We start from the raw sequence: 144179 nt of genomic DNA, 5'->3' as shown, positions 1-144179 counted from the left end.
CAATTATTAAACTGATTTAGTGGAAATGAGGTGGGCTTGCCTATTCATTCTCACTCTGCTTGATCAGTCTAATTTGTTTGAAATTTTAAGTATTACTAATTTTTTAAAAGGTCTTTGAAAACTACAGCTGTACATTTTTGCTTGCTGATATCATCAGGAAAGAAAAATCTGTGGAAATTCAGGTCCTATCCCTGCCTCTAAGGAACTAATTCCCAAATGAGAATGAGTTTCTCATTTTTAGGCTTCAGCAAGAATGAGAGAAAGAGTAGCTTAATGTGTATAAAGCCACCATTGAAGTTAGGAAGATCTGGGTACCTGTCTTCCCTCTGATTCATATTAGTTGTCTGGTCTTAGATAAGATATCTACTATCCCAGGAACCTTTTTTTGGTGAAAATTATAGAGGAGTTGCCTGTCTTCTTTGGAGAAAGTAATTTTCAGCCTGATTGTTTCATACACTGATGAAATTACTGTTCTGGCCTGCAAACCAAAACAATAAGCAAACTTGGAAATAAAATTTCTTGGTGTTCCTCAGTATAAGCATCCTTGAAACATCAAGAAGATTTGGGAAGTTCTTTGTTCAGTCTAATCAAAGTCCATCTTGTAATCTAAGATGATGTTCTCCTTTTCTGTGTTGTGTGGAGGGAGAGAGAAGCTGAACTTCATGCCCTAATATAATAAAACTTTATTTACCTGAAGTATCTTGTTAATCATCCCCTTTGCTCCAGGTTAAAAGATTCCAGTTCTTTCAACCTTTCCTCATAGGTCCTCATTTCCAACTTTTAACCATTTTCATTTTTCTCTACTGGACCCATTCCAAATTCTCCATACTTCTCTCAAGTTGTAGAGTCACAAACACTAGCAGCAATTTTCTTATGAACAAAGCTGAATGGAATCTCACTTTCCCCCTCCCTTTGCTGCATCAGTTCTGTGTTACTGTCAAGGAGAAAATAAATATTTGTTACTTTGGATAATGAAAAAAAGATGTGACTCAGCGACACATGGGGAGCAGATGTGTTGAGTAAGAGCCTACTCCTGTGCATCAGACCTATCAGACCTATCAACACTATAAATAGATGAAAGTTTCACAGAGAAGAATAGGGACACAATTCCTGAATTCTGCTCTAGCACATTCAGGGTGTAAATACTACATTTTGGTCTTTGGAAACTGGAGTGTCAATGCTCCATGGACACATGCTAAGTGAGCTATGCTGCTAAACTCCTCTCCTGGAGGCAGTGAAACTCGGAACTGTAGGGATCATGTAGATCTGAGCCAACATACATGTGAATATCTTTTCCAGAAAAAATAATCTTATTGAACAGTCATTTCTGACCCATTTTCCTGATATGATCAGAGAGAGAGAGAGAGAGAGAGAGAGAGAGAGAGAGAGAGAGAGAGAGAGAGAGAGAGAGAGAGAGAGAGAGAGAGAGAGAGAGTGCCTAATTGTATACCTCATTTGGTAGAACTGGAATTAACTCTCGTCATAGAAGGATGGTGAATTCCTTGTTGACAATTGCCACCTGATATAATAGCTCTTACAATCTAGAAAATAAATATATTTCCTCTTGAAAAATGATTATTTGTTTGTGAAATTTGTAATTGCTAAGTATCTTAAGAAGTTCTAGAGAGTTTGGATACAGAGCTTTAGAATAAGAAGGGTAGATAATTTTTGTTCAGAATTGCTTCATCTATCTAGATAATCCCTATTTGTAGTTCTTCAGAACTCAAGTAGTGAATGAACTGATAAATGGACTCCAACAATGCATTTTGGATTCAATTTTTGATCATAATAGTGTCTTGAGGCAAATTATATAATGCCAGTTTGTAAATTTCAGTGGAAAAAAATCTTCCTGACAATGCAAAAGAAGATAGAGGAAATTCATTTTAAGCTGCTTATAGGGAGACCATGAAAATTTCATTAAATTCTCTAATGAACTTTAAGTTTCTTGAGGGCTAGGATATATATATATATATATGTATATATAAAATCTGTTTCCTTTATAGTATCTTACACATCACTTCACACATAGTGGGCACTCAAGAAATATTTTCTGGATTGTTTGATTGAATGATCCAGAAGATTATATTTTTTAAAAAATTTTTTAGGTTTTTTTTTGCAAGGCAAATGGGGTTAAGTGGCTTGCCCAAGGCCACACAGCTAGGTAATTATTGTTTGAGATTGGATTTGAACTCAGGTACTCCTGACTCCAGGGCCAGTGCTTTATCCACTGTACCACCACCTAGCTGCCCCTAATGATCCAGAAGATTATAGATAGATCTAAATGGGGCCTTAAATGTCATCTAACCCAGTCCTCCCATCTTGGGAAAGGAAAAATATTTCATTAGGTATAAGGAAACTGAGACTTAGAGAGACATATTCAAGGTCATGCAAGTAGTTTTTTATAGAGATAGAATTTGAACCTTGTCTTTTGACTTCAAAGCCAATGATCTCAATACTTTATCACAGTGTCTCTAGATCAGAGGTTCTTAAACATTTTATATGTATTAAGGACCACTTTAGTAGTCTGGTAAAACCTATGGATTCCTTCTCAGAAGAGTAATGTTCACTGTATAAAATAAGATAAAATATTTTGCTTTACAAAGGAAATACATTCATTATATTTAATGCAGATAGTTAATATATGTATGAATATTATGTTCATATTTGTATATATTTTGTGTATATATATCTGAATATATATGTATATGAATAACTTTTTAAAGTATATAACAGGATAAGAACCCCTCAATGAATAAGTACTAAAACTAGAATTATAAACTAAGCCTCTCTCATATGGTCTAAAAGGAATTTATCTTCTTTTTTCTAAGTCATGTTTAGTTCTTATGATAAATATTAAAATAAATTTATATTAGTCTATCAGGAAAAAAATTAATGTAAGAGGTCCAGATGATCTTAATACTACTTAGTGAAACACAAATTTAAGGAGCTGATGCTTATAGTTCATCTTCAAAAACTACTTTCCAGTCTTACTCCTTGATATCAACAAGCATATCAGTGATATCCTTTAAGAGACAATTGATCATTTCAGAATCAGAAAGTACAGGTCGCTAGTTAATGCAGTGAAAAAAGCCCCAGACCTCAAGTAGAGTATACTGAGTTCAAATATAACCTCATTTATGAACTGTGTGATCCTGGGAAAGTCAAATAGTCCCTATTTATCTCAATTTTATCTTAAGTTAAATGGGAATAATAGAATCTACTTTGCAGGAATACCAATGAGATAATGTTTATAAAGTGTTTTGCAAACCTTAAAGTGCTATATAAAGGCTAACTATTATTATATTTTATTATTATTATTATTATTATTGCTTTCTCCATGAGGCAGCTATGGAGAAAATAGTATGAGAAGAGTTCTTCATTGCAGTAACTATTTTTGAACTCAAAATATCTTTGGCTCTTGAACTAGAAAGGAGGAACTAAGAACTTCTGTAGTTTGGAATCTTTACTTTGATTCTAATAATGTAGGGGGTCGGTCATTTATTTTCAGGAAAAAATGGTTATCTTTTTCATTATTTTCATATTTTTATCTAATACTTGATTACCTGAAGAGAAGTAGCAATTTGCTCTCTTTGAGGGAAAAATATTATCAATAGACAAACACTAGTCCCAGGGAATCATCTTTGACTCTACTCCTCAGCATTGCTATCAATGATTTAGATGAAGGTTTAAATGATACACTTAGATGTTCTGATGGCACAAAGTTGAGAATACTAATTAGACAATACTTAGAGCATTGGTCTTCACAGGTTAGTATCTGTGATTGAATCTAATAAGATAAATTTTACTAGGAACAGGTATGATTATCTACATTTGTGCAAAAACACACACAGTTTATTAGTACAAGATCAGGGAAGTACACACTGATTCCCGTGAAAAAGAACTTGGGGCTTTCTGAAAACACAATATGAGTTACCAGTCTGATGAGGAATCCAAAAGAATTGATGTGATCTCAGGTTGCATTAAGAGATACAGGGACTGGAACAAATAAAGTTATCTTTTTGATATTATCTTCCTAAGTCAATTTTTGTGTTGCTTTTGACAGTTCTGGGTATTGCATTTCAGGAAAGACACTGAGAATTTGGGAACATTCAAAGGAAAATGGGGTGAACATTTAAATGAAAAATGACCATGATGGTGAAAAGTTCAAGATCACGATATAAACTAGTCCTGATTAGAAAAAATCTAGATATTTATGTCAGAAAAGATATGGGTGGGGAACTATAGATGCCTTCAGGTATTTGAAGGGCTGTCATATACAAGAGTCATTAGATGTGTTTTACCTGTTCTTAGAAAATCAAATAAGGAATAATAGAAATTGTAGAAATATGTGGGGAATAGAAATGGTTAATATTATTAGTAGGTCATCCTTACAGGATATCATTAAGCAAATGCTGAATAATCATTCGAGAGGGAAATCTTTTAGCAACCATTTTTAAACAATAATGGTGGTGCAGAGAGTAGAATGATGGGCCTGGAGTCAGGAGGACTCATCTTCCTGACTGCAAATCAGTACTTAGACACTACCTAGCTGTATGACCTTGGGGAAGTCACTTGCCTCAGTTTGCCTCAGGGTTTTACCTGTAAAATGATCTAGAGAAGGAAATAGTAAACCACTACAGCATCTTTGCTAAAAAAATCTCAAATGGTGTCAGAAAGAGTCAGACACAATTGAAAAACGATTGAACTGTGAACAGCAAAAAAAATTTTAGGCTCTGTGTAGACCATACATCCTCTGAGGCTCATTCTAATTCTTAGGTTTTGTGATTTATGAGAAAAAAATGAAAAAAATTACCCAGTGGATTTGACTTCAAGAATACTTTTATATGTCATCTGGCAGTCAGTGTTATACTTATGAATTAAATGAATACTTATGAAAAGTACATTGTTTTCTTATGATGTAAATCAACAATTTCATATCAAAATGCTGTGATAATGTTAAAATTAGCAGATTCTCAGAAATCAAACTAAACTATATTTATATATAAAGATAGGGACTCATTTCTCTCTTTTTACTTCAGGGACAGCATAAATACTAACTTTTTATATTGCCAGCATCCTTAATACATTAGCCAAGAACAGACTGTTACTTCACTAAATTTTATCAACAGATCCTTCTAAACCACTTATCTCGTACACTCTTCTTTCCATCAATTCTATCATCCCCCCTTTCCCTCTGTTTATTTCACATCATTTTGGTTTCACATATTCTACTCTCCTTGACTCAGTTATTCCATTACTTGTCCTCTCTATAATTTCTTAACTCTTTCTTTTGACATAAAACATATGCATATTAAATAGACATGAATATTATGCATGAACATATATGCATGGGTTAAGATGCATCTAATAGAAGTACTATTCATATAAGTTTCTTATTATTTATATACATATTTACATATTCATGTTTGTAGAAATATGTAGTATTAATGCATGCTATATATACATTATATAATATATACACTCATGTTATTATGTTATTTCTTGTGTCAAGAGTAACAACTAAAAGATCTTGGACAGGAGAAGGAATGGTAATAGTAAATGAAGGAAATTGGATTACAGAGAGATAAAATTGATAGTAATGACAGTAGAAAAATGAAAAGCTCATGTACAACTATAGTGCTAAAGTGGAGTAGCAGATGTCCATAGAATCAAGAAGACCTAGTTTCAAGACCTCCTTCCTTCCCAGAATGGTCATTTTACAAAACAATGAAACTAAAGGTCCTTAAAATATTGATACTTAAGAAAGATTGTTTTAATACTTTTTTTCTACATCTCATCCTATTTGTCTCAAGAGCTTATGGTTCACTAAAACTCTCGGGAATTTGTTTTCATATGAATTATAAAACTGTAAAATTTCACTATATATTTAGCAATTAATTAAAGATCATGAAAAATAATTGAACCAAAATCATCATCATCATCATTTTATTATTATTATTAGTAGTAGTAGTATTGCTATTTTAAAAGGTTAGGGACTAGCTCAAAGTCTTTCCATGTCCATTTCGTTTGTGTCCCCATCTTGTCTCATCCTTCCCACCAAGAAAATGCTATAATTACTGCCAGACCATTCCCAGGTTGATTTTGCTTCAAGAGATTTGGGCTGAGCTTGTTCATTGTGTGTGTGTGTGTGTGTGTGTGTGTGTGTGTGTGTGTGTGTGTGTGTGTGTGCCTTTGTGTGTGTGTGTGTGTGCCTTTGTGTGTAAGTGCGCTTGCGTGCTTTTGTCTCTTTGCTGTGGTTCTCTCTGCTGCAGAAATTTGTAAGAACAAGTTCCCATCTGTCATCTTGCTTGTCCCAACCCTGGCCCCAGTCATGCTAAAAATTCTGTAGCAGCCATCATCTTCTAAATGTCATGACATTCACGGATCGATAAAATCCCTTCCTCAGAAGAGCTCAGGAAATATCTGAACTCAGCTTCTAAAATTTAGAAGTGTGTTTTTTTTTAAAGTCTGGAAAATGGCTGAAGCATGGGTGGGGAGCAGGTTGTGTGAAGCACAACTGGGGAGGGGGGTGTGGAAGGGAGTGAGATATTAACCCATGGATAAACCAGTTCAGGTTGCCTGGATGCTCCCTTGAGCAATTGACTAAGTTTATAGATCATTTCCTTTACAGGGGTGCAAATGAAAGGGATGAAGCATTCTAGGGTCCGGAACACATATGTTTGACAGTTATCACCCAGAGCACATTCCAGCAGACCACCCCAAGTTCTAATGAGGCACTATGTATGCACTGTGTGATAGAGGGAATCAGACCACCAGCCTGATTCAGGAGTAGTTCTATATAACTTATAAGGATATGAGGGAGTAAGGAAATAGCCTTGTGTGTCCAAGGAAGAGAAGGAATATACATTTTGATGTCCATACTCTCAATGTCACCCTGGAGCAAAAAAGGTTTGAGAAATGAAGGAGCAAAGCTGTGACATCAGAAGGATGAGCAAAGTAATTTGAGAGTTACAGGAGGAAAATCATTAAAGCCTGCCATTTAAGAGGCTGCTGAAATGAAGAAGGTAAGCAGAATGTCAAGGTCCTTTATGGAGCTGGAAGATTAAAATACAAATCAAAGGACTTGCCAGCTCCTTTAACACATACAGGGTAGAGATCATACTGAGTCAACAGGCTAGGTTATTTTCTCCCCCTTCCTTAAATACAAACCAAAACCTAAACAAAAATAATTGAATTAAATTAAATTTAAAAGTCTCCATTAATAGCATTTGCTTTTTTAAAAAAAGGGGTGTTGTGAGAGACTATCAATATTTGCAATGTTCAAATCAAGCAGATATGTGTCCATGAAGACACTTGTGGTACCTTTATTAGCAGTTTATGTTATTATGGGGGCCCCAAATGGGGGAAATATATCAAAGCAAGTCCGTATGTATACTTGTTTTTTCAATGTTTTGTGATTCATGATCCCCACCCCCCAATGGCAAAATTTTCTACAAAAGAGAAATGCTTGAAGACAGTTCTATAAATGGTAAAAAGTTGGGTGGGGGGAGAACAGAAAATCACAATATATTACAAGTACATAGCACTTTATGGCTGCAATTTACCTACATTATCTGCTTCATTTTCAAAACAACCTTGGGAGGTAGGTAGTAAAAGGATTGCTATTCCCATTTTGCAGATGAGAGAAGTTCAGAAAAATTAATTACTTTGCTTTGGCTCACACTCTGAGAAAACAGTAGATGTGGAATTTGATCAAAGGGATTTTAACTCCCAAGTTTAGTGCTCTTTCTACAAGAATATGATGCTTCTTTCAAATTTTATATATATGGTTATTTTTACATGTGCGATTAGATAAAGAAGTCTACAATAAAGAAAATTAGAAAATTAATGGGTTTTTGTTCTATGTATGACATAGATTCAAATTCAACACTAGGCATTTGATAGCTATGAGACCATGGGAAAGTCATTGAACTTTTCTGACCTCTAAAAATTTAAGTTATACATGAATTGTGATTTATACTTTTGGATAGAATTTCCCCATTATGAGTTCCCATGGTAATATTTAATTTGCAGGCCCTTGATGTATTGATATTTCTATTTACCTTCCATTTTCTAGGGTAGTTTAAAATATGCACACACAAAATACAAAAAATTGTATTGCAATTTTTATCAATAATCAACAAGCATTTTTTAAATACTTATTTTTAAATCAGTTATCAGATTAAGCACTGAGAATAGAAGAAAGGGTTTCTTTTCTAAGAGTTCACATTTGAATTCAAAAGACATAAAAGCAACTATGATCATATGAGATAAATACAGTAGGGAAGATAACGCAAAAGGAAGAACTAGGTGGAGAGCGGGAGTAGAGATAACTGGGAAAGGTCTAACTCAAATGGTGACTTTGAACAATTTTGAAGGAAGCCAGCGAAGCTTAGAGGCAGACTTGAAGATGAAGATTTCTCTAGACATGGGAATCTCTACTGTGAACACTAGCAATTTGATCACAGTCCAGGGACAAGTGTAAGAATACTGGAGGGATCAAGTTGTATAAAACTTTAAATTCGCAAAATAGGATTTTTATATTTTGTCCTTGAAATAATAGGGAGTCAATGAAGATTATTTAGTAGGCAAGATGACATGGTGAGATCTGCTCATTAGGAGAATCACTTTTGCAGTCAAGTAAAAATATTTGAGACAAGATCATTAACCAGTATTGCAACAAAGAATATTGCAAGAGTATTATAATAAAGACATTCCAAGAGGTGATGAGAACCTATCCTGGGGTGGTGATTAGAGAGAAGAGGACATATTTAAGAGATAATTTGAAGTTTAAAATGGTCAATATTTGATGAGAAAATATCTAGAGTGAGCCTGAGTAAAGACTAGAGGATGATTCCAAGGTTGCAAATGTGACTGGGAGGATGATGGTACTCTTGACAATCATAGAATAGTTGGAAAAGGAAGATAGGATTTTGAGGAAAGAGAATAAGTTCTGTTTTGTACATGTTGACTGGGACACAAAAGTGCTGCATGAGTTTAGATGTCAGAGTCAGTGTTTCCTATTAGGAGTCTTGGTCAAGTTATTGTAGTCCTGTTTGCCACTTCATCCAAGTAGGGAGATGCTGCCAAAGCTCAGTGTAGTAGAATCAGCTATATTTAGTTACTGTCCTGTCTTTATTTACTTTTACTTTGTAAACTATTCATTTCCTCATTTATTATGATATTCCATCTTGATACTAGCTATGTGTATCTGAGCAAATCACTCAATCCAGTTTACCTCAGTTTTCTAATTTGTAAATTAGTTGGCGAAGGAGATGGGAAATCAATGTAGTATCTCTACCAAAAGAACTCCAGATTGAATCATAAAGAGTCAGATAGGACTGAAATGACTAAACAAATTAACATATGTATATCATAATTTATTTAGCCATTTCTCACTAGTGAACATCCTTTTAATTTTTAATATTTCAGTACTTCAAAAAGAATTAATAGAAATATTTTATATTATGTATACATGTACATTTCCTTTATTCTCTACATCCCAGTTCACAGCCAATTTTTTTTTGCTTCCTATTTTTGTATGGTTTGTAAGATATTTTATACTAAAATAAAGTTTTATTATCATTAAAATTGAAAAAATTCTTAGCTAAGGATATTCAGAATTTTTGTCCTGATTTAGTCCCTAGGCTCTAATTCAATGACCCCTATTTTTGGGGTATAGGTCTATTGGTGGAACTAATGGAAGGGAAGGTAGGCATGTTTAGTGAATTTTGGGAGAGTTCTTAATTGCTTTTTAAAATGGCTGAACCAATTTGCAATTCCATCAATAGCATATGCTTGTTTCCCCATAGCTTTTCTAGCATTTATTATTTTTCTGTCCTTCCTAGCTAATGAGTGAGTGTGAGGTCAAAACAGATTTGCATTTCTCAGATTATTAATAATTAAGAAGACTTTCACATGTTTTATTGTCAGTTTGTTTTTCTTTTTTTGAAAACTGCCAGTTTATAACTTTTGGCCTTATATCTATTGGGTAATAACTCCTACTTTTTAAAATTTAATTCTGTTTCTTATATATCATGAAAATGAGACACTTGTTAGAAAAATTTTTATCTTAACACTTGTTTCCCTAAAAGAAATTTCTTACACAATTATGCTCACCTATAATTTCTAGTTTCTGCAGTTTCTATGCTTTCAAGACCTTTGATTGGTATAGCAGTTACCTTCTAGGAGGTATACATACATATATATATATATATATATATATATATATATATATATACTAACTGATTAAGCAACCACTGAATATCATTATTCCAATAAAAGTCTTCACTAAGATTTCGGAGCCTAAAGCAATGTCTACATTCATTCCAGTTATTTCCCCTCAAGCCTTTCCTGAAGAAATTATGAAATGCTCTGGGTTTGTAAGAAAAATTAAAGAGGGGAAATATTTAAAAATCATTTGGGGCTTATCCTGTTGATGGAAGGGTAGAAAACCTATGGGGGAGGAACTAGAGCACTGGTACATTATTTATATAAAGCTGGGGCCCCTAGACCTTAAAGATATGTCCTGGTGGGTGGCATATTGACTTAGAAAACTAGATGTAGGGGCAGCTAGGTGGTGCAGTGGATGAAGAACCGGCTCTTGAGTCAGGAGTACCTGGGTTCAAATTCGGTCTCAATCACTTGATAATTACCTAGCTGTGTGGCCTTGGGCAAGTCACTTAACCCCATCTGCCTTGCAAAAAACCTAAAAAAAAACAAAACTAGATGTTAATATTACCAATGTTCTTTTGTATTTTTTTGACAACTACTTTCCATTATATCTCAATCTAATTCCTACTTTACTCAGGAGTGTTGGGGGCCTCCATCTGTTTACCATTTCTTATCTAGAGAACTATGTCATGAATGGTATGAGAGAGAATGGGATCAGTCTCACTTATCCTCTGCTTAGAAAAGTTGTGACTTAGCATTGGAGACCATAACTTATTACCTATACAATCTGAGGCAAGTCATTTAACTTTACTGAGACCATTTCTTTACCTGTAAAAGAAAAGACTTGAACTAATTGGCATTTAAGATTCCTTCCAAAACTAAGTCTACGAAACTATGTTCTTTTATTCAATGATTTTGCTTTGCCAAATCAATATGGATGATAATCATTTTCAAAACATTCAATTAGAGATCTAAGTGTCTATTTTCTATGACATAGGTTCTTCTCTACAGGATTGAGAATGAAAATGTGATGAACCAAAATGCCACATTAATGTAATAAGGTGAAAATTTGCTGGTCTTGGAATTGGAGGACCTAGTATTAAATCCTGTCTCTGACTATTATTCCCTCTGTGACTTTGGTTATGTAATCCTTCTACTTTGAGCCTCAGTTTCCTGATCTATAAAATCAAGGTGTCTGCTCCAAAATACTTACAGCTCTGATTTTGTAAATACTATCCTTTAAAGATGAGGGCAATCAGGAATGATTGAATGGCTTGAGAAAGTATGCCTATTCTATAAAGATCCAAATATTAACATATCTTTTAGCTCCTTATAGTAGTTTGACTTTGTTTCACTTGAACAGGTTACATAGAATTTGTTCTATTCTGGAGAATTTATAGATCTGGTATCAAAACTATTTTCAATAGTGTTTTAAAAACAAGGATGAAGGAACAAAAACACATTCAATGTCTTATATTTTTACTATTTTTTTATAGAAAGTGACAATTAGGTGACTCCGTGTACAATATTCTAGTCTTAAACTCAGGAAGACCTGAGTTCAAAGCTAATCTCAGTCACTAATTAGCTGTATGACCCTGGGTAAGTCACTTAAACCTGTTTGTTGCAGTTTTCCTATCTGTAAAATGAATTGGAGAAGGAAATGGCAAATTACTCCAGAGTCTTTTCTGTGAAAAACCCAACTGGGGTCATACAGTGTTGAACATGATTAAAATGAACACAACAAAAATCTTCTCAAACCTAAAATGTGCCTTTCATGAATGAACATAATGATTTGGAGCTACCATCATTAGAAGTAGTCATTTAAGTCCTGTAGCTCTCAGAGTATCAATGAGCTCATAAACCTAACTGAAGAACAGCAAGACCAAAATAGTACAGGCATATTGAGACTGTCTAGAAAGTATTTTATTGACTTTTTCCCCCCTCAGGCCTGAACCAGTGTTTTAAAAATGCAAGATTGCAAGTTTTATATGACTGCAATATGCTGACATGAATGAAGATATGCTTTGGGTAGATAATAACTATAAAAACTGCAAAATTATGGTTCTGGTGTGAGCTAAAATAACAAACCACAAAATATAGGGATTTCTCTGCAATACCTACCTTTGCCACTCAGGGGTTGTTGTTGCTCAGTCATTTTTAGTGTCCCTCTTTTGGGAATTTCTTTTCAAAGACACTGGAGTGGTTTGACATTTCTTTCTCCAACTTTTTTTACAGATGAGGAACTGAGGCAAATAGGATCAACCCAGTTAATAAGTGTCTGAAGCCAGATTTGATATCTGGAAGATGAGCCTTCCTGATTCCAAGCCCAGTGCGCTATTCTTTTTACCATTTAGCTACCCTTTTCTTCCAAGGAGAGAAGAGATAAAAGGGGAAGAATGCAAAAATGGCAAACTTTTAGAGAACATTTTATCCTTATGCTTGGTAATGATCAATAAAACAATCAGTAGAATAATTTTTGGATATGGGATTATGGCATGTGAGTTCAAGATGATGCTATGATTTACTTACTGGCTTATACAAATCTCTTTCTGTATTTTAGTTTCCACATCAATGAAATGATTTGGATAGAGCTGATATTTATAATTTGAGATCTATAAACTTGTTTTTGTAAATATTTGGAAAACTATTTGAAAAAATTAGTTTTCTTTATAATGCTATGAAGTTTTTTCATGAATTTAAAAGACATTTTCCTGAGAAGGCATTCTTAGGGTTCACCATATTGCCAAAGGACTTTATCACACACACACACACACACACACACACACACACACACACACAAACACAGGGAAACAAACACACAAAACACCACATCATAGTTTGAAGGCTCTTAGTTAAATGATCTTGAAGGCCTCTTCAAGTTGTAAATTCTAGTATTTTATTTTTGATCATATATTTTGGATTTATCACCCTATTCTGATGATTGTCAGATATACTTAATCTAACCCAATGTCTCTCCCAGACCTCCAGCCTACTGCTTCCAACTGCCCTTGAGAGATCTAAGAATGTATTGGATATCCTGTATAGAATTTTCTGTATCCCTTCCCCTTCTCTTTCCAAAAGTCAATGAAAGAAAGAAAATAACAAAACCTCTCCTTTTTGAAGAAAGATTTTATTTATTTTGACTTTAACATTTTTTTTTCCTATAATCTTGCTTCTCTCCCCCCATTGCCCACAGAAGGCAGTCTTTACATTGTTTCCATGGTATACATTGATCTAAGTTGAATGTGATGAGAAAGAAATCGTATCATTAAAGAAGAAAAATAAAGCATAAGAGATAGCAAAATTACATAATAAGATAATGTGTTTTTTTTCTCTAAATTATAGGTAATAGTCTTTGGCCTTTGTTCAAATTCCACAAATTTTGTGTGGATACAGATGGTATTCTCCTTCGCAGATAGCCCAAAATTGTCCCTGATTTTTGCACTGATGGAATGAGCAATTCCATCAGTGTTGATCATCACCCCCATGTTGCTGTTAGGGTGTACAGTGTTTTTTCTGGTTTTGCTCATCTTGCCCAGCGTCAGTTCATGAAAATCCTTCCATACTTCCCTGAATTCCCATCCTTCCTAGTTTCTAATAGAACAGTATTGTTTTATAATATACATATACCACAGTTTGTTAAGCCATTCTCCAATTGAAGGACATTCACTTAATTTCCTATTTTTTGCCACCACAAACAGGGCTGCTATGAATATTTTTGTACAAGTGATTTTTTTACCTTTTTGATAATCTCTTCAGGGTATGGACTCAGTAGTAGTATTGCTAGATCAAAGGGTATGCACGTTTTTGTTGCCTTTTGTGCTTAATTCCAAATTTCTCTCCAGAACGGTTGGATGAGTTCACAGCTCCACCAACACATTAGTGTCCAAGATTGCCCAAATCCCTTCCCACATTGATCATTGCTCTTTTTGGTCATATAGGCTAATCTGAGAGGTGTGAAGTGGTACCTCAGAGATGCTTTAATTTGCATTTCTCTAATAAGTAGCGATTTAGAGCAATTTTTCATGACTATGGATAGCTTTCATTTTGTCATCTGTAAATTGCCTTTGCATATCCTTTGACCATTTGTCAATTGGGGAATGCCTTGTATCTTTTTTGAAATTTTGACTCAGTTCTTTGTATATTTTAGAAATGAATCCTTTGTCAGCTATATTACTTGTAAAAATTATTTCCCAATTTACTACATTTATTTTCATCTTGGTTACAGTGGTTTTATCTGTGTGAAAGCTTTTAAATTTAATGTAATCAAAATATATAGTTTATTTTTAATGATATTCTCCATCTCTTCCTTGGTCATAAATTGCTTCCCTTTCCATAGATCTGACAGGTAAACTACTCCTTGATCTTCTAGTGTGCTTATAATATTGTTTTTTATGTCTGAATTCTGTATCCATTTGGATATTATCTGTGTATAGGGTGTGAGGTGTTCGTTTAATCCAAGTTTTTCCCATACTAACTTCCAATTTTCCCAATAGTTTTTATCAAAGAGAGAGTGTTTTTATCCCAATAGCTGTATTCTTTGGTTTTATCAAACAGCAGATTATGATAATCCTTTCCTGCTATTGCACCTAGTCCATTCCACTGATCCATCATTCTATTTCTTAGCCAATACTAGACAGTTTTGATGAATGAAGTTTTATAATAAAATTTCAGATCTGGTAGGGCTAAGCAACCTTCTTTTGCACTTTTTTTCCCATCAAATCCCTGGAAATTTTTGACTTTTTATTTCTCCATATGAATTTACTTAAATTTTTTTCTTATTCATTAAAGTAATTTTTGGAATTTTGTTTAGTAGGGCATTAAACAAGTAGTTTAGTTTTGATATTATTGTCATTTTTATAATATTAGCTCAACCTATCCATGTGCAGTTGGTGTTTGCTTAGTTATTTAAATCTGATTTTATTTGTGTGAGAAGTGTTTTGTAATTGTTTTCAAAAAGTTTTGAGTCTGCCCTGGCAGGGACACTGCCAGGTATTTTATATTGTCTGAGGTTACTTTGAATGGGATTTCATTTTCTAGCTCTTTCTGCTGTATCTTGCTAGTCATATTTAGAAATGTGGAAGATTTATGAGGGTTTATTTTCTATCCTGTGACTTTGCTAAATTTGCTAATTATTTCTAGTAGTTTTTTAGATGATTGTTTGGGATTTTTTAGGTGTATGCCATCATGTCATCTGCAAAGAGTGAGAATTTTGTTTCCCCCTTCCCTATTCTAATTACTTCAATTTCTTGTTCTTTTATTGCTGAAGCTACCATTTCTAACACAATATTGAATAGTAGTGGTGATAATGGGTATCCTTGTTTCACCCCTGATCTTATTCGAAATGCCTTTAGCCTTTCCCTGTTGCATATAATGCTTGTTGATGGTTTCAGATAGATACTATTTATTATTCTAAGGAACAATCCATTTATTTCTAAGTTCTCTATGGTTTTTAGCAGGAATGAGCATTGCATTTTCTCAAAAGTTTTTGCAGCATCTATTAATATAATTATATGATTTCTGATAGGTTTGTTATTGATATAATTAATTATACTGACAGTTTTCCTAATATTCAACCAACCCTGCATTCCTAAGATAAATCCTACTTGGTCATAATATATTATCCTAATGATAACTTGTTGTAATAATTTTGCTAAGATTTAAGATTTTTGCATCTGTATTCATCAGGAAGATAGATCTATAATTTCCTTTCTCTGTTTTAACTCTTCCTGGTTTAGTTATCAACACCATATTGGTGTCATAGAGTTTAGGCAGAGTTCCATCTTCACCTATTTTTCCAAAGAGTTAATATACAATTGGAACCAATTGTTCCTTAAATGTTTGATACAATTCACTGGTGAATCCATCTGGTCCTGGATATTTTTTTCTCAGGGAATTCAATAATGGCTTGTTGAATTTCTTTTTCTGAGATAGGATTATTTGGTATTTAATTTCCTCCTTATTTAACCTGGGCAACTTATATTTTTGTAAATATTCATCCATTTCACTTAGATTGTCAAATTTAATGGCATAGATTTGGACCAAATAATTTCGAATTATTAGTTTCATTTCCTTCTCATTGGTGGTGAATTCACCTTTTTCATTTATGATACTAGCAATTTGGTTTTCATCTTTCCTTTTTTTAAAATTAAATTGACCAGAGTTTTATCAATTTTATTGTTTTTTTCATAAAACCAACTCTTGGCTTTATTTATTTGTTTAATAGTTTTCTTGCTTTTCATTTTATTAATTTCTCCTTTAATTTTGATAATTTCTAATTTGGTATTTAAATGGGAGTGTTTCATTTGTTCTTTGCCTAATTTTTAGTTGCATATTTAATTCATTGATTTCCTCTTTCTCTAATTTTTTCATGTAATCATTTAAAGATATAATATATCCCCTGATAACTGCCTTGAGTGAATTCCATAGGTTTTGGTAAGTTGTTTCCTTATTGTCATTTTCTAGGATGAAATAATTAATTCCTTCTAGAATTTGTTGTTTGATCTACTCATTCTTTAAAATGACATTATTTAGTTTACAGTTAGCTTTAGGTCTGTATCTCCCTGGCCCAATATTACATATGATTTTTATTGCATTATGATCTGAGAAAGATATATCAACCATTTCTGCCTTTCTGTAATTGATCATTAGATTTTTTTGCCCTAGTACATGATCAATTTATATCTAAGTCCCTTGTAGTGCTTGGCAAAAACTATATTACTTTCTATCTCCATTCATTTTCCTCCATAAGTCTATCATATCTAGGTTTTCTATCAATCTATTTACCTCCTTATCTTCCTTCTTTAATTTTTAATTTGATTTATCTAAATCTGAGAGCAGAAGCTTTAAGTCTCCCACTAGTAGAGTTTTGCTGTCTATATCTTGCTGTAGCTCTTTCAACTTCTCCTTTAAGAATTTGGATGCTATATCAATGGGTTTATACATATTTAGTACTGAAATTACTTTATTGACTATGGTACCTTTTAAGAGGATATAGTTTCTTTCCTTAACTCTTTAATGCTATCTATTTTTGCAGCTGCTTTGTCTGAGATAAGGATTGCTACCCCTGCTTTTTTCACATCAGCTGAAGCAAAATATATTTTGCTCCAACCTTTTACCTTTACTCTATATGCATCTCTATGCTTCAAATGAGTTTCTTGTAAGCAGCATATTGTAGGATTTTGGTTTTTAATCCACTCTGCTATTCATTTACATTTTAAGGGAAGAGATAATCACATTCATAATCAAAGTTCTAATTAGTAACTCTTTATTGCCCTCCATGCTATCTTTCCTTTGTTTGTATTTTTCACACTTTATCCATATTCCCCAGTATTTTGTTTCTGAATATGACCACCTTCAGGGTGTTTGCCCTCCTATATCAACCCTACTTCTGTTTCTTTCCCCTTTTCCTTTTCACCTTCTGTCTTCCCTTCCATCTGTTAGTTCCCCTTTCCCCTCCTCCCCTTTGCCTCTCCCCTTTTAATACTTGAAAGGTAAGATAAGTTTCTTGACTTTACTGAGTGTGTGTAACTTAACTTTAAGCCAAATCTAATGAGAGGAATATTCAGCTGGTTTTCACTTCTTCCTATCTTCCAGTCTCTTACAATAGGCTTTTTGTACCTCCTAATGTAATGAGATTTACTCCACTCAATCTCCTCCATCCTCCAGTCTCTTTACTGTCTCCCTTTTAAGGAGACATTTTTTAAATCATTATATCTGAATGACAGAAAAGTCATGAGTGTCCATCTCTTTTGGTGAAGTATATTCACTCTAGTAGAATAACAATTCTCACGAGTTTTGAGAATCTTTCTACCAGGTGGGGATACAGCCAGTTTCATCTTTTTGGATTGCATTTGTTTTTACCTTTTATTTAAACCTTTTCATGTATCTCTTGAGCCTCCTGTTTGATGTCCAAATTTTCTATTTAGCTCTGGCATTTTCATCAGGAAATGTTGGAAGTCTCCCATTTCATTAAATGTCCATCTTTACCCCTGGAAGAGAAGGCTCAGCTTTTCTGGATAGTGGATTCCTGGCTGTATTCCAAGCTCCCTTGCTCTTTGGAATATCTCATTCCAGGCCCTTTGATCCCTTAATGTTGATGCAGCCAGGTCCTGTGTAATCCTTACTGTGGTTCCTTGGTATCTAAATTGTTTCTTTCTAGCTACTTGTAGGATTTTCACTTTTATCTGATAGTTCTGGAATTTGGCCAAACATTCCTTGCTGTTTTCATTTTAGGATCTCTTTCCAGAGGGGATTGATGTGTTCTTTCAATAACTAAATTGCCCTCTAGTTCCATGGTATCAGGGCAGTTTACTACCACTAAATCCTATAATATTAAGTCCAGGAATTTTTCCTCTTCAATGTTTTCAGGAAGGCCTATAATTCTCAGGTTGTTCCTTCTTGATCTATTCTCAAGTTCAGTGCTTTTGATGCTGAGGTATTTTACATTTTCTTCTAATTTTTTCAATTGTTTTTGGTTTTGTTTAACAGATTTTTGATGTCTTATGAAGTCATTTTTTTCCCACAGACTCCATTCTTATTTTTAGAGAAGAATTTTCTTCATTTACCTTTTTTAACTCCTTTTCCATTTGGTCAATTCTTTTCTGAAAGAGTTTTCCATTTGACCAATTGAGGTTTTGAGAGAATTATTTTCTTTTTGCATTTGACCAATTATATTTTCCAATCATTCGTTTTCTTGTTGTAAAGTGTTAATTGTCTCTCCAAAATCTTTCAATGATTTTTTTTTGCTTTTTGTTTTGCTTTGTTTTTTAGGTTTTTGCAAGGCAGTGGGGTTAAGTGGCTTACCTAAGGCCACACAGTGTACTCCTGACTCCAGGGCTGGTGCTCTATCCACTGTGCCACCCAGTCTCCCCTCCAATTGATCTTAAAACTCTTTCCTGATTTCTTCAAGGAAATTTTTCTGTGCTGGAGACCAAATCATATCCTCTTCAGAGGTTCTAGGTCTCTCTCAGTTAAGATCCTCTTCTTCTAGGAATTTTCAATGGACCCTCTTTTATGTTGGCCTTTCTTCATGTTCCTAAGACCTTGTGTTGGGGTGGAGGGGCTTGTTCACAGAGAGATCCTGATAGGCTTTCCTCACTGGGTTCAGTACTCCAAGTGGGCAGGCCAGCAGGCTCTATTGGATGCTTTTTCTGGAATGTCTGTGTCCTTGATTTGTGGCCCTCTCCCTTGGCCTGGAGGGGTGTGGTTGAAGCTGCTAAATACTTTTATCTTTGAACAATGATGGGCTTTGCCCTAGGGCAAGATAATTACTCTTCCTATTAACAGCTAAGGGAGCTCTGGGGCTCATTCCTGAGTCTGGAGTGGAGGTGGGTTGTGATTGTGTTTGTTCTGGGAAAAGGCTTCAGCTGAAATAAAGGAATGGACTCTGAGTTCTTCCACACCACAGGAGGCCAAGGAGCTATGTCTGCAATTCTCCCACACTGGAACTCACTCCCCAGCCCTGCTGGTAAGCTCTAGACTGTCAATGCCACAGCCAATACCTCTGCTCCCCAGTTGGCTCATGCCTCTGCTACTGATCAGGCTTGTCCTGCTCTCAGGCTTTCACCCCCTTAATGTGCTCCCAGGAGATTCTGCTTTCTGCCCCAGATCACCCACAATCCTGGAAGACAAACCTTGAGGTAGATGTTCTTCTCCTTGGATACTCTTTCTGGGTTTTATTGATCAGATTTCTATTAAGAGGTTTGTTTGATATTATATATGAGGGAAGATCAGGAGACTATCAAAGTTCCTGTCTTCTCTCTGCAATCTTGCCTGGAAAAAACCTCCTTTTTGACACTATTTTGTTACTAATGAAGGTATCACTATCCTCCTGGTTACTCAGGTACTCAACCAAAGTTTCCATCTTTATCTCTCTCTCTCTCTCTCACTCTCTCTCACTCTCTCTCGCTCCCATAGCCCACAACCAATCTATTGCCAAGTTCTGTTGATTTCTATCTTTATAACATCTTTCCTACAATACTATAATTAGCCTAATTAAAAAAATAGAAACAAGAAAACAAGCACTTATACAGTGCCTACTGTATTCTAGACACATTGTAAATAGTATCTCATTTGATGCTCCCAATACCCCTTGGAAGTAGGTATTTTCATCCCCATTTTACAATTGAGAAAACTATGAACACAAAAGTTGATTGACTTCTGGTCAACCAAGAAGTTTACATAGCTGAAGCTAATTTGAACTTCTCAATAGTGTGGGCAGCTAGCTAGTGGATAGAGTACCAAGCTTGGAATCATGAATTCAAATCTGGCCTCAGGCATATACTACCTGTGTGATCCTGGGTAAGCCACTTAAACCTGTTAACCTCAGTTTCTCCATCTATAAAAATGAACTGGAGAAGGAAATAGCAAACCACCCTAGCATCTTTTCCAAGAAAATCCCAAATGGGATCATGAAGAGTCAGACATGAATAAAAAAAAAACTGAACAACAATGGTAACTTAAGACTCGATCTTCACTCCACCATGCTTGCAATCATCATATACCTATACTACTGCACTAGACTTTTGGTTAATCTCCTCTTAAGTTTTTATTCAGTCATCTATCAATTAATCTTCCTCAAACATAGATATGACTATGTTACTCCTCTTGTTAATAATGTTTAATGACTCTACCACCTCTATGATGAAATAGAAAATATGGCATTCAAAGTCCTTCAAACTTGACTCTGTCCTATCTTTTGTTTTAGGGTTTTGCAATGCAAATGGGTTTAAGTAGCTTGCCCTAGGCCACACAGCTAGGTAATTATTAAGTGTCTGAGGTCAGATTTGAACTCAGGTACTCCTGACTCCAGGGCCAGTGCTCTATCCACTGTGCCACCTCCCCCCTCCCCCACACTCTGTCCTATCTTTATGAATCTTACTCCTTTCCACACATTCTGTGATAGAATGAAAATAGCCTTCATATTTTTCCTTGCAGAAGATACTCCATCACCAGAAGACACTCCATCTACTTTTTAATTTATTTTTCCAACTACATGCAAAGATAGTTTTCAACATTCACTTTTTGTAAGGTTTTGAGTCATACATATTTCTCTCTCACTACTTTCCCTGCTCCCTCCTAATAAGAAACATTCTAACATAGGCAATACATGTATAACTATGATAAACATATATTCATGTTAATCATGTGTGAAAGATGAATCAAATTAAAGAGGAGAAAAACCCATACTACAAAAATAACATTTTTAAAAATTGAAAATAGTAAGCTTTGGTCTGCATTCAGTTTCCATAGTTCCTTCTCTTGATACAGGTGATTTTTTCCATCACATATCCCTGGTTATTGAGTTGCTGAGAAAAGCTAAGTCCATAATAACTGATCATCACATAATGCTGCTGCTAGTGTGTACAATGTTCTTCTGGTTTTCCTCACTTCATTCAACATCAACATTCAACATCAGTTCATGCAAATCTTTCTAGGCTTTTCTGAAGTCCTGTCTCTAATTATTTTAAATTTAATTTTTCTAATTACATGCTAAGATTATTTTCAACATTCATCCATTTGCAAATTTACAAGTTCCACAGTTTTCTACCACCCTCCCTTCGCTACGCCCCCATGGCAGCATACAATCTGATAAACGTTTTACTATACTCTTAACATATTTCTGTATTAGTTATGATGTGAAAGAAGAATTAGAACCAAGGCGGGGGATAATGTAAAAGTAATTTAAAATAAAGTCCCTTTGCCTTTTACAGTTGTGATCACCATGCATTTCACTGCTATGCTAACTTCCCTTGTTTAAACCTTTCTCTTTCTTTTCCCTTTATCCCTCCTTGTTATTGCTTCTGATTTCTGCCTCTTCTTTCTTTTTTAAAAATTTATTTAAGGTCACAAAGCTGGCCAAGTATTTTAGATAAGATTTGAAGTCAGGTCTTCCTGACTTCAGGGCCAGTTCTCTATCCACTGCTCCACCTAGTTGCCCCTCTGCCTCTTCTTTCTATCATACCTTTCCTCTTTTACTCTTCTACTTTTTCTGTAACTTTATCTTTATTTTTGCTTTCATCCTCTTTTATCAGTTTTTTCTTCCCTTTCTTTCCCTTATCCCCCCCCCATTTCCCTGCAGAATAGGATACATTTTTATTTTTTTTATATTTTATTTAAGTCAATGGGATTAAGTAACTTGATAATCTCCTTTTTATTAAGGCATTCCCCAGGTGATGGACATTCACTTGATTTCTAATTCTTTGGCACCACAAACAGGGCTGCTATGAATATTTTTGTACAAGTGATATTTTTACCCTTTTTCATAACCTCTTCAGGGTATAGACCCAGGAATGGTATTGCTGGATCAAAGGTTATGCACATTTTTGTTGCCTTTTGGTTCCAAATTGCTCTCCAGAAAGGTCAGATGAGTTTACAGTTCCATCAGCAATGTATTAGTGTCCCAGGGGAGGGAAGCAAAATTAGGGGAAAAATTGTGAAATTTAAAATAAGTATTTAAAAAAAATAAGCTCCTTTTATTTGGTCTAATAGAATCACAGATCTCAAGGGTTAATTGGTTGTTTTATAAGCAACATTACCTCATAGTCACTTCATATCCACAACCTCTGTTCGAGTTTACTTCCAGAAATATAATTCTCAAGAACAACAAACATAATCAAATTATAATTAATTTGTACTGTACCCTCTTTCTAAATAGCCTCTATAGAAATATAATTCTCATAATCTAACATAAAATCAGAGCTAAAAGTTTGATCACAGTCAATTTATACCTTACCCTTTGTCTAAATGAGTTCCTCTTAATTGTCCTAAGAGGAAAAACAATTTTCTAGAATTAATTAATATTTTCCTACCCTATCTTCCATTACCTTGTATGCTAGCCATTTAAAGATCAAATTTTCTATCAGTTCTGGTCTTTTTATCAGATAAACTTATTTTGTTGAAATATCATCTTTTTCCTGAAAGAATATTTTGTATAGTTTATTCTTGGTTACAATCCAAGATCCTTTCCTCTCTAGAATGTCATATTCCAAGACTTCAATTTAATACTGAACCTGATAAGTCCTGTATAATTCTACTTGTGGTTCTCTGGTTTTTAAATTGCTTCTGTTCTGGCTGCTGATGGTATTTTCTTCTTTAAGCTGAGAATTCTGAAAGAATTACAATATACCTTGGAGATTTTATGTAGGAATCTGTTTCCAAAGTGGTATACAATGGATTCTTCAATAACTATTTTTATTTTCATGTTATAGGTTATTAGTTTTTTTATAGATAGGCAGTTTTCCATGATAATTTCCTGAAAGAAGTTGTTCAATTTCTTTATCTGATTGTGACATTTAGGCAGACCAATAATTCATAAATTATCTCTTCTGGATCTATTTTCAAGAGTGTTCATTTTTCTTAAGAGATATTTTACATTTTTTCTTCTACTTTTTCTAGCCTTTTGGTTTTGTTCGATGGAATCTTCATGTTTCATAGAGTTTTTCATTTCCATTCATCCAATTCTAGTTTTTAAGGTTTTATTTTCTTCAGTCAGTGCTTTTGTTTCCTATTCTAATTGACTAATTCTGACCCTGCATGTTAAGTGATCTTTCTATTCCTGGAATTCTCTCCCTCCTCATCTCTGCCTCCTACAGCATCTAGCTTTCTTATCTTTCTTCACGTTTTAGCTAAAATTCTACTTACTAAGCCAAATATTTCCAGATCTGTCTTAATGTTAGTCTCTTTCATCTGTGGATTCTCATTCTTCTCTCTCTCTCTGTGTAGATAGATAGATATACACATATATGTATATAAATGTGTTTTATATATATTCACACATATATGTATACACATGCACATGCTTACATATGGTCTTTTCTGAGGAAATTTTCAAACAAGACAGTGACTTGCAACATTTAAACATTTTCTGAGTATTTGTATCATTCTTCTGAAACATATGTTTCACTTGGAGAAAATTTTGTGTTTTCTGACCTTAACTATCTTATGTAAGAATTACTAACAACTTCCTAGTTTCTGACATCTCTCACATAAAATAAATTGGACAAATAGAATCTTTTTATTGGGGGGGGATGAATTTGTACCTCTAATGATGAGGTTTTGAATCAACTCAAGTCTGCCAGTTTGTAAGTCAGCCTTTATACTTTCTGAGTATATCTTACTTTCTGAGTCTCTTTACAAAAATGGACCATACTGAGAGTATTTTTTGATGGTCACTATTCTATTACACTATTGTTAGTTTTCTTAGCTATATTTAGCAATATTGTAGTTAATTAGCTAGTTGAACTAGAAGGGCATAATATTCTACGTCTCTCCTAATTCATTTTTAATACAATGATAGTTCTTGGAAAATGGGTCACTGAAAAATTATGTGATGAGGAAAAATTTTTCTTTTGTTAAGAAGATTATACCTATTTGATTTAAAATCAGTTTATCTATGTAAAAGGGTGGCAAAGAATTTAGAAATGCAGAAAGCATGATTTTGCCTCTAAAACTAAGTGATACTGGGGATCATTACCCTCCTTCCCTCTCATGTCATGTATTCATTTCCATATACCTTCTATATACTTATAAAATGAATGTTTTCCTTGTTAGAATGTAGACTCTGTGAGGGCAGAAATAGTTTAATTTTTATCTTTAAATCTCCAATACTTCACATGGTGCCAGCATATACTAGTCATCAAATAAATGCTTCTTTGGTGTCTCTAACTAGAAGATAGGTAATTATCATTTAAATATAGCAGAAATAGAAAGGTTTTATAGACACTCAAGTGTCTTGAGTTCTTGAGTGAATCTCTTCCTGGTGATAATGGTAGTAAGTTGTATTCCTGTACATTCTAGTAATGAGAAGAGCAGTTGGACATAGTACTCCTATAGTCCATACACAGGTAAATCCTCATTAATTATCTCTATCCCTCTTGGCAAGTGACAGAAGGAATCCTTTTATTCATTGTAGTTCAACTTGTCTGTCTTGCTATTGGTTATTACTTAAGATGCAGAGTTACTTGTATAGAGTGAGATGTCAGTTGGACCTCCCAAATATTGTCCCGGGGTTGTGATGTAAACATTGCCATAATCAATCATTCCCCTCAGTTGTGATCATATTTACCTGTTGCTTTAGTCTCAGGCTCAGGCTCTTAAATCTGCCCTTGCTGATAAATTAGATTCAGATCCTGTCTCTAAGCACATGATTCACCCTTAAGCTTGAATGTGTTCAACTTTCTACCCTTTTCCCTATGGAAAAGGAGCTGAATTCAAATCCAACCTCAGTGACAGGAAACCTTAGGTAAAATGCATGTAATGTCAACAGGACTCTTGTATTTTCATTATCTGGTAGGTAAAGATAAATTCTACTATGTGGATGGAAAATATGTTTCTATGAGAACATTCCTTCTCTATACAAAGTATAGAGAAAACATACAAAGTATGTTTTTACATTTTATTTCTCATATTCAATTCTATTTCTGAGGAGCAGACTCTGCAAGATGAGATTCAGCATTCACTTGCTCAGAAATGGGTTTCTACCTCATTTATCAGTAATTTCTTCATGATGTCATGGTATAATGCTTTCCAGTTTTCTAGTATCTCTCCAATAGAATATAAGCTCCCTGAGGGCAAGAACTGTCTAATTTGTTTGCATTTGTATCTCTAGCACTTATTAGAGTGCTTGATGTATAATATGCATTTAATAAATGTTCTTTGTTACGGCAGCCAGGTGGTGTAGTGGATAGAGTACTAGTCCTGGAGTCAGGAGGGAACTGAGTTAAAATCTGACCTCAGACACTTAATAATTGCCTAGCTGTGTGACCTTGGGCAAATTACTTAACCCCATTACTTTACTAAAAACAAACAATAAAAGATGTTCTTCACTCTATCTCTATCTGACTCTGTCTCTGTGCCTCTCTTTCTAATGACATGTGATGTGGCCAGATTTGATCTTTTGAAAGACTACTTTAAAAGGAAGGAAGAGAAGGGGAGGAATTTGATTTCCCAAGGTCACATAGCTAGTGAATATCAAGTGTTTGAGACCAGATTTGACCTCAGATTCTCCTGACTCTGAGCCAGTGTTGTATCCATTGTGCTGCCTAGCTGCCCCAAGAATATATTTTTAAAGTGCTTATATTGTCAAGCATCATACTGAAATTTTTTCCAGATATTTTCTAGTTTGGTAGCAATGTTGAGGATTAATCATGGAGGAAAACATTCTAGAAGGGAGATTCTGTATCAATTGAGAGAACTCCCAAATTGCTAAGAACATAGAAATATTTGTATATGAAGTGATTCTTGGCAATATCAAGTGACTTTTCTATGGTAACAGCTAGCAATTATAGGTATCTCCAACTACCTGGTCTGACACTAAGCTGTCTAAACTTCTGTAGATTCAGCTCTTACTTTATTTTTCAGAATTAGAATATTTACCCTTTGACACACCTATCTAATATACTCCATGTTCTTTCAAAAAAATCTTCATGAGTGACTCAGAAAACATACCTTCAAGCTTTCTAATATTCTGGAGCATAGTTCATCTCGGTATGGTGACAGTGACCTGAAAACATGGAAGAAAGCTAAGTGCTCTTGTGCAGTGTTTTTAATTATCTTGGTTTTAAATTTAACTATTAGCCATTTTTATTCCGTCACTTCTGGTCTTTAATAGAGAAAGAAGAAGCAAAATCATTGAAGCACCTTCTAATTTGAGTGAAATTTTCATACTTTGTTGATCACCCTTTTGCCCAACATAGTTAAATAAACTCTTTCTTATCTTTAGTATTCTTCATGTACCTGAGCTTATTATGAGCTTAAGCAATCTGTAAACGGTGCTAATAAGACTCTGCCATACTTTGGTATTCATAAACTATGACCTATCCATATTTCTATCCTCTACTGTATCTAGGTATCAAATAACGAAAATTAGTCAGATATTTCCTTTGGAATCCTTATCTCTTTAAAAATTGTATTTTCAGAATGAGAGAGAGAGAGAGAGAGAGAGAGAGAGAGAGAGAGAGAGACAGACAGACAGACAGACAGACAGACAGAGAGAGAGAGACAGAGAGACACAGACACAGACAGACCAAAAAAAAAAATAGAGACAGAGACCAATAAGGAAAAAAAAGACAGGGACGGCTAGGTGGCGTAGTGGATAAAGCACCGGCCTTGGAGTCAGGAGTACCTGGGTTCAAATCTAGTCTCAGACACTTAATAATTACCTAGCTGTGTGGCCTTGGGCAAGCCACTTAACCCCATTTGCCTTGCAAAAACCTAAAAAAAGAAGAAGAAGGAAAAAAAACAGAGACAGAGATACAAAGCAGAGTCAGGCACAGATAGAAAACAGAAACACTGAAAGGAGACAAGAAAAGGGAGAGAGAAGAAACCATAGAGGAACTTAGAGTCAACTAATTTAAATCCCTCCTCATTAGTGCCTGGGTTCTATATTGTTTGACAATATCTCTTCTATGTTCAGAGTGTCTTTAGGATTTGGTTCATCATATTCTATATTCCTGGATAGAATGGAAGACATTTAGGTAGAACAGTGGATAGAGTGCCAGGCTTTGAGTCAGGAAGATTTTAATTACTAGACATTTACTAGCTGTGTCACTCTTGATAAGTTACTTAAACCTGTTTAGCTCAGTGTCCTCATTTGTAAAATGAGCTAGAAAAGAAAATGACAACCACTCTAGTATCTTTTCCAAGAAATCCCTAACAGGGTCATAAAGAGTCAGATACACACACACACACACACACACACACACACACACACACACACACACACAAAAACCACCAACAAGAAAGGGTAACTAGTTCACTCCATTGATTAATAACGTTTCAATGAACCAATAATCAATCACCAAGCACTTATTAATTTTTTTCTATGTGCCTGGCTAACATAATAGCAGTAAAAAAAGAAGAGAGATACTTCTTGTCCTAAAAGAACTTAGTAGTAAATCATGTTCACAAGAATAGTATATCATGTTCATAGATCAATACATTCTGAAATATAGAAAGTATGATTTGGGGGAGGAGGTATTATTAACAATTGAAAGATCGGGAAAAAACTCTTGGAGATGTTACAAGTTGAACCTTAAGCAGATCAAAGATAAAAAATTATCCCTTTCGTTCCCATCTATTCTAAAGATGTACTTTGGATCTTTAAATCGCAAAAGACCTTAGATGTTACCAAGTTCAAGCCTCTAATTTAATAGTGGATAAAAGTGAAGTCAGAGAATTTAAATGATTTTCTCAAGGTCACAGAAGCAATGAATAGAAGAACCAAGACTGGAACCCAGGTCTCCTGACTTTTAATGCTCTTGTTACAGACACAGATCCACATTTTATTCCAAAGACAGGCATAGAGAAGTGAAATGATTGTACTATATTATGTTGCATTATGTTGATTACTTCTAATTTTATCCTTATCTCTTATATGGTATAGTGTCTGGTATTGTTTAATAAATTCTTTTACCAATTGATTAATTATATTCTATGAAGTATAGTAGAATTAAGACTTGGTCATATAAACATGTACCTGGAAAATTTATTGATAAGGGAAGAAGTTAAGATCAAAGAAGATACAGAGAGAATCACAAAATGGAAAATGGTTTATTTTGAGTGTATAAAATTTAAAAGTTTTTGCACAAAGCCAACAAACATAGCTAAAATTAGAAGAAAAACATAAAACTAAGAAAAAAATTAACAGCTAGTATCTGATAAAGCTATCATTTTTTCAAACATGTAGAGAAGTGAGTCAAATTTATAAGAATATGTCATCCTTCAATTGATAAATGGACAAAGGATATAAATATACTTTTCAGAAAAATTAAAATTATTGATATTCATATGAAAGATGGTCTAAAGTTCTATTAATTAGAGAAATATAAATTAAAACAAGCCTGAGTTGCTACTTCACACCTATCAAATTGGCAAATATTACCAAAAAAGGAACATGATAAATATTAGGGGGAGGATGTGGGAAAAATGGGACTAATTCACTGTTGGTGGACCTATGAACCGATACAAATATTCTGGGGGAGCCATTTGGAACTATCCTCAAATTATTAGTCTGTGTTTTAAAGAGATTTTAAAAAAGGAGAAAATATCTAACTGTATAAAATATTTATAGCAGTTCTTTTTATGATGGCAAAGAATTGAAAATTGAAGCAATCAGAAAAACCTGGAAAGACTTATGTGAACTGATGTACAGTGAAGTGAGCAGAACAGGAGAAAATTGTACACAGTGACAGCAATATTATGCCATGAAGAATTGTGAATGACAATTATTCTTATTAATACAATGATCCAAGACAATCCCAAAGGATTTATGATGAAAATTCTCTCTGCCACCAGAGAAAGAACTGATATTGTCTGAATAAGAGTGAAGTATAGTATTTCTCTACTTTTCTTCCTTCCTCCCTCCCCTTCCTCCCCATGTCCTCCTCCTTTCCTCCCCCTTGCTACTGCCCCCTCCCCTACCTCCTCCCCTCCCTGCTTTCTCTCTCTCTCTCTCTCTCTCTCTCTCTCTCTCTCTCTCTCTCTCTCTCTCTCTCTCTCTCTCCTCTTCTCTTCTCTCTCCCTCCTCTTTTGTCTCTCTCTGTCTCTGTCTCTGTCTTTTACTTTTCAAGTCTTCTTGTACAAAATGACTAATATGGAAATGTTTTATATATTTTATATAACTGCTCCTGTATAACCTCTATCTCATTTCTTACTTTCTCAGAAAGGGGAGGAGGAGGAGGCCAGGCAGTCAGGCAGGAGGGATAGAATTTGGTATTCAAAAACTTAAAAAAAATGTTGAAAATGTTTTAATGTCAGTGGGGGAGAAAATAAAATATTATTTTAAAATACTTGGTTGCCTATACATGTTTTGAAATAATTTTTTTAGAGATGTGGAACTCTGGCTTAGTTGATTCTCTCTTCGTGGGCAAATCTCTCTCCTTTTTTTCTGGAAGAGTGACAGTCATAGTCTCTTTTCCTTTCAGATCTCTTGCAATCTGAATGCTTTGCATTTCCCTCTTGGCTGAAAGGATCAAATGTAAAGCTGTTTGCAGGCTCTTGCAATGTGAGTTGCCTCCAGGATATATTCAGCCTTGCCATGGAGAAGAGACCTATCAAGCATGTGGCAGAAAACCTTAAGGGGGTTGGTTGTTGGATGGGCTTTCCCAGAGCAATGAGCAACTTGCCTCATCCCTTGTTGTAAGCATGTTAATTCAGGCTTATCTCGTCTAAAACCTCAGACCTGGGCAAATCTCTCTCTCAGCCCTCCTCCCTCTTAAAAAAATTCTATTTTCACACATTCATTGGCAGGATTTAAATGATACAGGGGTCCTTGCTCAATCTTTGCCACAGCTGTGAGAACAGTTAAGCATACATCAACTAACTCAGACTGAAAACCTGCCTGTGGCATAAACACAGTAGGACTCAGTTCACATGTGTTTTGCTTTGCAATATGTCAAGTTATCATCAGGACACAATATAACATTTAAGATGCTGGTCTTTTTAGAGTTGTAGGCCTGTGCTTTGTGTTACCTGGAAACTGGCTTCTCGGATGCAGCCTTAGAAGCTGATTATACCCTATCTGGAGATCCAGATCCCATTTTCTAGTGGTTCAGTATACTATGGATGCTCATGTATTACCTAACATACAGGGAGGATGCAGCTTGTCCTCTGGAGCATTTAAGTTAGGGCAGGAGTTGTCTATGTCACTTATTTTGGTTTTTAAATTCCTTTATTGAGTTGCTTTTATCCCTTCTATGCATTAAATTCACTCTGTTTCTCAATAGGATGCCAAATACTGAAGATGGGAGTCTCACACAGGGCAGGAAACTGTATTGGTCAGGGGGTCAGTCATTCAGCCAGCAAGCAATTATTAATCACTTATGTTTCACATATTGTACCAACCTCCAGGGATACAAAGAAAGGCAATAGATATATATATGTATATATTTGCAATTATATTTATATAATTATATATAGTTATCTCTATATATACATATATGTAGCTATAGTTAGAATTATATGTACATATATATTTTTAGTTTCTGCCTTCAAGTAGTTCTCATTTTAATATGAGAGACAACATGCAAATAACTAGGAGCAAGATATAAACAGTATAAATGGAAGATAATCCCAGATCATCAGCAGTGGGGGAAGTGGAAAAGGGGAAGAGCTGAATCTTGAAGAAAGTCAGAGAAGCCAGGAGGCAGAGAGGTAAGGAAAGACTACATTCTAAAGGGGGAGAGAAGTCAGTGTAAAGGAAGCTCAGGGAAATCACCATTTGCTAGCTTTACCTTCTGCTGCCCATGAAGACTCAAGATACCATAGGAACTCTTCTAAAATGGAAATTTGTACCTTTTCCTTATCCCTAGGAAACTAGTGTCATGAACTTCTATTTTGTGTAACATATCTAAACTTTATTACTTTGCCAAGAATATGTACTCTGCATATTCATTCTTTTCCATAATTTGACATGGTTCCTTTCACCATATGAATTGGCTTATCTTAACTGAGACAGTTGAGCATTGAGCAAATGGAATATTGAATTTGATGCTCCCTAAATCCTTTTTTTTAAAAAAAATTTCAATTTTGTTTTTGTTATCATCAGAATTTCCCTAAATATCCCCACAGATATATCACATTTAATTTATAGTTATAAAGGAAAATTAATTAAAAACCAGCAAAACCAATCAATGCATTAAGAAGTCTGAAAAGATATGTGATGTGCTACACTCTTGGAGTCTACAACTTTACAAAACAGTGGGATATGGTTGTCTTTTTGTACTTTTTTCTTTGAGATCATACTTGTTCTTTAGAATTTTGCCACATTAGCTTAAATTAGTTTATAATTGTTCTAGCAATCAAAAATATTTTAGTCACTATGTTTATTGTTTTCATGTAAATCTTTTTATACTTCAATCTATTCATTGTGTTCATCATTTCTTACAGGATAACATTATTCCATTACATTCATGTACCACAATTTGTTAATCTATTCCTCAATCAATGAACATTCAAGTCATTTTCAGTTTCTTGCAGATAAAAAGGTGTTGGCATAAATGTTTTGACATATATTCTTCTATTTTCTTACCAATAGCATCCTGGGAGTATAAAGTTCGTAGTGAACTCTCTTGTTTAAGGAATAGTTAAGAACACTTTTTAGTGACTCTATTTGCAAAATTTCAAATTGCTTCCAAAAACGGTTGTATTGGTTACAAAAATAAACTACCAACATTGACTCTTCCTATCTTTTGTTATCCTTACCAATTTGCAAGTAGTGTTATGGAAACCCTGAGTTTTTTTTAAATTTGCATTTCTCTTATTATTAATAATTTGAAGCATCCTTTTGTAAGGTTGGTAATAGTGAACAATTCTTCAATCAACTAATTGTTCATATTTTGAAGACCTAACTTTGAATTATACTTATGAAACTTACTAGTCATGGAACCTTACATAGGTCACTTATAGACCCTGAACCATCATTTCCTCACCTGTAAAATTCAGAGAATAAATAGTATCTATCTAGCAGAGTGGTTATGAGAATATAATTTATATCAAATTCTTTTCAGACCTTAAGATACTTTATGTGTAAACATTTATATTTATTATTATGAACAGCTTGATTTAATAGAATATTTTAGTGTCAAAAGCATCAAAGTATTAGATTACGTTATATACACATACTAAATTTAAATTTCTTTGTGTCTTAATTTTCTCACCTGTAAAAAGAAAATTATTCTTGTGAAGAGTTATTGTGAAGATCAAATTAAATCAAAAGGTTCTTTGGGTTGCTATCAGTACTGTGAGAATGATTTCTTGGAACCTATGTAGTATTAAATTGATCTCCTCATGATGAAGAATTATTCCTCAATACATAAGTTTAAAGGTTAAAAGATGAGAAAGAAATGCAAATTATCCACAACTACATAAAAATGATTTTTGTCTTGTCATTTTATTTTGATGTTTCTGGAGGAGAGGGTGAGGCTGACAACTTTGGCCAGATCTACTTCACTTAAATCCAATTTATATGCCAGTCAAGACATCACCCTATTTTTTTTTTGCCATAAGTCTTCTTGGATAATGAAGGAACAACAACTACAATAACACTAATGCTTTAGATCATGTATAATAAGAAAATGCAAGTCAGTCAAGTTCTGAAGGTTTACCTCATTTTCATTAAGGTGGTAAACTTAATATGGCATAGATGGAAATAGCTGGTGTTGGAAAAGTCAAAAGAAGAAAGACATATAAATACTGTATTCATGAAACTATGAAATTGTCTAATTTTTCTGGAAAACAATTTGGAATAATGTTAGAAAAGTCCTTAAAACATTCATAACCTTTGACCTAGCAATCTCACTGGTTTTAGACCAAAAACATAAAGCAAGCACCCTTAATATACTTTAGGAAGTAGAGTTAGTCAAAATTTAGCAACTTATTAAATAAAGAAAATAGCAAAGAAATGATTCTTAGTAGATATAGTGACTGTGCCCTTGAAGGAAAGGAGGAAAAAATTAGCTGTTGCAGTGACAGAGCTAGAGAAGTCAGAAAGAGTAATAAATTTTGAGCAAATGAATTCAGTTTTGGGCATATTGAGCTTGATATGCTTTAAATACATACATATATATATATACATGTATATATATATATATACATATATATATATATCTACACACATACACACATAATTAAAGATAGCCATCACACAGTTGGAAGTATCAAGTATCAGCCTAGGGCTTAGAAGAGAAATTGAGTCTATAGATATTGTTTTGATATTCATTTTCAAAGACTTAATAACCTAAGCCAAGAAAGTGAGATCATAAAGGAGAGAGATAAGAGGAAAGAAGGGAGGGATGACTACTGAGAGTTCATGCCAGAGGAATGTCTACATTTAGGTGCTTTGAGGAAGGCAGCAAAAGACATAGAAGGTATGGGAGACAACCAGAAGACTATGATGCCAATGGAAGCTAAAGAAGGGGAAAAAATGACAATTCGAAGTTAACAATAGTAACAAATGCATCAAAGATGTCAAAGATGATAGGACTTAGGGAATGTCATGAGAATTACTAATTAGGAGGTTACTGATAACCTTAGAAAATGTACTTCCAGTAGAATAGTGCATGCAAAAGTCAATTTTTTTTTAAAAATTTTACCTCTGAAGTACTCATCAGAAGATAAAGCAGAAAATTCATTATCAGATGTCAATGGCAGGAGACACTCCTAATGCCTTGGCTGCTGTTAAATCATGCAGGGAAGAGTTGTTTTTCCATTTTTGTTCAAAGGTGATTCCACTTCAGTTATTGTGTATTATGCATTCTTCCTAACATAGGTTCTAGATATTTAAACAAGAACTTTGAAGGTCAAAGTGAAGGAGGGTACCATGTGAACAGGAGTTGAATATGGGTCAGTTGGTCCTGAGAGACAGGAAAATGCCATGCTCTCAGTTAATCAAAAGGGAGTTAGTTTGAGATTCCTGAATTGGGGAGTGGTGGAGATGGGTACCATGAGATGTCCAATACAGTCACTCGATTGACCTTGGAGAAGCCGGTGCAAACCCTGAGAGTTATTCTTCCTTTGTGAAAGACAGGGACACCCTGGAATCGATTTGTCCAGAGAAAGAGGCACACACTGTTTGGTGAGATCAAATTCTAGGCAGCATACTAGGGAACATTCTGCCCTAGGGAGAAATATAGAGAAGTGTAGCCCTATGAATGGCAAACTGGCATTGTCTTAGTCTTGATTTATTATCAACTATATAATACTGTATATTATGAGCAGTTCAATTCAAAAAGGGAGGGTATGAGAGGAAAAATCATGCCCATCTAGAGTAGTATATCCCTGATTGTCTAGTATATACCTGATTGTCACATTTTATCATTATATACTAGTATTTGCCTGGCATTGATGATGTGTTGCAGTGCTGTCATGCTTCACTGATAGAGGAGGAATTAAAACCATTTAAGACCAAAAGATTCCCACAGAAACTAGACCATCTGCAATAATGCTTACAAATTAGTCCTAGGATGCAACAATTCTGGGAAAGGCAAATGAAAAGGATTCCTTGCATAGCATATTCCTCACTATAATAAATATAATTGTGCAACTCATCTCCAATTGTGGTCCTCTTCTATACTGAAGGACTACTACTACTACTACTACTACTACTACTACTAGTAGTAGTAAGGTCCTGGGAAGACATTTATAGATCACTATAAAATAGTAGTAGTAAGGTCCTAGGGAGACATTTATAGGAGGACCACTATAAACTATTCAAAAATTTACCTTTTTTAGAAAAAATTACTTAGAGAAGTATCCAGATTGTCCCTATAGTACCATAAAACTATATTTGAACTAGGAAAGGATCCTAAGGATCATCTAGTTCAATAGCCTCCTTATATAGATGAGTAAACTGAAGACTAGGGAGTTTAAGCAATTTGCATTATTTCATAAAATTTAGTAATTTGCAAAAATCACTTTTCATGCCCAGGTCCTTCTGGCTCTAAATCTATCACTCTTCCATTTTACTATAAATCTCCATGGAGATAATTAGGTTAAACCTTAAAAAAATCACTTCAGTAATAATTAAATGGGTTGACACTTGTTTAAAATTCTCTTGAACAATTTGATTCAGAGCATCTTTAGTGGTTTTGCATCATCTGTATTAGCTTGACCATTTTCTTGAGGATGATTAGGCATTATGATGATATAAAGATGTTTCCTTTCTAAAATTTTCTTATTTTCAACAGAGGAAAAAGTATATTATTTGTCATAAATCAAAGTATCTGGCAATGTCTCAGGAAAATAATTGGTACATGGTTGTCTTTCAGTTAAGAATTGAGAAAGAAATATTTTTGTGATTTAAAAACATATTTCAGGGGTGGCTAGGTGGCGCAGTAGATAGAGCACCAGCCATGGAGTCAGGAGTACCTGAGTTCAAATCCAAGCTCAGACACTTAATAATTACCTAGCTGTGTGGCCTTAGGCAAGCCACTTAACCCCATTGCCTTACAAAAAAAAAAATCAGGAAAACATATTTTAAGGCTTCAAATGGGTCTCCCTTCAACAAGTTAAATTTCAACACACACACACACACACACACACACACACACACACACACACACACATTTATCTGCCAGTAGTTATCCCTTTTTCTTGCCACATTGCTTTCTTGGTAATATGTCTTCCTAATCACATTGTTTATACTGCTCTATTCTTTTTCTTAAAAGCTAAAGCAGTTTGCAGAAGGTGCATTTGTCTTACCACTGGGAATTGTGACTTCTCAACTATTCTTACCCTTTCCCTTAAATGAACTATACTTCTTGGTTGGTAATGTTACAAAATATTCATATACCCATATACCTCTCCATTGCCCTTTGAGGCAGGCAGTGTACTACCTTCTTTTTAATAAGATGAACCTTTACTTTTTAGCCCAGAGGAAAACATGGGGTCATAGAAATATTTCATGAATACAAATAAGAGTCAATATGCTATAGTGAGCAAAGGTAGACTCAGAGTCAGAATGACCTGAGTTTGATTCCTTCATCTGACATATATTAACTGTGTTACCTTGGGAAAGTCACAGCCTTTCAGTTCTCTAGGTACTTCTCTAAGTTGCAGATACGTTCCTAATCTATATTGCTAAAGAAGTTTCTCTACCTAGGAGCTCCTTATACTAGTGAAATCACAAGTCCAATCCCCATCTCTTTCATTTACACTATTTATTGGGCTTTCACATAGCTTTGTAGCATTTTCTAGATTATACTGAATAGCCCATAATCAGTGATCAGGATGGTACTGATTATCTGAATTTCTTTTATTATTTTAGATTTCCTTCATATTCTTAATGAACCTTTTCAGTTTTAAAATACTATCAACACAAATGCTATACCCACTATCAGCTGACTGGAAGCAAATTTTCTTTTCTTGTGTTTCTTGCTTGCTCAAGGGACTGATGAAAATATCTGAGAAGTTTTGATTTCTAATATCCAAATCTAAATTCCTTCTTTGGAATCTTGTTGTTTCAATCCTTGAGAAGAAATTTAAAAAAGCAGTTTTCCATTCCAGTATTCATGATACCCATGTTATAACTGCCTCAGGTAGTCTCTGAACTCATTTTAATTTCTGTTCTTGGTGTCACTATGACACAGAATTGAAGGACTGTGAGTTCCTTCAGAGGTAGATGAATTTCTTTTGAAATTTATAAGGTGAGAGTCTCACTTCGATTGTGAAACCTAATGTTTTCTTCACAGAATCACATTGCAGTGATTATTATTGGTTTTATCACCTCTTAGGTTATTGAAACTGGAACTGAGATTTTGTTCAAGACATTTGGAAAACACAACATATCAAAAAAATACTTGGATATATATAATTATCCATATAAAATGTCCTATGACTGAATTGAGTATATGGAAGTACACTTAATAATATTTAGTAAAGGTTTGGATGTGAGAGGGCTATTTAGTGCTTTCTTCCATATCTTAGGTCAAGATATATTGAATTAGAGCACAATTCTTGTTAAAAGGCCCAGAAGTTTAGCACTTGAAGAGTCAATAGTATCATTGACAAATGCCCAAAATATCTATCCCTGTTCCCCTGGAAACAAATGTGATCTTAGAATGAATAAATGGAAGTATAATATTAAGACTAAAGAAATGAACTTTTTTCTTATCAAAACATATCTGGTTCGTTGAGTTATGTTGAAGTGCCATCTTTTATGAAAGACATTGAAAAAATGAAGTACATCCAGAGAAAGAGAAAGTTTTAAAGGAGACTTGAGAACATGCCATACACAGATTGCTTTTTTTTTTTTTTTTTTTTTTTTTTTTGGTTTTTGCAAGGCAATGGCTTTAAGTGAATTGCCCAGAGTCACACAGCTAGGTAATCACTAAGTGTCTAAAGCTGGATTTGACTAAACCTATATGATAAAAAAATTGATTAGTTTTGATATCCTTGCCTCCTTTTTAGAATAGCAAAATTTCACTAAATTATTTCTAGTAGCACTTGAAGACAAAGAATTGTACATAGAGTATATGGCTACCAAAAGGAAAGGACTAAATAAACTATGATAAGTAATGGCTTATTACTCTGCTGTAAGGAATTATGAATGAAAAATTCAGGGAAACAAAGGAAGATATATAGGAATTGCTGTTGAGTAAGGTAAATAGAACTAGGAAAGCAATATATACAGTGACTAAAACTATACAAATGGGGAAAAATAGCTCTTTTCCTTCCTTGCAGATGTGGTTGACTATGGATATAAAGTATACACCTGGTAGCTACATTGGTTGATTTTATCAAATTGAAATCTCTTCCCAGTCTTCCCTTATGTATTTTTATTAAAAGACATGACTTGTTGGGTAAGAGGACGGTAGGAAGAGTATATCAATAAAGGTCAAGTAAAAATAAAAGAAAATACCACTAAACATTTAAAAATGAAATGAATATAATAGGGAAAAGGGAATAAAGTCAATCAGAAATCTTAAAATAATTATTTTTGGTGAATATTTTGTAAGATCTAGGAATCAAAGTAATTACTAGTTGATATTCTAGCTGATTTCCTAATCTGCAAACCATTCTGCATGCAGGGGTATTTTAGCCATAGACTAAACCACTAAGCTGTTTTCTCAACATCTGTATTAAGGTGAAAAGAGAGATGAACCTCCACTGGTCACCAATCTGTACTCCAGCGTAAATCTCCCAAATAGTCTGTTATTATTATTATTCTAAATCTAATAGGGGGAAACAGTAAAGAAACTAAATGGCAGTAAAAGTAGAGACCATACAATTTAGGGACCTGATGTAATAGAATGACTTTACAAATCCCAGTGAAGTGACAATAATTTCATCATGTAGCATTAGAATAACAAAAATAAAACAGTGTGAGACATATCTAAAGGATTACATACAAAGACTGTATTTGATGACCCTTCCTTTAATCTCAGCTTAAATTAGAACTTTATTGAAGTCATTAATGTATCCAATTCTAAGTTTTCTAGATTTAAAGTTTCCCATTCCACTGACTATTGGATATCCTAAGAAAAATATTCTGTGAGCATTTTGAACTCAACCTGCCCCAAAACAGAACTAATCATTGTTTTCTCCCAAACACCACCCTTTTATTAATATCCTAATTTCTGTTAAAAGCATCACTACCCTTAAGTCACCAAGGTTATTTAAAAGTCATCTTCAAGTTTTCATTCTTCCCTATGTTATCAATTGACATGTCTTGTTGATTCTTCCTCCACAAAAATCTCCTTTTTGATTCCTCAGTAGTCACAGTGATACTAACTTAGTGATCACTTAGACTATTAGAATAATTTTAGTTCTATTTTCCTCCAAGGTTATTTCATACTTTTTAAAGTAATAAGTTTGATTTCTTATTTCCACATACTTTATCCATCCATATTCCTACAATTTCTTCTAATCTTTTCCTCATGAGAAGTCTGTGTAAGATTTCATTATTAATTATAATTGCCACGTTCAACAGTTTAGCTATATGATCTGCTTGCTGTTCCCTATGTATAATATCCTGTCTCCTGCTTCTTTCCATACCTTTGAAAATGACTGAAATATGCACTCCTTCTTTACCTCCACTTACTGGAATTTCAGGATTTCTTCAGTACTCAGATCAATTATTCTTTCAATAGGAAGCTTTTTTTTTTGATCCCTGATTTTGAATGTTCTCAACAAAATATTGTACTTCTATTGTGTTTACTGTTTTATGTGAGAATGGCGGGGAGAAAACAAAGGTAAATAGTGGGTGAGAACAATTTGTTTCAGCAGTCATGAAGCAGCTAAAGCAGAAACTGTGAAGTACTTACAATTTGGCCAGACATTCAATACACCAAGTCATTCACTGCATCCCAGGCCATTGCCAGTCATCTTGATTCCTATCTTGCCACTGACTTCATTGAGTCTGGAAGTGAGAGTGAAGCTGGCTACTTGGTACAACTCTACTTCACTTAAATCCAATTCATATGCAAGTCAAGACATTAGCTCATGATGTCTAGGATCCTTTTAAAAATGAAGAATGAGCAACACCTTTCTTTTGTGTGTACACATTTTTCCACTTCTTTTTTCTAATTTGTGATTTTTTATATATAAATATTTTATTTGTTTTCCAATTATATACAGTAGTAGTTTTTATCAACCATTTTTTGCAAGGTTTTGGATTTTGAAATTTTTTCCCTTCTCCCTTCCCTCCCTGCAACAGAAGGCAGTCTGATAGTCTTTACAATTGTTTATCAAAATTGAATGTGTTGAGAGAAAAAACATGTCCTTAAGGAAGAAAGAAAATATTAGAGATAGCAAAAATATGTCATACATAAAATAACTACTTTTAAATATTGAAGATAAAAATCTTTAGTCTTCATTTAAACCCCACAGTTACTTCTCTGGAAACAGATGGTATTCTCCAACACAGATCCCCTAAAATTGTCCCTGATTGTTGCACTGATGGAATGAGCAAGTCCATCAAGTTTGATCATCACCCCCATGTTGCTGTTAGGGTGTACAATTTTCTTCTTGTTCTGCTCATTTTGCTCAGCATCGATTCATGCAAGTCTTTTCAGGCTTCTCTGAAATCCCATCCCTCCTTATTTCTAATAAAACAACAATGTTCCATCACATACATATACCACAATTTGTTCAGCTGTTCTCCAATTGCTGGACATTCCTTCAATTTCCAATTCATTGCCACTACAAACAGAGCTCCTAAGAATCTTTTTATATGTGCAGAATTTGTACCCTTTCTCATGATCCCATCAGGGTATATAGACCCAGTAGTGATATTTCTGAATCAAAGACAATTGTACAATTTTTTTGCACTTTGGGTATAAATCCAAATTGCTCTCCAGAAAGGTTGGATCAGTTCACAACTCCATCAACAATATCTTAGTGTCCCAGATTTCCCAAATCCCCTCCAACATTGATCATTATACTTTCTGGTCATATTGGTCAATTTGAAAGTTCCAACCACTTCTTGAAGACAATGATAGTGATATTTTGTCTTTGAATGCTCAGAAACTAACAAATCTTTGGTTCATAATGACTGTTTAATAATTCAGTGAATCAATTAATAAATGAAGACTTGAAAGCAACATGGGAGAATCCTGGGGTCATTAGATTTGGTCGAATAAAGTTCCACGGACATTATCTACTCAAATTTCTTTTGATTGATGAAGAATATATGATTCAGAGAGGTCACAAACCTGTGGTAACCACAGTTTTGATCCCAAAACCAATGTTCTGCTATGGCAACAGAATTAAAGATTTTGAAAAAAAAAACTGTTGAAAAAGCTAATGGAAATGAAATCATCCAGTCCTGATTTTCTACCATATAGGATTGACCAAAAGGGAAAATAAAGCCTCACCCTATAACATGAAAGACTGAGATGAACTAGAACGAGGGGAAATATCTTGAAACACTTAAACCTTGAAGTGGTTTTCTGGGACTGAAGGTAGACAATCTACTTGAGTTTGTTATATTCTCAACTCTATGAGATAATCCAAGTGTAATTCTCCTTAAAGGCAGAAAAATTACTTGATTCTATGAAAATACTCTTTTCATTTCCTTCATTTCCACATTTTATTATGTTTCAGGCCTTTTTTTTTTGTCATCCATGACCTTTTGAGTGGTTTGCTATTTTCTTTTTAAGCTTATTTTTACAGATGGAGAAATGTCACTATCATAGTTCAACACAGTCAGCACTTAATAAATAGACTTGACTAGAGTTACACAACTAGTGTATGAAGAAAGATGAGTCTTCCTCACTCCAGGACTGGTACTTCATCCATTATTTCATTTAGCTGACCACTACATTATAATATATATATATATATATATATATATATATATATGATTATTAGGGAAGGTTTGAGATGATGAAACTATAAAATGATGAAACTGGCAAAAATTTGGTCAGACATTACTGCAAGTAATATATTAATATCAATCTGTAAAGCAGAACACTTGTGGGATCATGTACATTTTCATCTATTCATTGTAACAGGATCATAAGATGGTTTCCCCTTCTTTCCACCATGTAAGTTAGTTGGTCTCTTTATCTCCTTTTCTCTCAAAAAAAGAATTCAAAATTCTGTTTCCTGACTTGATTATCCCAGGAATCTAATTTAGCTTTCTGGTCTCTAAGTTTTGACTATATTAACATGATTTTATAATTGCCAAAGGAAAAAAGAGGCTCGCTCATTTGAAGCTGGAGCCCTTCACACTTGGAGGATGTCTGAAGGCCTCTTTAGTCACCATACTTTGCCTCACTGACCAAATGCATTTACAAATGAAGCCAAATGGAGACCTTTTCACCAAAAGTTAAGTGTTACATTATCCTTGTTGAGCATTCTTCCTATACTATTGCTAAATAAACCTCCTTTAGTTAATGTATGATACACAGGTATCTCACTGGTTCACATTGTGAACCTAAATAACTAAATAAATCATAACCACTCTAACTGCCTCAGTGTAAAACATTTTAAGAATTCCTTTTGGGACTGACTTCACAGTCAATTAACAAGCTGTAGAAGAAAGAAAGTTAATTTGTATCACCCTCCCCTCCCCTCAAATCCCCTCTATCCCCCCCCCCACATACACACAAACAACACACTTCCACTCATATTTTGCTTTTTACCCTGCATATTATTATCCAATTTGATTCCCCATCTTATTCGCCAGACTTGCCTTTGTACCAAATAATGGATGCTTAGGTCAAATAATTAGGATTTGCTACTATTAGAGAATGGAAGTTCTGATAACATTTCCAAAAGGAAATTCCCAAAATGTTTTGAACAACATTAGGAAATGACATTGGAATAAGTGCCTAGCCTCCAAAAGTGAAGACAATAGTATTTGGAATATATCAATTCTTGTGTGTTTATTTTTTTTTTTAAATCAGATTACTCATTCCTAATGGTGCGTACATTTTAGGATATATGTCTTCACTTTTTTTTCTTTTATCATGTTTGTCTTTGTTCCCAAGAGACTGAGATAAATTCCTTAATGGAAAAAGGAGTGGTGCAGTGTGGCCTTTAATAAATATCACAAACTAATGATGTTAACTATGAAGATGAAGAAAATAATGCAAAAGAATTACATTCTCTCCACCTACATGGTCACTATCATAGTTCAACACAGCACTTAATAAATTCTTGTTGAATTCACTTGCTCTTTTAGGAAAAACACTTTCTAAAATATGCTTGTTGATTTAAAAGATTAGAAATGACCTTTATTTTTTTCCTTTAAAAGGCATTGATACATTTCATAAAAAAATGCAACAGATACTTTCCAACAAATAACCAAATGATATTCTCCCTATCCTGTGCAAAATACATTATTTACAAACATTAGTGATTATTTATAGAAGGAAGGGATGCATAGTCTAACCTTGATAATTGACAAGAAATTTTTTGCCTTTCTAGATTGTTTTCAATTGATGTACTTATCAAAATATTATTCCTTTTTCTTTACTTTCTTGACTGAATCATTTTATAGCAGTTATTCTATGTTATGATTTTTTCATTATACCATTTGCAAAAATAATTCTGTTCTATAATGAAATTAGTGAAAAGAAATTTTTTCTTCTGATACAAATTGCTTACTGTAATTTATATCCTTTGATAATTGTCTGAAGAATTGAGTAGTCAAGTCAGTTTTCTACAATCATGCAACACTTAGTATGTGTAAGAAGCTAAGCTTCAGTCTAAGCTTTTTCTAACTCTGCTATCCATTAAATCATATAACTTGATTTTGTATTTCTTTACAGTGTAAAATATCATATTGCATTTACACACAAAAGTTAATTTTAAAAAAGTTTCATTAGTAATAATCTTTAACCACTGTCAATTATTAAATGTTCTATTTATTTATTTATTTATTTATTTATTAAGTGTTTTCATACCAATGACAATTTATTAGATGGTACTATATAAAGAATGTTAAACAATCAAGCTTTCTGACTTCTAAGAAATTTCAATATAAAAACAACTTTAAAAAATTAATAGTTCTTATACCAACTATGTTGTAACTTCTCAGTAGAGCTAAAGTATTCCCAATTCTAGTTATCTGAAAGCTCAAATATTATTCTTTATGTTTTAATTTTTATATTCCATTGTAAACAGTCAGGTTAAGTATTTTCCACCTGAAAATGGAAAAACAATTTGTCTAGACTTCTCTCTCTCTCTTTTTTTTTTTTTTGGATTTGCAAGGCAAATGGGGTTAAGTGGCTTGCCCAAGGCCACACAGCTAGGTAATTATTATTAAGTGTCTGAGGCCGGATTTGAACCCAGGTACTTCTGACTCCAGGGCCAGTGCCCTATTCACTGCTCCACCTAGCTGCCCCTCCACTGTGTCACCTATTCGCCCCTAGATTTCTCTTAAGGAAAAATTAATATGTTCAGAATTGCAAAAGTGGAATAGTGGTTGGAGTACTGGACTTTGTGTTAGGAAGTCCTGAATTATAATCTTGCTCAGATAATAACTGTGTTACCCTGGAAATTGTATTTACTTCTTTCAACCTTATTTTCTTCATCTGTAGATTATATTTGTGTGTGAAGTATTTTTTTTTAGGTTTTTTCAAGGCAAATGGGGTTAAGTGGCTTGCCCAAGGCCACTTAGGTAATTATTAAGTGTCTGAGGTTGGATTTGAACCCAGGTACTCCTGATTCCAGGGCTGGTGCTTTATCCCCTGCGCCACCTAGCTGCCCTAGTGTGAAGTATTTTTACAAACTTTGAAAGGACTATTTAAATGATAAATGATAAATGAGGGTGATAATATCTGTAAATTCCTTCTGTATACCACAGATTATTTTGAATACATGATCTCTTCCTTCATCATTGTTATTATTGTTATTACCCTCATTAGTCCACATCACTATTATTTTGATTACTTACATTTAATGAGAACTTACTTTTAATGAGAATTAGTTATGCGAGAAACATTCGACATGGCCAGTAAACAAGATTCATGTAGCCTCAAATGAGAGAAAAGGAGAGGAAACTAATGAAACAGATGACTGGATGGTTGTCAGGTCAGGAATAATGCATAGAACTTGAACATGGTATTAACTAGATTCTGAAGAAATAACTCTAGAGAGAAGACATATCAGAAAAGAAAAGGGATGTATGTGTTTATATATATATATATATACATATATATATATATATATATATGATCATTCCACCTGATCAATCATATTGTCAAAATTTCTCAATCACTAGAATTTTATATTGTATAAATTCACTAGAATTTTATAATGTATACATTTCAAACTAAACATACTTATTTTTTTTTTAAGAACACTCCTTTTGTCCAAGTGACAGTTTATATATCTTTCTCCTTGGGGAGATCGGGTGGGGGAACAACTCTGTCAAGTAAATACTTTTTGTAAGCAATTATTATGTTACTTCTTGTATTTTCTGTGGAGTTAGTCATGCAAAAGTAGGTGTCATGGTATTTTTCAAAAGTTCCTGTGCTGTGCCTTCCTCTAAAGTGTCATGCCAATGCCTCATCTTGGCATTGAGGTGACCCTGAGTTCTGGAAGTGTATGCCAACAGAGTCCTACCAAGACTCTAGCAAGTCTTACCAAGCTGGATATGCTTCAGGTATGGACCCTGGCAGACCCTGTGTCTGTCATCCAAGGACTTCAGCCTAGTTAAATAGGGAGGATCATTACCAGTACACTGAACACCAAGTGATTTTTTTTTGCAGTCATATCACACTATCTACTAAGAACTATAAGGGAAATTATATATTTCAGTAGAGAGATTAACCACAGATGAAATCATGAATCCTTTTAGTACTGAAGCATGTAATAACACTCTTTAAGTGACAACTTTTAAGAATCTTCTGCCATGTGATTTTGTAGGAAAGGTTGGGTGGTTTTATTTGGTCTTAAATTCAGAAACTTTCTTTTGGATGAAATGAATAGTAAGATATAAAAAGAAAACTGTTCTTGGCCTGCACAATTGCCAACTTGTACAAATAATTCTATTTTTTTATTCATATAGCAAAATTCAAAGTAGGCTTTTTTTCTTTCATAAGACTAAGAAAGGCAAAGGCTGTGAACAATTAGAATGGAAAGTATTGTATGAGTGTCCATTAAATTTCATCTTAAAAAGTTAACAAAGAAATGGTTAAACAAGGTATGTTTTTACTACATTCTGAAGTTTCCTTTTAAATTTTATGAAAATCTATAAAAAAAGAGAGTGGCAAAAATGTTGACATGTAAACTTTGTCCCTAGACATTGCGTTGGATTATTATGTAAAGTCAAATTAATTAATTATTAGTCAATGGATCAAATTCTATAGTTCTTTACAAAATTTATTTTTATCATCATCATTATTATTATTTCTGTTTTTATTATTAATACCTATGTGCTAGGATAAAATTCCAAGAGATTATTTGTCTGTTACTTTTTTCCTTCAGTCTATTGTACTTCTTGTGGATACTAACTAATGTGAGGGATTGGGCCTAGCAATAACAGATGTTTTTGCACTTCTGGCAGGAAAGAGTTTAACTCAAAGGCTGGAATGATTTGAGGCTTGCTTAGAGCTGATTTGGCACCTGGTAGATAGTTCTTCAGGAAAGGGAATGCTCAGCTTAAAGAACAAGTTGGTTGTTCTGCATTGGCTATAATTCAAATTGATTGAAGAAGGCAGAAAAACCCCTTTGCCTTGAAGTTGTTTTGTAATAGAAACCAGGATTTGGCTTCCAAATAGTCACACAGTTGGTACCTTTTGGAGAATTCTTTCTTTGTATTTTTTAGAAGCCTTTCCCAAAACTGTGTTCTCCAGGTATTTGATTTTTGACTACTAAGAGTTAAAAACAAAATTTCCTGAGTTATAAATGTCCAAACTTATTTTTGGTCCATGGAAAATGACATGTCACCCACTTTGCCCTTTCCAGCACCCATCCACCCAACATTAGGCTGACTCAGTAGGTGGAGCAGGTATCAAAAATTCCATTGAGCTCATAATATGTTTTATATTATTCCCATTGCAAGTCACTCAGCATGCCCTCATTTGTCAAATCCTATGAGAAAGTCACTATTCATTAGCAGGAAAAAGAAAAAAATGATAATGGTTAGAGGAATTATAAATGAATTCCAATTTTCTTCAGTTTTTATCATATCTATTTTTGCTTTCAGTCTTCTAAGGTAACAGAGTCCAGTAGTTCACTAGCTTAGAGATAACTTTACATACATTTGAATTTTCTTAAAGTCAAAGTAAGTTGGGTCTTCTGTCAGGTTAGTTATGGGCCTGAGATTAATAGTACCATGAGGTTAAGTATCACTCAATATAATTGAATTAAGTAAATGTTAATTTAGTGCATACTATGAAACAGACACTATACTAGTCACTTATCATAAGTTAACAATTTTCATCAATCTAGGTATTCCCTTTAAAGATATAGATTGCCACCCATATAGACCTTCCCATCCTGTGAAATTCTTGTCAGTGTGCTCTAATTAATTCACAATCTTTTGCTTTCACTATGCAACCAGACTGTGAATGTATGTATGTATGTATGTATGTATGTATGTATGTATGTATGTAATTTTCTTCTTTATATTATTTTTCCAAAGCAGTTTCTGGTGTGACATAAATTCCAGTCTGCTCATATCCACTATACATCTCTAATGGCAGTTAGGTGGTCAACATCTTTGGTGACAGTGATAGCCATGAAATTACTCTGTCCTATGATTTGGGGTGAAGCTTGGCAGCCTTAAAAATTCTGTATAACTTTCTAAGAATAATCCATTCCTCTTGTTGCTATATATTAATTTCAATTGCATTCTCTTCATGATCTGACTTGGGGTTTTCTTGGCAGAAATACCGGAGAGGCTTGTGATTTACTTCAGCAGTTAATTTTATGTGTGTACATATATACAAATATATGTTATATATGGATACATACAGATAAAACATATATATGAGTCTTTCTGTGTATATGTGTATTGAATGGCAGAGTTAAGTGACTTGCCTGGGCTCACATAGCTTGTTCAGATCTGGTCCAATTTGTTGGAGAGCAATTAGGTATCAAAGTGGATAGGGTACTGGTACATGAGACAGAAAGACCTGAATTCATATCTGGCCTTACTCATATGCTAGTTATATGATGCAGGCATCATTTAACCTCTTTGTGTCTCAAGTTTCATCAACTGCAAAATGCGGATAATAGTAACACCTACTTTGCAAAATGATTGTGAGGATTAACTGAGATATTTGTAAAGTCCTTAGCAAAGTGTCATTAATAAGTAGCCGGTATTATAGAAATGCTTATTCTCTACATTTTTCATTATTATTATTTTGCTATGTCCATTCAATACACACATACACACAATACACACACAGAACGATTCACACAAATGTATCCATTTATAACATATATATGTGTTATGTATATACATAAATGGCAAAACTCAATGAATTGTCCATCTAACTTAGCATGGTCTTCTGAATAATAGGAATTCTTCATACATTTAGATGTTCTTAGATGCATAGTAACATAGTAAATTCTATTGAGTGATTATGATCTCATTGAGTGGGTCCTACAGTATTCCAGAGATTGTTGCAATCAGCACAGTTTGCTATAATTTAAGTAACTTACCAATTCCATTGAAACTCTATGCTGGAAATCTTCTATGACAGTGATAAACAATTTTCATGAGCATGCATCTCACTATTTTATGCTTTGTTTGCGATTTATTAACAACCTGAGCACTGTTAGAAAAAAAAAGTTATTTCTGTTGTTACATCTTTCAAGGAATTTTATAAGATTTTGACATATACATGGGAGATGTATTGTTGGAAGAGCTCATGTATGTAATATTATAGATGACAGAGAGCACTTTAAATTTTGCCAAGCCCTTTCCTTATGTTATCTGATTTTGTCATTCAGTCATTTCTGACTCTTTCTGTCCCCATTTGGGGTTTTCTTGGAAAAAAGATACTGGAGTAATCAGCGTTTTCCTTTTCCAGCTCATTTTATAGTTGAAGAAACTGAGTCAAAAAGGGTTAAATGACTTGCCTAGGTAAGGTCACATAACTAAGAAGTCTGAGGCATATTTAAGCTTAGGCAGATAAGTCCTCTTGTTCTGAGTCTGTTTCTCTATTCACTATGTCACCTAGCTGCCATTTTATAATCTGATTTAAGCCTCTTAAAAACTTTGTGGGATTGGTTCTGCAATTATTTTCATCCCTTTTACAGATTAAGAGGATAAATGACTTGCATGTGGTCATGTGATCTATATGTGTCAGAGATAGTATTCCAGAACCCTATTTATTATGGTACACTATTTCAGTATATAAAATAACATTCATTTTAGAACTGTTGAACAAGTGATTAACTTAGTACTTAGAGATAAATTCATACTAAGGAATTGAATAAAATAAATAATTATATATATACATATATATGTGTATATATATATATATGTGTATATATATACACACACACACATACATATATATATATATATATATATATATATATATATATAATTAGTTCAGGGTAAAAAGAATGAGATTGATGGATGTTGTTACTTTTTATTTTAGGTTTTATTTTGCAAGGCAATGGGATTAAATGGCTTACCCAAGGCCACACATTTAGGTAATTATTAAGTGTCTGAGGTCAGATTTGAACTCAGGTACTCCTGCTTTTGGACTATAAATTAGGTTAAGTCTGTCTTATCTTAAAATATAAGATTCTTGACACTGGTTTTAGCATCACATTAGCTGTATAGAACCCTTCCCATAATTAAAATAACATCTTAAGAATTGACAAATTCTTACTTTTAAAAGTATTTTATATCTGGAATAACCCATTCCATGTCAAGCTGAGGTGGGGAAAAGAAAATAAAAAGCAGTTTTTAGCAGTGGACAATAGCATCATCTCTAATTTATAATAATAAAGACCCATGCTAAAATCAGAGCCTGAAAGTTGTTGAAACATATCCCATGAGTGAATCTTTTGGGAGATGCTGGCTTTATACTGAGGAGTCTTATTGTGTCTAATAAATAGATTTCTGGGGCTGGTCACTTTAAACTGTCAAATATGAAATGAATGAATTATTTCAAATAATATACTTAACTCAAATAACTGTTGTCATAGAAATAGCAAGAGCAGAGAAATTAAAATTCATGAATTATCCACAAATCTTAGTTTAGTCAAGTTTTTCCCAGTCTCTTTTCTTTCCAAATTTAGTCTTGTCAGATACGTAAATGAGCTATGCCTTTATTCAGTACTACCAACATTATTTCTACTAGGTTCTACTACTAACTTGCTATAATTTCCATATTGCTTAAAGTTTTGCAATGTACTTTGCAAATATCTTTTTTTTATATTCATAGCAATGCCAGGAGGTAGATACTGCTTTGATCCACTTTTGACAGAGAAAGAAACTGAGGCAGACAGAATTTAAATGCTTTATCCAGGATCATACAATAAGCAAATGTTTTCTCCTGCTGCTACTACCACTGTTGTAAAGTTATTTCAGTTATGTCCAACTCTCCCTGATCCCCTAAGGGACTTTCTTGGCAGAGATACTGAAGTGATTTGCTATTTCCTTCTCCAGCTCATTTCACAGATTAGCAGCCAAGGCAAATAAGTTTAAGTGACTTGTCCAGGGCCACACAGCTAGTAAGTCTGAGGTCAGATTTGAACAACCATGGGGAAAGGTGAAGCAGGTACTTTCAAGATGGGGAAAAGATGAACAATTTGGAAAATCAGATTTGGGAGAGGAATGAAGGAGTAATTGATCACTTCCTCAAAAAAAAGCTAGCATCTATTCCTCAAAATATATTGAGAAGAATCAAAATAATAATAATAATAATAATAATAAAAATAATAATGATGATGATGATGATAATGATTGATACTGGTATAGTGTATTAAAATTTATAAAATATTTTATATAAATAATCCCATTTAGCCCTCAAGAATTCAATGATGATAGAATCATAGATTTAGCACTTGAGGGGATATTAGATGTCAAAAGTACTATTCACTTACATTACAGTTAAGAAAGTAATGTTTTTGTCCTTCATTTTTGATGAAAAGAAATGACATGCCAAGCACATGAATTGGATTTGGGGAGGGGGATGCTGTGCTAGGTCACCAACCTCACTTTTTTCCTCCTTAGGTATCTGGGTCCAGTGGCCAGATATGAATGAGGTCAACTGAAGATGGCCCTGAATGAGAGGTAATCAGGGTTAAGTGACTTGTCCAAGGTCACACAACTAAATGGCAAGTATCTGCATTAAGATTCAACCTCCTGTCCTCCTGAATCTGAGGGCAGTACTCTATCCTCTGCACCACCAAGCTTCACCAATTAAAGAAATGAAGGCAAAGAAAAATTGAGTAATTTGCCCAGGTCATCTCCTATCAAGCATCTGAGGCAAGATTCAAACTTTGGTCCTGATCCTAAAACCAGTGTCCTATCCCTTATACAAAAATGCCTGTCCCCTTTAAGTTGGTAGTTATTATCAATGATATTTTCCAAATTGAGCAACTGAAGAGAGATTCAGTGACTTTGAGAGTTACACCTCTAATAAAGTATTTAATACAGAATTCATACCCAGGTTTTCTAGATTATAAAACTGACACTCTGGTTTCTTGTTTATGATCTAGAAATACCATGTCAGAATTTAATTTTTATTAATATCCTTATTGTGTTTGAATTATGGCAATGAAGGAAGAATAGTGAAGTAGAAGTCAATAGAAAAGACTAAGGAGCAAAATTGTATACAACTAACTGTTTATGACATCAAGTAAGTTATTTACATTTTCGAAGTCTTGCTTTTCTCATCTGATAAATGAGGCTGCTGATATATATTATTTCTAAATTTCCTTTCTGCTCAAATATTCTTTCGTCTTCAAGTAGTTCAAATGGTGTTTTTCTTTTCATCAAAACAAATAAAAAAACTATTCATAAAATTCTCCTGAAATTCTCTATTAAATTGTTATCGAAATGGATCCATCTCTAAAAATAACATCAGGTAACCCAAATCCATTCAATGTACATTTAATAAGTTAATTTCTCAATCTTACATAACCCTTTCTTCCTCTTCTTAATCTTACCTAACCATTGATTTTATTGCTTCCTCAATTTTCTTATATATTAATTAAATTCCATCCAATAAACTTATTTAATACTGTCTTTAGAATGTGTAAGGCAAAGAAAATCAGGCCAAAAATGAAAGAGTTTCTCCTGTCAAAGCATTTATATTATACTCAATTCTGGATTTTGAAGTGTCTCTCATCAACTTAGCATCCAATCCAAGAAGGCATGTGAGAATGGGTATGAAGACTACTCTCTATGTTCATATAACAAAGAACTGATGTTACTCTGTAGAAACTACTTTTATCTTAAAGGATTTTAGATGAAGAAGCTATTCAAGGCTTAGAGGTTAGTGCTCATGGGATTAATGGATCCTATGCAGGTGAGCAAGGACACTTCTTTTAAGTTTGGAAAGAATACCTTGGAATGTCTGAGTGTTTTGTCAGACTTGTGAGGTGAGAGCAGGTGGGCAGAGGAAACACATGGGTAATATCAGCAGTCATTTCATGTTGTTTGGTGCCTAGCCTACTATTTTGGGGCCCCCTCATTGGATAGAAGCAGTGGGGTGATTGTTGTGCCATGTACTTTCGAGGACTGATCACTAGGCCCACACTCTGCCAACCACTGCTGAATAACCAGCACCAGATGGTACCTTGACAGTATCTGAGGTGATGCTGTGTGACAGTACCCATTGTGATGATCAGAATTTATGCCTCAACGTGTTTGTGACTTGCATGGGGTGCCAACTTGTTATATAACCCTAAAAAGTATATTTCATCTAAATGTAATTTTAAAAACAATTACTATTTTATGAATGGTACATATGTTTCTGCTTCTGCCTAGAAACACAATTTGTACTTGGAAATTTGTCCCAAAGAGACATTTGTCTTTTCCCTTGAAAAAATAATGCAGTTTGCAAGTTTGTTTTGTAATATTCCATGAGAAGGAAGGCAAGGAAGTTAACACATTTTAATACTTTGTTTTCCAAGCTGTTTTGTTCCTTCATTCATTTCTAGAGATGATAGCATCTTTCCTGTACATAGTACTTATGAAAACAACAATGAGCTAGAGACTTGCCTGAGAGTCCAGTTTCCTGAGCACTGGAAACTGCACTCTCTCTGAGAAGGGTTCTGGGAGGTTATTTATACTGCAGGCAACCAGATGGCTTTGAACTTTTGGAGAAACTCTGGGAGAAGGTTGTTTGGAATCAAGGGCAGATTCAAAACCATATGTGGCTCTGTTTTATTCCAGAAAAAGTTCAAATTTATAAAGATGAAAGACTAAATAATGAACCCTCTGTTGATCATTGAAGAGGAAAGGTAAGCATTCAAGTCTGAGGACTTGGTTCCCTTAAAAACAAACAGACAAGCAAACAAAAACTGTCAGTCCATCTACATGTGAAATCTCCCTCTACTTCAGTCCACTCTTCCTCCTTCCATATTTGCACAAAAAGAGGAGTATATAATTTTGATATTTACTCTCCATGTTTTAATGCTCTTTTACTGTCAAGTTTCTTGAAAGCAGCCATAGCGAGGGTAAGCCCAGTCATTTGTTTTTATAGAACCTCCTGTTCTATTCGAACAAAGCTCTAAATCATACTCTTGTTTTATTAGACAAAGTAACAGACAAAATGGGTATTTAAAAGCAGGGGAAATAAAACATGGCTTGAAAATCCCTAACAGATTTGTTTATTTCACTCTCACCTTTAATCACAAACGGAATTATTCTTTATTCACAAATACAGTGAATCTAAGCTTTTAGCTGAGCGTTTAGTGGAACAGCTACCCAGTAAGCTTTGCTTATGTTGCAGACAGCTACCCTGAGGAGTGATTTGAATTTAAATGTGATTCCCTTATTAGTTTCTGCTAACTGCAAATATCCCAGGCACTTAATTAAGTGGCTGAGTAATGTATGAATGCTCACTTCTGCTTGTCATGCAGAACAAAGTGATGTATTTATATTCCATGCACAATATGAAATGTAATGACACGGGCAGCAGTAATTTAGAAAAAAACCTTTGTATTTTTTTTTTTGATTGTCCCTGCATTGGCTTAAGAAATATCATTCCATTGTCAGAGTTTGGCCAGGGCAGTATTTGGAGACATGACATGGGAGTGGGGAGCAGGTAAGATTTCCCTAACCCTACTAGTTTCCTCTGTGCCCAAGGAATGACTCATCAAATTGACAGGTTTTCATTTAAAAAAGCAACATTTTGAATTTCACTACTTACTCTCCATTTTAACTTGATAGCAGTCATTGGTGACTTCCTAAAATTGTATTTCACACTTGAAATAAATGAGAGTAGTAGATTCAGATGGGATTTGAATGAATTTAGTATGTGGAATTGCAAATTAATGAGTAAATAAATTAAAAAGAGTAAGAGGAGCAAAGCTATCCAGCCCATCACATTTCTTTCCTTGAGTTGAAGCCTCCCTGAAAGGGATTTTTCAAGTTCCTTTGATCTCTTTGTAGATTGTTTCATTTATATTCCCTCATCAGTTTTTAGTATCTATACAGGTGTTTTCTACCTTGCATCTAAGGTTTTTCCCCTAGACTGAACAACAGTTTTCTTTTATGATTTTTCCCCGTTCTTTTCTCCCTAATGTTCCCACAATCCCCTAAAGACTTTGTTTAAATGTTTGTGGTTTTTTTGTTTTGTCATTTGAAAGCAGAGGAGCTCATATGTCTGGCCATTTGGACAGATGTTTGACTTGTCAGATGCCTGCAATTGTCATGTAGAACAGAAGAAATTCATGTCCTGGTGATTTCCCCTCCTTTGGGCTCTAGCTCTAGTCCTTTCATTCAAGTCACAGATTTCCTCTCAGGGCTGGAAACACTCATCTCAATTAGTTGCCTTCTTCGGTTAAGAAACTTTCACTTTTTAGCTAATTGGTGAGAGGTGGATTAAATCAGAGTCGCCACTCATTACTCTCCCAGTCTTCCTTACCAGAGTGTCTTACACACAGTAGGCAGTTAATGAATCTTTCTTGGACTGACTCAAACTTAACATTTTGTTGTTGTTTTTTGTTGTTGTACTAAAAATGCTTGCATTGTTTGTCAGAATAAGGCTAGAAAAAAATGAATATAACCTGCAACTATAGAAAGCAAAATGCATAAATGTGACAGCTCTCCTTGGCTGGTTTATTTGCTAAGACACATCCCTGCTTTTGCATACCTGCATTAATTTCCTTCCTGAGTGTTTTCAGCCTTCCTAGACTTCGGTGTACCATAACCAATCCAGAATGACGTCAGGCTGCTTGAAGAATATTGCTGAAAATTCCTATCAGTGCGGCCATGCTGCACAGTGAAATCTTTCATGTCTCATTCACCATAGACTGCTCCTCTATTTGTATACATCCCATTTTCCTTTGTAGAACTATGCCTGGGTTGTGTTGAAGACACAGTTCCACTTGGAGGTAATTCAACTACCTTTTTTTCCTGTTCATAGTTATCTCGATGGTGGGCTTCAGTGTATACTGCCAGGCAAAGAGGAAATGCTGCACAGCTCAGTGTATGTGTCTCTATGTGGGGAGGGGGGACTTCCATTATCATTGTTCCTATAGACACAGATTTGATGGACTTGTTTACCCTGTCTCTAGAATCAGTATTCTTTTTCTACTTCTTTTAACCCTCTAGATTTTTAAAAAAAACACTTCTGCAGACTTCCCATATGTTCATATCTGGAAAGAAGCCCAGGTGGACTACATACGTTCATAGAGAATGCATATTTTAAAGGGAGGCACATCAAAAGGTGACTTCTTCCAGAAATCCTACAGGGGAAAAAAACGGTCTCTCTCTTCTGCCAGCCTATATGTTACGGACAAGTAGATTTAATCATTGGTTAACTATGAGCACTAGCCATTATATTAATTTACCTAGAGATAGGATTATTTTAGAAGAAAAATTGCTAGTTCTGGGGACAGGAACACTGATTTCAAATCCTTATTTTCTCCTGGATAGTAGTCAGCTGTGTGGGTATGGGTTACTTCATCTCTATGAGCTTCTATTTGTCTCTTCTATGAATTGGGGATACTAGCTGAAACTACTGATCTCAAAGACCTGTGCTATATACATGAAAAGAAGCATTGCTTATCCCCCAACAAACAGGAGATAGAATACAGATGGCTTTATCTTTTCTGTTTAGACAGGAGACATGAGGGAAGTTTCTTGTTTGTCTTCATTGTATTAAAGAGTCACATCTCTCAGACTTAGGCTGATCATCAATGACAAGTTCTTTTGACTGCCCACTTCTTAGGGAAGGCTTCCAGCCTCTATGCATCAAAATTAGTCAGGTTTACTCCTGGATGGTTCAGTTTGTCTCTTAGTGACATGAGATCATTGCCCAGGGTATGTGTTGGATGAGATGTGTCAGTTGATGTATTCCTTTGCCATTTCAAAGGATTTTCTAAATACTACTAGCTGGAGGAGTCAGAAATTTCCATGAACTTTCTTGACATTCATCATTTTTTTCCCCTTCCTGGGTCTGTGCCACTCTACTCCCTCAGTCTTCTAACCTGCTTTTCAGTGTAACACTAGTTCTTTCCTTATTTATGTTTGTGAAAACTTTACAGAAGTCATATCTGTTGTTTCATATCATGACCAATTTAATGAGAGATGGAATACTATCCATATACTCTATTTACCTGTCTATATGCACTCTCTTTTGTATTTTTTTTAAAATATGGTGTATCTTAACTAATCCTTCCTAGTATCATAAAATTACTTATTTAGGGATGAGGGGAATTACTATGGAAGAGCAATAATTGTTTGGTCTTTTTTTACAGAACTATGGCAAGTTTGAAGCTCACTATTCTGATTGGCTAGCTCTTGAAACCTCTATTCTAAGGAAAATACCCATACAAGTCATATTTCTTCCTCCATTTATTCCCCTCTGAACACTGATCCCAAGTCTATAGATTTCTTTCTCCCAATGAAGAGGAGCCTCGTCACTATGGAAAATCATTCTATCTCTGCAGGTTCTTTTTATGATTGATCAGTTCCTTCCAGTTCCTTCATTTTAAGAACAGTGTCCAGGTCATCCAAATACTCTTCTCTATCTTTGTCTCTGCCAATTTGCCTCTGTCTGTCTCTCTTTGTCTCCTCTTTCTGTCTCTGTATTTCTCTGTCTCTACTTTTGTCTTTGACTCCTTGTTTCTGTTTCTACTTGTTTCTATCACTTTCTGTCTAATTTTTTGTCTCTATCTCTTTGGCTCAGTTCTTTTTGTCATTCTATCTCTGTCTCTCTGTCTCTGGTTATGTCTGACTCTTTTCTCTGTCTCTTTCTGTCTGTCTCTGTCTTTCTGTCTCTGGTTCTGTCTTTGACTCTGTCTCTCTGTCTCTATCTCCTTTTGTCTTTTTGTCTTTCTGTCTGTCTGTCTTTCTGCCCCTGTCTCTCTGTCTTTGGTTCTGTCTTGTCTCCTTGTCTCTCCGACTCTGTCTCACTCTGCTCTTTCCCCACTCCTCATTAGAATGTAAACTCCTTGATGGTACAGTCTATCTTTTTCTTATTTAAAATCGATATTCTCAGTACTTAGCACAGGGTGTGACACAGAGTAAGTGTGGAATAAATATTTGTTGATTGATTATTTCAGAAAATTTTGTAGCCAGGCTATATTATTGAAAGTGGAATATGTGTAGAACCAGTAGAATAAAGTCAATAAAATAAGGTTAAAACAAATAAAAACTTTCCTATTTCTGTTTGGTTCTTCTAAACTTTAAGCTTTAAAATTGACATTGTTTATGATATACTTTGGTGTTCTGTAAATAGCAATATTCAATGAAGAGTTTTTTTATTAAATTTTCAGCGATAAAACATATAGGAAATTTCAGAATATTATAGCTAAGCTTTTTTTCCCCCATAGAGTAATCTTCTTTACTTAGTGATCACTAAGTATCAACACAAAACACATATGGAAGAAATGTTTAATAATGTGGATATAATTTTAAGTATATATATATATATATATATATATTATTCCATTAAATATTTCTGATTACATATAAAAATTTTAACTTTTTATTTTTTTTAAATTTTGAGTTCCAAATTCTCTACCTTCCTTGTAACCTCCCACTCCTTGAAAAGACAGACAATATAATAAAAATTATGTATATGATTATACAAAACATGTTTTACTTCTTTCTTTTGTTTTTTGTTTTCTTCAGTCTTTTTAGTTAAATATGATTTTGTGACCTTATTTGAAGTATTCTTGGAAAAAATACTAGAGCGATTTGCCATTTCCTTCTTCATTCTTCAGCTCATTTTATAGATGAGGAATGGAGGTAATGAGTTAAGTGACTTGACTAAGATCACATACCTATTCTATTCCACTAACTGCTGTATTCTGTAGTCAATGCCAGATGGTTTTTATGATTCCCATTTTGTAATATAGTTTGAGATATGATACAGCATATTCTTCTTTCTTCACTTTTTCCCCATTGATTCCCTTGATATTCTTGATCTTTTGTTTTCCAGATAATATGTAATTGTTTTTATACTTCTATGAAATAGTTCTTTAGTGATTTTGTATGGCACTAAATAAGTAAATTAGATTAGGTAAAATCGTCATTTTTATTTTATTGGTTTGGCTTATTCTTGAACAATTAATATATCTTCAGGTATTAAGACCTATATATATATATATGTGAAGTTCTTTATAATTGTGTGCCTACAGTCCCCTCAGTTTATCTTGGCAGGCAGTTGCCCAAATATTTTGTATTTTTTTGCAGTTATTTTAAATGCAATTTCTCTATCTCTTCCTGCTGGATTTTATAGCTAGTATATGGTTTGTGTGTATTTATTTTATATACCACATCTTTGCTAAAGTTGCTAATTATCTCAGCTAAATTTTTTTAATTCTCTAGGTTCCTTTAAGTATACATTATGTCATCCACAAAAGGGATCATTTTATTTCTTCAGTGGCTAGTTCTATCCCTTCATTTTCTCTTTTTTGGTCTTATTGCTATAACCAATATTTCCAATCATTATTAAATAATAATGGTGATAATAGATATCCTTGCTTCACCCCAATCTAACTGGGATTATTTTATCTCTGCTTCAGATAATGATTACTTTTGGTTTTAAATAGATACTACATACCATTTTTAGTAAAATCTATTGATTTTCATGCTTTTTAGCTATTTTTAATATGGATAAGTATTATAATTTGCAAAAATTTTCTGCATTAGATTTCTATTGTTTTGTAATTAAAATGGTCAATTATACTTTTAGATGTCCTAATATTGAACCAACCCTGAATTTCTGGCATAAATCCCACCTAGTCATAGTATTTGTTCTTTGTAATATGTATTGTAATCCCCTTGCTAGTACTGTATTTAAAATTTTTGGATCAATATTCATTAAGGAAATTGGTCAATAGTTTTCTGTCTCTATTTTTTTATCTGCTGGGTGAGTTATCAAAACTTATTTGGGTCATAAAATTAATTTGGTAGGACTCCATCTTCACTTATTTTTTTCCAAACCATTATATAGTATATTATATAGTAATTTCTCCTTTAATATTTGGTACAATTCAGTTGTAAGTCCATTTATCTAAGGGGTTTTTTAGGGAGCTTGTTGATGAATTGTTCAATTACTTTTTCTAAGATAGGGTTCTTAAATATTCTATTTCCTCTTTGGGGAAGCTAAGTGGTATAGTGGATAAAGTATTGGGCTTAGAATAAGGAAGACATATTCAGATTTTAAATCTGACCTCAGACACTCACTACTTGATTGACCCTGAACAAGTCACTTAACCCTATTTGCCTCAGTCTATAAAATGAGATGGAAAAGAAAATGGCAAACTACTCCGGTAACTTTGCTAAGAAAATTCCAAAATGTGGTCATGAAGAGTTGAACATAACTTGAATAATAAAATTTTCCTCTTCTGTTAATCTAGGAAGGTAAATGTTCATTTAATTTAACTTATGAGTTATATGGCTATATAATTGAGGATAATAATTCCTAATATTGCTTCATTGATGCTGTAGTCACCCTTTTCATTTTTAGACATTGCTAATTTGATGTTCTTACTTTTAAAAATCAAATTAATCATTGTTTTACCTATTTTTTATAATATAAACAGCTCCTAATTTTATTTGTTAGCTTAATCTCTTTTGATTTTCAGATTTTCATTTTGTTATTTAATTGGAAATTTTTATTTTGTTCTTTTGAAAATTTTTTTTTAAATTCAGTGCCCAATCCATTGAATGCTTTTTCTCCCTTTTATCGCTGTACATGTTTAGAGACATACATTTTCCCCTAAGTATGCTTTAACAGCTTGTCACAAATTTTGGTATGTTAACCATGTGTCCAATGTATGCATTTTTCTTTAATGTTTGTCTTGATTTTCCTTGTCACTTTTATGGACCTAAAATAATGATTAATTATTCAGATAGTCCAAGTCTGATGGGGAAAAGATTGCCTGTTTATTGACCTTAAAGTATTTTTCCTTTCTTAGAGAATCAAAGAGCTTAGGAAGTCTTTGTGGGGTATGATAACATCTCATTAAAGATTGGTATAGAATCTAATAATTCCAAAGTTTATTTCCTTTCCAAGAGGAGTTTAAATATAGACTGGTACATTGGGTGAGATGACAGGAATTCATGTAAAACCCTATGAGAGGAACTCACTTTAATGTTAGAAAGTTCCCTCCCTAGCAATATGTTGTTGTGGTGGTTGTTTTTTGATTTTTCCCCCCACTCTATTTCTTGACTTTAATTTTCTGCTTAATTTGAGTTCTATTTGTCCCCTGACTTGGAGAGGACCACCGTCCCAAACTTCAGGTTTTTTCCACAGTGTTGCTTACTTGGCTATTTCTGGAGGTTTGGAAGTTTTTGGTGTTTCCAAGATGGTGTTATCCAAGAGAGAAGTGTAACCATTGCTCTCCCTGTCTGTACTCTGGACCTTACCCAAGAAAGACCCCTGAACTCTTGGAATGCAATAAATGATACTCTTCAGGACTGTTTTCTTGGGATTCTAAGTCATACTGTTAGTAAGGGTCCTTGATCCTTTGTGACTGAAAGTAATATTGCTTCTCAGGGTCCCTATTGGGTTCTCTATTGATTCTCTCCACCCTTGAAACTTTGAGCCAAAAATGGATTTATAAAAAGAACTTCCCAAACAAACTTCTAGTCTTGCCTCTAATGCTAGCATAAGGGCCCTAGCTGTCTCTTTCTGACCAATTTCCAGTTCTAGTTCAGCAGTCTTTGTTGAGAGTTCCCAAACTTGCTGTTAGCTATATCTCCACCATCCCAATCATGATGCTGAATCCAGGTGAGCTCTGGAATAGCTTCCATCCAATTGTCACAGATCTTTCCTTCCAACCTCCCAAGCTGTCTTGGGCTGGAAGAATGTTTCATCATAACTTTTAATTGACTGCCACTCCAGAATGTGATTTGAGGTATTATTTGTAGGGCAATGATGGGAAAGGTTAGTATTACCTAATCCAAAAAAAAAGTTACAGAAAGTTTAGTGAGAGATTCAACTAAGTTTAAGGAGGAAATGATTGATTAGAACGTAGTAATCCTTAATCCATTTGGAGATAGAGGATTGGCCTTTGTGTGGGGAATTTTTAGTATATAAGAGGCTAAAGATATTCACAATAAACCTGATGAAACTTAAAGGGTAATAAACATTTGTTATGGACTTTGGCATCTCTCTATGGAGTAGACATGCTATTTGCCACTGTGTTGAAAGGGGGGAAAAATCTATTTCCTTATGTGTAAATGACTGGAGTCATTTCTCAGATAAATTGTTTGGCTACATTTCTTGGGTGATGCCAATTTTAGGATTGCCAAGGAGGCAAAATTCTAACAATAAAGTAAATTCCTGTCATAGGGTCTTACACCCTCTCCCCCCATCACCTGACCCATGTGATAGTCTATGTTTAAACTCCACCCGGAAAGGAAATAAACTTTGAAATTATTGAATGACATGCCAATTCTTTAATGAGATGCTATTACATTCCACAAAGACTTCCTAAAATCTTAGACTTTGAGAAAGAAAAAACACTTTGAGGTCAATAAACAGGCAATCTTTTACCCATCAGACTTACACTGTCTGATTAATTAATCATCATTTTAGTCAATAAGTTCACAATAGTTCCCATATCTTTCTCTGACTTCTCTGTCTTATTTCATGTCCTAGCTAAGATCTTACTTGCTTTTTTTCCAATTTATATTTTGCTTTATTTTTCCAATTGTGTGTTATGAAATTTTTTTTAACATTTATCCAAATGTATATGCATATTTTAAGTTACATAATTTCCTTCCACCATCTCTTCCCACTCCCCTCCCCTCGGTGGTAAAAAGTCTGGTGAATATTGTACATAAACATTTGTTTTTAACATATTTACAGATTAATCATTTTCTGTAGAGGAATTAGTATTTAGGGAAAAGAAAGAAAACCATGAGACAGGAAAGAAAAAAAAGAAAAGATGAATTTAGCAAAAATCTTAAAGCAAGAAAAAAGTGAATGTAGGGGCAGCTAGGTGGCACAGTGGATAGAACACCAGCCCTGGAGTCAGGAGTACCTGAGTTCAAATATGGCCTCAGACACTTAATAATTACCTAGCTGTGTGGCCTTGGGCAAGCCACTTAACCCCACTGCCTTGCAAAAGAAAAATGTGAATGTAGTGTTCATTTGATTTTGTTAGAGTTTTTTGTTTGTTTGTTTGTTTTGTTTTGTTTTTCTTCCTCTGGATGTGAATAGCATTGGCCATAGCAGGTCTCCTAGGGTAATGAGCTCTTTGAACTGCTTAGAGGAACATTGTTGTTAATGTGTACTAAGTTCTCTTGGTTCTGCTCCCTTAGCTCAACATCAGTTCCTGTAATTCATCCCAAGCTTCTTTAGAGTTTGACCATTCATGGTTTCTTATAGAGCAATAGTACTACATAACATTCATATACCATAACTTGTTCAATCATTCCCAATTGATGGGAATCCTCTCAAGTTTCAATTCTTTGCCACTACAAAAAGAGTTTACATGAATATTTTGGAACATGTGGAACTTTTCCCATTTTTTATGATTTATTATGGATATAAGCCTAGTATTGGCATTGCTGGATCAAAGGGTATGATCAGTTTTCTTGCCTTTGGGCATAACTCAATATTGCTTTCAAGAATAGTTGGATTAGTTCACAACTCCAACAAATCTCTCACAACCTCTCCAACATTGATTGTTTTCCATTTTTTGTCATTTTAGCCAATCTAATAGGTGTGAGTTGGGACCTCATATTTGTTTTAATTTATATTTCTCTAATCAGTAATGATTTGGAATATAAAAATTCCCTTTCTACAAGAAACCTTTCCTGATCCTCTTTAGTTCTAGTGCTTTCCCTCTGTTGATTGTTCACATTTAATTTTGTACAGATTTATTTTTATATTGTCAACCTTACTAAATTGGGAAACCCTGGGAAGCAATAACTGCTTGCCACCCTTTCTTTGTATTGCCAGTGTTCTGTATATTTCCCAATAGAGGTGGATGAAAACAAATGTTTCTTCATTGACTCAAATAAACATTGAGTGCAGAATGGAATAGAAGAAATAAAATTACAATGGAAATTGTGGAGTGAGTTTAGTAATCACTAGGTCTATACTTAAATGACAGTAGTCTTCTGGTAATGGTATATGATTGGGAGTCATGAAATAATGAACTCTATGTAACTAAACTTGTGGGTCACCCAAATGGGTGCATGGTAGAGAATTATAAGCTATATTGTACCACCAATAAAAACAATTTTCACAGGGAAAATTGCATAAAAGATGGCACAGCAATGAATGGTTTCAAAAGAATGTGGTTTAGTCATACAGGGGTATCAAAGAATAGCTAATAGAAAAGACTTGGAATCACAGAGGAAGAATACTTGAATGAATATATGTATTTTGTATTTACTATTTTTCCAGTGTGCTAAGCACTAGGGACACAAAGATAAAAGTTAGATATTCCCTCCTCTCAGGAAGCTCCAATTCTAATAGAGAGAAGCTACACATTTAAGGGGTTTTAGCTACAAGTCCTATGGAAGATCCACTTTTTCATAGGGCACAGTGGCAAGGCAGATGGTAACTCATTTCCTTTGGTATTATCATCCTGCGTTAAATAATATTCATTTTATATATATTATATTCATTTTATTGCTATTTTATCATTGACATCCTATATATATATATAGAGAGAGATAATATATTAGATTAATTTTTATTGAAATATTTCATGTGCAACGGATTCAGGCTCCAAGAAGTTTCTTTCCTGGTTCTGCAGTAGCAAGGAGATAAGTTGGGATAGGAAAAAAGTGGATGAATTACAATCTGTAATATTAGAGGGGTCTATATTGATGAGAACAAAGATTCAATGAAGAATCCAAGTGCTTCATCAATAATAAATTTGAACAGATGTCCATAAAATGGCATTGAAATGGTTTTTGTTGCATGTGTTTCTAAGAAAATTAAGAGTGTGGAAGGCAGAATAAGATGAGAGAGCTCAATAAAGGAATGAAATAATAGTAAAAGTAAAAGAATTTGAAATTCTATTTTGTTACTTAATTTTCTCTAATCTCAAAAATAAAAATAATTGGCTGTCTTGTGTTAGTCATTAAATGACAATGATTTACATTAAATTCAATCATCTTTTTTTGGACAAAAGATCTAAAAAGATAGATGTAATATTCTATTAGAAAGATAGAAATCCAATTAACAGATTTATTTCTGTAACATGTTGAGTTAAGAAATCTTAGATGTTAGTATTTACAGATTAACTTCCTATTCCATCCCTTAGGTCACCAGGGCAATTTACCTGAATGGTTCATTGCTTGTTCTATGTTATCATAATTAAATGTTGGTGATAAAATAAAACAAAATCCTGAAAACTTCAGGTTTCATCCAGCATTAAGGTGAAATACCATTTTTTTAGAATTATCTGAAAATGTAATATAGTCTCTGCTTTTACTTAACAACTATGTGCATATATATTTTAAAACACCAGATTGCAAATTGCTAATGTGCATCCAGTGGTAGCAAATCAGCATGACCCTAACAAATATTTATATTTAATGAGGTAGGAAGAATTTAACATTGAAGTTGGAGAAACAAGAAGCTGCTCCTTGTGACTTAGAAGGAACCAAAGTTGTTTAAATGAGCTTTATTGTTCCGCTCTAGAAATATAGGTGATTCTAGAGTTGTAAAATTCAGCCAAGTCCCAAATAAATGTCTCAGTGTTCATTCAGTGTGAGTCGCTGGGGACTAGAGAAGAAAAGTATCTCTGCTGCTGTTCACATCTTTCTGTAAAGGGAGAAATAGTTCCTTAGACTTCTATCTCTGGTGCGTTAGAGATGACAAGGGGAGAAGACCTATATAACTATATTTTCAAGCTATTACACACCCAAGTGTGACATCTGGGACATGTATTTTAAAGATCCTCCAGTTTAAGTGAGGCAGATTGCAACAATGACCCAACCCTTTTTGTTTGAATATCAAAACCTTTTATTCAGAATATGTGCTGAGAGGGTAGAGGAGGGGAGGAGAAGGGGAGGACAAGATACTCTATATCTCATAACTGCTGGAGTCAAATGGGGAAGGGAGTTTCTGTGGCTACATCACTCACTACTACTGGAGTTTCACCACAGCCATTAGCCCAAATTGAAGTACAAGGCCCAGAATCCTATGATCAAGGTCCACAACCCATAATCACTTTGAATATGGCAACATCATTTAATCAATTGTCAAATTATCCATAAGAAAGAAGATAGATTGGTGCAAAGCACTGTGATCATTCTGTCATTTCTTTCTCTTTCAAATCTATGCATATATACATTATTATCTTCACATACAGTTTTTCATTTTATTCCCTTGATGGAAGCTTTTCAAGGTCAAAAGTGAATGGTTGACGCAGAGATTTGTTTTCCTTGACTATTCAGAATTATTAAAAAAGGTTATTTTCTTTTTTATTTTTATTCCAATTGCAGTTGGGGTATGTTGTGTGTGTGTGTGTGGGGGGGGGATAAATACTTGTTAATGTTTTTAAAAAAGGGAAAAAGGAGAATTTATAAAATAAAAACAAAGTCAAAGAGGATAGTTTAGAATTTCAATTCTCAAATAATTCAGCTATAATTTTGGTCCTGTCTTCTCTTTCTATAATTAAACAACTATAACTCATTTAGATTTTCTTCACAAGATCTACATTTTTAATGTTTAATTATTTTTGGGTGACCCTGGATGAATTACTTAACTTCTATGTGGCTCAGGCAATTCACTCTGACTTATCTACTAAATCATAGATGGGTTGTTATCTATGATCTTTCACAATGGGAGCTCTTATAATGACCAAAGCATAGCTCCTTAATATATCTGAGCAAAATGATGTCTGTGTCACTAATCTGGAAATACACTGCTTGCTTCTATTTCATAAAAAGTACCTTTTTAAAATCAGAACTTATAATTTTTCTATCCTGATTAGAATATCGTACCAACTGAGTCACCTTATGACTACACCATTAAGCATACTGTTAGGTTTTGTCTATGGCATTCACTGCCAAGTCTAAATCTTTTGAAGTTCATATCCATGTTTCACAAATTATGAAGCTGTACAAAGAGTTTCTAAACACTGGTGTCATAAAAGCACATAAAAGTCTTGCCACAATACCATGCTTAGTAGAAAGAATGAGAATAATGGGCATTCTTTTTTTTTTAGATTTTATTTTTTTGCAAGGCAAATGGGGTTATGTGGCTTGCCCAAGGCCACACAGCTAGGTAATTATTAAGTGTCTGAGACTGGATTTGAACCCAGGTACTCCTGACTCCAAGGCCGGTGCTTTATTCACTATGCCACCTAGCCACCCCGATAATGGGCATTCTTATCAAATATGTTTATGGCCCAGATGTTTGTTTCTCTTGTCCAAAATACTCTGGTCACAACTTCCTTAAATGTTTTGTCTTCCCTTATTTGAATATAAGCTCCTTGAGGATTAGCAGTGTGTGTGTGTGTGTGTGTGTGTGTGTGTGTGTGTGTGTGTGTGTTCAATGTTTGACACAGTAACTGACACACCATAAACAATATTTTTTTCATCCATAGTTAATATATTAGATGACAAAGTCATGATCTCAACAGTTGGCAACAGGGGGTTAAAATAAGATGAAATAGAGTAAGGGAAGTATGTCTTTCACTTGTGTACATACCTTTTCAAAAAGTAGAACAGCTTATTCAAACTATGTATAGGTTCCTGATAATGACAAAATTACAAAATGCATTTTAAAAGAATTAGTTTATAAGAAGTTAAGAGAGAAAGTGGTAATGACAATGAGACACTACAGATTCATCAAATATGATATCTCAGAGTTACCTCATTTCTTTTTTGGGGCAGAATTGCTAAATTGACATATCAAGTATATATCATAATTATAATATATTCAAATTTCAATTTAATTGTAGCATGTGGAATAATGACTAGTTGGGTAAAATGTTGTACTTCAGAGAACAGAGAACTTAAGTTTAAACGCCAGTATCACATCAACTTTGTGATACTGAGCAGGTTAATTAAGCTCTCTGGGACTCATGTTCCTCATATGTAAAATTTAGAGCTTGGAATAAAAGTCCTCTAAATCATGTGGTACCACAAAGTTAGGATGAAAATATCCTAGGTGGGTTTTGTAAAACTACAACGTGACTGAGTTGACAATATGACATAACAGGTTAAACACACACACACACACACACACACACACACACACAGACACACACTCCTTGTAAATCATAAAGAAGAGCTAAATTTACAGAGGGTAGGAGCAATACTTCTGTACTCTACCCTGTTCTGGGCATATATATATATATATATAATATATATATATATATATATATATATGCCATATATATATAATATATATATATATATATATATATATGCCACATTTTCTTTAATTCTGAATGCCTTGTATTAGCAAGAAGATTTTTCAATTGGAGCAGGTTAAAAAAAGTCAAGGATCAGAAAAAGGAAAGTGAAAACTATGTTATAAGAACTGATTAAAGGAAGAAACTAGGTGAAGGAAGGATTTAGCAAATACATGATAGCCATCTTCAAAATACTTAAAGGTTTGTTATTTGAAAGATCCATTCTAAGTATTCCTCTTGTCCCAATAAAACTTGGTGAGAAGCAGATTTAGACTTAATATAGATAAGAGTTTGCTAAACTTAATGAGAACTTTGGAAAACAATTGCTGAAAAAACAAATTTCCTTGAGGGAAAGTGATTATTCCTTCTTAGAATTTATGATAAAAGGAAATGAAAGCCAGTCTTAATAAAATTGTAAGTTCAAATCTTGTTTCAGACACTGGCTATCTATGTGACCTTGGATTAGTCACTTGAAGTCTGTTAGGTTCACTTTTGTTTTCTATAAAATAATGATAGTAACAAAGAATTAGATTATCTAAAAATTTGGCTATTATATCAAGAAGTTCTTGACAGAGTAAAAACGTGAGGATTCCCCTTCACTAAATGTCTTCAAACAGATTTGAGATAGACTCTTGCAAGATTTTTGTATAGAGAATTTTTTTCAGAAATGGATTATACAAGATGGCTTCTATGGTTCCTTTTCATCTCTGATGAAAATTCAAAGTATAAAATAAATAATTCCATATTATCTTATGGTATATGCTGTTATTCAGTGAATTTGACTTATCAAACTTACATCCATATGACATTTTGATGATGCAAGATGACCTTTACTTAAGTTAAATTATATATGCATATATATATACATATACTAAATACAATTATATAAAATAAATATAAATAAAATGAATTCTTTTACTACCCATTTCTCCTCACCAATCTCCTTCCAACTTACTCAAATAAAAGACTGTTTATATCTTCTCTCAGTCCAATACTGCTAAGTCATCAAAGAACTGAATCTAGAGAACCAACAGGGGATCAGGTGAACAGTGACTTGCCCAGAAGTTGTATACTTCTTAGCTTTGTGAAAATGGGTGGATTTGTGACTGTTGAGTTAGGGAAAAAATTCTATAATTATTTCCTTTTATGAGAATTTTTCTCTCCTTATCATTACCTGCCATCTATCATCCCAGTCCTGACACTGAGTTCCTTGGGTCTTTCAAAACAGAACTACAGAACACATAAAACTAGTTATTAATGATAATTTGCCTAATCAAAATGCACTTTGCTTTCAGAATAACAATAAGTACAAGTATATAATTAGAAGACCTCATCTGACCAACATCCTATTCCTCCAAAAAAGGTAAACAGCTACATAAATGTTGAAACTAAAAATTTATTTAATCAATTCATTTTAAGTTAACTAAACTCTTCAGATTTGTGTTTACAAAGTCCTGATTTAAAATGTACTTTTTCAGTTTCCTCAACTTTAAAATGGAAGGGCTAAACTAAATAATCTCTGGGGTCTCTCTGAGTTCTACATTTCTATTTTTAGAACTTAGTTCTGTGAATAATTTTAGTAAAAAGAAAATGTAAAGTTTCCAAGATAACTCTAATGAAAATATTCTTGTTCATTATCATATATATATATATTCAAATGTGTGCATGTGTGTGTATACATATGTGTAATTATATATATATATATATATATATGTTAAAGAGAGAGAAGGATACAGAGACAGAGAGAGAGAGAGAGAGAGAGAGAGAGAATCTTCTCTCTTCAAATAAAATCTATAAGAGCTATCCATTGGTTTTATTAAATGAGGTAAAGTCAACCTAAACTTTTTGTCAGACCTTTTCTTAAGTGTCCTTGAATCAGCTGAAGAGCCTTCCCTGGATGATTTCCCACTGGGTGTCTGAGCTCCCATAAAGGAAAATTTTACTTGCATTTTTCTTGAGCTTAGAAATAGATTGGAATATTTCCTGAAAGTTCTATGGAAAATGGCAATTTGTTCATATTCTTTACAATGATTCCCTATAATGACATTCACATTATTATAGGGAAACACACAAGGAAAATTACTATATTTCCCATGAATCAAGGACAAGCTTGATCAAAATTCTCAGGGTACTTATTTACTGAGATTTAAAAAAAATCATTATATTTAGCTAGCTTTTTTGTGGAGAGGAATAAATTAAATTTTTTGCTATAATAATGCCTTATAGCTAAATGGAATTAGAGAATTATAGAAGTTCTTTTGCAAGTTAGGATAGATGCTAAATACAAACACACAACTTTGAAATTCCCTATTCTGAACTCATTTATTTTAATTCCATTCCATACTACATTTGGGTATCTTAAATGTCGTTTTCTATTAACCTTAAATTTTCACCCTTTAGGGTTTCATATATATATACATATATATATATATATATATATATATATGTATATATATATGTAATCAGAGTAATATAAAAAGTAAAAACAATAAAACTTTAAAAAATACAATAAAACAGCAAAGACTATAAGTTAGTCAAGGGATGTTATTCTAATCACTGTTCTAAGTGCTAGGTTACAAAAGAATGTAAAAGACAGTGTACTATTAAGGAGCTTTCATAGCTTAATAGAGGGGAGAATGGACAAACAGCTGTATACAAACAAGATACACATACACACAGGCTAAATTTGAAAGCATCAACAGAGAAGATTAAGAGGAATTAAGAAAGTATTCTATAGAATGTGGAATTGTGGTTGAAACTTGAAGAAAACCAGGCAAACCAGGAAGCAAGGAAGAGAGGGGAGAGTATTTAAGACCTAGAAGATGGCCAGGAGATTACATAATTTGTTTTAGAAACTGAGGAACTGAGACCGATTGCCACTGGCTCACAGAGTATGTGAAGGAGTAGAAGGTATAAGCAAACTAAAAGGTGTGTGTGGGAGCAAAGCAAGTTATGAAGGACTTTACCACCAATTTCCCCCTCAAACATCCATCCAATCTCCTGGGATGAAGTGATGACTATATCTTGTCATTATCCTATGCCATCATATCAATGTGGTATTCAGTCTAAAGGACCAGTAAAATCAGATGAGTAACATTCAAAGGCTTAATAAAGTCTCACTTCCTGTTACACTTCTCTGATTCTTATTGATTGCTTTTTCTCCTTAACTCCTTTATCATTTGCAATTTATTCTGAATGATTTAGAACTAAATTAATATTTTATTTCATTTTTCTTGATCTTCCTTCTGAGAGAAATGATTATTATTAACCAATTATTAATATCAGGATCAAGGGGTTTTTTTTTTCCCCTTCTCTTTTTACTTCCAAATTCAAAGTTCTGTCCTTGTCCACATGTCTCTGAAGGACAGGGCTGATTGTGGGATAGACTGAATCCTTAGCCTACATTCTCCTCAATCATGGGGGTGAGGACCCCACCAAGTTACAGCAGTTTACTTCTAATTAAAGTATAAATAGAATTTAATCTAGTTTAATTCTAACCCTAAAACATTAGGCTTACATTCCTTGAAACCCCCATTATTCAACTTGGGTGGTATGGATGAAAAGGGATGCCATTGTCCAAAAAACTGGAGGCAGTTGATTTCAACAAATCACATTCTCAGTAGGAGGAGCTGAAGACTTTTAACCCATTTTCTCATTCACCTCCTCATTAATTATTTACCAATCAGGTTTTATCTCTACCTGTTCACAGACACTCACCTTTCCAAAGTATTTAAGCATATGATAATCTCCATGGTTCATCTTTGGTTTCCCAAAAGACCACTGACTATTAATTTATTAATTTTTAGCTAGCCTAAGTAATAAAGTGATAATTAATTTTCCAGAGACTCTATCTCTTGGACTTTTCATTTATATCCCTTCTTTCCTCCTTCCTTCACTTTCCCCCTACTTCTCTCCTTCCTCCCTCCCTCCTTTCTTTGTTAATCTTGTCTTAAGTGTGAGCTGGACTTATCTAATTCATTTGGGGCTAACAAGTACCATGACAATTAGTCAACTTAATACAGAGTATTTATTTCGTAGATGTAAAAAGCCTCTGAAGAGATTTTTATCAGCATAACATAACCCAGGAACATAAGAACAATGATATGAATTCATGTCTTCTGATTACAATTCAGGGTCCTTACTACTAAACTCTGTGCTGTATTTTTTATGAAGTATTTCCATATTCTTTTTTAATTAAAAAATAGAAAATCATTTAATGCAATGAATCATGTACCAAGTGGGCATCTTTTTGAGTTATTTACTTTATATAGAGTAAATCATCCAAAAAAAGAAAAAAAAATCCACAATTGCAAAGATTGGACTTACTTACAAGACCTTGAAATCCTGTCTTTTTATGTACATAATAAAATTCACTCATAAGTATTCACCTTCTATGGTTAGAAGTTAAAAGGACTTTATACTTTTTCTTTCACGTTCATAAGCTGACTCACTGAATCAAGAAACATTTGGAATCATTTATGCAAGGTTAAGATCAACTGCTGGGGTCCCTTAACTGCATATAACCTTGTTTGACTTCCTCTAACCCAGACGTCTCCCAAGGTCTCTTCTCCCATTAGACAGTACCCTGGAGTCCCATATCATTTTATGTTAGTGTTAATGCTAGATGAGAAGTAGAACAAAACTCATTTTTCTACCTACTGTTGACATCTTTGTGGTTCTAAGTAATAATATACAGTATTATATTTTGGATTAGAAACATTTAAGTTAGCAAAACTATTGTGATATAAAATTTGAGTGCAGCTAAAATTTGACCTATATACATTATTAAATTGAGTACAGTAGAACAAGACCATTCAAGGGTAACACTAAACATGCTGAATTTGGAGTCGGGGGAACTACATTCAAAATCTCACTTCATTTACTTATGAACCCTTTTATCCTCGTCAGGTAACTTTATGTCTCAGAGACTCAATTTCCTGCTCTGTGAAATGTGGATAATAGTGTTTATATTGCTTAGTTCACAGGGTTGTTGGAAGGAAAGCACTTTGGAAACTGTAAAACCAGATACAAATGTGAGTTATTGTTATTCTTAAAAGAGGAGAAAGAGAGAGAGAGAGAGAGAGAGAGAGAGAGAGAGAGAGAGAGAGACAGACAGACAGACAGACAGACAGACAGACAGACAGACAGACAGACAGAAGCCTAGCATCTAGAAACTCATCCCCTTAAAGTTTTGATGGACCTAGATAATGATGACTTATGTTCTATCCCTATTCTTTCTTCCCCCATAATCTAGAGTAAGTAGCTTATGTTTTATAATTGGTAAGGATTTTTTTTCTAGAAGTTGGGAATGTATGAGTGATAGTTGTAAGGCTTGGGAGCATCAGATCTGGAGTCAGGAAGGTCTGAGTTCTAACATATCCTCAGACACTTACTAGCTGTGTGACACTGGGTTAATCACTTAACTTTGTCTATCTCAGTTTTTTCATCTACAGAATGGGGACAAAAATAACATCTACCTCCCAGGGTTGTAATAAGAATTAAATGAGAAAATAATTGTAAAGCACTTAGCACAATGCCTATCATATTGAAAATGCTATAGAAATAACAGCTATTATTTCTACTATTATTCTGTTGTGACTATTGTTGTTACTATTATTAGTTCTTGCTCATTCATCATCTGACAAGTAAAGGTGTTGGACTGCATGAACTCACTCTAAATTCCTTTATAGCTCTTCATGTGATTAAAATTCCTCAGTTTGTGAGTGTAAGGAAATTTTTTAATCTTCTTTTAAGCCTTCTATCTGTTTTGACAATGGGCACTCATTAGAAACATTATTTTCCCTTGTCAAAATTTATGAAAGTGAAGATAAGATGTTTGGAAGAATATTGGCAGAAGATAGTTGAGATGAAGAAGACAGGAACTATTGAATATAGATATCAAGTTGTTTTACTCATGAGTAGATGAATTTTCAAAATGCAGTCTTTAATCCATCCATTTCTTCTAAGGCTTAAATTATTCAAACAAAAAGTAATTGAAAAATATTTCATGAGTATTTTAATATTTTTGTTAGATACTGTGAGAGACATGTAAATTACATGATATGTCTTAATACCTGATGTCAAAGTGCTTACAATTGGGGGGGGGGAGAAAGGACCAATAGAAAAGAATTAACAGAAAATAAAATGTAATCAATTTGAAAAATCTTGTATGTGTGTATGTGTGTGTGTGGTACATGACATAATTGATCAGAAAATAGAAAAGTCAAGGTTCTTGGGGATTTTTTTTTGTAATATTTCATAAAGAATATATATCACTTCAGATAGTACTTGCAGGTAAATTAAAATTTAGATAGTAGAGAGTACTTGGTGCTCAATGGGGTAAGTGTAAGAATGTGTATGAAAAGAGAGATGATGGCTTGAGAAAAAGAAATAAGGATATTCAACTTAGGAAATGATCACATAGATTTGATTGATTTTAATAGAGTTGGTTGAAAATTAATGACTGATAATTGGGGTGGGACATGTTAGGAACAGTTTTGAAATAATAGAAAGTAAATTTTGTAATTTGTATAAACCATGTAATTTGTAAAAATTACATGGTTCATAAGGAGTGAAATGGTCAGAGAGATCCTTTAAAAACTAGGATTTCAGTTAAGGATATATTAGGATAATCAAAGGCAATTCAGGAGGTAATAAGAATGATAGGCTAAGAGAACACTAAGTGAATCAGCAAACATTTACAAAAAAAGGGGAATGGAGAAAGGATAAATTAAAGAATAGTACAAGATAAAATGAGAAGGATATGGTGAGAGATTGGATGTAGAGAGTTTAGAAGCAGAAATAAAATATAGTTCCAATGGGTTTAAATCTGGATAATTAGAAGAGTGGTATGGTTTTGACTGAGAAAACCTTAGGGAGAAATTTAATTTAGTTGTGGTGGGAGGAATCTAATGAACTGACTTTGAAAATATTCATTTTCAGATATAGGTGGAAAATCTAACTAGAATGATCTCATTGACTTATGAGAAGTTGAAATTTGAGGATACGAAATGAAAATTCTGGAATTACCTGTGAACTCTCTAAGGTAAGAAAATAAAGTAAAAAGAACAGGAAACTGGACTAAGACTTGGGGAATTTCCCACTTATAAAAACCAAGAGGAGTAAAAAAATATCAAAAGGAATGAGACTACAGACCAAGGATTTGAAGCAAATAGTGCATATTTTTAAAGCAACTTGAATTTTGGAAAATGCAAGTATATTAAAAATTGAGCCTAGAAGCCATAACACTGGCATTGATCCTTAGGCTGCTGATGATCACTAGGCAATCTAAGAAGTCATTTTTTCTATGATAATAAATGACAAAAGGAAAATTGTTCATGCTGATAGATTTTTAACTATCCATCTATAATGTTGCTATATATGCTCCAGGTGATAGGGTATTATAAAGTACTTCATCTCTCTCTCTTTTTTTTTTTAGTTTTTACAAGGCAGTGGGCATAAGTAACTTGCCCAAGATCACACAGCTAGACAATTATTGCATATCTGACACTGGACTTGAGCTCAGGTCCTCCTGACTTCAGGACCCATGCTCTATCCACTGTGCCACCTAGCTGCCCCCAGTACTTCATTTCTTTATGAATTCTCAATCGCTGAAAACTCCTGATGGTAGCTGAACAATAACTAATAATAACTGCAGATGATGCCATTGTTTATCAAGTGGTTGGTCATCTCTTTCTCTACTGATCCAGGGGTACAACTTGTTTATATAAATTACAATTTGTAGAGTCAGCTCTATCAGAACTGAGAAGTAATTTATTCCATGTACTACCTTTGGGCATAAAAATTCTCAAGTTGAAAGAAATGTAGTCATGGCTTCTAGGAAAGTTGGGTTCAAATACCAGATCTTCTATTTATTTGTGTCTATGTCTTGAGCCTTCACATAGATCCTCTGAAACTCTTCCTTTCTAAAGAGAAGAAAGAAATATATTTCTGTCATATTGTAGATTTCTGGGACGAAACAATACATACATATAAAGTACTCTTAAGCTACAGAATACTTAAGAATATAACTATCGATGTTTTAAGATGCTATTAAAGCAAGAGGGAATAGCTAATGCTATCTGAAATGACATTGGAAATATTTTGATTCTTGTAGATGCTAGTACCCTCCTTATTGCTTACTATAAGTATTTTGCGTATGTTTGTTCTATATATAATCCTCCCTCCCAATAATTTATAAGATCCTTAAAAGTTGGAATAGTTTCTCTGCCCTCAAAGAGGTGAGGGAAACTGAATGACCATGAATGACTTGCCTCCTATTACACATATCGTAAATCACAGAGTTAGGAATGAATGAATTCCTCTATGTTTTCTACTTTTTTTTTGTTCTCAATAGAGAAAATCTTTATATGGAATTCAATGGCATAGATAAGTGAATAGATTAATGAATGAATGGTTTGTGAATGAATAAATAATGTTACTTAATGGATAGACTTTTGGTAGTCTATCCTTGGTGGATGCACTCCTGCAAGTCCAGTACTTGAAAAATTCTATGGGAACTTGACTTCACTGTATAGCCTTTAAGAGTCCAGGTTCACATCCATACTACTGATTATGCATCAGAAGAACTTTCTGGAAGATCTTCAGGAATAGTTATGGAATATTTTCATAAGGAGGGTGCTGAGCATTGTCTCTATGTATGTAGAAGACAGAACAAAAATGAATTTTATAAGAATAATGTCCTGAGAATGAGATATTCATTTCTATAAAGTCTTATGTCTGGATCACCTGGTGTCTCATGACCCCTTTCAATTACTTCTTTTTAATGACTTCCAGATACTATATACACTATACTACTATACATTATTCTACTATACCACTATATAATATACCACCATACAACTATATACTATACTACTCTACAGTACTATACAGCAAAATATATTTCTCAGAAATCCACCATAAGAATCAACAAACTCTTAAAATCCCGAAATATCTTCCTTATTGTCCTCATGTCCTTATTTACCTTTTTAATTTTAACTGAGCTACTATTTATCAGAGATGTTAAACAAATCAACAACCATTTGAAATATAATCATCCATTGAATATCCTATCTATAGTCTGTTTCCTTCATTCTGTTATTCTCTCCTTATGTATTACATAACTCAACTTCTTAAATTTTTCTATACTGAAGGTATTGTTAAACTCTCTAATAATTGCTTTGACTCTGTCTGAATACCTACCTAAGTTTAGCACAAACCATCAGTTTCAACTTAGTATGCATTTCTGTTGTTTAATAATGAAGTATTCAATTCTGTAGAATTATGTAAAACCAAGGACCTGAAAAGAAACTAATGTCTACAATATGCAAAGACCAATTAGTGTATTCCTTAACTAGTTTGTTAATGTGTCTATTAATATGTTCATTAGAATTTTCCTGGCTTAATGATAGTAAAGAACCTATCAGTTTAGTGTGTCAGTTATTATGCATTTGAATTTTGTTGAAGTTCCCTCACTCATTTGCCTTGCTTTTGATAGTAAGAACTCAAGGTCAGTCAATATTTTTACATATTGACTCTTATAATCAAGAATTTGGGCTTAACTTAAGCGGATTAGTAGTACTTTTAAATAAACAATTAAAAAAATGAAATGTTTGAGCCAAATATCTCTTCTATCTTAAAAGTTATTTGATCTTAGGATCTCAGATTTAATTAATGAATACAGTACATTGAAAATTAGACAGTCCTCTTTTGCTTGACAGCCCAAGTTCAAGTTTCATCCCTTGCGTGATTACAAGGAATCAATAGCGAACTGAATAAATGATAAAGAACAAGCATCTCTTCAGTACTCCTTGGTTTGTATGGTGTATTCAGGGAGGACTAACACTACTGGTATGAGGGTTTGTTGAGTCTTTTTTCCTGGCTGCTCCTCTACCTTTGGTGTCTACCTGTCATTGAACTTCACATGTGGCTCCAAGAAACTATAGCATGCTCATCTGTCATACTCTATGAAGCATGAAAAATGCTGTAAAAGGACTGAACCAGGTTGAGGTAACCAACAGGCCTCAAACCATGTTGAGTCAAGGGTTTTTCACCCCAAACATTTGAAGATGTCTCTTCCTGGAACAGAAGGATGATGAAAAAAAATTTGTTCCATTGACCATGAAGGTAGCTGAAGCAGGAGCTGTGGAGCAACTGTTTAGGCATTAGTGACAGGAAGGTTATCCTCTGCATCCTGGATCATCACCAGTGAGCTTAACTTTTGTTTTGTCATTAGACTTTGATGTCTATTGAAGAGAGACTTAAACTAATGACTTTGTGCTACTCTATCACAAATTAAATTCATGTATAAGTCAAGATATAACCCATTACATGGTGAGGTCATTGTTCCCCCTTCAAAAATGAAGGATTAATGACAGATTCTTGTGTATATATATTTAAAGAAGTCATGGAATCTTTCTGAACCTCAATTTTCTCAACTATAAAATGAGAGAGCTGGTGATAGGATTAGCTAACCTATGAAGTTCTTTTCATTTCTATATCTGTGATCTTATACAAACATTTGCACACACATACAAACACACACACACACACACACATATATATATATGCACTGTTATACTCATGTATAAAACACACATATTTGTGTGCATAGAAGGGGTCTCAAATGTCTTTAAGATAAGAAAACTTGAAACTGCACTAAGAATTTTAGGGTGCTATGTATGTATGTGTGATATTATATTCAATATAAATTTTAATAGCTTAAAACTCTAATAAGACTTTTGAGACAGTTTAAGTGTGTATAATATATATTCAATATAAACTTTTATAGCTTATACTTTTGAGACATCATGTATGTGTGTGATATATCTTATGTCAATCTTAGTACTTTAGTACTTTAAAACTACAGAGATTTTATGAGATTATTTAATATAGTTATATTATTGTTTAAAAGATTTCATATAGCTAGTCTAATATCCAATTTATATATATATATATATATATATGCAAACTCAGTTTCAGAAAGATGATGTATACAGGAAGGAAGCTTCAGAGGGTAAGAATTGAACCTAGGTCCTCTGACTAAAGGGTTTAATATACTTTCTGGACATAATAGGTTTATTAGATTTGGGATCCAAGGAACAAATGATTTTATTTTAATTTATTTTTTTTAGGTTTTTGCAAGGCAAATGGGGTTAAGTGGCTTGCCCAAGGCCACACAGTTAGGTAATTATTAAGTCTCTGAGACTGGATATGAAGCCAGGTCCTCCTGACTCCAGGACCAGTGCTTTATCCACTATGCTACCTAGCCGACCCAGAACAAATGATTTTGAAGACAGTAGATAATTTATTTTAAATATCTCATTTTAGTATTTTTTTAAATAATCATACACATATGTATATGGACACATATCTGTATAGCATATTTAACCAGTGTCTAGAAATATAATTCTACTTCATTCTTACCATGCACAATTCCATGGTTTACAGTTGTTTAGCATTCATTATTCAACATTCATTAGGTAAAATGCAAATAGAAGCCATGTTCAAAGAGCTTTAGATTAATTACCATGTTACCTATGACCATAGTTTGAGAGACAGCAGCTCAGGACATTAGAGTTCATCTAAAACAATTTCCTCATTTTATAGAAGAAGGTTCAGTGAGGTTCAGTGTTAACCATAGCCACACACCCAGAAAATAGTGTATATTTAATAGAGTTGGTATTTAAACCCATATAATCTCTGCTTTTTAATTTATATTTATCCTATCATGTTACTCCTCTAGGAAGCATATAGAGAAAGGAGTAGAAAGGACATTTTCTTTTCTTTGAACAAGAGGACAAGACCTGTGGACCTCTACAACTCTTAGGTCAGATCAAGGTCGGGACTTTCATTTAGTCACAAACTAATTTAACACTTGGGGAATTAATTTGCTTTGTGTCAGTCCCTCTCTGCCACTGAGCTTACACAGTAGGGACTGAGAACCTCACAGAGATCAATGAAGGTTGATCCCTGGCAGCTATCTGGAAAGGAATGTCTCTGTTTATTTACATGCAATGAAACCAATTCAAACAGCCAACTTGATTAGGGAGGCAGTGCTAAGTGGTTTTTACATTTCTGCATTGCAGTATGATTTGGAAAAAGGATACTCAAATGGTACCGGGTGAAAAATGTTGATCTTTTTATCTCCTTGTTATACGCATCATATTGAGCAGTCATTTTGCTACTCTTGACTGTATTACTGTGGACACTGATACTCTTAAAATAGTGAAAGAACAGATCTATAATCAAGGTTGAATTTTTTGTAAACAAGTCTCTTCTATGTCAATACTGCCCTCTCTACCCCACCAGCTAATTATGTCTCTAGTTCTCTAATTGTATCTTTCAATAATTTTTAGCTGTTTGTTCCTGGACATGTCATGTAACCTTTGTCTGCCTTAGTTTTTTTTTTTTTTTTTTAACAACTGCAGTGGGAGATCATAATACCACATATCTCCTAGTATAATAATTAGGCAGATTAAATGAGATAATATTGATAATAATAACTTAGATCAGTACCTGGGAAACTTGTTATTCCGTTTTTTATAGTTGTAACCAACTCTTCATGACATTGATTGGTGTTTTTTTTTTTTTGGCAAAGATACTAGAATGGCTTGCCATTACCTTCCCCAATTCATTTTACAGATGAGGAAATTGAGGCAAACAGGGTTAAGAGCTTGCTCAGGGTCAGCCACTAATTGTTTGTGGTCAAATTTGAACTCAGGTCCTCCTGATTCCAGGACAATTTATTCACTGTGCCTTCTAGTTGCATTTCCTGGCACCCTTCCTTCACCTCCATCATATCTTTTCTCATGTTGTTTTGCTTACCAGCAGCTTCCATTCTACCTGCTCACCTCCACCTTTCTACCAATTCTTTAAGACTCAGCTCATTTGAATTTATATTTTCAACCTTTATAGAAAGCTTTCCCTTTTCACTGTTAATTTAGGTAATCTCTATCTCTTTTTACCACTCAATGGAATTTTTTTGACTTATTTATAACACCCATTATAGGCTAATTTTTTTTTCCTTCAAAAACTTTTCTCATGTTTTCTCTATTTTATAGCAGTCATTTTAGGTACACAAACAGTTGAGTATTCCCTTTTAACAAAGAAGAAAAACACAGTTTAGCAAAACCTAATGACAAAAAGGACTGTGCTTAGAAATTTATGCAGCATTTTACCAGCTAAAGACTCTCAATTTTCTCCTATGTTTAATTTAGCTGCTCTCTGGTCATTCTAATTAATCATAGTTCATCTCAGTTCTTTTCCTTAACGTTTTTATAGTGAATATTTTCTGGTTCTGCATCTATCCATCAAATTGTAGCACAGTTAGATGGCATGTGAATAGGCTTGGAGTCAGTAAGACCTGAGTTCAAATCAAATTTTTCTTATTTACCTGTGTGTGACTCCATGTCAGTCGTTTGACTTTACCTTGATTTCTTCATCTATAAAATGAGAACAATAAATCCTCCCTTCAAGTGCTGTTGTGACAATCAAATGAGACAATAATCACAGTAGCAGATACTATATCATGTTAACTATTTATTAAATTAGCCCATATTTGCTGAATTCCTCACATTTTTCATTTTACATAATGCTATTTGATAGCAGTTTGCATGTCTAACGTATCCCTTCTTTCATGGCATATTCTTTCAAGGGTCTACTATCTTATGTGTTTTACACACTGACCTCCCCTTTTACTTTACTTCCATATGGACATGAATTAGCACAGTACCATGCAGGTATAGGAGGTCATCAAATAACTGATTGACTGAATAAATGAATGAGTGAATGAAATGAAATATATCTTTAATTGCAGTGCCTTGCCTAAAATAAGGAACCTCTCTTTTCATGCTTAGAGTGACCTTTGTAAAGAGATATTTCTTGCCTAAAACCAATTCTTGCTAAGGAATTAGTTGTGGGGCATTGTAGTACTGGACCTATTTATCTCCATTTGTGGGTGTTCAGGAAGACCCCATAGACTGAACCTACTCAATATGGCCCTCACCTTTCTTTTCTTTTTCTTTTTTATAAATGCAGTTGACTGTGTCTCTTTACTAGCCTCTTTTTGATAAATGAACAAAATATCTATTTTCACATTTTCTTTCCTGCTACAAAAGATAAGTTCTACAAAGAGGGAGAGAAAGACACGGAGAGGCACACACTCCAAGTTCAGCAATAGACAAACAGCCCAGAGGCCCAAAGATTTGTCACAATATGTGATACTTTTCTGCGATCACAGCATTGCCTCCTATTAGAAAAGATCTAGCATTTATAGAAAGTACCATTTAAAAGACTGTGTAGCTCAGAGGGGAAAAAAAGCAATATTCTGGTAGGCTGCCTTTAGAAGCTGTAAACACCTTTCATGTCATTTAATAATGGTCTGGGTAGCTTCAAAAAAATATGTGTCAGGTGCCCTGAAAGCAAGAACTCTAAGTTTAGTGAATTTTCTCAGTCATATGAATCTTAAATCAATCTGTCTTGGTATCTTAAAAAGGTGCTTTTAATTCATTTTACATTTGCCTCTACATAGGAATATAAGCACTGGTCTTGACTGTTATTTAGTCTCTAACTGATATACAGGATTAATGGATACCACTCCTTTTTCCTCTTTGGGAGGTGGAATAAACCAATATGTTGTTACTTGCAGGAAATGATTTTGCTTTTCTCTATTTATAGTGGGCAAAACAACTCATTTCTAAATTAAACACAGACTGACTCCAACTGAGCTCAAGCTCACAATTTTGAAAGAGATTTTTGTTGGTGTTGTAACACTTAAAATATAATTTAACTGGATGTAGTTTTTCTATTTTCATTTAGGAAGCCAGTTTCATAATCCACAGTGTTTCTCCAGAAAGAGATAAATTTCCCAAGATCATCTCTCTCTCTCTCTCTCTGTCTCTCTCTCTGTCTCTCTCTCTCTCTCTCTCTCTCTCTCTCTCTCTCTCTCTCTGTCTCTGTCTCTCTGTCTCTCTCTCTTTTGGCTAGTGATATTATAGTCTAGAAATTCTTCCTGCCATATGACTCAGGTTGAATGTTGCAATCCTTCATTTCTCTAATTTAGCCAAGACTTGGGAGTCAGAAAGACCTCCCTTTCATATTCTGCCTCTGATGCATGTTAGTTTAGTGATTATGAAAAAGTCACTGATCCTCTCTTGAGCTTCTGTCAACTCTTTAAGGCTATATACACAAGTTGAGCTGACTTAGAGAATTCTTTATTCTAATGAGATTACAGGTTGAGGTTGACACAGGACCAAAAGCAAGGTTGGGGGGGGGGGGGAACCCATGATTATTTACAGAATGTTCTAAAGGGACGTAACTCCAAAACATGTACCTCCTTCTCCTGGACCCTTACATTTACTTCAGACAGGTAAGTTAATGTCCTTTATCCTGAAAAAAAAGCCCTTATTGGGGGAGGCTTACTCAGCAAGAGCTCATGCATAGTTATTGTCACTAATGCTAAGCTAAGTTGGAATGATGGTAGATAATTTTAATGTTCATTGAGTTGAAATCATCAGACTCATTCTCATTGCCATGCTTCAGGTTGGGCTTAAACTATAGTGCAGGAAGTGAAAGCCTGGCTGTATTAGAATTGACATTAGGTATCAGGGTTAACTGCTGTCCCCAGGAGCTCTGAGATAATATTGCTTAGCTTTTAACCCCATTTCATCAAACTGAATACCAGCTGAACTCCAAGACTCTTGCAATAGGAAAAGAAGCAGCAGGAATTTTGACTTAGTTAAGAGGATTAGAGATACATTTGGAATCCCCTTTTTAACGTAACAGGTCAATTATTATTACTTCAGATGATTTTCTTTGTGGCAAAGTTAATCAGAAAGAATTCATTTAGCATTAATGTGGATGAAATAAGTAATTTCATATACATTGCATGCAAATGCTGTGTCTCAACTTTGATTACTTTTTTCTCTTACGCCAAACTTACATCTGAGAACTAAAGCAGTGGGACTCCTGTTCAATTACAATCGAGATAAGAGGAGCAGAGCTATAAAATTAATAATTAAGTGATAACTCTACAGTACCATCAGGCATAGGAAAGAATGAGAGGCTGTGGTTATTTGAAACAAAGAGATGAAGCCTAGGTTGTTAAACCTAAATGATTAATGTTTTTCAAAGTGCACCTTCTACTAAGGGGAGTTTTAGTCATAGCACTTGAAGGGACCTTGAGAGGTCATCTAGCCTCTCTGTGCAAAGCAAGGCAGTAGTTAAACTTTGATATAGAGTGACTGGGAAGAGGTCCCATTGTTTAAATCTTCAGAGAAGAGAATGTCCATCCAGTACCCTCAAACAATCCATTGTAATGTGAATAAATTAGTAGGTAAGATCATGTCTATATGAAAATTGTAATTACCACTTCCTTATTCACATCTCTTTAATCATATGTTTGGTGAAAAGATTCAGTATCTAAATTCTGATTATTACTCCAGAATACCTGGAGTTTTTTTTTTTCCCTATTGTAATATTGGAAGCTCAACTTCAATCCATTTTAAATGAGACTAGTCAACATATTCCTTAAAAGAGAGCAAGCTTCTAGACCAGGCCTTCTTAACTTTTGGTGTATCATGGACCTCTTTGGCCACTTCTCAACAATGGCAAGTTTTTAAAATTATAATGAAAGGAAATGCTAAATTTCAGTCAGAAACTAGTGTAAAAATGTATTTTTTTTTCTGTCCACATACTTGGACCCCCTGGAGTCTATGCAGGGATTACCTCCAAGTTTAGTATCTTTTTATAATATATCAGAGTTTCTTAATCTTTTTTTTTTTTTTACTGTTTCATGGATCCTATAGAGTCTAGTAAATCCTATAGGTCTTTCTGAGAATGAAGTTTTAAATGCACAAAATTGATAAGATTATAAAGGAATCCAATTATATTGAAAGAGATCAAAATATTCTTTAAAAAAAAATCACATACCTCAAGTAAAGCATGTCATGTTAAGACATTTAGCAGGTCTATATTTCTGCTTTGTCTTTGTCAAGTTTCTCAGTTGGAATATGGCAAATTAACTTAGTGGAATAGAGCTATGGTGATAATGAAATCCAAAAGTCTCTCCCCAGTTTAGCCCAGCTTGTTTCATGTTCTTTTATGGTTGTAGATTGCTACTTCTCCTTCTTCAGTACCTCATGGAGTCATGATAATCTTTGTTTAAAAAAAAAGAATCACATACTCTAATTCTCTCATGATAGGTTGTAATGTAATCAATTAGTTTAATTATTGGTTGTATATGGACTGGGCATGTAAGCATAGAGAAGTCATAAAAATCTATCATCATAATTGATAAAAAAACCTAAAGAAAATAAACAATAGGTTAGTTATATAGGTAAAAAGTATTATTCTTCAAATCATGAAACCATTTGACATCACCATGGGATACTTATTTCAATCAGAATTCTTTATTTGCTTCCATGAGACTAAAACCTCTTTCTATATTTATGATACCTTAGTTTCTCTATCTGTAAATGGGCATAGGAATTTTGTACACTATCACCTCTGGATTGAGCCCAAGATTAGAATTTTTACTCTTCTATGAAACTTCTCTCTGGTAAGGTCTTTTAAAGGACTGAACAAAGTATTAAATGCATCTTAGAGAATTTTAAAGTGCACCAAACCTAGTAATGAGGAAAAGAAAAAAAAATCCACATTCTGGTTTCCTCTGAGGCTTGTAAAATATGCATTAGAAGTGAGCAATTTAAGCACCATGAATTTTATTAGTAACCCAAAAGTTATACTGAGAGTCCTATATTTTAGCCAATTTACATTCAGTCTGTCTTTAGGGGGCAATAATAAATACAGTACTGCTTATTTCTGGGTTCAATTTGGAAGGTGCTAGTAGAAAAAGTTTCTTAGTTGAGGAAATATAAACAGAAGGTTAAATTATTATTTTATTCCCCTTCCTCTACTTCTAAATAAAAGAAATGTGGCTTGAACAAAGACTCTAATAGTGCTTTCTACAGATGATAGCTTTGTATCTTTTTAGCCTTAGAGGATTTTTTTTAAATTGTCATTTCAGGATATGCTTATCTTGGATTTCTTCATCATTGCTCTTTCTTCTCCTTTTTCTTCTACTGTAAAGAAGGTCTTGAAGGTAGCTCTAAATTACATTCTCATCTGTTATAACAAAAATTGGGTTAAGTTTTCTTTGCAACAACACTCAATTGTTGTTGTTGAAAACATTAATTTAATAAACACATGCTTCTGTGACTCAGAGATCTGTGATTTAATGGGCATGATTCATAGACATATCTATAGTATGGGCTTATGGGAATACAATCTTCCCCTCAAGAAAACGACCAATGTAATTACTTGCTTAAAATATGTTGCCATACCTTGCCAACTCACATTACAGAGTAGACATCCTCATTTCGTACAAAAAATTATCAGTCTTAGCTTCTCACAAACTAAATACTTATAGAGAAATCACATAAAAGCTCATTAGAGTACTCAATTTTTAAGAGTCTAAAGTAGCCCTGAGTACAAAAAATGTGGAAACTGATAGCTTATATGGTACTAAGAGGTTAAATTGACTTGTCCATGATCTTAGTAGAAGCTATTCCATGTGATGTTGGCTACAAATTGAATAATTATTTGCTTATCTCTTTCATTTGACCCTTCTGAAATAATTGACTTTTGTTTTATACCAGTATTAGAAACCCATTTCTTCAAATGTCAATTCTGATACTTCTTTGTTTTTACATTGAATTGACCAGTAATTCTAACTCACTTCTTGATTTCACACATTTCAATTCACTATATCTTTCTTTGCTCTTAGATTTATTTCACTTATCCTTTCTGTGTTTTCATCCTCAGAATAGTCATAGCCTTCATTGCTTACCTTCCTTGTTATTTTCCTATGATATTTTGCATTCTTTTTTATTGGTTTGAATTCCCTTATTAAAATATAAGTTTTGGGACAGCTAGGTGGCGCAGTGGATAAAGCACGGGCCCTGGAGTCAGGAGTACCTGGGTTCAAATCTGGTCTCAGACACTTAATAATTACCTAGCTGTGTGGCCTTGGGCAAGCCACTTAACCCCATTGCCTTGCAAAAAAAAAAAAACAAACCTTAAAAAAATATAAGTTTTCTGGGGAGTAGGGTGAGTTGCTTATTTATCTTGATACCTTTTTCAGTGTTCTGAATGATTCTTGTTAGCCAATGGGCTCTTAAGAAATATTAAATTGTTGTATTAATTCTGGTGTGATCATTTATAAAGATTATCCTATGACATTTTAATAGATGAAAGAAAACTAAAATTCAGAGAAATAAAATTATCGAACTAAATGAAAGTTCTGAGATTATTTCTAGTTCTAAATAAATAATCAGTGTTGGTGGTCAGAAATGAAATTCAGATAAAAATAATAAAATTAATAAATTTATGGATATATTACATCCCCTAATGGGAAAGACCAATGGAAATTTTCCTCCAATCCATTGTGACATGTCTATTCTTTATTCTGTTCATGTTTACAGTGTGAACATTCACACTACAGATTGAACTGACTGAATTGCTTAAACATATATCAGTTTTAATTTCTAACACAGTGAAAAAACTTTGGCTGTGGAACTAGAGGAAATGATTCAAATATAACTTCTGATGCTTTCTGCTTCTGTGATATTGGATAAGTAACTTGGATTTTTGGAACTCAGTGTATAGACTGTGAAAGTATTGGGAAAAATAGCCATTGATAGACTACCTTCCTGCTTTAGATCTATCCTTGAATGTTACCAAATGTGTTTATGTCATGGAAAGAATATTAAATATATTTAAAAAGCTAAGTTTCAGTTCCTGGTAACCACCTCTGTGATGTTTGGGCTCGAAAAGAATTTTATTTATTTATTTATTTTTTCTTGGACTTTAGTAGTTTCATATACTAAATGTATAATAAGGAGATTTTTACTGGTTGATCTCTGAAGTCTCTCTAGTTCTGAACTTTTGTGGTTTTTGTGCTTTATGTGGTTTCCCCTTGTCCAGTGAGTTTAGAATATTGTAATTCAAAAACTAAATTATAGGTGTGTGAACATATTTGTCTTCATATATGTGAAAAACAGGCAGAAAAATAATAGACAGTGAATTAAAATAATCCATTGTGGTATAGATTTTCCAAGTCATTGAAATTATTTTTCATTTATTGAGATTTAAAAAAATTCCTATCTGTGATTCTATCTCTATATCCCCCCCACAAAGAACTTAAGTTTTTGAGCACTTTACAGTTAAGAAAATTATTTCCTAAGAGTGATGAAGTTAGTATAGTATTGGTTTCATAGATGGTAAAAAACAAAGCCCATAAAATCTAAAACATCTTCTCAAGACTATACCTCTGATATCTATCACAAACTTAACAGTTTTTCTGAGATTTCTTTCAATGACATTGTAATCTCTCTATCCTCCAGTCTTCTCACCATATTTCTCTTTATTGACTGGTAAATATTTATTAAAAGTCTTCCATGGGCCAAGCACTTTGCTTCATGTCTAATTGTTATCAATTTGGTTGTTTTCTACTATTGTCAACCTCTGTGACAATTTGTAGAGTTTTCAGCATTAGTTAGAAAGAAATTTGCCAGTATCTTGGCAATGCAGGAGCAAGATCAACAGACTTGGAGCCAGAAGGATTGTGTCAATCTTGGATTCTAATTCTGGCTTTCATCCTCAGGTTTCTCTTCTACAAAATGGCAATAATAATAATAATATCTGAACATCAAGTGAAGCAAGACATATAAAGTATTTTGAAAATTAGAAATCATTCAATACATGAATATTAATGATTAATAGTTGCCCTTTTGTAGCCCCACTTTCATGTGCAGTTTCTTGTATAGTAGTTGCTTGAATATCCTTTTATTACCCCTTTTCCATGCATGCTCAGTTCAACTAAGCCATTCCACTTATAGCCAGAACAGCATTTGACTTGGTGCATATCAATAAACATGCCCTAAGACTTGGTCAGTAGTATGTTTTTACCATGTTATAATATATATGTGACATTTAGCCCTACATATATTAATGTTCCTGAAACTATTCAAGATATCAGTTCATCACCAAATCTTGACACCACCATGATATATATATATATATGTGTGTGTGTGTGTGTGTGTGTGTGTGTGTGTGTGTGTGTGTATACATATATATATTCATTTATGCATATATCATTATATGTATGTATGTACTCACACAGCTCTGAAAAGCTTGAGCTAGGACTGGTATCTGAAATGTCATCACATTCTCAGATTCTGTCACTGAAGTGAGTACATTGACTTTCTTTGCTTGGTTTTCTACTTTTTCAAAGTCTATAATCTTTCTCAGTACCTTGATAGTAGAATGCAATCACTCTACTCAACTATACTCTGTTAAAGTTTTGTTAAATTGTTAAAGTTTTTTGAATTGCATAAATACTTATTGTATTATAATTTACTCAAGTAACATTTTAGAATATTTTGTTATAATATTTTGTTTATTGTTCTTTTGACTTTTATTTTATAAAAATAATTTTTATTAATGCTTTTGTTCTTTGCAATCTAATAAGAGGCAAAAAAGAACTCTACCCTCCACCCCCTCAAAACTGACCACTTCCGTATTAATGAAGATAATAAATAGATATAACAATATCTGCTAAATTCTGGTCTTGACTTGCTGTGTCTGGAGTTTGGTGTGGTATATGTAAAGTCTGGTATGGGCACAGGTGCACAAAAATCAATGGTCCACAAAGACACCTGTATTCAAATGTCTCCTATGATTATACTTATCTTTCATTCTCAAAGATGACCATAACATCACTATGTGACCTTGTTGCCCCTAAATATCTCCTATAATACATCCTGGGCCTTGTGACCCTGAGAAGGTCCCTTAATATTTCATCACCACTGCCAATTTTCTGAAGCTATAAATTATAGAGAAGATGCTCATTTATAGTTACCTGATCCCATCCCTATACCAGTGAAAATATAGGTTCAATACCAGTTACCTATTCCTTTTTACCCTTCCATGAGAAGGAAATTATGTTTTATTATTGTATTTAAAAATTCTGAGAGAGAAACTTTGCAATCATGCAGCATCTCCCTGTTTGTAAATTATTGACTCTATGTTGGAGTACAATCTTTTAAGACATTGGAAGACTGTCACAATGAACTCTACATATAGATATATTTTTATCAGTTTAGGATTATATCTACCTTGAAAAGAAGCCATGTTCAAAGAAATATGCTTAATCTATTTAAAAGGCAAAATCACTGCTATCAAAAGGCAAGTTTTAAATTTGCTTTTTTTCATTTGTTTCCCAGCAGGTGTCTCTATACAGCAGCTTTCTTGAGGAGAAAGAATGAAGAAACAAGGACTAATTGAATAAAATGAAAATAGACTAACAAGTGGAGAAATGAATTGGTCTTGGGACACCTCTGTGTTGAAAATATAAGAAACCTACCAACATCTACAATTTATTGACAAGTGCATTAGTTTTGATATTTATGCCCAAATAGAGATACCTAAATTTTTCTGGATGTATTCTGCAGTTTAAAATTGCATTATTTTCTTTGCTTTTTTCCCAAGGAGTTTAAAACATATTTTAATGAACTACAGAAATACTTTCTAACATTTCCAACTAACATCACTCTGAATAGGAATAGGGCCTTTTTTTTCTAATTCAGAATTGGTTTGCATCATCTCTATCCAATAGCTCCTCTAGAGTTTATCTTCATCATCAACTGGTATGAAGCTTCAAAAAGATAAAGTTTCAACCTTTGCTGTGATCATAAACTTGGAGGTTAATGAAGACTGCAGGCACTAGGAAGATGGAGAGGTGTGGGAAAGAAGTAATGAAATAATTTTATGGGTTGAAATCAAATGTCCAGTTTGTCTTGACACAGGGGCACAACAAACAATTTCATTTCATTCAAAACCAGGAACTCAAAAATTAACATTTTATCACTTAATTGGCATCATGTAATCTTTTTAACCAAACAAAATTTATGCTTTGATGGATCCCAGTTGTATTTCTTCCCTCATCTAAGTGGAATGCAAAATTCCAACTTTACATATAAAAGGACCTGGATTCTGTTTTACATGTGATTTTAAATGCAGATTTCATGCTCTGAAACACTGGGAGATGAATAACTGATGAAACCAGTGAACATGAGCTCAAAATCACTAAATAGCAATGGAGCTTATACTTACTGGTAAGCAACCAGAATATCCATTGCTTAAAAATTAAAACCTTATCCAATTTTTCATTAATGTGTAAAGACTAAGTATTTGATGTGTTCTCAATGAAAAAAAAGTAATATGACAAGTTCTATTGAGACTATAAAAAGAACGAACAACAGAATAAGGCCTTAACCAGACTTTACGACCAAATAATTATAATGCAAATTTTATATTCACTGCAGTATATATTAAATGAATAGGGATTGATAGAGTCTTACCGCCCAAAGTGTCAAATAAGTTCATGAGCAATTTTAACAATTAAATAAAATATGTTGTTGAGTAGTTCTAGTTGTCTTCATCATTATGGTTCCATTGTTCATTAACTCCATTGTTATATTTCTTTCTTGTTACCTTTTTATAGAAAAATAGAAGCAGAGAACAGTAAGGAATCAAAAAAATCATATGACCTAAAATGCTATCTTCAGGAAGAAATATATCTTTAACCATTTAAAAAAAATCAGTAGAATAACCAGGGACACCCATAGACAATACAGTTAAAAACTTGTTTTTCTTTCCCCTAGTGTCTTCCCTCCAGCCTAACCTTTTCTGATCTTTAATTCTTTTTTTTTTTTTTTGTTTCCCTTCCTTCAAGAAATTTGTCTTCTTGGTGAATATCTCTGCTTACCTAGAATCAGACTGAAATTTTATCATTGCTTGCTCTTATTAGAACTATTCTATACTTAGAACATTTTATGTTATTTTTTTCATTTACTTTTACTTATCCTACATTTCATTCATTCAGGGTCTTCTTAGTTTTTGAATGTAATTTTATTTCAAAGCTTACAATTACATGCAAAGATTGTTTTCAACATTCATCTTTTTGCAAGCTTTTGTATTCCATATTTTCTACTTTTCTCCCTTCCCTCCTCCATCCCCATGACAGAGAGTAATCTGATATAAATTATACATGGCCAATCACATTTTAACATATTTTCATATTATTAATTTTGTGAAAGAAGAATCAGAACTAAAGGGAAAACATGAAAAAGAAAAAATACATAAAATACATTTTAAAATGTGAAAATAATATGTTCTGGTCTGCATTCAGACTCCATATTTTTTCTCTGCATATGGATGGCATTTTTCTTCACAAGTCTTTTAGAACTGTCCTTGATCACTGATCAGCTAAGAGGAGCCTAGTCCATCACAGTTGAGTATCATGCAATGTTGCTGTTACTGTTTACAATGTTCTTCTGGTTCTGTTCACTTCATTTAGTATCAGTTTATGCAAGTATTCCCATACTTTTCCATTCAGGGTCATTTTGGTAATTATTTGATTGGATAAATTATTTAATAATAACAAAAACAAGTTATTAATAATAAGCAGATTTACATTATCTAGTCATGTAATGGTTTAACCAGAGAGTTCCCCATTTGCGCATGTTAATCATCGTTCCTTTTTCCACCAGTGCACATCCTTCCAAATCTTTGATGCTTATCCATAAATTTATCATATACATGTTTGTCTATTGGATAATTGAATGTTTCAACCTTGAGGCTATAGTTAAGCAGTTAGTGAAGGGGAATTCAAATCTCAAGAATTTGAGTTAATCATTCTCCTTTTTTTGTTCCTCATCTTCCAAAATCTCTCCACATTGGCTACAGAAATCCTCTAGAGAAGACCAACTTTAGATTGAACTCTGTTGTGCTTGAACTCACCTCACCTGACTTTCTAATAATATGCTACTGTGCAGTTTGTTAACCCTAAAAAGGTGTGAAAATTCATTCTGAGATCTAAAATAAATCTTTCCCATTATGGAGTCATTTTTAATTATCAGAGGAGAAAAGCAGAATGACATAACGGAAAGATTATGTCCTAAGAAATAGAAGACTGGTTCTAGATTTGGGTTTTGCAATTAATTAGCAGTATAACCTTGGACAAATGATGAAACTCTTTTGTGCATCAATTATTTTCACTACTGCAATTAAGAAAGTTAATTAGATAATGTTGATGGCCTTCGAAGTTCTAAATTATATCATTCTTAGATCAGCTAGTCATCATTCTCTTTGTGATATCTTTTGTGAATATGATATTTATATTACTTTGTGGAAAAAACATACTTTTTCTGCTAAAAAAAAAACTCATGGAGCAGAATAGCAATTTTGTTTGTTTCAAGTCTTATTTTTATTATAGCCCACAAGAGATAAGTAAGTAGAATGTATAAAATCAATCAAAAGAAAAATCATAAGGAAAACAGGAATATCATATGTTTGGACTTGCTTTAGCAAATTGATATCTTTAACTTAAAAAAAGCAACATGTAAATTTATAATTTTTTCCTTTAAACTCTGTAGCTCATTTCTTAGTAGAGGGCAAATAGGTTAGCTCTATTTTTAAACTGAAAGAAATAGATAGGAAATATTTTAGACAAATGTTTGAAAGAGATAAATGCTGCCTCAAGTATTCCAGTGGACATTTTCACAATTCTCAGTGGGTGGGAAAGGGATATTATTCAAGGGTACAGAAGAAAAATTTTTTCTTGATTATGCTAACTTGGCCAAATGGATCCAATAAGTGAAAAAGGGATTATAAAGGATGTTATTGTGAATAGAAATGAATTTCCTGGCTAAGAGGAGAAACAGCAGTCTTTAGGATTTTATTTTTGTGATATTCAATAAGTGATGGGAATGCTATATATTTGGATGAGCTGTCACTAAGAAGATTGGTTTCTGTTGACTGAATACAAAAAATTATATGTTTTAGACCTAAACATTCTTTTCACCTGAGAAAAAGCATAATTCACATGAGGATAACTTTAAGTTAGACATCCAAAACTACTCCCTCAGATAGTGTGAAGAAATAGTGTGAAGGCAGAATTAAAGCATTTCTAAGAGTTTTCTTTCAAAACTTGTCTGGTATATAGTAAGCATCTACCAAATGTTTTGTTCCCTTCCCTTTCCTTTATGCACAAGTATTATGTACATTATGTGGAGGAAATGGGAACATGCTAATTTTATCTATATGTAGAAATAGAAGATCATGTGGTTATGTCAGATAAAACCTAAAGTTAATATTTTTTAATCCTGACTTCCACAAGAATATTTTCCCTGATTAAGATATGATTATATAATTATTGTACCCAAATGGGAATACTATATGTTAACCAGGAATATACTGTTGTTTTAACTTGTAACTGAGGAAAAACTTTAAAAAATAAAAAATTATAGATTTAGAAAAAAGAAAAAATTCATTTGGAAGAACAAGAGCTCAAAGATATCAAGGAAATCAGTGAAAAATAGAAAGGAAGGTGGTCTAGTCATACTAAATTTAAATTTCTATTATAAAGTGGTAATTATGAAGACAATCTGGTATTGACTAAGAAATAGAGTGGTGGATCAGTGGAATAGATGAAGTACAAATTACAACATAGGAAATGACCACAGTACTTTAGTATGTAATAAATTCAAAGACTCATATTTTTGGGACAAAAACTAATTATTTGAAAAAACTACTAGGAAAAAATGGAAAGCAACAGGATACAAACTATGTATAGACCAATATCTCAAACCATATATCATGATGAAGTAAAAATGGGTACTTGAAGGGTGCTATCATAAGCAAATTGAGAGAACATATATTAGTTTATCTGTCAGATCCATTCTGTATACAATTTGGAACTGTGCTCAAAGGGCTATGAAACTGTGCATGCCCTTTAACTCTTCAATAATACTACAGAGATCTACGTCCCAAAGAGATCAAAGAAATGCAAAAAGAACCTATACCAAAGAATTGAAAATTAAAGGATGCTCATTAATAGGGGGATGACTTGAAGAAATTGTGGCATGTAATTGTTATAGAATGTCCTTGAGCCATTAGAAATGATAAGCAGTATGGTTTCAGAAAAACCTGGAAAGTATTATGTAAACAAATGAAACAGCAAATGAGCAGAATCATTATTACATTGTGTATAGTAAAGGCAATGTCTTTCCAGGTTTTTTCTGAGAGCCTTCTGCATATTGTTTCTTATAGCATAATAATATTCCATCATAAATATATGCAATAAATGTTCAACCATTCCCTAATTGATGGACATCCCTTAAATTTCCAATTCTTTGCATTCATTAAAAAAAAAGATTTGATATGAATATTTGTGTGTGTATATGTATATATATATACATGTATATATATATATATATATATATATATATATATATATATATATATATGTACTTTTCCTTTTTTAAAATCTCTTTTGAATCCAATCCTATTAGTGATACTACTTGGTCAAAGGGTAGGCATCCTTTTTTTAGCATTTGAGCATAGTTACAAATTGCTCTCCAGAATTCTTTTTTTTTGTTGTTTTGTTTTGTTTTGTTTTGTTTTGTTTTGTTTTGCTTTTACAAGGCAATGGGGTTAAGTAGCTTGCCCAAGGCCACACAGCTAGATAATTATTAAGTGTCTGAGGTCAGATTTGAATTTGAATAGGTACTCCTGACTCCAGGGCTGGCACTCTATCCACTGGGCCACCTAGCTGCCCTCTCCAGAATTCTTGAATAGGTATATGACTTCATTAACACCACATTAGTCTCAAGTTTTTCATATCCGTTTCAACATTTGTCATTTTCCTTTTCTGACATAGTAGTCAATCTGATATGTGGGGGTGGCATCTCAGAGACATTTTAATTTCCATTTCTCTAAACAATAGTCATTTAAAGCATTTTTTTTCATATAACTATAGAAAGATATGATTACTTTTTCTGAAAACTGCCTATTCAATTGTTTTGATGAATTTCACAATTGAAGCATTCATTATATAAATTTGAGTCAGTTCTCTAAATATTTGGCAAATTAGTTCTTTATTAGAGACTTTAGTAAAAAATATTTCTACAGTTGTATTCCACCCCCCTTGGTCTCTCCTCTCTTTTTCTCTGTCTCTGTCTCTGTCTCAACATATCTGTGTCTCTTTGTGTCTCTATCTCTGTCTCTGTCTCTGTCTCTGTCTCTGTCTCTGTCTCTGTCTCTCTCTCTCTCTCTCTCTCTCTCACACACACACACACTCTCGCTCTCACTTTTAGTTCACTCTCTCCTGTCCAGTCTAAGAAAAAAAAATGTTTTGCTTCTGATTACCTTTCTCAAGCCACCCTCCTTTTATCTCCCTACATTACTTCTTTCCTCCTACTTTCCTTTATGGTAAGATAGATTTCTATATACAATTGTGTATGTGTTCTATTCTTACTTTGAAGCATTGCACTTCCCCAACCTACACTATAAAAACTATTCCATGTCTCTCTTTTATGACAAATAATTTGCCCATTATACTTATCCCATTACTTTTTTCTCAGTGCAATCTTTTTTTCACTGCCTTTTTAAAGATAATAATCACATATTCAGCTCACATTTGTGTTTTCTGCTTATGTTTACTCCTCTTTGCCCTAATTATGAGAATATTTTAGGGGTTTCAAGTATCATTTTCCTATGTAGGAACATAAATAGTTTAATCTTCTTGAATCCCTTATAATTTTTTCCTTCAATTGCATTTTTGTTTCTCTTGATACTTATAAAATTGAATTTTTAATTCAACTCTGAAACTTTCATCAGGAATGTTTGAATTGAATATTTCATTGAATATCATTTTTAAAATTTATTTAAAGTAATGAGGTTAAGTGACTTGCCCAAGGTCATACAGCTATTAAGTGTCTGAGATTGAATTTTAACTCAGTTCCTCTTGACTCCACTGTACCACCTAATTGCCTGAATATCATTTTTTTCTTCTGAAGGATCATACTCAGTTTTTCTGGGTAGATAGATTTTGTTTGCAATTTTTGCTCCTTTGTCTTCCAGAAAAATACCCTAAGTCCTATGGTCCTTTAATGTAAAAATTACTAGATCTATTGCTTTACTGACTGCAGTCCCATAATATGAAAAATATTGTTTTTGTCTGCTTGCAATATTTTCTCCTTGACTTTGGTTACTTGGAATTTGACTTAATATTCCTGGAAATGTAAAGGAATACAGTTTTCCTATTAAAATGACTAAATTCTGTCCCTGAAGCAAGGTATTCTTAGATTATTTCTCCTGAATCAATTTTCCAAGTCAGTTGTTTTTCCAAAGAAATAATTCACATTGTCTTCCATTTTGTTCATTCTTTTGATTGTTTCTTGAAGTCTTAGAAATCATTAACTTTTACTTGATCCATTTTAATTTTTAAGGAATTATTTTCTTCAGTGATCTTTTATATCTCCTTTTTTTATCCTGCCAATTCTATTTTTAAGGAGTTCTTTTCTTCAATTTATTCTTGCATATCCTTTTCCTTTTGGCCAATTCTGCTTTTCAAGATATTCTTCTATTCATTGGATTTATGTGTTTCTTTTATCATTTGACCTATTCTGTTTTTAAGGAGTTACTGTCTTCATTATTCTTTGTGCCTACTTTACTGAATGGCTAACTCTTTTTTTTAAATGATTGTCTTGCATTACACTCAATTACACTAATTTTTCTTCTACCTCTCTTACTTTATTTTAAAAATCCTCTTTGAGAATTACATGCTTGAGACCAATTTATATTTTTCTTTGATCCCCAGCGGTTTTGACTATATAGTCTTCTGAGTTTGTGTTTTGATATTCCCTGTCACCTTTATTACTTTTAAAAGTCAGGATCTTGTGCAATTTGCGCATTATTCCTGTCTATTTCTTTAATTTTAACTCTATATTTAAGTGGGATTCTGTTACTAGACTCCAATTTTCAGGTTTATTGTACAACTGATTTCAGAGGTAATTATGGATACATGTAAATTCCAGTTTTTTTCCAAGATGCTATGATTTAAGGAAGGTGGGTTTAGTACATTTCTGGTCTGGGTTCTGGTTTGTGAGGGACCATAAGCACTCTTTTCCACCCTTGAACTGTGACTAAGGATCCATCTCTGCTGAGGCCAAAAGCTCTGGTGTGCTAGTGCTCCTCCCTGCCCTGGGACTAAGACCAAGGACTGTGTATCAAATCTAAGTATGGGCAATAGAACAGGGTCCTGCCTCCTGCCTCCAGGACCCCTGCAAATCCTCTGACCAGTTGTTTGAACCTCTTAGCATCTGTTGACAAAGATATGGAAACCACCAATGCTTTCAAGGAGTTAATCAATTCCAAGGTACTTGGGGCAATCTGCACTGGATTGTATTCCATTCTCACACTGCTACAGCAGAAGTTCCTGCCAGCCTTTAAGTTGCCTTGTACAGAAAAAATTGTTTCATACTTTTTTGTAAATTCTACCATTGCAGAATTTGTTTTGAGGCCTTATTTAATTTCTTAAAGTGGTTCTGGGAAGAGTTCAGGCAGGTCGTTAACCTTTTGCTACTATCTGTGTTTGGAATTTAAAATTGAAATTAAAAAAATTTTAAAAATGATTTAAATGTGATTGAGAAATATTCAGCCAAATAAATGGGAAAATAATTTTTAAAAACACTTTGCCTCAGGGACAGAGTTTAGTCATTTTAATAGAAAAACTGTATTCCTTTACATTTATTGTTCTATTTATATTATTGTAATGATTATGTATATAATTTTCCTGATTCTGCTTATTTCATTATGAATAACTTTATGAGTCCTCCAATGAATATTGAAATTCATAATTGTCATTTCTAATGGCACAGTAATACTACATTGAATTCCTGTACCATAGTTGGTTTAATCATACCCCAAGTGAGGCCTACACCTAAATTATTGGAATATTAAATATTAAGGAGAAACAAGAAAAATGAGTTCATTTTAATCAAGAGCTACTACTATTAAAAGTAAAACATTGGTTAGGGTAATATGCTCTTTTAAAGTCTCTGAAGATGTTGAGATATGAAGGCAGAAAGAAACTTCTAAGTGGAATACTTTGCTCTGGGCTCCTTGCAAATCTAGGGTAGTGAATTAAATTCTCAGAGTATTCCTGAATAGTATCTTCTGATAACCCTGGCAAGGAAACAAGATTTAAAAAAAAAACATAAAGAGGGATGGCTAGGTGGCACAGTGGATAGAGTACAGGCCCTGGAGTCAGGAGTACCTGAGTTCAACTCTGGCCTCAGACACTTAATAATTACCTAGCTGTGTGGCCTTGGGCAAGACACTTAACCCCATTTGCCTTGCAAAAAAACCACATAAAAAACAAAAAGCAGAGGTTTAAGAGACTCTAGTGTAAGGGAGCAAAAGTACAGTCTAGAGAATATCTTTACCTGGAACTACAAGACTTAGAGCATTAAGTTCTAGGGATCCTGCTGCAATTGGAGAAACATAGAAAGGGGGAAAAAGAGTTAGAGGTTGATGCTGCCAAAAGTTCAAGCTTATATGTTACAAATGTGAGGTATTTCAAGGGACATGAAGCCATGTCACTAGTCAAAGTCCACACAAGTCTTAGGAACAGTGTATTACATGAGTAAACGTCAAACAAAAATAGGTCACAATCTGGGAGAGGAAGATAAGATGGGTTTTGACATATAATATGCACTTAATAAAGTTGTGTCGATTTAGTGATTATATTTTATAGTTTAATATTTTGAAGTTAATTGATATTTGATTCTTATAGATCTAATGGATATCCTGAAATGGGAAAAATAAGGATAGGACTTCTTTTCTACACTGAACATGGATGTTTAGGAGCCCAACTTTGAAAGTGGCACACAGATTTAGAAACAATTCCTACACAAGTAGTAATTCTAGGAGGACTACTGCTGGAGAAGAAACTGAAGATGTGACTGTGTTTAAAGGACTTTGTCTTCTCTATCTTCTAAAACTCTTGCAATCCAGCCTTCTTCTTCATTATTACACTAAAACTACTCTCTCTAAAATAACTAGTTGATATCTTAATTGCTCAATCAAGTGATCTTTTCTCATTTCTCATCCTATTTGACTCCTACACAATTTGACACTGTAACTACCATCTCTTCCTGTACACTCTCCACATTGAAGTTTTGTGATACTTATCTTTTTCAGTTATTCTCTTACCTCTCTGCTTCTTTTTATTCTCCTTTGATCACTTTTCTTCAATGTCAGGCCTTCTGTCTATGGTATGTCATATATAAATAAATATATGGAATCAATTTTTACCTTTACCCCTCCAGGCTAAAGTACCAGATCTACCAGATCTACTTACATATACATATATGCATGCATAAATAAATTATATATATATAGATATATTCTATAATTATATATATTTTTTCTATTTCCAATTATATGCAAAGGTAGTTTTCAACATTTATCCATTTGCAAGTTCATGAGTTCCACATTTTTCTAAACACTCTCTTCTTTCTCCCCTCTCCATGGCAGTGATCAATCTGGTTCAAATAATACATAAAAGTATCAGATCTATTTACAAGGTTTCAGAAGCTATATGTTAACTCCTTTTTCTCCTTAGGTCAAATTTCACATCATCAATTGCCTATTGCATATTTCAAACTATATGTCATTTATATGTTTGCAAAATAATTCATTGTCTTTCCAATTCCTCTATTTCTCTTGAGAAAATAATTCCAATATGATTTCTCTGTCATCACATTCAACTGAGATCAATGTATACCACAGAACCAATGTAAAGACTAACAATGCATTCTGTGGGGGATTGGGGGACAGAAACAAGAATGGGTGGAAAAATTGTAAAACTCAAAATAAATAAAATCTTTCTTAAAAAAAAGAAAAGAAAATACTTCCAAATAGCAACATTTTTGCCACCTTCAAATTTTCATGCATACTAATCCTAGGTACTAGACTGATGAACTCCCAGATGTAGAAACTCTTTCTATTAAACTTTTTTTCAATTAAAGCACATCAACCCATGTGATTTAATCATAAAGAATTGTTTAGAATTCAGAGAGATATGGAATTTGTTCTGAGTTATATTGGCTAGTATAGGTCAGAAGTAGGATGTCAACTCAGTTCTTCCTGGGTCCAAGGACAGTTTTCTATCTACTAGTAATAATTATGTTTTAGAAATCTTACACATATATAGAAATCAAAAAGAATGAGAAAATGTGAAATAATATTTGATCCTTGAGTCAGAAGGGATTCACTGGAGTTTTAGTGAAAAAGGGACAGATATAGTCAGAACTGAACTTTAGGAAAATGACTTTGACATTTATGTAGAAAATGGATTAGGGACTGACAAAATTTGAAGCAGGGAAAACCTATTAGGAGGCTTTTGTAATAGTTTCATTGAGTGGAAGGAAGAAAGAAAGGAAGGATTTACTAAGCATCTGCAATGTTTCAGTTGCTAAGGTAGATGTTATCTCTGAGAGGTGGTAAGACCTACATAATGATTAGAAAAATAGAAACAAGTGGGAGATATATAGTAGGAGAAGAAACTAGTTTTGACAACTGATGGGACAAAGCATCTTTGCTCTGGGAGGTCCTTCTGGGAGAACTTCTCTCATAATTATACACTTCACCTTTCATAGAAAGCTTTATTAGACATGCCCCTGAAGGGCAACTACTTTACTCTGAAGAAAAACTGGTGAAAAAGAAAACTGCTCTTTAGGTATATGTCAAAATTTCTGATTTGTGTGCTCAGGAATCGAATTAATTATAACTCTCTTGAGGAGTTGATAACTTGAAAAGAGGAGGGAGAATACAGAATGGGAAAGTGTTGGGCAATAGAATTAGGTGTGTTTGGACTGGAGATGAGCCCCATAGTTGGCAATCATAGGCAGTGTGGGATTTGACCTATCTAGTATCCTCACATTGTTTGATCACACATCCCTGGCCCACTTTTGAAACCACTACTCCTTAATATCAGCATGATCTTGAATCAATCAGCAAGTATTCATTAAGTTCCATTCTGTGCCATGATATGCTATATATGAGTGAGATTCAGAAACAAAAAAAAAGAGACAGTCTTTTCGCTCAAGAGAAAATTTATAAATATAAATTCATATAAATCAAAATACAGGTAACTTTGGAAAGAAAGCACTAGCAACAGAGGAAAGCAGTAAAAAAAAATCTATGTAGGGAATTATCTTTGAACTGGACTTTGAAGGAAACATGTCTAAAATAGAACTCATTATTATTCTTCTACTCCCCATCTTCAAAACTTCCCTATTTCTGTCAAAGGCATCACTATTCCAAGTTTCCACATTCATATTTTCAACTCACCATTGCTCTTCAGTTTCTTTTCAAGTCTTTTAAATTCTAGCCACACAATATATTTCACATTCATCCCTTCATTTTTCCCCTTATTTGCAATGAGAAAAGGTTGAACTAAATGACATTTCTAAAATCCAACAAGCTCTAAATCTATGACCTTATGGACTGGGAATGTTTAAATGGAAAAGGGAACACGGGATGAGGGGAATTTATATTTGTCTTAAAAATATTTTATGGAATGTCATCTGAAAAATAGAGGCAAAGATTGGTTTCAAATCCTGAAAGATTTCTAAGTTCATGTACTGCCTATGACTATAAGATGCTGACCATCATTGGTAGAGGAAATTATTTTACTCAGGGGTTTCCTCTACCCATGAAGTTACAGGTCCAGTTCCAATTTCTCTCACATGATAAGGCTTTAGACTTGTTCTGTTTGACACCAAGACCAGAATTAAGAGCAATGGATGGAAGTGGCAAATACAAGCTTAGTGGAAGGGGCAACATTCCTAGAATTAGAGTGATCCCCAAGTAGTGGTTGAAGTTATTTTTGAGGCATAGGCTATATACCAAATGGTCACTGAGGTCTCTTTGGACTTCAAAATTTTTGATTCTATAAAAAATAAAATTATTGAAATCCATACAAAGACTCCAGAGTTATTTGAAATTCTTAGATATCTATATAACCATAAAGATATGTTCTACTGTATAAAATAACTTGCAAAAGTCTTCCTTTTCCTCATCATGTTTTAATAGAGAATGCCCTTGGTGCATTCACAGAATCTTAATAAAGATTTTTTATAGAGATAAGAAAGGGTCAGCAGCTACCAATGTCATCTCAGTCACATTTATTTCCCTTTCTTTGGAAAATGTGTATTCTTTTAGGTTATTTAGTTAGTTCTTTGTTTGAAATGTCTTGACACCTGATCTATAAATGCTTTGAAAATTCAGTCATTTGTAGCACAAATAAATAAAATCATCCTTGATAATTTTTTTGGCTTTGTTTTCCATGAATGCCTGTAATTTCATCTTTGGAAATATATGCTAAGGAAAAGTATAACTCATTTGGAATTTATTATTCTTAATATTTGAATGTGATACTCATAGATAAAAAACTTGCCCAGGATCACATGCCAGTATGTCTGCCAGGATTTGGACTCAGATGACTTCATGGTTTGCCCTCTAGCCACTGCACTTCACTGCCTCTTTCTAGAGGAAGATGGTGGTTCAACTTCTATAGACTAGTTATATTACTAGGATTGGTTCATTTGATTTCTCAGTACTTCCAGGCAGCTCTCCAAGGCTATACATAATATTTTAATTGCCTTCCCAGGCCTGGAATCTCCTACAGTGAAGAAATTATCAGAATGTCCTTGTTTACCCCCCCCAAAAAAAAATCAAAACTGAAACTCAGGATCACTTATGTCCCCCCCCCAAAAAAATCAAAACTGAAACTCAGGGTCACTTATATGGGCCATATATGTAGCAAGTATATTAAATTCCAGAGAGATGTTGTTGATGCTTTGATTTGAATGTAATGAAGTGGGAACATAGCCAAGATGGCAGAGTAAAGGCAAGAATTCCCATGAGTTCACCCCCAGACCACTCCAAATACCTTTAAATAATGACTCTAATCAAATTCTAGAGTAGCAGAATCCCCACAGAAAGATTGAGTGAAACAATTTTCTAGCCCAAAACAACTTGGAAGATTGGCAAAAAGGTCTGTTACGGTCTGATTAGAAATTTCCCTCAGTGCAACCCAGTGGAGCAAACCACTTCCATTCCTCTAGGAGCAGACTTCAGACACCTGGGTGTGTGATGGTGGCAGGTTTTCTAGATCTCTCAGTCTAGAGATTGCCAAGGACAACTGGGAAGGTCAGCAGGAAAACTCTGCCACTCCAGAGTAAGAGTGGAACCCAGTCCAGCACAGATCTCGGTGCAGAACAAGTCCCAGGATACCAGGAACAGGTCTGAGGAGCCACCTGGCAGATACTTTAAGAGTCCTCAAACCACAGACAGAAAGGTGGTTGGGGAGATTGCAGAGGTCTCTTTATCATCCCTGAGGCAGTACTATGGCTGTGCCCATACTTTTAGTGTATCTGCCACCCTGGAAGCAGAGAATATCTTAACAAAGACTTAAAATCAAATCAGAGGCTAGGGCAATGGGAAAACAACAGAGGGAAAAAAATCCTTCCATAATCAATTACTTTAGTCGTATGGAAGATCAAAATAAACACTCAGAAAAGAACAAACACAAAGCTCCTATATCCAAAGCCTCCAAGAGGAATATAAATTGATCTCAGGTTATGGAAGAGCTCAAAAAAGATTTTGAAAATCATGTAAAGGAGGGAGAGGAAAAATTGGAATGAGAAATGAGCGAGATGCAGTAAAATCATGAAAACCAACTCAGCAGTTTGGTGAAGGAGATACAAAAAATAATGAGGAAAACAACAGCTTAAAAACCAGTTTGTTTCAAATGAAAAAAAGGTTCATTGAGGAGAAGGATGTCTTAAAAGCTGAATTGAGGGTGGAGCCAAGATGGGGACAGAAGAGCCTCTCCTAGGTGTTCTCTCCATATTTCAAAAATCATAAAATTATGACTCTAAGTAAATTTTTGAGAGACAGAACACACAGAGGGATCCAGTGAGGCAATTCTCCAGACCAAGGTAACCTGGAAAATAGTGGAAAGGCTCAGCTCTATGGGGTTATAGGGGGGGCCTGCAAGAGTGAAGGAACTTTTGCCTCCTGGAAGCAGCCCCAGGGCACCTGAGAGCCATGGCTCACAGCAGTGGGGGCAGTGTCCTGACTTACACCCCATGGAGCACCAGGCACAACTTGGAAGATAAGCAGGGGCCTCTGCCAGAGCTAGAGCGGCCCAGCCCTCAGGGCACTGTGGCCACAGCATCCCAGATCCAGGAAAGGGAAGCAGGAAAAGCCCATAAGCTTGAGCCCCCGGGCAACTGAGCTTTGAGTGCTCAGCTTACCAAAAGTAGGGGAGTGGAGAGAGAGTTCTGAGGTCTCTCCTCTGTACCTGGAACAGGACTCTGGGGCTCTGACCAAATTCAGATCCTGATCACAGTCTAGGCCTCCCATAGAACAGTTGAGTCCTTCCCACCTCAGCCCAGTGGCAGAAGGGTACTCTTGTGGTCATTCACAGACTGGGAGGGAAGACAGAGCTTCTCTGAAGATGAGGAAATACAAGCTTCAGCATCTAAAGACTCCAAGAAAAACTGAAATTGGGCTCATGCTATGATAGAGGTCAAAAAAGGTTTTGAAAATCAAGTAATGGAGATAGAAGAAAACTGGGAAAAGAAATTAGAGATATGCAGGAAAAGCATGAAAAAGAAAGTCAGCAGCTTAGTCAAGGAGATCCAAAAAATGCTGAAGAAAATAGCAAGTTAAAAAGCATCATAAGCCGAATGGATAAAACAGTTCAAAAAGTTATTGAGAAGAAGAATGTTTTAAAAAGCAGAATTGGCCAGATGGAAAAAAGAGATAAGAAAGCTCTCTGAGGAAAACAAATCCTTCAGATGTAGAATGGAGCTAAAGGAAGCTGCTGACTGTACGAGAAGTCAAGATACAATACTTCAACACCAAAAGAATGAAAAATTAGAAGAAAACATGAAACATCTCATTGAAAAAGCAACTGATCTGGAAAGCAGATTTAGGAAATATAATTTTAAAAATACTGGGATAACTGAAAGTCATGATCAGCAAAAGAACCTTGACCTCATTTTAAAAAATTCCTATAGGAAAATTGCTTAGACATACTAGAAGAAGGCAAAATAGAAATGGAGAGAATTCACCAATCTGCCCAGGAAAAAGATCCAGAGGAAAAAACAACTCCCAAGAATATTATAGCCAAGTTCCAGAACTCCCAAGTTAAAGAGAAAATATTACAAGCAGCCAGAAGGACACAATTCAAATATCTTTGAGTTGCAGTCAAGATCACACAGGACTTAACAGTAACTACATTAAGGGCTCGTAGGGCTTGGACTATAATATTCTGAAAGGCAAAAGAGCTCAGAATGCAACCGAGAATTATCTACCCAGGAATACTGAGCATACTCTTCCAGGGGAAAAGATGGAATTTCAATTTACCAGGGAAATTTCAATTGTTCCTGTTGAAATAACCAGCGCTGAACAGAAAGTTTGATCTTCAAATACAGGACTCAGATGAAGCATAGAGAGTGGAGAAGGGTAAAATTTAAGGCATTAATGATGATGAACTGCATGTATTCCTGCATAGAAAAATGATACTGATAATACTCACATGAAACTTCTCATTTAACAGAGCAGGTAGAAGGCACTTTTATATATGAAGCACAGGAGAAAGCTGAATTTGAAGATATAATGTATTGTAAAAATGGAGTCAATGGCTAAAAGGGAAATATAATGGGAGAAAGAAAAAGGAGAGGAGGAATAGGCTAAGATATTTCACATAATAAGATTATTTTTATTGTAATGATATGGAAGGCGGAAGGCAGAGGGAAATTTTGCTCTCATCAGAGGTGGTTTGGAGAGGAAACAGCAGATATATATATATATACACACACACTCAATGGGATATAGACATCTAGAGTAAAAAGGGAGAAGGGGAACAGGGGAAGGGGGGGATGTGAGTGATAGAGGAGAAGGTAGATCATGGGGAGAGTGGTCAGATACACATTTTCTTTTTTACTTCTTGCAAGGGCCTGGGGTTTGATGGACTATCTGGGACCACAGGGCTGGGTAGTTGCTGGGCCTTAGGGGTGGTATGTGGGCTTGTGTCCTCTTTACCCTAGGGCTGGTGATCAGTCTGCTGTGCCACTAAGCTACCTTACAGCACATTTAAGAAAGGGGCCATCGTCAAAGGAGAGAGAAAATATAGTATATGGTAGTGGGGATGTATGAATGGAGGGAGTTGTGATCAGCAATGGCAATGGTGGAAAAATATGGAAGTAGCTGTTGTGACGGACTTATATTGTGATCCACCTGCAACAGAATTGGTAGTGTTGGAACATAGACTGAAGCACACTTTAAATTTTTTTTTTCATTTTTCATGTTTTTCTCTTTCCTTTACTTTTTTGTTCATGAGGGTCTATAGTTTTTGGGAGAAGGAGGTATTATGTTTACTATTGAACAAGAATATTTTAGTAATGTATAAAAAAAGCATCATTTGTGCAAAAATAAAAAAAATATTAAAAAAATGCTAAATTGACCAGACAGAAAAGGGATACAAAAGTTCTATAAAAAAATATCATTTCTTCAAATGGAGAAAGGAGCTAAGGGAAGTTGATAATTTTTTGAGAAATCAAGAAACAATATAACAAAAGGAAAAGAATGAAAAATTAGAAGAAAATGTGAAATATCTCACTGTAAAAACAACTGATCTGGAAAATAGACCCAGAAGATATCATTTAAAAGTTATTGAATTTCCTGAAATTCATGACTAAAAAAAAAGGCTAGCTTTCATTTTTAAAGAAATAATCCAGGAAAATTGCTATGATATTCTAGAAGTAGATGGTAAAATAGAAATTGAAAGATTCCATCAATTACCTCCTAAAAGAGATCCCAAAATGAAAGCTTCCAGGAATATTAAAGCCAAATTTCAGAACTCCCAGGTCAAGGGAAAATACTACAAGCAGGGTCATATAGGTAGTGCAGTATTTAGAGCACTGGTCTTGGAATAAGGAGAACCTAAATCCTATTCTGTCTTCAGATTATTATTATTGTTTTTTTTTTATTATTATTATTATTATTATTATTATTATTATTATTACTGTCTTAATAATTACCTAGCTGAAGGGGCAGCTAGGTGGTACACTGGCCCTGGAGTCAGGAGGATTGGAGTTCAAATATGGGCTCAGACACTTTATAATTACCTAGTTGTGTGGCCTTGGGCAAGCCATTTAACCCTATTACTTTCCAAAACCCAAAAAACAACTACAAAAAGGAATGGAAATATTATAAGCAGGTAGGAAGAAACAAGTCAAAGATTGTGAAGCCCCCAGTCAGGATTTAAGAGATTCTACATTAAGGGTTCTTAGGATTTGGGATATGATATTCCAGAAGGCAGAAGAACTTGAATCACAACCAAGAACTCAGCAAAACTGAATATTCTCTTTCAGGGGAAAAGTTAGATTTCATTGATTTGTCCTGGATCTATTTTCCAGATCAGTTGTTTTTACAATGAACTATTTCACATTCTTCTAATTTTTTACTCTTTTGGTTTTGTTTTATTTTTTCTTGATTTCTCACAATGTTATCAGCTTCACTTTGCTCCATTCATCAGGACTTCTTGATGAAATGACCAGAGTTGAACAGAAAGTTCTATCTTCAAGTACAGCATTAAAATGAAGTAAAGAGTGGGTGAACAGGAAGGAAAAATTATGAGGTATTTAATGATGGTGAATTGCTTGTATTCCTGCATGGGAAGATGATATTGATAACTCATATGAACAGTCTCATTTTTAGGCAAATTAGAAGGAGCATATATGGGCAAGGCACAGGAGTGAGTTATATTTGAAAGTACAATATATTAAAAAGATGTTAATGGAGGAGAAAGGAATGTACTGGGGGGGGAAGGGAAAGGAGTGGTTGAATAGGGTAAATTATTTTACATAAAAGAGGCAAGAAAAAGCTTTTACAGTGGAGAGAAAGAGGGGAAAGGTGAGGGGGGGTAATGAGTGAGCCTTGATCTCATTAGAAGTGACTCAGAAAGGGAATAACATACACACTCAATTGGGAATAGAAATCTAGCTTACCCTAGAGGAAAATAGGAGAGGAAAGGGATGAGAGGGGTAGGGGAGGGGGTGTTTAAATGATAGAAGAGAAGGAAGGAAGATCATGGGAGAGGAAAATCAGATACAGCTATTTTTGAGGAATATCAGGGCAAAAGGAGAGGGAATAGCATAAATAGGGGTAGGAGAATAGGATTGAGGGATATACACCTAGCAATAACTACTGTGGGAAAATTATTGAAGCAATTTCTCTGATGGATTTATGATAAAGAATACTATGCACCTCAAAGACAAACCTGATGGTGTCTGAATATAGACTGAAAGTTACTTTTTTGTTTTGTTTTATTGAGGTTCTCTTTCTTTGTGGGGGGTTATGTTTACTTTTACAACATGACTATTATAGTAATGTTTTTCATGACTATAAATTTTTAATAAACAGAAAATAGCATGCTTTCTCAATGGGGTGAATAGGATGAGAGGAAGGGAGAGAATTTGGAACTCAGGGTTTTGGAAGTAAATACTGAAACTTGCTTTTTTAAAGAATATGATCCACCTGCAACAGAACTGGTGGTGTTGGAACACAGACTGAAGCACATTTTTAAAATTTTTTTTTCTCTTTCCTTTACTTTATTGCTCATGAGGGTCTATATTTTTGGGGGGACTCTTACTCTTAAACAAGTATATTTTTAGTAATGTATAAAAATCATAAAAAATAAAGAAACTTGCTTTTGCATGTAACTGGGGGGAAAGGTTTAAAAGTAAAAATAAATAAGCAAATTGAATGTTCTGAAGTCCTGGGAGTTCTTTTGGGTTTCATAACATACATAGACCTTCTTAAGAATGATTATTTAGTCAAAAGGGACCCCAACTATATCCCAGGGTGTTTCCTTTGCCATTGTTGATATTGATTATCGTAGAATTAATAGGTCATCTTTGATGACCTATGTTTAGAATGATGACCCCAATAAAATGTATCAAGAACATTTGATTAAATTTTTATTTGGATAAGTATCCAAACTTTCTAGAAAATCCTGTTAAAAGAAAAAATAGCCAATATTAAATGCTATAATGAGGCCATGTAGCTGGTATGTCACATAATCTGGAAAAACCTTCTTTCCCTCCTCATATCTACCAAGTGAATTCCTGTTGATCCTTTATGAACCACTTTTAATGCCAACTCCTTGGAAATCTCGACTGATCAGAAATTATCTTACCTTATATAATATATTATACAGTTCTTCCATTTCTTTTATTTATATTTTACTCTACAGCTATTTGAATTTCTAACTTGGTTCTATACCCATTCCAAATTCTCAACCCTTACTACTCATCATAGTATAACGAGGTAGGTCTATATGTGAAGTCAGAGGACCTTTGTTTAAATGTAGCTCTTCAAACTCAAACATTTTTTCTCAATATATATTTTTATTTATTTCATTAAATTTTTCCCAATTAAATGTTAAAGCAATCATTTTTTTAAACTTTTGAGTTATACATTTTCTCCGTATCTCTGGACTCTCCTCCCTCCTTGAAGAGACAAGAAGTTTGAAATCTATTATATATTTGAAGGCATGCAAAGCATATTTCTCTATTAGCCATTTTTAAAAGAAAATAAATCCCTCCAAAACTGAAAATAAAGTAAAAAAAAGTATGCTTCAAACTGCATTCAGCAGTCATCAGTTCTCTCTTTGGAAGAGTTTAGCATTTTTCATCGGGGTTCTTTGGAATTGTCTTGGATCATTATCTTGATCAGAGTAGCTAAATCTTTCACAGGTGATTATTTTTAAAATATTGTTGCTACTTTCTACAATGTACTCTTGATTGTACTCAGTTCTCTTTACATAATTTCATCAAAGTCTTTCAAGGTTTTTCTGAAACCATTCTGCTTATCATTTCTTAAGCTCAATAGTATTCCTTTTTTTTTTAGCTCAATAGTATTCCATCACAATCATAAACCCCAATTTATTTTGGCATTTCCAATTGATGGACATCTCAATGGTAAGGTTTTTGCTAACATAAAAGGAGTTGCTATAAATATTTTTCTTCATATAGGATCTTTTTCCTTTTCTTTGATCTTTTTTTGGGATACAGATGTAGTAGTGGTATTTTCATTGTTGCTGTTTCAATCATTTCCAGTCATGATCCCATTTGAGTTTTTTCACAAAGATTTTGGAATGCTTGCCATTTACTTCTCTATTTTATTTTTCAGATGAGGAAACTGAGGCAAATAAGATTGTGGAACTTTCCCAGGATGTCATATAAATGTCTAAGTCCAGATTTGAACTCAGGAAAGTTAGTTTTCTTGACTCAAGGCTTGGAACTCTAATTACTATGCCACCTAGGTTTCTGTTGATATTATTAGTCATACCATTTTAAACCAAGTCATTTCACCTCTGCACATCTCATTATCCTTATCTCATAAATAGAGAAAATGGAATAGATTATTGGTAAGATTCCCTTATATTTGTAGGTACATTGATTAGATTCTCCTGGCCTCGAATTCTTAGTTAATTGTTCCTACTTTGGTTTTTCTCATTCATAATGTGATCTCTCAGGGTATGTCTCTCAGATTCTACCGTTCTGTTAAGTCGCAAAATCCAAGAGGGCAGTTTAGTACCTCATTTATTTATGTATGTATATATACATACATACATATACATGTACACATGTATATATGTGCACACATATGTGTATATATAAGATATATATATGTATATATAAATTCATTCTCTTCTAGCACAGTGTTGTCCACATAAAGGAATGCTTGCAATGAATTGAAACAAAACAAAAACAACAATATTGGATTTCACAAAAACCTATATAGTCTTCTGGATTTGAAGAGGTTTTCATCATATCTTCCTGTGCAATACTTTTCTTTCCTAGTTCTGTCTTTTCCCTTCATAATCCTTATATTATTTACTAGTTTGAGGAGCACATATTACTATACATATATATATATATATATATATATATATATACATATATGTATATATATCTTATTTCAATCACAACTTTAAAGAAACAAAACAGGATGGAGATCAGGTGAAATGTTATTTCAGGAATATCAGAAGGTAAGAATACATCCTGTTTCTTCATGTCATCTATAGATTTCTTACATAAATTTCCTCCACATTATTTGCCTGATTTATTTTAGGATTATTTATATTTTTTTGTTTAGGACATAGGATAAAATAATGTTTTCATGCTTCCTAAATGTTACCTTATATAAATAAGAGGAAATTAACTGTCACAAACCTCTGTGTAATAGTTTGAGAGACTATTTTTGTATCTGAAACAACAAAAGTAACTCACTTTTATGTATTGCTTTATAATTTATACAGTACTTTTCTCACAATCCAAATCATTTTACAGAAATAGGAAAACTGAGGACAGAAATGTTACTTGCTGAAGCTAGTGAGAATTAGTACATAAAAGATCTGAAACCATGTCCTTTGATCTGAGATACATTCTTCTTCAACTCTATTCTTGTTTTGTTAGGACAACCTCATCCTTTTACCTTTGGGTAGTCTTAAGCCCTTTCTATTCAGGCATTTTTCAGTCATAATCAACTCTTCACAATCTCATTTGGGGTTTCTTGGCAAACTTCCTAAAGTGGTTTGACATTTCCTTTTCCAATTAATTTCACAGAAAAGTAAACTGAAGCAAACAGGGGTTGATTGACTTGCCTAGGGTCACTCAGCTAGTAGGTGTCTCAGGTTGGTTCTAAACTCACAAAGGTGAATCTTCTTGACTCCAGTTTTGGCACGCTATCCACTGTGCCATCTAGTTGACCTTAGTTGTCTCATAAAGCATATTCTTTTATACATAAACCCATGTGACAATACAATTGAGTATTAACTGAAAGGTACTTTTTATTGCTTTGGTTTTAAATCACTGATGATTTGAAATGAAGTAACATATACAATACCCTACACATAATCTAGAATGTAAACAATGAAGAAGTTTAAATGACTAGAATTCTTGCTTTCAATTTCCAAACAAAAATTTTTGTATTTCAAATGAATGTTCACTCGTAGGCATTAAATTCCTTAAAAACACCCTTTAAATAAAATCAAATTGAGTACTCACTATGATGAAGCAAGTATGCTAAGCATTTTGGGATATATAAAGTTATTTTAGGTAGTTGAGTAGATGACATCCAACTGTTTGACAAGTTCAAAAAGATGTTTACATGTACAAAATAACAATGCAAGGTGAAATTTAGTTTACCATTAATTCATTAACAAATTAATGACACAAAAACTATTGGATTGAGAATAAAAAAGACCTGTTTGTATTCCTTGTCATTGATTACATGTATGACCTTAAAACAAATAAACCATTTTATGTCTTTGGACCCTCCCTGTGATAATGTTTTCTCATCTGTGAGATGAAATCAAAGGTTCTATTCCATTCTAAATATGTGATCGAATGTTTTGCATCTACATTGATTTACATCAATGAAATCTCAGATAATTCATAATGTCAAATACTCTATATTACATTGGGTTATGTGTGATTCATTTTACTTTGTTCATATTCTTTGGAAATCAGTAGTCATATGCAGCACATCAAATTATTTGTATGCACTAATATAAAAATCAGTCTCCTTCCTTACTAACCACATGGTAAAAAATAAATCTACATTAACTGGAATTTAACATTCAAATCAATACATTTTAAACCTACTCAGAACAAGGCATCAAACTGTGCCATATCCTAGAAATGCCAGAATAAAAATTATTCAAAGAGTCCTTCATTTATAAGAGAGCTGGATCTTATAAGGCCATCTAGTCCAACCATCCTCATTTTTACAGATTAACAAATTGAGGACAAGGGAACCTAATTTAGAGGTTGTAAACTTAAAGGTTTTAGGTGTGAATTAGACTCCAAGTTCATTGTTCTTTTCAAAATCATATTACTGAAGGACCTTAAAATCTAGCTAGGGATTAAGAAAGTTATAATATAGAGTATCTCAAAAATCTTGGGGACTAAGATTTAGCCCTTAAATCCCTTAATCTTCAAGATTAAGACTTTTTAGACATTATATCATTGCTAAATATAATATAAAATAGGGAACCATGAAAGAAAAATACAGAATCAGAGGAAAATATTGCAAGAATATTTGAGAAGGTAGATAACACATATCTTATTCTTCTGGGTAAATGAAAGTTCTCATTTTCTTAACTTCAAGAAGAGAATATTGGATTAAATTTCTAAGGCTTCTTCTATCTCTCAAACTGATGTTCTTATGATATCATTTTCATTGGTTCTTTGATATGTTTTCTACAAGATTAAGAATAGATTTAGGGTACACATAATGACTAATTTGATGTCAACATTTTTGAAATCTTATTTGTTGTCCCCTAAGGTAGTTAGGTGGCACAGCAGGAATGCTTAACATGAAGCTAGGAACACTTAAATTTCAAATCCTCCCTCATTATGTTAGTGAAATGCATTGTTGGTGGGAGTTATGAATTGATCCAACCATTCTGGAAAGTAATTTGGAACAAGGTCCATAGAACTATAAAATATTGCATAACCTTTGATCCAATAATAACAATCCAAGGTCTATATCCCAAAGAAATCATATAAAAAGAGAAAAGGATCCACATATGCAAAAATATAGCAGCCCTTTTCGTGGTAACAAAGAATTCGAAATTGAAGGGATGACCATAAATTGGGGAATGACTGAACAAGTTGTAATATATGAATTCAGTGGCAAACTATTACTCTGTAAGAAATCATGAGGAGGTGAATTTCAGGAAAAAAACCTGGAAAGACTTATATTAACTGATGCTGAGTGAAGGGAGCAGCAGAACCAGGATGATATCAATAGTAGCATTATGAGATGATCAACTATGATAGACTTAGCTCTTCTCAGCAGTACAATGATCAAAGACAATTCCAAAAGATTTGTGATGGAAAAATACCCTCTATATTCAGAGAAAGAACTATGGAGTCTGATTGCACACTAAAACATACTATTTTCACTTTAAAAATATTTTTTCCTTTCTCATGGTTTTCCCCCTTATGTTCTCATTCTTTTTTTTACAAATTACTAATATGGGAATATGTTTAATATAATTATATTTCCATAACCTATATCAGATTGCTTGCTTTCTTGGGGAGAGGAGAGGAAAGGGAAGGTGGGAGGAAACATTTGGAACTCAAAATCTTACAAGAATGAATGTTGAAAGCTATCTTTAAATCCAATTGGAAAAAATGAAATATATAATTTTAAAAGTTTTTAGTGGTTTGGGAAAAGTAATGTATCTGTTTGTATCAATTTTCTTACTATCAGAAAAGAAGAATAGCATCTAAATTCTAGGGTTGCAGTGAGGATTAAATGAAATAATAGTTAAAATATATTTAAGAGGGGCAACCAAGTTGTGCAATGGATAGAGCACCAGTCCTGGAGTCAGGACAATCTTAGTTCTAATCCAGCCTCAGACACTTAACAATTACCTAACTGTGTGACCTTGGGCAAGTCACATAACCCCATTGCTTTGCAAAAAACCAAAAAAAGGTCCTAGCATAGTGGTTTGCATATAGCAGGAGCTATGCTATAATTAATTTCCACTACTAATAATTATGCCCTATTTCCTTTCCTTTAATTACTATAAAGACAAGATAAATGATTACCTTTGAAAACATTTTTAAATTCCCCTTGAAGAAAAATATTTGTGAAAACATAACCCAAAAGTCAAAGGAAGACCGATATTCCAGAATTAGACCTCTTGACTAATTCTCTTTTATTCCTATCCTGGTTTCTTTTGGTGCTGGCCATGTAGGCCAAGACTTCTTTTCATGGTTCATCTCATTCACCTGAATCTCTCCAGTCTAATGAATATTTATCACATTTTTATAGACCTCTTGAGGAGAGTCTCACTTTCCTAAGTAAGTCATTCCAATGTATTTGACCTTCACTATCCTCATTTTTCTAAATGTAGTTCAGAATCTTTCTTTCTACAGCTTAATCTCATTTCCTCTCAGTCAATTTTTTGAGTAGACTAGAAACAATTGGTTACTATCACCCAAATAATGCTTTCCTATTCTTGAACACGTCTAATAAGTAATTCATTATGTTTCTCTTTCTTTTTTATTGATAATTTTTTAAAAGTACATGTTAGGAAAGTTTTTCAACATTCATCCATAGACATAGGTATATTTTTAAGTTACAAATTTTCCTTCCACCCTCCCTTCCTACCCCCTTCCCCTCAATAGTCAGATTAATTATTACGTATTTGTGATAAACATGTTTAAAGATTAGTCATTTTTAATATGAAAAAATTAGGATTAAGGGAAAGCGAAACATAATAGATAATTTTTATAAAAAGTTCATCAGATTCTGAAGCATTTTTTTATGCTCTTTCCTAGGCTAAAAATACTTTTTCTTTTTTCTATTCTGTTAGGTTTTCTTCCTCTGTTTCTAGATTTTGAGATCCTTTGAGGATTAGAGTTATACCTCATTCATTTTTTGATAGCTATAAAGGCATTTTTGGAGCTTATTTGCAGTTATTGGTGCTCAAGAAACATTAAGTTGAATTAGATCTTTTATTTCATTATCTAATTTTTTTGGCTATCCCATTCATTTTTCATACTTCTTAGATTGAATGGAAGCCCAAAGAGGAGAAAAAAATCCTAAAAGATTGAAACAGGATAATATAACTTCCATGCTTAATAATAATTTTGATGTTAAGTCCTATTAACAATCCAAAGGAAAGACAGGTAAACATGGTTTTTAGTTGACTGCATTTAAACATTAGGCTGTATCCCCTGAGGTATACTTGCGGTTAGCCTCCTGAAACAGGAAGATGTCAGAAAATAAGAAGAAAAATGATTATGAAAAACATGTATATTAGAGTAGGAGACCCTGTTTAGAGCATGACAAAATGAACAAACTGGAAATACTCAAATATTCCATGGGTCATTAGGGAGTGAGACAAAAATAGGAGGAGGGGATTCTATTAATGTACTCATATTGGCTAAAGGAAAAGTACTAGCCATTTACAATGCCAAAACAAAACAAGACTCATGTCCAGAAACTACTGGGAACATCCTTCCTTTGACTGTTGCTATGACCTTGGGGACTTTACAGAAAGAAGTAGGGTTATTTTTCTCTCCACACCCTGTTTCCATGAAACAGCTAGTGCTACCTCCTCAGAAGTCTAGTTTAGCTACTTATAAAGGAACAAGCAGGCAGATGAATGAGTATGAATGGGAAGAAAATTTGCAGAGCTAGTGGATTAAAAATATCTCCATCTTTTAAAACAGAGATCTTAAAGCTGTATTCCTCATTCCCTTAAACCCCATCTATCATGTGTTTCTTTCCCCATTATTCAAATTAATATGTAATCAAATTTAAATCATTAAAATTAAACAAATCAGAAAATCTTTGAAAGAGAACAGATTCAGATAATGGAGAAAAAAGATGAGAATAATAAACTTAGAAGAAACATTTTGATTTTAGTTTAGGGTCACCACCTTTCCCAATTTGGCATTTTTGAGAGTTTTATTAGTAAGAACAGTATATGCAGAAGGGCAGGAAAATGTTTGTGATTCTAGATTACTGGTATGAAGGTAATTGAGTAAAAAGGAAAAGAATCTACGTATTCTAAAATGTTTCAAGAAGCTCTTTTTGTGGTGGCAAAGAACTGTAAATGCAGGGATGTCCATCAATTGGAGAATGGCTGAGAACAAGTTGTGATCTATGGTTCTATTGGAATACTACTAAGCTGTAAGAAATGATGACCTCGATGATACTAAGAAAATGTAGATAGACTTGCACAAAAATAATGAAGAGCAAAATGAACAGAACCAAAAGAACATTGTATACAATAACAGCTGTTTTGTTTTAAGAATGACTTTGAGCAAATATGTTATTTGATCATTATAAATTAACTATTAAAGGACTTATGATTAAATACACTATTTGCATCCAGAGAAAGAACTGATAATCAGATGTATAAAATTATTTTACACACACAAATACTCACACCCACATGTATACACACACACACACACACACGCATGCGCACAAACACACACACACACACACACACAAACTTACTTGTGTCTAAAAGTAGTCAGCCATAAGATGGGGGTAATAGGGAAAATAAAAAATTACATGAAAATTATAAAATATTTAAAAGGAATATCAAGTTATATGTAATAGATTTACAGTATTATGTGTAGTGATTTTTGTTGTACTATGTTGTGAAAATGTTTGGTTTATTTAAGTTAAAAAAATAAAAAATGAAATAAAATTACAGTTCCACTTGAAACAATTTCTAAATATTTATCTTTAAACTTCTTTCCCCCACTCTGAAATGACATTTTAAAAAGAACATGCTAAAATATAAATATGTATGTTATAAAAAGATCATAGAGACAATTTACAAACTGTCATTTGAGCCATATCCATATCCCCATTTTCAATTCTTATACCATATGGAATCTATTGGTAGATCTGAAAGTGAGAAATTCTGTGCCCAGCTTCTCCTTACAACTAGACATTCTATTAGTAAAATAGCAATAATTCAATTCTGAGTTTCCAGAGTAAACTATTTCCATTTCTTCTATCTGATCAAATGCCAACATGGTAAAATATATAAGCACAGATTTCTAACTCTGCATGGGGTGATAAACACTTGCATAAGTTTACTGAAGATTAGGAAATCTCATTTACCAAAAATCTTCTATATACTTTCTTGGAATAAATGCACAAAATCTTTCCTTGGGGCACAAAATTCACTGGATGAACTTTTGAAATTCTATTTCACTGAATGTCAGCAATCTGTGAGGGAGATAACACATGACTAAACTTGTTAATTTATGAATGAAAATTTAAAATATAGAATTACATATTGAAAGAGACCTTTGATCTGTCCTCTAATCTGACCTATACCTTAAAAAGAATCTTACTTCAAGATACTCAATAATTTGTCATCTAAACTTTCTTTATAGACCTCCAAGTGTGGGGAGTCATAAATCTCCTGAGACTGCATATTATTTTGAATTATTTTTTCCTGATTTCAAGCTTCAATTTATTTATATATTTATTATGATTTTTTTTTTTGCAAGGCAATGGGGTTAAGTGGCTTGCCCAAGGCCAAACAGGTGGGTAATTATTAAGTGTCTGAGGCCATATTTGAACTCAGGTGCTCCTGACTCCAGGGCTGGTGCTCTATCTACTGCGCCACCTAGCTGCCCCTCAAACCCCCACCATCACCCCCCCTACAAATTCCACTTGCCCAAGGTAAGATTGAACTCTGGTTCTCCTGACTCTAGGGCCAGTGCTTTATGCACCGTGCCATCTAGCTGGTCCCACCAATTTATTTTAAACAGTTTTCATGGGGTATGGACTCAAGAACTTTCACCATCCTCCTTTAGATAATCTCCAACTTGTCAATGGCCTTCCTAAACTACCATGCTCTGAATCCAATATAACACTTCATATATGATTTTACCAGGGCACAAACCATGAATATAATGATAGTGCATTATATAAAGAACATAACTAGTTAGAACTACTTAGAATATATAAAACATAGCTAATTAGTAACATGAGCTACAGTATTTGAGTGGCATGTAAAAAATATGTACTAACATGTGAATTTATACATTTAATAATGTGCATACTGTTTATTTGACTACTTATTTTTCTTGAAGGTGATATTGCTTGGACAAAGTTTTAGACATTTCAGTTTAGAGTTAAACTAGAGCAATTCAGTGAATCAGACTCAGAAATTAAAATGTAATGGGTCATAATATATATAGTAAGAACAGATTTACATAAAAATAATAAATTTGAAAAAATAACTTCTAAAATTAAAAGTCTATGAGTGCAATTAAAAATATAGATACATAGTTAAAACTTTTTCTCTTCTGTTTTAATATATGTTATTCCATTTTGTAACCAAGGATTATTCAAGTTGGAAAGTTCTAACATAACTTTTTTTCCTTTTTACAAAGAAGAAAATGAATTTTCAGCATGATAAAAGGACTTGCTTAAGATTAATAGACTAAGTAGTAACTGGAATTGGAAAGAGGACTTCTATATTAAGTCAAGTGTATAATATTTCACTTCTTTGTGGAGAAATGCAAAGAACACAAAAGAAAGTCAGGCAATGGATTTATATCTTTCTAGATTTATATCTTTGTATAATCTATATATATATGGTATGTGAAAACATTTAAATTATTATTAAATAAAAATTTAAGTTTTTTTCTGACAACTTTCCACCATGTTATTTTTATCAACAGTTTATAGGAAATTAGATGATATGTCTGTCAGTGGAGAGAGATGAATTGGATCACTAATTTGTTGGATGAGAATATGGCTGCATTATTAAAAGCATATTCATCTAAAATTAGTAGAAACATTTTGGAAAGATTTCGGGGAGGATATTGTTCTGGTCTTCAGATTTTTGAGGAATAGTCATATGGAATTGGGATTGAAGTTGATTTTCCTCAGAAGGCAAATTTAAGGACAATTAGGAGACAGTATTTGACTCAGTATAAGGACATTTTCCAGGAATTCACATTATTCCATAAACATAATGGAATTCTTCTGGTCAGTGCCAGTGATCATTTATTAGGTATGTTGAAGATTAGATCCAAGTTTTGAATAAGGGTTAAGCTACATGACTTCTGAAATCCTTTCCAACCAACTTAGATATTTTTTGTGAATACATGGAAAGAGAGCTGAATTTGGAATCAGGCAAAACAAGTTCAAAACCTGTCTTTATCACATAAAAGCTGCATAACTTTGGAAAAAGTATTGAACTCCTCTGAATTAATTTCATTTTCACCTGGGGAAATGGGTTAATAATTACCTGTCTCTCAGAGCTATTGTGTAAATTCATTAGTTTCTCTCTCTCTCTCTCTCTCTCTCTCTCTCTCTCTCTCTCTCTCTCTCACACACACATATAAATATATATATATATATCATATATATAAATTAATGTATCATGATAATCAAGCATCATTGATTCATATTTCTCATGGTTTTTCTTATCATCATTGCCCTAAAGAAAAAAGCAGTGAATGTATAATCAGAAGACCAGAAACAATGGGTATGTGCTGCAAAAAGACAAATTTAGTCTTTATGTACAAAAATATTCTTAACAAAGTCCCCTTGATTTGTGTCCCCCCAAGAGGTGGTAACTTTTGCCTCCTTATTACTATTCAAGAAGTTAGGCACTTATCAGGAATAATCGTTATTTTTATAGTAATAACAGTAAATATAGTGGTGATCATGATGATTTTGTTCATGATGATTATAATAGCTTAATGAGAGATTCTTCAGTCTGGGATAAAGTAAAAGAAGACAATTTCAAAACAGAATAGAATAGGAAAAATAAAGGTATAACTTATTAGCCATGTTGACAGTTGCTTTGGAAGTGATGTTCTTTTGACTATGACAGGAACATTAGGGTGCTGTAGGAGACCTCTCCTAATGTATAGTTCCATTAGAATCTCATTACTCTATCAATATTTCTATGCATTAGAGTAGCTCAGGGTTTCTAAAATATATTGATTTTGCATGGATAAAAAGTCTTGCTAAGGTTATTCAATCAGTTTCTCATTCCTGATGTCAAAGAAAAGGAAATGAAAAGGCTGTGACCTTGGGTATGGGTGATGAGAGATACTAGCATAGAAAGTTTTGGATGATTCAAGGTGATTTAAGAAAAGGAAATTGGTTTTCAGCAAGAAAAGTTTCAAGTCTAACATCAAGACATCTTGTCACAGGAAAGATTAGGGCCTCTAAAATATGTAAAACAAGATATATTTTCTATTTTTGTTCTTTTAACTACAACACCCTATGTGTAAATTTCTTCATTTATAAAATTAGAGGTTCTACTAGATGAACTTTGCTTTGTTCTAGGAATAGATTCTGTGATTATGATAAAGGAAGTAATGAAATAAGAAATTGTTTTTTATTTTATTTTTCCCATTTATTTATTTATTTGTCTTCTGCTTCCAGTTCCTGGATCTGGTCTGCCACAGTGACACTGCTTACTGTGTGCCCTGAGGGCTGGGCTTCATGTGCTTGCTCTGGCAGAGGTCTCTCTGCTGATCCTCCAAGTTGTGCCAGGTACTCCCCGGGAGTAGGTCTGGAAACTCCTCAGCTGCCATGAGCCGGGGCTCCCAGCGCCCTGGGGCTGCCTCCAGGATGCTGAAGTTCCTTCCCTCTGGTGGGCCACCCCTCAACCTACGTGGAGCAGAGCCTTTCTGCTCTTTTCCAGGTTACCTTGGGCTGGAGAACTGCCTCACTGCATCCCTCTGTGGATTCTGTCTCTCAAAAATTTAGTTAGAGTCCTTATTTTATAAGTTTTGAGAGAGAGCACCTAAGATGTGATCCTCTCTTGTCACCATCTTGGCTCTGCCCCTGAAATAAGAAATTTAAAGCTATAAATGACATTAGCATTCATCTAGTACCAACACTCATGCTATAACAGAGGAAACTGAGGCACAGTAAATGAAGCAGCAACATGCAGTTAGAAACAAACATGCTTTTATAGGATTGGTCTTTTTTCCTAACAGTATATCTCTCTTATAGATACTGAGAGAAGTTAAGTGACTTGTTCAAGGTCCAGAAGGTCATATGTGACAGTACTTGAATTTGAATCCAGGTCCTCTGATTTGTAATCCAATATTCTTTCCACTGGATGATTGATTCCACTTCCATGTTAGATATGCATAGTACATTAAAAATTTGATCATCGATATGCATTAGGTTCTCTTTTTTATTTGTGGGGATGTGGAGAAAGTGTAATATTTATAGTAAATAATTTTGCCTGAAATCTTTAGATATAGGTTTTCTGGAGACTTAGCCTAGATTCTATCCTATTTAACATTCTGTAACTATGGAGTTGAAAGAGTTTGATTAAACTGTGAAATTTAAAATCAAGCATTTACTGTGAAAATTCTGGAATAATATAAGCAAAAATAGAGAAGGAGGAGAGCAATAGAGGCAGGGAGATGGAGAGGGAGCTAGAGAGCAAAGGGAAAAGTGGGTAGAGGGGGAAAAACAAAGAGGGAGAAAAGAACAAAAGGAAGAAGAGAGAAAGAGAAGAGGAGGGGGGAGAGAAAAAGCAGCTTTAATTTAAGAAGATGTTTTAAAATGATAGGTCCATTATTCCTATCATAGATAAAGGTCAAGTCAAGTTGTGAAGTGGTAAATGAAACATTAAACTATTCAGTAAATCTCTCCAAGAGAATCTATATAGTTTCATGGTATCCGTTTCTTTTCCTATTTCCCCCTGCCTTACTCTTCTCCTTTTTGATTAATTCATTCATTTAACTGATGAAGCCAGCATTTGCCCTTCAAGTTCCATAAATTCCATCTCCCATTAATCCTAGGTTTATTTGGTAGGATTTTATAAAGTCCATCTCAAGAAAAGAGAGGAAAGAATATATGGAAATGCTCATCATTTCATAAACAAAAAAACAGGTCCCCATAGAATCAAGTTTTGAAGTACAAAGACAGCACAGATAATTGAAAACTCTTATTTAATAGTTGTAACCAAAAAAATCAATAATACCCCAACAACAATAACACAAATACACAAATCTCAAAATATCATTAGCTTTGATTCTTTTCCTTTTATTCTTGATTAATAAGTAACAATTTTAACAGAGTCTCAAGTGTTAGAAAATTCAGGTCCAACCCTATGCAGGTATTTTTCTAGCATTCCTTCACCCAGACCGTAGTGGAGAGAAATTTAGTAGATTTCAAGGTTTCTTATTGAATTTTTTAACAACTCTATGAGAGCCATTTTGGTCTAGTGAATAGAGTACTAAGTGTGGCATAAGGAAGACTTGAGTTTTTATACCGCCTCATGTTTTGTAACTATGTGTTCCTCAAAAAGTCACTTAAGCCTATAATTTTTGCCTTTTGGGATCAAATAGAAGTATGCTAATTCTTCTTCCACTTTATTTTTACTTTGCTGAACATGTCATATCATTAATATGCTTGATAGTCTAACTCTGTCTTTTCACCTAATGTAATTCATCTTTATGTCCTTTCATCAAATTTTAATAAGAATCTACCATATACTGGAGAAAATCTAGTGGAGATTTTCCTTTGAATCTACTGATATTATTTGAGTGTCAAAGAAACATAAAGATAGGTCACTTCCCACTCCTTACCACTTCTCAGACATTTTGTTGTTGTTCAGCCATTTCCAATTCTTTGTGTCAAACTCAGAAGATTTTCTTGGCAAAGCTAGTGAAGTGGTTTACCATTTACTTCTCCTCATTTTATAAATGAGGAAACTGAGGCAAACAGGATTAAATGATTTTCCCAGTCACACAGATAGCAAAAGTCTGAAATTTGAACTCAGGAAGATGTCTTCCTTACTCTATCTCAGTAAGATATACTCCTTGGCCCTCTATCTACTGGACTACCCATCTGTCCTTAGAATACTTAAAAGGCAGAAATACTATTTCACCTAAGTTTCCTTTTCTCTAAATTAAACAATCTTAGGAACTTAAATTATCTATATGTCTTTGTCTGAAGATTCCTCAACATCTTTACCATCACTTTATGTACCTTCTCCAATGTGGTATTTTAATCCTCCAAAATTATCGCTTCCAGAACTGAACATAAGATTAATATGCTACACGTGTTTTGATTAGGAGCAACCATAATAGAGAAATTTTTCTTCTATGCTTTGGAACATTTTGATACTCAATATTCCATTCTTATTAAAGTGAAAGTACTTTTCATCTGATATAGATTATAACCAATCCATGCAACCCATCCATGCCTTGATACAATTTTACTTCTGTGATCCCATAAATCCTTTGAAAAAATTATTTATTCTACATGTCTACTCAATGTGCTAATAATCTTTGTCTAAGTTTCTTGACATTACAAGGGCACTCATAAAACAAATGGTCTGTGTATGTATTAGCTTTCAACTTCACTATATAAAAATGGCCTACTTTCTCTTCCTTTAAATACATCTCCTTAATGTAAACTTTTATGCTGCTTTTCTTCAAACTCTTGACCAGTAATATATTGCATCTTATTTATATAAACCACATATCTTCAATCATTCTTAGACTGATCTACTTTGATTCCCTTAATAATTTGGCATTGTGTGAATTGTAGTTCTATAATAGACAGCTAAGTAGTAGAGTGGATAGAGCACTAGCCATTGCCTCAGAAATTCCTAAGTTCATGGGGCAACTAGGTGGCACAGTAGATAGAGCACTGGCCCTGGGGTCAGGAGTACCTGAGTTCAAATGCAGCCTCAGACACTTAATAATTACCTAGTTGTGTGGCCTTGGGCAAGCCACTTAACTCCATTGCCTTGCAAAAACCTAAAAAAAAAAATCCTAAGTTCAAATGTGTCTCTAGCCAATTATTAGCTGTGAGACCTTTTTAACTTATGCCTTATCTTTAAAATGAAGATAATAATTTTATCATCTCCTAGATGTGTAAGGTTCAAAATTTTGCAAGACAAAAAATGACCATAATTGTCATCATCATCATCAAAGGAATTATATATTTTTGTGTGTATCTCAGTTGTATGTATATAAGTGCCAGTGATTAAGTTTATTATTTTCGCTTTTATCACTATCATTATCTATATCAACAGACAATCAGCTGTCAAAAATATAAGTTTTACTTAAAAAAAAGAGATTTGGTCATTGAAAACAGTATGCATTTCACAAAATGAAATATGGCCCTTTTTCTTCCTTCTATTCCACATTGTGCTCACTTTATTCTTAATGCGTAAGTTATATGTATTGATGGAACAGCCCTAAAACAACAATTCTTCATACAGTTGACTTTTTACATTGTATCTAATTAGACTAATGTCTTTTTTTTGTTTTGTTTTTTTTAGATTTTTGCAAGGCAAATGAGGTTAAGTGGCTTGCCCAAGGCCACACAACTAGGTAATTATTAAATGTCTGACACCGGATTTGAACCCAGGTACTCCTGACTCCAAGGCCGGTGCTTTATCCACTACGCCACTTAGCCACCCCTAGACCAATGTCTTTTAATGATTATGGATTTCATCTACAAAGCATCTCAATCTATTGATGCATAATATCATCTATATATAAAGGCATTTGGAGGACTTCGTCATACATGAGGAAACCCTTATCAATTCAACTTGGAGTTTGTCCAGGACATTCTCCATAATTGTGATTAATTTCTTTTGCAAGTCTACCTGTTTCCTGCTTTGCTTAACATTAATAATCAAAAGATAACTGAACACAGTTATCTTTACTGTATCTTTTCAGAAATTTTGCATGATTTTGGAATTTTTGTGGTATAATCTTTGCTGGAGGAAAGCTTTTTAGTACTTTTTAATAAATAAAATGCAATATGAGAAATAGAATCAAATTTTCTGGATCAAATTCTGTGTCTATTGAGATATGAATTTTAGAATAAATAAAAATTAATATCTCTACTTGCCTTTTAAATTAGTAATAATGTTTTAGTTTTTTGATCAATCATCACTTTTTCCTCTGTTTTGGAAACTGATAGATCAAAGGTTTGCTTCAAAGATGAGCCTGTTTTGTGAATTTTTGATTTTAGCCTCTGTATTACTATTTTAAAAATGTCTTTACCTACCACAATATATTAGAGTTCAAGTATAGTGGTTCCATTATTTTTGATGAATAGTCCTTTATAGAAATGTTGGAATATTTGCATTTTGATATTTTCTTTCGAGTTCTATCATTAAATGTTATTTTTGTCTAGACAAAATGAACTACTTACTGCTCTTCCTTTATGACATTCCATTTCCTATATCTGTATCTTTGTGTTGAGTATGTCACTTGCCTGGGATATTGTCCTTTTTGAATTCCACCCACTTGAAGTTTCCTTCAAGACTCACTTTAAGAACCATCAACTGTGATTCTCCTAGTTGCTGGGGCTTCTCTTCCGAGGTAATTTTGCATCTATTTTGTATGAGTATCATATATAACTGTATATGTACATGTAGACTACTCTATTGGAATGCAAACACCTTTGTGACAAAGATTGCTTCAATTTTGTTTTTTTTATTCTATGCATATTGCAATGGCTAGTATGTATTAAGAACTGAATAAATGCCAACATTTAAAAAATTTCTTGAGGGAATTCTATTGAGGGTTCTCAAAATGAGAAAATACAACTTGAATATTTTCTGGGATAATTTAGACTACTAATAAAAAAGAATTTATACTCAGAGGCAATGTAGATTTAGAAGGGATATCAAAAGTTTCATAAACCAACCAGTTAAATTAAAATTTTTAAGTGATGAATATTAGACCTGTCATTGAAAAAATCAAAAAAATACTAACAAAAGAAAAACATACTAATAATGAATAGATTAAAAAGAGAATTAAATATTAGAACAAAAATGCAAAATAAAAAGTATATTAGCTAAGAAAATTCAAAATAAACTAACATTGGAATATATTCAGGAGGTATAAAACTTAAAATATCAAAATTGAAGATAAGATATAAAAAAATAAAAATACATTATTTCATGAAAAATGATAACAATCTGCATATGTTCCTTCAGGATACTGTATAAGTGAGGAAGTGAGAGGAATTCAGGATATAGTAGAAAAATATTCCAAAAGAAAATATTGAAAACATAAAGAAATTCCAAGTTTAACTGGCTATAAAATGTAGTCATATTTAAGATTTATACTTGTTAACAGGGGACAAAGTTTTTCACAATTTAATAAAAATAAGTCATAATAGTATAGGTTTATTACTAATTGCTATAAAAAAGAAAATGTTATTATAATATTCAATAGGCAATGAAGATCAATTTGGACCCAATATAACTTATTCTATAAATGAACTAATAATGAGGGATGTCTGGCCAAGATGGAGAGAAGACAGGCACTGTGTTAAGTGTTCCAAAAATAGCATGAAAGAAAACTCTTAACAGAAATTGACAATATTTTACAAAACCCAGAAAGAGAAGCTAGGAGGAGAACATCCACCAACAAGGTCTGACTCAGAAGACTGTGGGTGAACCAGGAGACAAGAGCAGAGGGTCAATGCAAGAACAGCAGCTGGTGGAAACCAGACGACTAAACTCAACTGCAGAGACTTTGGTGAGTGGTGGGTTCGAGATCCAACTTTAGTCATGGAATCCTTGGCTGGGGGTGAGGAATTACGAGAGGATGAGTTCTAGTAGAGAGGGTTTCAGAACATGCCTCGAGAACAACCAGTTGGACCTGGGACCTGAGCTCCATACTTTGAGCATAGCCCTTTCCACAGAACAAGCAATAAACAAACTCCACTACCTCAGGCTCAGATGTGAGCAACACAGTTAATTTTAATGTAAAGAGAGATTAATTCCCTACCCCCCCAACCAGGGCACAGCACATTGTTCAAGGTCAACTAAGACCCTGCATTCTGAGGACCTCAAATACTCCAGAGAAAGCAACCAGGGCTCCCTACTAGCAGTCCATGGAATTACTAAACCAAGTGAACAAAATCTCTAGGATCCTCAAAAGCAAAGCTCTGAGAGCCAGCCTCAATCCCCATAAGATCCTAAAAAGTTGAAGAAAGGCCAATGTAGGTGGGCACATGGAGAAATGCTTAGAAGCAATAGATTCTAACCCAGAGAGATCTAGCACTACTGAGGAGAAGATGAATTGTTCTCCAGCCCAGAAAGACTTCCTTGAAGAAATCAAGAAGGATCTTAAAAATTAATTGGAAAAATTGGGAACAGAAACTCAAGAGAAAATTAACACCTTGCAGCAAGAAAATAAATCCTTGGAAAATACAATTGGATAAATACAAAATGAGAATAACTCTCAAATCCTCAATTGGGCAAATGCAAAAAGAAAATGATTCTCTCAAAGCTAAACTTGGGCAAATGGAAAACTCCTTCAAAAATAGAATTGACCAACTGGAAAAGGAGTTGAAAAAGGTAAATGTAGAAAAATTCTTCTCTTAAAAAAATAATGGATTCCATGGAAACTAATGACTTCATAAGACAACAAGATTCTGTTAAACAAAACCAAAAGATGGAAAAAATAGAAGAAAATGTGAAATACCTCATCAGCAAAACCACTGACCTTGAGAACAGATCAAAAAGGGACAACGTGAGAATTATAGGCTTTCCTGAAAACATTGAAGAGGAAAAAATCCTGGACTTAATATATTAGAGGATTTAGTAATGGAAAATTGCCTGGATATCATGGAACCATTTAGTTGTTGAAAGAATTACCTAGATCCCCTCTGGAAAGAGATACTAAAATGAAAACACCATGGAATGTTATGACCAAATTCCAGAACTGTCAGATAAAAGAGAAAATCCTGCAAGCAGCCAGAAAGAAACAATTTAAATATCAAAGAGCCACAGTAAGGATTACACAGGACCTGGCCACATCAACATTAAGGGATTGAAGGGCCTGGAATGAGATATTCCAAAGAGCAAGAGAGCTTGGAATGCAGCCAAGAATCCACTGTCCAGCAAAGCTGAGCCTTTTCTTTCAGGGGAAAAGGTGGATATTTAATGAAATGGGAGACTTCCAACATTTCCGGGTGAAAAGACCAGAGCTAAATACAAAATTTGTACATCAAACAGGAGGCTCAAGGGATACATGAAAAGGTTAAAAAAAGGGTGGTTAAAGAAAAAAAATATTTTCCAATAAGATGAAACTGGTTATATCCCAGCATGGGAAAAAGATTCTTATAACTCTTGAGAATTGTAACTTTTTTAGAGAGATTATATTTAGCCAGAAGTGATGGACATTCATGACTTTTCTGTGACTCAGAATGATTTAAACACAATACCTCCTTAAAAAGGGGGACAGTAAGGAGATGGGAGGATGGAGGATATAGAATGTGGTAAATCTCATTACATCAAGAGGTTCAACAGACCTATTGTAATAGAGGGGAAGTAGGGAGGAAGTGAGAACCACCAGAATCTTCCTCTCATCAGACTTGGCTTAAAGTTAACTTACACACACTAAGTTAAATTAAGAAACTTATCTTACCTTTCAAGTATTAAAAGTGGAAAAAGGGAGGGGGAAAGGGAGGGGGAGAAATAGAGAAACTAACAGAAGGAAGGGAAGAAGTAGAAAAGGAGAAGTGGAAAGAACGGGTCAGGGTAAATGTGGGAGGGAAAATACTGAAGGTGACAGAATTCAGAAACAAAAATACTGGGGAATATGGATAAAGGGAAAAAGGGGAAAAATACAAAAGAAGGAAGATAGCATGGAGGACAATAAAGAGTTAGTAATTATAACTTTGAATGTGAATGGAATGAACTCTCCCTTAAAATGTAGGCAAATAGTAGAGTGGAATAAATTAACTAATAATAATCAATGAGTAAGAAAGTGATGTTCTGAGGGTGCATCACAGTCAATCCTATTCAGCACCTTTCACCAGCCATACTTTTTCTTCTTTTTTTCTTTTTTTCTTAGGTTTTTGCAAGGCAAATTGGTTTAAGTGAGTTGCCCAAGGCCACACAGCTAGGTAATTATTAAGTGTCTGAGATGGGATTTGAACCCAGGTACTCCTGACTCCAGGGCTGGTGCTTTATCCACTATGCCATCTAGCTGTCCCAAGCCATGCTGTTTTGGGATTCTCTATGCTCAGTCAAATCTATCTTGTGAAGTAATTAGCCAGTTACATGGTTTCATTAGATACATGATATTTACATCACAGAATGATTAGGGGTACTGACTAAGGTGAATTATGAAAAAGTGATTGAAGTTGTGCTATTTTTATTGTTTTGTTTTGTTTACCACAGCTACATGCAAAAGAAAATCTCAAATTTTACTTCCAAAACACTGAGCTCCAAATTCTCTCCTTTCCTCCCACCCCTTTCCCTTTATTAAGCAAGCAAGTTAGCTTGGTGTAACCATGAAACATATTACTACAGTAGTCATGGTGTGAAAGTAGACAAAATCCATCCACCCCTCCTCCTAATAAAGCGATACCTCATAAAAATAAAATAGGGGCTAAAAAGCGTGTGCTTCAGTCTACATTCAGACACCAGCTCTTTCTTTGGGGTTAATAGCATTCTTTATCATATATCCAGCAGAAAATTTGCTTCAGTATTTTTCCCCACAATTGCTATTTCTAGTTGTATGTCCTTGCATCCTTTTTCCCCACCCCCATTTATTCTATTATCTCTCTCCTTTCATGTTGTCACTCCTCTAAAGTAGAGTCAGCTAGGTGATGCAGTGAAGAAAGCACTGGCCCTGGATTCAGGAGGACTTGAGTTCAAATGTGATCTCAGACACTAAATAATTGACTAGATGTGTGACTTTGGGTAAGTCACCCCGAAGAAAAATTTAAAAAGTATTTTGTATCTGACTACCCTCTCCCATGATCTTCCTTGTCTTGCATCACCTATACCCTCCCTTCTCTCCCCCTGTCCCCTTTCTCCCTTTCCTTTCCTCTCCTATTTTTCTCTAGTGGAGGATAGATTTCTATACCCAATTGAGGTCCATTTTTTTTTCTTCTCTGAGTCACTTCTGATGAGAGCAAAGGCTCCTATAATGGAGAAGAGCAGGGCCCTTCCTCACACTTCCAGGGCAGAGGGGATTGCTTATAGTCATCCACAAACAGAGCACAGGTCAAGACAGCATTCAAAGTCTCTCATAAGACCCTAAAACAATTGAAGTCTCTGGCGGTAGGGCAGTGAGTGGGGGATCTATAAAATTCTCAAAAGCTTGGTAAAGTACATCTTTTTCCCTGGAAGCAGAACCCTACCTTATCAAAGAATAAATGGTGTTTTCCTTAAAATAGAAACTATCTATAAGTATCATATGTCATGGAGATAAACTAGGAGCATGTCCAATAAAATCAGGAATGAAGCAAGATTACCTATTATCTTTACTATTCAATATAGGATTAGAAATGCTAGCTTTAGCAATTAGAAGAAACAGAAATTGAAGGAATTAGAATTAGCAAAGGGGAAGCAAAATTTCATTCTTTGCAGATGATATGAAGCTAAGAGAACCCTAGATAATTATCTAAAAAACTACTTGAAATTGTTAACAAATTCAGTAAAGTAGAATGATTTAAAATAATTTCCTATAAATCATGAGTATATATATATATATGGCCAACAGAGTCCAAGAACAAGAGATAGAGAAATTCCATTTAAAGTAACTGCAGACAACATTAAACTCTTGGGAATCTACCTTCCAAGAAAAATCCAGACACTGTAGAAACACAGTTGGAAAATATTTTTCACATAAATAACAATTGGAAAAAAATGTCAATTGTTCCTGGTTAGGTTGAGCTAATAAAAATGTCAAATCTACTCAAATTAAATTACTTATTTGGTGCCATATCAATCAAACTATCAAATAATTATTTTTACTGATCTAGTAAAAAAGGAATAAAATTCATCTGGAACAACATGTCAAGACCATCTAGGGAATTAATGAAAAAAATACAAAGCAACTGACCTAGTTACAACAGATGTAAAACTATGTTATTAAGTGACAGTCATCAAAACTGACTATAATTGGTTAAAAAATAGAGTAATGGACCAGTGATTCAAAAGGTACTTTAAAAAAAAACCCAAACAGTAGTAAATGACTATAGTAACCCATTGCTTGACAAACCCAAAGAGAGATTATGTGATAAGAACTCACTATTAGACAAAAATTGTTGGAAAACTAGAAAATAGTATGACAAAGCTAGGCATAGACCCACATCGTATAACCTGTACTAAAATAAGTTCAAAATGGGAACTGGATTTAGACATAAAGGGCAAAATCATAGACCAATTAACAGATCAAGAAATACTCTATCTGACATATATATGGAAAGGGGAGAAATTTATGACCAAATAAGAAATAAAGTACATAAAAAATTGCAAAATGGATGATTTTAATTGTATTAAATTAAAAAAAAAATTGTTCTAATAAATCCAATGCTGCCAATATTAGAAGACAAACAGAAAACTGGAAAACAATTTTTGCACTTAGATGTTCTGATGAAGATCTCATTTTAAAGCATAAAGAATTGAATCAAATTTATAAGATTACAAGGCATTCCCAATTGATAAATGGTCAAAGGAAATGAACGGACAGTTTTCAAATGAAGAAATTAAAGTTATATATAATTATATGAACAAATGCTCCAAACTATTCCTGATTAGGAAAAAAATAAACAGATTGACTAAGTTGACAAAAAAGGGAAAATGATCAATGTTGGAGAGATTGTAGAAGGATTTGCACATTAATGGGCTGTTGGTGGAGTTCAGAACTAATCTAACCATTCTGGAAACCAATATGGAACTATGCACAAAGAGCAATAAACCTGATTATATCCATTGACCCAGCAATACCAATACTAGATCCACATCCAGATGAAATAATAAGAAATTAGGTATCAGTCCCCAAATATTCATATTAACTCTTTTTTGTATAGTGACAATTGGAAATTGAGTACCCATTAGTTGGGATATGGCTGAACAAGTTATGGAATATGAATGTTGTGAAGTATTATTGTTCTATAAGAAATCATGAAGGGTTGGACTCTAGAATAGCATGGAAAGAAATCTGGAACTGATGCTGAGTGAAAATAGTAGAAGAACCAAGAGAAAATAGTACATATTAATAATAACAATGTGAGTTGAGGCTGATGGATACAACTCCTCTCAGCAGTTCAGAGAAATTGGATAACCCTAAGAGACCACTTTTGGATAACACCATCCATATTCAGACTAACAAAAACAAAGTAAAATAAACAAAAACCTTCAGAATCTGAATGAACACTATATTCACTTAAAAAAATTATCTTATTTTTTCCTTCCTATCCCATACTATTTTCGCTTTTCCCTCAATCCTAATTCCTCATAGAGAAAATGAATAAACATGTTAAACACAAATGTTTATGTATAATGTTCTCTAGACTATTTGTTGCTGATGGGGAGATGGGAAAGAGGAAGAAAATTGTGTAGCATAAATATACATGTGAATGAATGCTGAAAAACTTTCATAATATGTAATTGGAAAAATAAAATCATTTTTTGGTCTTAAAAACCCAAGAATATATGTGTACATGTACAATTTTCACTGGACTGCTTGCTTCTGGGTTGTGGGAGATGGAAACGTGGGGGTGGAAGAAACATGTACAACTTATAAATATACAGGTATGAATGTTGAAAGACTTTCATGGTATGTATTTTAAAAATAAAAATAAAATATCAAAAAAGACTTACATTATCATGACTTCTTTCTAATAGTTGTTTCAGGGGGTTTTGATCTGTTTTTTTTTATTTTATTTTTGCTTTTTTTGTATTTTATGGCAGCCTTACTTTTTCGTTTAATGTTCTAATAAGAAAAATAATTTGGTATATAGGAAATGGTATGGTATGAAATGGCATGTTATGTTATTGTATGAAATACTATGAAACTCTGATGACTTGAGTCTAAATTATCCATTTAATGATCTTTATTTGTATGATGTTTATACATCTCTGGGCCTCAGTTTCGTCTCCCGAGAAGTGGGACAGATAGGCTAGATAATATCTGAGTACCTACTCAGGATTTATACCTAATTAGGATTCCTTCAACTTTAGATTGAGGGACATACAAACCAAAGGCTAAGTCCAATTTACCTCAATTATTTTAAAAAACTCAGAATTTAACAATACTATTTTAAAATACCTTTCAAGGCTGTTTAGCAGTACTAACTTTAGAGAAATTTAAATTCCAATTTTCCCTCAAAATTAGCTGATTCCTATCCTTAATTTATGTATTTGTTAATTTTTTAATTATTAATTTTTTATTATTTTTGAAATTACCTTTTTTATTCTTATTGGATATTGGGCATTATTCTAGTCTGTTGTTCTTTTTTGAAATCCTGATTCTATCATCAGATATCTTATTAAACAGCATTGTATCACCTTCAAACTTGATAAATATGCTATTAATACCTTCTTCTATAACTCTGATAAAAATGTTAAGGTATATCTAAGAACAGATTCCTAGGTAACTCCTTAGAGATTCTGTTAAAGTTGACATTGATCTCATGACTACTTTTTGACTCTAGTCATTTTATGAGTTTTGGTTCTGGGCTACTCCTTCCCCCAAGTCAATTAGGGCAGGAACTGAGGTCACTGAAGAGTTAATTCTTAAATATAGCAGATGAGTGGCATGAGTTTTAAGTCTAGGAAATTTATCATCAACGGGTAAGAGACAGAACTTGATCAATAAGAGATGGTATAATGGAAAAGACTGAAATTATCATAGATCTCAGAAAGAAAAAAAAATGGAATTTAAAAACTTGAGCCTAAGTAGAAAAATCATCAGTGAAAATTTAAGAAGGTAAGATAGCCAGCTAGACAGTCAAACATTGAAAAAACAAATAAATATCGAAAGATAAAGAAAAATTAATCAACTCTGATGGGGCAGAAGGTTCTATATAATCCTAAGAGGACATTGAAATTCATAAGAATATTTGCAAATAGTTCAAAAGAGATAAGAATCACATAAAGAGATTATATGATCTTCACTGTAGAAATATTTAAAATTAGCAAATGCATTGACTTTTGTATAGAAAAACTTAAGGATCAGAAGTCTCCCAGAAGAACACATGTTAAAAAAATACTGTAATGCAAGACATATAAAGGAAAAGATTCCCAAGTTCTAAACATAGAAAACAAAGTCCAAATAGAAATAACCCAGATTTTGTCTCAGAAGAAACAGAGGCAAATGGAGAGAGAAAGAGAGAGAGACAGAGATAGATGACATGGAGAGACAGAGATGTTAGACAGAGAAAGAAGAAAAAGAAGAAAAAGAAGAAGCAGAAGCAGGAGAAGAAGAAGCAGAAGAAGAAGAAGGAGAAGAAGAAGGAGAAGAAGAAGAAGAAGAAGAAAAAGAAGAAGCAGAAGCAGGAGAAGAAGAAGCAGAAGAAGAAGAAGGAGAAGAAGAAGGAGCAGAAGAAGAAGATGTGGATATAAGTAGAGGGAAAAGAAAGGGGAGGAGAAGGAGGAAAGGAAGCTGTGAAGAGAAGAGGGAAAATTTGCTCTGTAGGAATTCAAAGTCACAAAGAGGTTAAATTTAACATTTCCATTGAAAAACATCAAATTCTTCAAATAATCAGAAGAAAGTTTCAAATATAAAGGAATGGAAATTATAATGACAAGAAAATCTATTCTGAATGCACTAGAAAATGCAAAAAGTAATGAAATGTTATGGTCCAAAGAGCAAATGAACTCAAGATATAACCAAAAGTAATTAACTTCACAAACTTAGACCTAATCATCAGTTTTAAAGGATGGTTTAAAATAAAAAGGTCAGAGAGTTAGATGGCACGGTGAATAGAACACGGGTCCTGGGGTCAGAAGTACCTGAGTTCAAATCTGGCTTCAGACACTTAATGATTACCTAGCTGTGTGGCCTTGGGCAAGCCACTTAACCCCATTGCCTTGCAAAAAAAAAAAAGATCTTTGATAAATTCTTACAAAATAAAAAAGATTTGACAGACTATATCTCTTAACACCTCAGATAATTGACAGAAGAAAGGTAATGTAGTATAGAAACTGAGTAAAGCAAAAATAATTTTTAAAAAGCCATTGTTGAAGAAGCTAAGTAGGTATAGTGGATAAAATACTAGCTGGAGTCAGGAGGGCCTGAGGTCATAACTGAGTTCAGACATTTGATACTTACAAACTGTGTGATCCTGGGCAAGTAACCCAATCCCAATTGCTTCACTAAAAAATTCTGCTTCACACCCTGGCCAAAAAAATAATAAAGCAAAAAAGAAACATTAGTAAGGGAATAAATTTATAGTTAAAAAAATCCTAGAACTAAAATAACAAAAAAGAGATTTTTTTTAGATTTATTTTCTACAACTACCCAAGGAGAAAAGAATAAAATTGGAAAGAATAAAAAAGCTATTGTGAATTAAATGTCACAATGTTAGGTGATTTATTATAAACATTTTTGTGGAATTAACTATATAATTACAGAACATTTAAAAGACTAAAAACCCACCAAATAAATGCAAAATAAACTTTGAAGAAGGTACTGAAAATTAGAAAAAATCTTAACAAGATATTTAAAAGACTATTTAAATAAAAAGCAAAACTAAATATACATTTTGAAAATTGAGATAAACATTTAGACAACATGATTAAAAAGAGAGTAGAAAATAATATCTACAAAATAATAAATGAACAAGGCCAAATCATAATAGAAATTGAAGAAACAAAAAAGAAATATCAGATTATACTATATACAGTTCTATGTTAACATAACTAAAACATACAAAAATATAGAATAGCATCAAACAGGCAAAATGCCAGAACTAATATACATAAATAGCTTAAGAAAATGAAATACTCAAAATAAAATTCCTAATAAGTATATTCAAAAGAGGGCTTTTTATTATAATAAAATATCTAAAACCAAAATAAGCATCATATGCTTTAGAGAAGTATTAGTTTTCTCACATATTGAAGGAAAAAAAGAAATATATTGTCCCTGCTATTATTTTATATACATCTAACAATGATAGTATTAACAATAACATAAAGTTTTAAAATTGGGAAAGAAGAAATAATATTCTTCACATTTGCTAACAAAATGATGATTTAGTTGGAAAATTCTTCAGAACACTTAAAAAAGAGTAAGACCTTCAATAATTCAGTGAAATTGTATGATATTAAATAAACTCACAAAATCAATAAATTTCTTTACACAGCAATAACAAAATCCAAGAAGCAGTGATACACAAGGAAATATCCTTTAAAAATCCATAAAGTATTTGATGCTAATCAACCAAGTTCACAAAACATTTATAGATTTAATTTTTAGTTATTTTTAAAAGATATCAAAATTTTGGAGGAATATTCATTGCTTGTGACTGTATTATGCAAAAATAATAAAGATAATACTACTACAATTATTTTTTTTATTGTTTTGTTGCCATTCTAATCAAGTTATTAATGTGATATTTTATGGAACTTGATAAAAATCACTTAATAAATTTATTTGGAGAAACACTATAATTTTAAGAGAAATATAATTTGTAAAAAAATAAAGTTAATTCTTGTTCCAGACAGACCTCAAATGAAGTGACATCCATCAAAAATTTTTGTATGTAAAAAATATTGAGAAGTAGATCAATGGAACAGATTAGACAAGGAAGAACCAAAAAAAATGTAACTCAAGAATATAGTATGTATTAAAATAGTAAGTATAATATATTGAGGAAACGATTTCCAATTTGATGGTAACAAGCAACTCTTAGGAAAACTGGAAAACAGTTTGGAAGAAATTGGGCACAGAAGAAACCCTAATGCTCAGGTCCAACATAAAGATGACCTTAATATTAACAATCATTATCAAAAGATTAACTGATAAATAAATCACATACTTTTAACAGCTATAAGCTTAGTGTACATTCTAATCCAAACAAGAGATAGAGGCAACTGCAAAATACACACAGACACACAGACACACAGACACACACACACACACACACACACACACACACAGACACACACACATATATACATGTTTATACAAATTTCACTTTCATGTAATCAAAATTATTTGTTACATATACATACATACATTTAAACATATGCTATTAATGTACACATATATTAATAATAGGTAATTTTTATTTGATGACAGTTAAATACTTTTGCACACATAATATGGGAAAACATCATTATCAACTTTATGTATGCACATATATATATACATACAAATATATGCATGTTGACATGAATGCACATATATACCCATAGATACATGTACAATTACATATATACTTTTAAAAACCTAACAGAGTAATATTATGGTGAAAGAAACTATGAATAATGATGAATGCTGAGAAGCATGGAGAAATTTATTGCAATTGGATGCAGAATGAAATAAACAGAGTGAAGAAAATAATACATCATATTTAATAGCTAGAACACTATAAATGGAAAAAATGACCAAAGACTATCAAAAGTTAATGTTACAGAATAATGAAGAACAAACATGTATCCCGCCAAAAATATATAGAAGGACACTTCCATATCAATTCTCTTAAGAGGTGGGAGGGAAGCCCATGGGTATGGAGCACTATACAGACATTTAAAATAATTTTTGCTAATTCTTTTTCTCCTCACTTTGTTCCTTTAATAAGTATTGCCTCATGTATTCATTCTATTAGAGGGATTAAAGGATACAATAATGGGAGAAATGTTGGCAGCATTAAAATAAAATATAATAAAACATTTTAAATGACGTTTTATCATCGATCTCACCAATTACCAATCTTAGAATGTTATTAAAATTTCACATCAAGCTCACTGGTCTATGGTAAATACACCCTACTTTCTTTTCTTTGATAATTAGGTCTTTTTCTCACTCTGTGGCACCTTTCTTTTAAAAATCATGAAGAGCAACTCAATAGTTCTCAGTGAGATACAAGTAAATGACAGGAATAAATATGACTATCTTAAGTTAGACAAATGCTTGGTCATCTTGTGATCTCAATTAGTGGCATCTGAAAATAATGAATTAGATGCCCATTGTGTTCAAAGGATATGAAGGAGGAGTTTTCAAAAAAAAGAAATCAAAGCTATCAATTGATATTTGAAAAAATAATATTCTGAATCACTATTGATTAACAAAATGAAAATTAAATCAGTTCTGAGATACTCCCTTGCACCTCTCTGATTGACTAACAAGGCAGAAAAGTAATAAGACAAATTCTGAAAGGGATATTGAAAAATAGAGATTTGTAATCATAGTTCAAGAGTAACTAGGTGTCTAGATGGATAGACCATGGGCCTGGAGTTATGAAAACATGGTTTCAAATACAACCTCAGAAACTTTCTGTGTGACCCTGGGTAAGTCACTTAACCGCTGTCTTAATCCACTGGATAAGGAAATGGCAAAATCAGTCCAGCTTCTTTGCCAAGAAGTCCCAAATGTGGTCACAATGAAAAAGATACTACTGAAGGAGTGAAGAACAACAACAACAACAACAAAGTAACATCTACAAGTTCTTTTAGGATTTCAAGTTATAGTTTATATGGGCATGATAAAGAGTAGTTAGTTTTTTTTTTAATATTTCCTGGGGCAGCTAGGTGACATAGTAGATAGAGCACCTACCCTTGGAGTCAGGAGTACCTAAATTCAAATCATTCAAATCTGACCTTCGACACTTAATAATTACCTTGTTGTGTGGCCTTGGGCAAGCTAATTAACCTCACTGCCTTGCAAAAAATAAAAAAAAAACCCTAAAAAAATTTTAAAAATCTCTTTCCTTATTTGGGATGTAACTCACTATAACTTTTCTCAGTCATTTACAATACAAAAGTCATTCCTCTTGCCTGAGAAAACAAATAAAATAGGAAATTAGTAGTTCTGCCTTTCATTTCATGTTCATTATCCTCATATTGACCTTGTGGAATAAGACTGTTTTTTTTTTCATTTTCTAGTTTTTTTCTCCCTTCATACCAATTTTTCCACTTAAATAGTTTTACTTAATTCTTTTAAAAAGGTTAAAATATCATATCTTTTATATCAAGTAAAACAATTTTTTTAGGTTTTTGCAAGGCAAATGGGGTTAAGTGGCTTGCCCAAGGCCACACAGCTAAGTAATTATTAAGTGTCTGAGACCGGATTTGAATTCAGGTACTCCTGACTCCAGGGCCTGTGCTTTATCCACTGTGCCACCTAGTCACCCCAAGACAATTTCTTTCAATAGCTATGTCCAAAGATATGTCTCATGATCCTTCTCTTCCTCAAAATAATAAATTTCTTTTTTATTGCCCCTAGTATTCACAGCTTCTACTTAGCTTAAAAATTTTTTGATATAATTCTAATATATAGTTATATTTCATCTTTTTTTATTCGCTAATCTACTTACTTTTACTTCTCTTTTTGGAGGCTATGTGTTTTGTGCATCCATATTGCTCCTTCCAGGAAGTTTATTCTCTTCTTCCTCATTGCAATTATTTTTCTTTGAATCTCTAGAATTACTTTCCTGGAAGCTTCTCATTCCTTTTTTACTGATTCAGTTATTGAATGTAAGATCAAATCATATCTATGAACCTTGCAAACCCCACACTCTCAAAATAAATGAAGCACATCAAACTATATTTAGACTCCTTTTGGCTCTCAATCACTAGTTTTCAAGATGATGTGAGTTACTTATTGACCAATATTGCTATCATTTCTTCTTCAGTATCTCTTTGCTGATCATGATGCTGCCTTATATTTGGTAGAGACACAACTGTAACAGAAATCCAAATCACTACAGTTCCTCATTATTACCAAAGCATAACTCCATATTTCCTTTCTAATGTATTTTTCTACTTACAGCTCAACACACTTTCTTTCTCTAGTTTCTGAAGTTATTCAGTTGACTTCTCCAAATACTTTTTTCCCCCCTTTATCTCTACTTTTCTAGAGGCAACCTGATAGACTTCAGTATAGAGCACAGGACCTGCATTTGAATAATGCTTCAGACACTTACTGACTCTTTAGCTACTAGGCAAGTCATCTGATCTCTTTGTTCTGGTTTTCTCATCAATAATATAGGTTTAAAAACAATATAGAGCTAATGTTGGCATCTATTTCACAAGATTGCTCTGAGAATAGAAAGAAATATGTAAAGCAGTTTTACAAGCCTTGTTTATACTTACTATTATTGTTCTCTTACTTTTGTATAAACTATTATATTCATCTATCATGATATTGTCAGTAAATTTCACATTTAGCCCAGTCTCAGAAATTCTTAGGAAGATATATCTGCATGTTTATTTTAAGAGCTCTATTTCACTTGCCAATACCTTCCAATACCACACATATTTCTGAATAGACATGGCTTTTATTAAGTATGGTATTCTTGAATTTTTGTTTCCTGTGACTTGTGGAACAATTCTATTGCTATCTTTCTCCCCATATTATAACCATTAGTTTCTATGATACCTAATTTAATAGATCTATTGAGATAGTTTTTCTATCTCTATTTTTTGTTTTTAGTTTGACTGTTTCTTGGTCATACTTGTAAGATAACAGAACACACACACACACACACACACACACATATCTTTTACAAGACCTAATTAGTTACATTTCAACCCTGCTTGAGTCCAGAATTCATATATTTTAACCTATAATCTTCAAGTCATATTTTATCAACTTACACCATCTAGTTAACTATCTATTCTCTTTCCCTAACTTTTTTTTCTTTCCAAAATTCCTGCAGTCATTAAACAAAGGTGATTGAAAATATCCCCTCTACCTGTTAGTTCCTTGTTTTCTTGTTCAAGACTTCACAATCCCTAACAGTATCTACTAGCTTCTCTATAATAATTAACTTTTATCCAAAAGTGAAATCACTTTGAGTTAGGTATGAAAAATCTTACTAGACCCTTACTTCAGGATGTTCTGAATATATGCCCTGAGACAATTTCTTATATACTTAATTTCAGGTCAGTCATTAGGTACCTTGGTACCTTCTATTAAGAAGTTCCCCACTACTATATCCTTCCTCTGAATTTTATTGTATGAACTCTTTCCAGATGACAACTGCGGTTCCATCATAATACCTTGGAGTGAAAGAAGCTCTTTTCTTCTCTAAGGATTCAGATAACCCATTTGAAATAAAAGGAAAATAACTATGATTTTGGTCAAGCTGAGAGTTATTTCTTCTTGTCTTCCTCTTTATCACTATCTTTCATAATCTATACTTCTGGAACAGATCAGGGTTCCTTCCTACTGCTATAGATCTTGGATTTTTTGTTTGTTTATTTGTATCTTGAAATATTTCTTCCATCTTGCAAAGAAGCAAGTAAGAATAAAAAATTAAAAGAAACAACAAGAACAATAGCATGATCAACATTATCATCATCATCATCATCTTCATGAACAACAATGCCCTTCCATTATTGTCTTTTGGTGTCAAAGATCAAAGAAATAGATAGTGATCTTATAATAGTCACAGATTTCTTAAATTCATCCCCCAAACATTAAAGGATTCTTATTAATTATTAAATTTCTTTTTGATAGTCATATCATGAACATAGCATTCCACTTTCATACTGTTGGATATACTTTTACTACAAATGGAATCATATTGACTACAACGTTAACACATTTTCTTGGGTGACCAAATTATTATAGACACATTTTCTGTTCTTAGGGGAAAAAGCACTAAGATTGGAATTCCAAAATTTAGATTTTACTCAAGACTATGTGACTTTACTTGGTGTGACCTCAAGCAAATCAAAATCTCTTCTAAGCATCAAGTTTCTTATCTATATAGTGGCAATAAGAATACTTGCACTATTTGCCTTTATAATATTAAAACAATGAAACTGGATGGTATAGTCAAAGGCCTATAGAAATGCAAAATTTTTGTGACAGCTTCTTGTAGTTAAAGGAGCACTGGATTTGGAATTAGAAGAGTCAGATTTAAATCTGGACTCTTGTAATTTCTTGTATGTGTGACTATATAAATTTCAATTGCTTTGAGTTTCACTATTTCATGTACAAAATGGATATATAGTTAGCTTTTCCTAGCTCTCTGTATTGTACCTTTAAGATAATAGATAAATAAATGTAAATTGTGAATATCATGGAGTCACACAGACACTGAGGAGAATTTAGTTCATCTTGTCAGCCAAATTTAATCAATTTAATCAGCAAATAAATCTTAATCATCTATTAAATGGCATTTCCTGGGGCAGGACTAGTGAAACAAAAATTAAATGAATTAAAAAATAATAATATGTATTAGGGCTTTCTATTTTCCAGCACTATGCTAAGCAAGGGAAGAAAAATATAATAGACCTTCCCTACCCTCAAAGAATTTAAAAATTAATGGGCTTGACAAAATGCTAATAAATATATATATATATATATATAACAACCTATATACATGATAAGTAACAAATATTAACAGAATAAAGGTACTAGAACTTGAAGGAATTGAAGAAGGCTTCAAGTAAAAGTTAAGATTCCAGTTGGGACTTAGAGGAAAACAGAGAAGATGGTAGTAGGACTGGAAGAGGGAGAGGTTTCTAAGTATGGAGGAGAGTCAGAGAAAATGCCCAGAACTGAAAGATGTTTTAAGAACAGCTGGGAGGCCAGTGTCACTGTATCATTGACTTTGTGAGAGGCAGTAAAATGCAAGAAGACTGGAAAATTAAGAGCAGTCTAGACTACAAA

This window comes from Macrotis lagotis, chromosome 4 (genome assembly GCF_037893015.1).
Source record: "Macrotis lagotis isolate mMagLag1 chromosome 4, bilby.v1.9.chrom.fasta, whole genome shotgun sequence".
NCBI lineage: Eukaryota > Metazoa > Chordata > Mammalia > Peramelemorphia > Peramelidae > Macrotis > Macrotis lagotis.
This window is presented reverse-complemented; position numbering follows the sequence as displayed.